Source organism: Phacochoerus africanus, chromosome 8, assembly GCF_016906955.1.
Source record: "Phacochoerus africanus isolate WHEZ1 chromosome 8, ROS_Pafr_v1, whole genome shotgun sequence".
Classification (NCBI taxonomy): domain Eukaryota; kingdom Metazoa; phylum Chordata; class Mammalia; order Artiodactyla; family Suidae; genus Phacochoerus; species Phacochoerus africanus.
Genome location: NC_062551.1, coordinates 56,994,407 through 57,107,158, shown reverse-complemented (window position 1 = coordinate 57,107,158; position 112,752 = coordinate 56,994,407). Strand labels below are relative to the sequence as shown.

The 112,752-nt window shown below is 47.3% G+C and overlaps 3 protein-coding genes across 8 annotated transcripts in view; 1 reads left to right on the top strand and 2 right to left on the bottom strand.

Annotated features, from left to right (window-relative positions):
- Positions 1-10,547: 10,547 nt before the first annotated feature.
- On the bottom strand, positions 10,548-23,739 carry LOC125132696 (zinc finger protein OZF-like). Of its 4 annotated transcripts, XM_047790333.1 has the most exons (6): positions 23,719-23,739; positions 23,558-23,607; positions 15,970-16,067; positions 15,071-15,112; positions 13,973-14,102; positions 10,548-11,994 (listed from the first exon to the last, which is right to left on the bottom strand). In XM_047790333.1, the coding sequence occupies exons 3-6, from the start codon at positions 16,048-16,050 to the stop codon at positions 10,628-10,630; spliced, it is 1,620 nt and encodes a 539-aa protein (XP_047646289.1). In that variant the 5' UTR covers positions 16,051-16,067; positions 23,558-23,607; positions 23,719-23,739; the 3' UTR covers positions 10,548-10,627. The 4 variants fall into 4 exon arrangements, with proteins under 4 accessions (XP_047646289.1, XP_047646288.1, XP_047646287.1 ...); XM_047790332.1 differs by lacking the exon at positions 23,719-23,739 and having other exon boundaries at positions 23,558-23,710; XM_047790331.1 differs by lacking the exons at positions 23,558-23,607; positions 23,719-23,739 and having other exon boundaries at positions 10,549-11,994; positions 15,970-18,160.
- A 26,686-nt stretch (positions 23,740-50,425) lies between these two features.
- LOC125132690 (zinc finger protein 665-like) lies at positions 50,426-99,512 on the bottom strand. Of its 3 annotated transcripts, XM_047790324.1 has the most exons (6): positions 99,467-99,512; positions 95,468-95,554; positions 87,845-87,971; positions 80,993-82,340; positions 78,605-78,615; positions 50,426-51,843 (listed from the first exon to the last, which is right to left on the bottom strand). In XM_047790324.1, the coding sequence occupies exons 2-6, from the start codon at positions 95,480-95,482 to the stop codon at positions 51,008-51,010; spliced, it is 2,337 nt and encodes a 778-aa protein (XP_047646280.1). In that variant the 5' UTR covers positions 95,483-95,554; positions 99,467-99,512; the 3' UTR covers positions 50,426-51,007. The 3 variants fall into 3 exon arrangements, with proteins under 3 accessions (XP_047646280.1, XP_047646278.1, XP_047646279.1); XM_047790322.1 differs by lacking the exons at positions 78,605-78,615; positions 80,993-82,340; positions 87,845-87,971; positions 95,468-95,554; positions 99,467-99,512 and adding exons at positions 58,384-58,510; positions 62,301-62,399; positions 68,475-68,525 and having other exon boundaries at positions 50,426-52,596; XM_047790323.1 differs by lacking the exons at positions 78,605-78,615; positions 80,993-82,340; positions 87,845-87,971; positions 95,468-95,554; positions 99,467-99,512 and adding exons at positions 58,384-58,510; positions 62,301-62,385; positions 68,475-68,514 and having other exon boundaries at positions 50,426-52,596.
- A 7,107-nt stretch (positions 99,513-106,619) lies between these two features.
- The window catches only part of LOC125133256 (zinc finger protein 260-like), a 19,533-nt gene continuing 13,400 nt past the window's right edge, over positions 106,620-112,752 (top strand). The window contains exon 1 of the mRNA XM_047791370.1: positions 106,620-106,764. Within this exon, the coding sequence (XP_047647326.1) occupies positions 106,620-106,764 (145 nt within the window). The remainder of the gene's footprint in view (positions 106,765-112,752) is intronic.

Here is a 112,752-nt window from a genome sequence, read left to right as displayed (position 1 = left end):
CAGGCTGGGAGTTACAGCTCTGATTTGACCCCTAGCCTGGGAACTTACACATGCTTCGGGTGCAGCCCTAAAAAAGCAAAACAATTAAAATTAAAAAGACAGCCTTGGTGGTCCCCCTTGTGTCTCAGCCGGTTAAGATCTTAACTAACCGTCAGGTAATCCACAAGGTAAGGGAATTTAAGCAAGGAAATTAGTAGGTGTTCCTGTCTTAGCATCACTGCATAAGTCACGCTAAACAAGACTTAGATAGGTGTTTCCGTCGTGGCTCAGTGGCTAACGAATCCAACTAGGAACCATGAGGTTGCGGGTTCCATCCCTGGCCTCGCTCAGTGGGTTACGAATCCAACATTGCTATGAGCTGTGGTGTGGGTTGCAGACGCGGCTCGGAGCCCCCGTTGCTGTGGCTGTGGTGTAGGCCGGTGGCTACAGCTCTGACTGGACCATTAGCCTGGGAACCTCCATATGCCTCGGGAGCGGCCCTAGAAAAGGCAAAAAGACAGAAGAAAAAAAAAAAAAGAATTAGATAAATGTGTTTAGTATCACCAGGTCTTTGGACAAGCAATTTAGTCATCAAAGAATTCATTCTGGAAATTACCTCACAAATACCATGGTTGGGGGAGTTCCCGTTGTGGCTCAGCAGAAATGAATCTGACTAGTATCCATGAGGATGTAGGTTTGATCCCTGGCCTCGCTCAGTGGGTTAAGGATCCAGCATTGCTGTGAGCTGTGGTATAGGTCAAAGACACGACTTGGATCCTAAGTTGCTGTGACTGTCGTGTAGGCCAGCAGCTACAGCCCGATTTGACCCCTAGCCCAGGAACCTCCATATGCCACAGGTGTGGTTGTAAAAAAGACAAAAAAAAAAAAATAGAAACAAATTAAAATGCAATCAGTATGGTAGAGTTTCAACTTATTGCTCACTTGTCACTAGATATCAAAATATTTATCCTGGAGAGAAACCACACAAATGTAATGTGTGCGGCAAGGATTTTACCCAAGGATCTTAAGATGGGACATACTGGAGTGAAAACTTTCAAATGCAGTGGTTGTTGCAAAACCTTTAATTTAATCAAAATTTGAGATCGAATATTCGGCAACAGCTAAGAGTCCTTTGAAGAGAAACCACACAATCACTGGCGCAAAGGCTCTATTCAAGTCTCATAAGATACATCTTTGGGAGAAACCACATGAAGAAATACCTGTGCTTAGGGCAGTACGTAAACATCAAAGCTCTGAAATTTATTTTGATTTACTTTGGAAAGGAACGTTTTAAATGATCTGACTGTGGTAAGAATTTTCATCAGGTATTCACACCTTTGGTGTAATGAGAGCATTCCTACAGCTGAGAAACTGTATTTTCTGAACATGACAACACACTGATGTAACAATGTGTCTGTGTCCTCGGAGTTCACCAAAGAATTCCATGTTAGGAAGAATCCTTACTAATGGAACTGACACAGCGCACAATCTTTGCACTGAAAATATCTTTTTTTTTTTTCTTTATAGGGCCGCACCCACCCGCATACGGAAGGTCCCAGGCTAGGGGTCTAATCGGAGCTGTAGCCCCCGGCTGACACCACAGCCACAGCAACACAGGATCCAAGCCCAGTCTGCGACCTACACCACGGCTCATAGCAATGCCCCATCCTTAACCCACTGAGCAAGGCCAGGGATCGAACCTGCAACCTCATGGATACTAGTTGGGTTCATTAACAGCTGAGCCATGACCAGAACTCCAGCACTGAAAATATACTAAAACTTAAGTGCATGTGATAGGAAGAAGGACATATGTGGAAATGTGCCATTATCTTCTTTGTATCCATATTTAATTATTGGAGGGTTTTCTTTTGTTGTTGTTGTTTTGTTTTGTTTTGACTACACCAACAGCATGTGGAAGTTCAGGGGCCAGGAACTGAATATTCGCTACATCAGCCACTGGAGCCATTGCAGAGACTATACTGGATCCTTAACCTGCTGTACCTCCAAGGAACGCCTACTGGAGTTGTTTGGAAAGGCTTAATTACTATTTATGCCTTTCAACCTGATTTTTTTTTTTTTCTCAGTGGCTGCACCTGGGGAATATTGAAGTTCCTGGGCTAGGGGCTGAATTGGAGCTCAGCTGGGGCTTATGTCATAGCCACAGCAACACTGGATCCAAGCTGCACCCAAGACACAGCCTATGGGAATGGTGGATCCTTAGCCCCCTGAATGAGGCAAGGGATCGAACCTGTGTCCTCCCAGACACTATATCGGCTCCTTAACCCACTGAGCCACAATGGGAACTCCCCAACCTGACGTTTTTTAGTCTGTTGATCTTATGCCTTCGTTATAGACTTTTATTTGTTTATATTGCTTTTTAGAGCTGCACCCACGGCATATGGAAGTTCCCAGGCTAGGGGTCAAATTGGAGCTATAGCTGCCCGCAGCACTACAGCCACCTGGGATCTGAGCTGCGTTTATGACCTACACCACAGCTCACGGCAATGCTGGAGCCTTAACCCACTGAGAGAGGCCAGGGATTGAACCCATATCCTCATGGATCCTAGTTGGGTTCATTTCCCACTGAGCCACGAAAGGAACTCCCCATTACAAGCTTTTAATACAATAGTCTCTGGGAGAGAATCAAAATGAGTGGGCCAACTTCACTAGGTGTGGGTCATTCACATCCATTTTTTCCTGGAAACAACAAGGACCTTGGATTATGAAAATTAATAGTGTGCGGAGTTCCCGTCGTGGCTCAGTGGTTAATGAATCTAAGAACCATGAGGTTGTGGGTTCAATCCCTGGCCTCGCTCAGTGGGTTAAGGATCCGGTGTTGCCGTGAGCTGTGGTGTAGGTTGCAGACACGGCTTGGATCCTGAGTTGCTGTGGCTGTGGTGTAGGCCAGCGGCTACAGCTCCAATTAGACCCCTAGCCTGGGAACCTCCATATGCTGCAGTGCGGCCCTAGAAAAAGGCAAAAAGACAAAAAAAAAATTAATTTTTCTTCAAATACCTAACTGAATCATGCTCCATCCACCAATACAATTTTAATCCACCCTAGCACTTTATAACAGAAGCTAACAGTGCACCATTAGGTTCTCAGAGTTGAGAGAAGTGGTGTTTCTTCCCATGACAGACTCAAAAAGCATACAATTACGAGCTTAGATACACATCTTTTGTCCTTTTGTAATCCTCTTCCAACTCTTCTCCAGAATATTTATGTGGCGAAATGTAAGTACTACAGAACTGCCTTTCGGACTCTGTCTTCTATTAATTCATAAAAAAGCGAAAGATCTAATTGCCTTTCTTGAACAATTCACGAGTCAGGCTCCATCCCACCTCGTAAACAAAGAGGGGCTCAAAAGAGCTGTAAAAACTGGAAAGCCTTTATATGGAGAAACGAGGCAAGATAAAGAGATACTACAAAAAGAAAGAATATCTTGTAGGCAAGATTATGTGTTGCAGGGAAAGCGAGGACAAAGCACTTATCCCGTATTTAACCTCAGTCGTGTGGCTCAGGAGATTCCAGATGGAGTGCGTTAAGGTCACATCTCGAGGAAGGGTGCAATGGCAACGCCGTCTTGGTTTGCAGGCTTTGGGGCACACGACCTCATTTTGGGACTGTTTTGTTTTTTCGGAACACGCCTGAAACCTGCTGCACATCCATGCGTGCACAGCACCTGAATGTAGGTCTTCATAGTCTCTTTTGTGTCCAAGGAAGACAGAAGGCAGGCACCTCTATACACATGACAGGGGCATCATCAGCACACGCTCCATATAAGAAAATTACAGAGTTCCCGCTGTGGCTCAGCAGGTAAAGCACCCAACAAGTATTCAAGAGGATGCAGGTTTGATCCCCGGCCTCCCTCAAAGGGTTATGGATCTGGTGTTGCCACAAGTGGCGGTATATGTTGCACATGCAACTTGGATCTGGTGTTGCTGTGGCTGGAGCACAGGTGGGCAGCTATGACTGCACTTTGACCCCTAGCCTGGGAATGTCTATATGCCTTGGGTGTGGCCCTGAAAAACCAAAATGAAAAAGAAAAGGATTTTAAAAATCATACCAACTCTTGTTTGAATCACTCAAGTGACATAATTTGAAAAGGTGAATTTAAAGAGTTTCAAGAATGAAAAATATCCAGAGTTCCCTGGTGGCAGAGCAGGTTAAGGATCCCTCCTCGTCACTGTTGTGGGTCGGGTTGCTGCTGTGTCATGGGCGTCTAGCCCTAGCCCTTGGAACTTCTGTCGACGGTGTGGTTTCAACCCCTGGTGGGAGCAGCCAAAAAAAAATGCAATAAAATATGCATTAAAAATGAACAATACAGAAGAGGAATGTTCCCATTCAGAAGTATGAGAATGTTTCTATCAGCCCTCGTCACAATATTTTCTATAAAAATAGCAAAATATCATGGAGTTCCCGTCGTGGCTCAGTGGTTAGCAAATCCGACTAGGAACCATGAGGTTGCAGGTTCCATCCCTGGCCTTGCTAAGTGGGTTAAGGATCCGGTGTTGCCATGAGCTGTGGTGTAGGTCACAGATACGGTCAGATCCCGAGTTGCTGTGGCTCTGGTGTAGGCCGGCAGCTACAACTCTGACTAGACCCCTAGCCTGGGAACCTCCATATGCCACGGGAGTGGCCCTAGAAATGGCAAAAAGACAAAAAAAAAATATATATATATATATCACATGATATCTTTGAAAGGTGCATATTATTGAAGTACGTGTTTCCCACCTCCCAACCCTACACTTGTATGAAAAAATACTTTGATGAGTTCAACTTACAGTTTTTTGTTGTTGTTGTTGTTGCTGTTGTTGCTACTTTTAGGGCTGTACCTGCTGCACATGGAAGTTCCCAGGCTAAGGGTCCAATCCGAGTTGGAGCTGCTGGCTGCAAAACAGACTGTATTCTTTTTATGATACCTTTTTATGGTCAGGATTATGCCCAGTGGGGCCTCTTCACAAGCTCCAGGTCACAGGGTCATGGGGAGATAGAATCTAAGTGGACGTGACAATCCCTGGGGGAAGACCCCGCTGCATGTGAATGGACGGTGTCAGGCAGGAAACTTCAGCGTCACACAAGGTTAGCAAGTCCAATGAAAGGCATCTCAGGAAGGACAGATGGAGAATCAACTGAGACTATGACTTTACCTGAGAAACAGCCATTCCTGACTCCTTGTCTTTCCTCTTTCTCTTCTTACAGGCTTCTACCTCAGGCAACATGAGTCTTTAGAGGGCGAGGTTGAAAGTTGGAAAGATGCTGTTTAATGCTTAGGATCATCATACCCCCTTCCCGTGCCACAACCACACACACAGGGGAGAGCTCACCATGTGGAAGAGACAGGCCTCTGCTGCCCACGGTCCCAGGGGGGATTCAGGCAGTCAGCTCCTACGCAGAGACCAACAAGTGAGTTATCCTGTCCTTAGGAGACAGATAAGAGGCGGGCAGTGCAAGAATCAGCACAAGCCCCAGAGGGAAAGAAAGTAGTGGCCATTCTTCCCACGGATGTGTCTCTGTACTAGTGGTCACTCTGGGGTTATTGGCCCTGTGATTTTTTTTTCTTTTTTCGCTTTTTAGGGCTGCACCTGCGGCATATGAAGTCCCCAGGCTAGGGGTCCAATCAGAGGTAGAGCTTCAGGTCTATACCACAGCAGACTGACTTTAAAAAATATATATACATATATTTTTTTTCTCTTTTTGTCTTTTTAGGGTCACACCTGTGGCACATGGAGGTTCCCAGGCTAGGGGTCTAATAGGAGCTGTTGCTGCTGGCCTACACCACAGCCACAGCCACAGCCACACCAGATCTGAGCCACGTCTGCGACCTACACCACAGCATACAGGCAACGCTGCATCCTTAACCCACTGAGCAAGGCCAGGGATCGAACCTGCAACCTCATGGTTCCTAGGCCAGGTTCCTAGTCGGATTTGTTTCCGCTGTACCAAGACGGGAACTCCTAAAAAATATTAATAATAGGGAGTTCTTTGGTGCCCTAGTGGGTTAAGGCTCCTACATTCTCACTGCTATGGCTCTGGTCGCATCTGTGTTGCTCAGCTTCAATCCCTGGCCCAGGAATGTCCACATAGTGGAGGAATACAAAAAAAGAAAAACAAAAGGGAATCTGAAATACACACTGAAACTTTTATTCAAAAGAAATATGAATAGGGAGTTCTTGTTTTGGCTCAGAGGAAACGAATCTGACTAGTACTAGTATATCCATGAGGGTGCAGGTTCGATCCCTGGCCTTGCTCAGCAGGTCAAGGATCTGGCGTTGCAGTGAGCTGTGGTGTAGGTTGCAGACACAGCTTGGATCTGGCGTTGCTGTGGCTCTGGACAGCTCCAATTCGACCCCTAGCCTGGGAACCCCCATATGTTGGGGGGTGCAGCCCTAGAAGCGACAAAAAGACCAAAAAAAAAAAAAGTTACCTTCTCATACAAATATTTACAACATGCACAAGCTTATAGATAAAAGTTTTGCAATTCTTACCCTCACCTATATAATTTATTTATTTTCATGTCCTTTTATTATTATTAATATTTTTGTCTTTTTAGGGCCACACCTGAGGCATGTGGAAATCCTTGGGCTAGGAGTCGAATCAGAGCTATAGCTGCCATCCTACACCACAGCCACAGCCATGCCAGATCCAAGCCATTTCTGCGACCTACACCACAGCTCACAGGAACACAGGATCTTTAACCACTGAGCAGGGCCAGGGATCGAACTGAGGTCCCCATGGATATTAGTCAGGTTTGCTACTGCTGAGCCACAACAGGAACTCCCCAGATTCATTATTTTCCTGGTTTATGTCTAGTTGCTACACAATTTAAACAAATTCTATTTTATTTATTTTTTTATGGCTGCAGCACATGGAAGTTTCTAGGCCAGGGATTGACTCTGACCAGAAGCTTTGGCAACTCCATATCCTTTAACCACTGCATTGGGTGAGGGATCAAACGCGAAGCTCCCCAGCTACCAAGGTGTCTGCAGTCTGATTTTTAATCCATGGCGCCACCACAGGAACTCCCAATTCAACCAATCCATTTCATTCTGTTTATCTATTGCATCTGTCTGTCATCGTTTCCCCCCTTGCTCTCCCTGCACTCTGCTGGATTCCTTCCCTCACTCCTGTCCTGTCCTGCATCTTGTTCTCCCTCTTTTTCTTGTTTCTTTTCTTTCTTTCTTTTTTTTTTTTAGGGCCACACCCCTGGCATATGGAGGTTCCCAGGCTAGGGGTCTAATCAGAGCTGTAGCCACCGGCCTACACCACAGCCACAGCCACACCAGATCTGAGCCGCGTCTTTGACCTACAACCACAGCTCACTGCAATGCCGGATCCTTAACCCAGTGAGCGAGGCCAGGGATCGAGCCTGCAACCTCATGGTTCCTAGTCGGATTTGTTTCCACGGCGCCACAAAGGGAATTCCTTGTTCTTCCTCTTGAGGCTCCTTCTCGCCAACCTTCCTGACTGTCCTGCATCTCTGTGTTTCTGCCTCTTTCTCCCCCACCTCTGCTCCTGCTCTGCCCTCGGGGTCCACTCCCTCCCCACTCTCCAGCACCCACGGAGGCTCCGCGTCCTTCCTGCTGTCTCTTCCTTGGCTCTTCTTGTCACCCTCCCTCCTCTTTCTCTCCCAACGCCAAGACGCTCTGAAGGCCAGGGTTCCACCACCTTCCATCCTCTCCCAGACTCTCCGGTGAAGCGCGTCCCCGCTGTTACACGTGCTCCCACCGCGGACGCAGGGCCGCTGGAAATCCGGCTTTTGCATTTGCTTCTCTCCTTTAGTCACCTGCTGCTTCCAAGTCTTGATCACGTTCATTTCAGTCTCTTTACACGTCCCTCAGCATCTCTGTGTTTCCACAGGTTCTACCTCATAATTTTGTTTTTCGAGTCCTCTGTTTGTCCGCTTCTCCGGATCCCCTCGCCCACGTATTTAGAAAGACCCTAAGTTGCCCACCTGCAGGAGCCCTTTTCCACCCGATGGAATTGGACTCAGAACAATGCGTGAAACACACGGGGTGCGGGGAAGGGCTGACGCGCAGGGGAGGCCTGCGGGGCAGAAGGACCGACCTGGGGAGCCGTGAGGACAGCAGGGCTGGAAGGAGAGTGTTTCAGGAGAGGGCGGGCTCCCGAGTCCCAGGACCAGGGCGAGGACGTGGCCTCTCCGGGAGCGGGACCCGGGATGCCGGCGAGGTGGGGGCGCGGGTCCTCCTGGGGAAGAGGACTTTACACGAGGGCGACACAGCAGATGGGGGGAAGGGGGGACGTCAGCAAAGGGGTTTAAGCAGGAAAACAGCGCAAAAGGCGGTGTCTACGTGGACCCGAGGCGGAAAAGACAAGGGCGGGGAACAGAAGACCAACTTCAAACCCAAAGGGAAACAATCCCGACCTGTAACCGCAACATCTGCAGTTCCGGCGGAGGGGCGGCTGTTGGGATCAGGTCTGCAGGGAGTCCGCACCTTGGGAAAAGGGTCGCGAAGACGGTGCAGCACAGACTTACACTGGAAATAAGTCACAAATCTGCGCCCGGGTTCTCCGCTTCTGCTCTGGTCAACAAACTGCTCTTGGGCGCAGTAAGAGGGTGGGGCTCCCAGGGGCGGGGCTTGGGCGGAGTAAGGGGATGGGGCTTGGGCGGAGTAAGGGGGGTGAGGGACCCCCGCGGGCCGGGCTTGGGCCGAGAGCCCCCCTGACAAAGGTGAGAGGAGGGAGCCCAGGTCTCTGAAGAAAGAGCCAGGCACTGGCTAAGCGATCTGGAAGCTAATGGTTTATTCCCGATACCTTGAAACTGCCTATTTTAAGGTTCGGTCGGGAAAAGTTTTCCTTTTTATTTTTAGGGCTGCACCTGCGGCATAGGGGAATTCCCAGGCTAGAGGTCAATTCGGAGCTGCACCTGCCGGCCTCCACCACAGCCACAGCAGTGCAAGACCCCAGCCACATGCACAACCTATACCACAGCTCACAGCAACGCTGTAGGAAACGAAACTATTTCCTATTAACTTCAAAAGGGTTTCTATGAAAATCTGTTTTTGCCAGCAGTTACTCTGTCCTGCTTCTTTTTTTTTTTTTTGCCTTTTCTAGGGCCGCTCCCCCGGCATGCGGAGGTTCTCAGGCTAGGGGTCAAATCGGAGCTGTAGCCGCCGGCCTACGCCAGAGCCACAGCAACGCGGGATCCGAGCCGCGTCTGCGACCCACACCACAGCTCACAGCAACGCCCGATTCTTAACCCACTGAGCAAGGGCAGGGATCGAACCCGCAACCTCATGGTTCCCAGTCGGATTCATTAACCACTGAGCCACGACGGGAACTCCACTCTGTCCTGCTCTTAAGGCTCAAACAATTCAGGGATTGTAAACTGGGGTGTTCCAATGGTGGATGCCAGCGGGGATGGGGTGAGGGGTGGGGTAGTTGGATCCGGAAATATTTCCTGCAATTAGAATTAATTAAGCTGTTTAAGGAAACAAGATCTGGACCTGCCTCGGTATTACAAACCCGAATGAGAAATACAAAACTCTCCCTGGGTAGAACGGTCCATTTCATACCGATGCCCTGCTGAACAGCTTTCCTTTAATCCTCGTTTCTGCCAAGGGGGCATTTCTACACGCTGTCAGGTTCAGGGAACGAAGGATGCACACATGATGATCTCCATAGGAAACCACTGCTTCAAAAGACCAAGACATGCATTTTTTTACAAACGTTATAAATCGCATTTCCTTTTTAACAACAGTGATTTATTTACCTTCTGAAACAATATTTTACTTCCAGTTTCACTGATATATACTTGACAGAGAACACCGTATGAGTTTCAGGAGTACAGCATCATGTCCGGACTTAAATACGTTGAGACAATGACCGTAATAAGTTGAATAAGCATCAACCATCTCAGAGAGAAACGAAAAGGAGAGAAAGCAAGAAATTTTTTTCCCTTTGTGAGAATATCCACTGAAAAGCTGCACAATGCGAGAGGTGTGAGTTATGTACTGTTAGGGGCAAAATGAGGACGATACACCAGGATACAGCATCTCAACTGGAAGGACCTACTTCACTCTGTGGGATTTACTCATATCCATGTGACAAGGAAAAACCCAATCATTTTCAGATGCACTATGGGACAGGGGTGACAGCATGGGGGTGCCAGAGTATAGATATAAAAATATATTTATACTCTCCAATGAGCAGGAAGGCTTTTTCTTTTTTCTTGTCTTTTTGGGGCAGCACTGCAGCATATGGAGGCTCCTACACTTGGGGTTGATTTGGAGCTGCAGCCGCTGACCTACATACACTACAGTCACAGCAACGCGGGATCTGGGCCGCATCTGCGACCTACACCACAGCTCACAGCAACAATGGATCCTTAACCCACGGAGCAAGGCAAGGGATCGACTGTGTCCTCATGGATACTAGTCAGATTCATTTCCGCTGAGCCACGACGGGAACTCCTAGAAAGGATTTTTTATGTTTAGGGTGGAACCTGAGGCATATGGAAGTTCCCAGGCTAGGGGTTGAATCAGAGCTGCAGCTGCCAGCCCAGGCCAGAGCCACAGCAATGCCCCATCAGTGGCCTACACCACAGTTAACAGCAACGCCGGATCCTTAACCCATTAAGCAGGGCCAGAGACCGAACCCACAACCTCAAAGATACGAGTCGGGTTCATTACCGCTGAGCCACAGCCGGAAATCCAGAAAGGCTTTTTTGATGAAGGATCTTTCCATCCTCGTTACATTGTTGACGTTTCTCTCCAGTGTGAATTTTCTTATGAACATTAAGGTAATACTTTCTACTAAAGGCCTTGAAACACACATCACACTTATGTAATATCTCCTTTATGTGGTTTCTCTGATGACGCCTGAAAGAGGAACACTGAGTGAAAGTCTTCCCACACTCATTACACTTGTAAGGTTTCTCTCCAGTATGACTTCTCTGATGAACCCCAAGTTCTGAACTTCGCCGGAAGGCTTTCTCACATACATCGCATTTATACGGCCTTGCTTCTGTGTGGATTATTTTATGCTGTATGAAGGTGGAGCAATGAGAAAAGGTCTTGCCACACGCACTGCATTTGTAAGGCCTCTCTCCAGTGTGGACTCTCCGATGACTTGCAAAGTTTGTACTCTGACTAAAGGCCTTGCCACACTCATTGCATTTGTAGGGTTTCTCTCCGGTATGCACTCTGTGATGGGTCGTGAGGGTTGATTTTTTATTAAAGAACTTCCCACAGACGTTACATTGGTAAGGCTTCGCTCCAGTATGAATCCTCCAGTGAACTTCAAGGGCTGAATTGTGAGGAAAGTCTCTCCCGCAGATTTCACACTGAGAGGGCGTTGCTCCAGTGTGGGTTATCTGGTGTATTGAGAGGAATGAGCGGTAACAGAAGGTTTTCCCACACTCTTTACATTTGTAAGGCTTCTCTCCAGTATGAATTCTCTGATGACTGGAGAGATTTGAACTTTGACGAAAGGCTTTCCCACAGATGCTGCATTTATACGGCTTGGCTCCTGTGTGGATGAGTTTGTGTCGTATGATGTGGGAGGAAGAGGAAAAGGTTTTCCCACACTCATTACATTTGTAAGGTCTCTCCCCGGTGTGAACTCTCTGATGATACGCCAGGGATGTTTTAACACTGAAGGCCTTGCCGCATTCACTGCATTTATAAGGTTTCTCTCCCGTGTGAATTCTGTGATGATCTGTAAGGATTGATTTTTTATTGAAGAAGTTCCCACAGACGTTACACTGGTAAGGTTTTGCTCCGGTATGAATCCGCCAGTGAACTCCAAGGGATGATTTGTGGCTAAAGTTTCTCCCACACACTTCGCACTGATAGGGCCTGGCTCCGGCATGGGTTATCTGATGTACTGAGAGGAGCGAGCGGTAGCAAAAGGTTTTCCCACACTCCTTACATTTGTAAGCTTTCTCTTCAGTATGGATTCTCTGATGAACTGTGAGCGTTGATTTTTGTTTAAAGAACTTCCCACAGACAACACATTTGTAAGGTTTCTCTCCAGTATGAATTCTGTGATGATCTGTAAAGGTTAATTTGTAGTTAATCGATGAAACCAGATAAAACTGCAGATCCTAGGACTGTGTGTTTCAACAGCAAGTTGCAGAGGCAAAACCATGCCCACTTAGGGGAATACAAAATGAGGAGGCGTATACGAGCCCCACTGGGTAGCACTGTACAGGAGGGAAAGCAGCTCAAAGCACGTGGGTCAGACAGTGACCTTCACATGGACGCATACGTGCCTTTCACCACAAACGCCAAAGCAAAAGCATCACACAGTCACCCCCAAAGGGACAGGGCATTAAAATCATGTTCCGTCCAGGGCCTCACACATTCCCTAAGTAACATGCAAAGAAGATCCGATCCACCAGGCTCATAGCCCACGAGCCTCAAGGGCGCAGCAACAGCAGAACAGAAGGAGTGTCTGAGGAATCGGGACAAGCAGACAGGGCTTGAGACAGGTCCATGCAGCCTCTGAGGGGCCGGATGGAATCCAAGAGCAGCCAGTGTGTGCCCATCATCTGATGCTCTACTCTGAAGAGTGCACAGGAAGAAACTGTCTCCTGTATTCCCACAGAACTCTCTGGCAAGGGGAGCATTTCCCAAATGCAATTAACGGTGAGGCTCCCACTCGGGCCTTCTGAGACCTGACCTGGGTTCCCTCTGATACACCCCCGAGCTCATTCCCAGCACTCTCCACAGCCCCCGGCCCTTTCTCTTGCCCCAACATGGGCAACACATTCACCAGAGAAACCGAAATTCCTCCACCTGAGTGAAACAAAGGTGATTTGCTCTGACTTTTCCAGAATCCGAGATCTCTGTGGAGGTGAGAACTGAGGACAATACAGGTGGGTCTAGAAAAATATTTCACAAATCCTCCTTCTGAGTACACAGCCTATAGTGGAATACTGCAGAAATAAGAGTCATTTCCTACAGCTCCAAAATTAGAAGCACATGAATAGAAAAGAGGAAAGTGGGTGTATTCAAAGTTTGCCACTGAGCTTGAAATAAACGAAAGCTCTGAAACAACTCCAGATGTATCATGAAGTGGGGAGACCATTTGAGGAAAGATGTTTCAACCCCTGATGCTATATACTGAACCTTTCATGGCTGAGTCAACAGGACTGTCAGACTACTCACCCAAAACAGGGCCTAACGGAGTTCCCACTGTGACCCAGCGGGTTAAGAATCCGATACAGCAGCTCAGGAAGCTGCAAAGGGGCAGGTTCAATCGCCCATCAGCTCAGTGTGTTAAAGGACCTGGCCTGTTCCAGCTGTGGAGTAAGTTTCAGCTGTGCCTTGGACTAAATCCCCAGCCAGGAAATTTCCACATACCAAGGGCCCAGCCATGGAAAAAAAAAAAACGCCTCCCAAGAGCCACACAGGGGAAAGTGCAAGGGCAGACTCCACCTCTTAAAAAAAGTAGTTATCCTTGGGGTTCCCATTGTTGTACAGCATAAACAAATCCAACTAGGAACCATGAGGTTAGAGGTTCCACCCCTGGCCTCGCTCAGTGAGTTAAGGATGGGGCAGTACTGTGAGCCATAGTGTAGGTCACCGTCACAGCTCAGATCCCGAGTTGCTGTGGCTGTGGTGCAGGCCGGCAAATGTAGATCAGATTAGACTCCTAGCCTGGAAACTTCCATATGCTGTGTGTGTGGCCCTAAAATACAAAAACAAAAACAAAAGTTATCCTTGGAGTTCCCGTTGTGGCGCAGTGGTTAACGAATCCGACTAGGAACCATGAGGTTGAGGGTTCAATCCCTGGCCTCGCGCAGTGGGTTAAGGATCCGGTATTGCCGTGAGCTGTGGTGTGGGTCACAGACGCGGCTCGGATCCCAAGTTGCTGTGGCTCTGGCCTAGGCTGGTAGCTATAGCTCCGATTAGACCTCTAGCCTGGGAACCTCCATATGCCACAGGAGCAGCTCAAGAAAAGGCAAAAAGACAAAAAAAATTTTAAATTTAAAAAACAAAAACAAAAAACAAGAAGTGATCCTCACCCACGGCGATGAGGTTCCTGTAGGTCTCCAGCATCACGTCCTTGTACAAGGCCCTCTGAGCAGGGTCCAGGCAGTCCCACTCCTCCCGAGTGAAACTGATGGCCACGTCGTCCTCGAAGGTCACCTGCTCCTGAAATGAAAACACATTTCTCCGAGGGGCTGGGAGGAGGTACTTTATTTTAACACAAAATAAGAAGAGAGGAGTTCCAGTTGTGGCTCAAAGCTAATGAATCCGACTAGTGCCCATAAGGCCGCAGGTCCAATCCCCGGCCCCACGCCATGGGTTAGGGATCTGGCGTTGCCATGAGCTGCAGTGTAGGTCCCGCACATGGCTTGCATCTGGTGTTGCTGTGGCTGTGGACTGGCAATTGCAGCTCCAATTGGCCCCTAGCCTGGGAACTTCCATATGCCTCTGCTGCAGGCCTAAAAAGATTTAAAAAAAGGAAAAAAGAGTAAGGATTAAGTTGATATAAGTTTTCTGAGGACGACAGCAGGGGACCCAGCAAATCTGAGCGTGCAAGGGCCAGTTCGGGATGGTGGCACCTCTGACTGAGCACCAGTGCGAGGAGAGGGAGGAGGTGGGGAAGGAATCAGAGGAGGCGTCAGAGGATGACCCGGAGGAGAAGTGGGAAGGAGAGAAATCCAGGCAAGAGTCGGTCCCCTGGTAGCTGCTCAGGCCCAAGGACGGGCCCCAAAGGATCCTTATCCACCTGTGCTGCTTCCGCAAGCAGATGACCTGTATCTCCCCTGCCCCTGCTGGCATACCTATTACTCGACCCTGATTGGGATGAAGGCGAGCCAGGGGCTCACGGGGGGACTGGCGCCTGGCAAGTGGCGGGAGAGGGACAGCCAGGCACCAGGCAGAGGGCCCACCTCGGGAAAGTTCATGTCTAAGAAACTCACCCGTCTCATAGCACAGAGTAAATGCTGAAGGACTCTTTGCTGTTATTTTTTTTCTTTTTCTTTTTCTTTTTTTTTTTGCGTGTCCTCTGAGATCAAGGGACAGACTGCTCTATAGGTTTTGCTTTTAATGCGACGATGACTAAATTCACTAAATGCATAGCCTCACATAGTGGCCACTAAGACACATATGCTTACCTCCTGAGTCCTTGAGACGCGGCCAGTCAGAACAGGGCCGTCTGGTAATGTAACACATACACGGGACTTAGAATGAAAACAATAATGTAAAGTGTCTCCATAATTTTTTACATTGGTCACAAGTTGGATGGCTCATATTGGGTCATATTGGGTCAAATAAAATAGAGCATTCAAATTTTAAAAAAGTAAGTATTCTGAGAAATTCATATAAAGTTACTGAAGCACATTATGTGTTTCTAAGTTTACCCTCTTCTGTTATTTTTTAAATAAGATTGTGATATCCAGAGTTCCCGTCGTGGCTCAGCGGAAACAAATCTGACTGCATCTGTGAGGATACAGGTCACAGGAATGATCCCTGGCCTCACTCGGTGGGTTAAGGATCCGGCGTTCCCGTGAGCTGTGGTGTGGGTTGCAGATGCAGCTTGGATCCTGCGTTGCTGTGGCTCTGGCGTAGGCCGGTGGCTACAGCTCCGATTCAACTCCTAGCCTGGGAACCTCCATGTGCCGCGAGTGCAGCCCTAAAAATACAAAAGACAAAAAAAAAAGGTTATGAAATCCTCCAATCATGGGTATGTTTTGCAGATTTGACCACATACACTGCATTGACTTGCATGTGCAGCTTCTGGTTGACAGACTGTGCATCCAGACAGGGCCCTAATAGCACTGACACCCCATCTCCAGTCCACAGGTGTGAAGCCCAGGACGATGCCCAGGGGGGCTCTCCACAAGTTCCAGCTCACTGGGTCATAAGTGGAGGGGACAGGCCCTGAGGGGAGGCCCTGGGTGACTGGGAATGGACAGTGTCGGGCAGGACACTTCAGCGTCAGATAAGATGAGTGAGGCCAAAGGAGGGCATCTCAGGAAGGACAGACGGAGAATCCCTGAGGAATTAACTTTACCTGAGAAACAGCCATTCCTGACTCCTGGTCTTCCTTCCTCTTCCTCCTCCTCCCCTGCTGGGCTTCTTGCTCAGGCAACATGAGGCTTCGAAGTCAATCTTGAAAGGTGAGAAGGTTCCTAAAGTGTAGGATCCACACGCCTCCTTCCTGTGCCACAACCACACACAGAGCGGAGACCGCACCATGTGGAAGAGACACATACAAATTTGTACATAAAAGTCTTTCCATCATCCGCTCATTTTGTCAGGGGACCACTGACTGGAACCGCCCACCCTGGCCAGGCACAGTGAGAGCCGCCTGCATGAGCTGACTCCTAACGGGAGGCCCTGGTGAGGAATAGGTGCCGCCCTGAAGCCTAACCAGGAGCATTGAGGAGGGGCCCGCCAGAGGGAGGAGAGGACCGACCTCCCAGGATTCTTGGCACTGGGCTCCATCTCGGCCGAGAGCTGTGAGCACCACCAGGAAGGGCTCTGAGCCAGACCCTGTCCGGGCCGAGCAGGATGACTGGGATGCAGGGATGACCTGGAAACTGACCCCATTCCCATAAAAGCTGAGCCTGTCGAGCCAGTTCTCCTGGTTCCCTCATTCTGCTCCTTTCTGCCCACGTGCCCCTTCCTAATCAAAATTCTCATGGGTTCTCAACAAACTCTCTAGACACCCCTTAGTCATTCCCTCATCCCACATACAATAACAGAAAGCATTTCAAACACTAATAACTCAAGCACAAGACAAAAATTAAGAAGGCAACAAAGGATCCACTAGACACAAAACGGCATATGTTCATTTGCACACAGCCTGAACACGGTCAACTCCAGAAACCACTAAGAAGAGAGACATGTCTTCAGTGACGCTCACGCTCCATTGGGACCCCAGCATCGTCCAAGAAAACACTCAACATTTTCTTTTACGTCTTTCCTAGTGGGTCTGAAATATTCAGCTGCAACCCACAATGCTAAAAAAAAAATACCAAAGGTAAGCCACAAAATGATGCCTACAACTTTCTCTGTGTTACTCTAAGAGCTGCACATGATTCGAGCCCTCCAAAAACCCCAACCATGTCAGTGGGTAACATGGGGAAGCCGCGGGCCAGGCTCTACCCATTCCCTCCGGACAGGAAGCCCACCCTCCTGCGTCCAGACCTCCCACGGCCTCGGCTCAGGCCATACTTCCAGGGACACTGGATGAACATGTTTTGGTTCTTTCTAAATCCACTGCCGCCATCCTTCCCCAGGTGTGACTGTGAAATAACCAATGACACCGATGCATGGACGCCTCAGTCTCAGTCCGCTGGAGCATGAACAGACACCACGGCACCTCCCATCACGCAAAGCCCATCATCATGACCATCAACCCACCCTGAATGCGCCAGACAGAACTGAGACATCCTTGTCCTGGAGTGTGACACACCCCTTCACTCTGCAGCACTCACTGGGTCACCCTGCTGCTCACACGTGTCGCCGTGTTCCTCCTGGGGCCCCTCCAGGCGCCCCTCCACTCTCTTCCATGCCAACACGAGGAAACAGGAAAGAGCAGCGAGACCTGTCAGCATGGGCAGAGCAAGACCTCACACAAGCTACCACCCAGAAGACACTGGGCATTTAGTACGAAGGTCAAGCAGCTGGACGTCCTGTGAAAATGGGCCAGCAACCAGATTTGTTACGGAGTCCAGCTACAAAGTCACAAAGCGAGGAAGTCACAAAGACAGAAGGTCCCAAGAGTCCTGTCTTCTGTTCTCCCCACTCGCAGATAATTAAAAGATGCCCTAGCTCTTAGATGGGGCGTCCCTCACGGCCCCTTAGGTTCTGGACCGTCTGCCACGCTTAGCGCAGTGAAATCACTATTCCGTAATCAGACCACACACATTGCCGGAAGGTGAAGGTCATGAAAACATGGTCATTGGTCTTAGGAACTGCATAGCCTGGAAGCTACGCCAACAAGCAGACTAAACATGGGGATACCTGGGGACCCTATAGGAGGACACCAGATGGAAAAGCACCCCCCCTCTTTTTTTTTAAAGGGCGGCACCTGTGGCATATGGAAGTGGCGAGGCTAGGGGGTGAATAGGCGCTACAGCTGCCGGCCTATGCTAAAGCCACGCTGGAACTGAACCACGACCATGACCTACACAGGAATTCACAGGAATTAACCCACTACGTGAGGCCAGGGATTGAACCCTCGCCCTTGTGGATACCAGTCAGGTTTGTAACTCACTGAACCACAATGGGAACTCCGGAAAGGCCTTTTTTGGCCTCCCTACATGGTTCTTTTTTTTTTTTTTTTTTTGATTTTGCATAATTAAGTAGCCACATCAAATAATAAACAATTAGAACTGGGAACTCCCATCCTGGCTTAGCAGAAACAAATCTGACTAGCCTCCACGAGGACACAGGATCGATCCCTGGCCTCGCTCAGTAGGTTAAGGATCAGGCGTTGCCATGAGCTATGGCGGAGGTCACAGACGTGGCTCGGATCTGGAGGTGCTGTGGCTCTGGCGTAGGCCGGCAGCTACGGCTTTGACTGGACCCCTAGCCCGAGAACTACCATATACTGCAGGTGAGGCCCTAAAAAGACAAAAACCCAATTAGATCAAACATGGGAACGATCCTCCTTGCTTGTCCTCCTTCCTTGCTCTTCTAGGAGGATGACTCAGCCCCACCACAGCCCCAGCATTTAAGCACATCCCCAGGAGCTTCCATTGCAGCTCAGCGGTAATGATCCGGACTGGTATCCATGAGGACACGGGTTTGTTCCCTGGCCTTGCTTAGTGGGTTGGAGATCTGGCATTGGTGAGAGCTATGGTGTATGTCGCAGATGAGGCTCGGATCTGGCGTCACAGTGGCTGAGATGTAGGCTGGCAGCTGTAGCTCAGATTCCATCCCTAGCCTGGGAACCTCCATATAGCACAAGTTCAGCCATAAAAACCAAAAAGATAAAAATACCTTCCCCTCGGAGTTCCCGTCGTGGCTCAGTGGTTAACGAATCCGACTAGGAACCATGAGGATGCGGGTTCGTTCCCTGCCTTGCTCAGTGGGCTAAGGATCTGGTGTTGCCGTGAGCTGTGGTGTAGGTTGCAGACACAGCTCGGATCCCACGTTGCTGTGGCTGTGGTGTAGGCCGGTGGCTACAGCTCCAATTAGACCCCTAGCCTGGGAACCTCCATATGCCTCGGGAGGCGGTCCTAGAAAAGGCAAAAAGACAAAAACAACAACAACAACAACAACAAAATTCCCCTCAACCGTGAAATTATTCAAAAAAAAGTAAATAAATAAAGATAAATGCATCCCCAGAGGGAGATGCTGCAGCCCCCCTGGGAGGAGAAGGGACACTGGGCTCCCTTCAATGGAGGGACAACAGGACAGACGGAAAAGAGTCAATAATCCACAGAGACGGGAATTTCTGATGACAGGGGTTGATATACTGGCCATCAAACACACTGAAGGTGGCAGCAGAGACTGTCAGGAGGGGCGGGGGACCTCTCTGAGCCGAGACCTGAAGGGTGACAAAGGGCCTGAGCCCTGGTGCCTGAAAGGCAAAGGGGAAGAAGAGGAACGAAGAGCTGAGACCGACAAGGTGACTGTGCCCTGGGCAGTGAACCCGCAGCACTGGGTCTGCTCCCAGGACAGGGCTGCAGACACAGGCAGGGCCCTGAGGGCGACACAGGGCTGTGCCGCCACAGGGAGGAGTCGGGGTTTGTCCTGAGGCCCAAGAAGAGCCAGCGGAGGTCTGGGCATCAGGAAACACGTCGACTCCCTTCGGGTTTGCAGGAGACACTCGTTCTGGTCTCTCTTACTCTGAGCCTATATTCCTGCCTCCACGGCAGCCTTTCTGCTCTTCTCCTTCCTGCTGGGAGGACGAGGACTCCTTTAAAACTCTAACTCCAAAGAGAAGTGCCCCAAACAAACACACACCCAATTAGGCCAATCCTTTCAGGGGTCAGTGCTGCTCAGAAGGTGTTGTTGCTCTGTCCTCTCATCTTCATGTTACGAGGGGGCTCCCTGTGGCCCACATGGGAGACAATTCATGAGGCAGTTTGCAAAGAGGGCACAGAAATCAGGTGTGCCTGAATTCTCCAATGGGATCTGTCTGGCGTTCCCATCGTGGTTTAGCCTTAAGGAACCCGATAGTAGTCATGAGGATGCAGGTTCCATTCCTGGCCTTGCTCAGTAGGTTAAGGATCTGGCATTGCCGTGAGCTGTTATGAGGCCACAGATGTGGCTCAGATCCCTCGCTGTGGCTATGGTGTAGGCCGGGGGCTGCAGCTCCAACTTGACCCCTATCCTGGAAACTTCCATATGCCAAAGGTGTGGCGCAAAAAAAGACAAAAATAAATAAATAAAATTTAAAAAAATCAAAATACAGAATTGCAAAATTATATCCACGGGTGCAGGAAACACTGTAAGGAGTCAGCTTAGAAATAAGCTCTAACTGGTGTAAGTGCAGACAGGGCTTGGATCCCTCCCTGCTGTGGCTGTGGTGTAGGGCAAGAGCTGCAGCTATCATTTGACCCCTAGCCTGGGACCTTCCATATGCTGCCTCGCAGCCTTAAAATGCAAAAAAAAAAAAGAAAAGAGGAGTTCCTGTCGTGGCACAGTGGTTAACGAATCCGACTAGGAACCATGAGGTTGCGGGTTCGACCCCTGCCTTGCTCAGTGGGTTAACAATCCGGCGTTGCCGTAAGTTGTGGTGTAGGTCGTAGACGCGGGTCGGATCCCCCGTTGATGTGGCTCTGGCGTAGGCCGGTGGCTACAGCTCCGATTTGACCCCTAGCCTAGGAACCTCCATATGCCTCGGCAGCAGCCCAAGAAATAGCAAAAAAAAAAAAAAAAGAAAAGAAAGAAAGGAAAGAAAAAAAAAGAAATAAGCTCTGGGCAAATTTCTTCATGAGGAGCAGAAGGTTCCGGTCAATCCAGCCCATCGCTCATCACGTGCAGAGGACAGTTAGGAGGGACCTGAGGGAAACATCTTGATATCACGTCACCGCTCACTATTGTACCCATCACAGACAAAGGAAGAAAACAAAATATAAAGCTAACCGGTGAAACTAGATTTTAACATTAATATGAAAAAGATTAGTGATGTATTTGCCAAGTGCTCAACAAAATAGTCTAAAATCATTGATCACTCACCAAGGAAGTTTACCAAGATAAAGAAAACACAGGAGTTCCCTTTGTGGCTCAGAGGTTAAAAAAACCTGATTAGGATCCATGAGGATTCGGGTTCAACCCCTGCCCTCGCTCAGTGGGTTAAGGTTCTGGTGTTGCTGTGAGCTGTGGTATAGGTTGCTGTGGCTGTGGTGTAGGCTGGCAGCCACAGCTCTGATTCGACCCCTAGCCTGGGACCTTCCATATGCGGTGGGTGTTGCCCTAAAAAGCCAAAAAAAAAAAAAAGAAGAAAAGAAAAAGAAAAAGAAAACACAGATGGTGAACAAACCTCAAAGAAATTTAAAGGGAAATAACATGTCAATTATTTATAATCTAAATATTCTTGTGCCAAAGTTATGTTTTTTACTTTTTAAAGCCGCATCTGTGGCATAGGGAAGCTTCCAAGCTAGGGGTCAAATTGGAGCTGCAGCTGCTGGTCTACACCCATACCCACAGCAACACCGGATCCGAGACCTACACCACAGCACTGCCAGATCCTTAACCCACTGAGTGAGGCCAGGGATCGAACCCACATCCTCGTGGATGCTAGTCGCGTTTGTTTCCCCTGAGCCACGATGGGAATTTCTGCGCCAAAGTTTGAAATACTTGAGAATACAGCATATTTAAAAACAAATGAAGTGACCAGATTACAGAAGGCCACCATAACTCACTTCAGAAGTTAGTAATTATTTACAAGAAAGTAGAAATTGAACATACTGATTAATTTCAAGCTCCAAATAATTCAACTGAGAAACAAAATGTAAATGCAGTACAAAACACCCACAACACTTTGAATGTTGCTTTAAAGAGGCACCAGGTAGTGACACTTTTTTCCCTACTAATCTCCACCCTTCCTCCACCCCACGCTACGGGTTACATGCAACTGCCTAAATCAAGGCAACTGCCCTAGGCTGAACAGGAATTGCAAAAGCAAGTTATCATTTGTTACAAATAATTACTAAATGCACAAACTTGCAGTTTCCGGCCTGGAGATCCTGATTTGCCCTCTGGGCTACAACCCTTCTATCTAAGTTGTGCTTCCTTTGCTGCCACACTCTCACACCCTCAGGGGGCTATGCTTACTTCCTGCTGGCTTTTTTCTCAGCTCCTCTCATTATTTCCAGTTATGCCCAGTGTAGCAACAATGGGATCCCTGTCCAGGGCCTGAACAAGGACTCCCGTCTAACACTCAGAAACATATCGTTTGACGAGACACGTGTGCTGACAAAGCAAAAGACTGTTCTGGAAGGAACACTCAGGCCCAGGGCAGTAGGGTGAGAGAACCCACGACTGCTCTGCCATGTAGATTATAGATAGTATCACCTTTTATGGGAATGGGGTCAGTTTCTGGGCTGTCTCTTGCTCTGCCCATATCCGATGTGACTTAGGGCCCTTCCTGGTGGCAAGTGACTCTCTCAGGCAAGATGGGTTCCAGCTCCAAGGCATCTGGGAGGTTGGTCCTCTCTCCTTCCTCAAGACTTCACCCGGTTCGTTTTCCAGGCAGCACCACCTTCCTTATCAGGGCCCCCATTGAGAAATACATCATGCTAGCAGTAATTAAGGCGCCTGGCCAAGGTTTGTGGTTGGGGTCAAGAGTTTCCTAACACCAAGCAAATGTTGCTATGAAGGCCAAGGTTCCAACTCTTTTATCCCAGCCACTCTCACTCTGCCTGAAATGCCTCACCATTGTTATCCCCCCCTCCTACCACTGATACGCTGCCGGTCTCTCAGGGATTTTCTCCAATCCCTGCTGATCCTCTTTTAATTACTTCTTTATTTACGTTTATCATACTGCAGCAGGTACAAGGATAAACCGCTGTTATGCCAGCGTCTCTCTAGAAGAGTTTCAGGCATCGTCTAAGTTACTATCGTCCTCTGTAATTCTTGTCTCCAGTTTCTCTCTCTCTCAGTCGCCCTCTGCACCTGCTTCTCCTGGATTCCCCTTGCCTACGTATTCGCAACCGAATAAAACGCTCGCCTACGGGAAGAGACCATTTTTCATCCGGAGATATCTGAGAAGGAACAGTACCGGGGGTCCCACGGCTCGTCAGGGTCACCCTCCTCCTACGCGGGGTGCGGGGAAGGGCTGACGACGCAGGGGAGGCCTGCGGGGCAGAAGGACCGGCCTGAGGGGCCGCGAAGACAGAGGGGCTGCAGGGAGGGAGGATGTCTCAGGAGGGGGGGCTCCCGAATCCCAGCACCAGGGCGAGGACGCGGCTTCTCCGGGAGCCCGGGCGGCCGGCGCTGCCTCCAGGGCGGGGGGCGAGGCGGGGGCGCGGGTCCTCTTCGCGGAAGAGGACTTTACGTGGGGGGTGGGGGCGACGAAGGCACTAAAGGTTTTTAAGCAGGAACGTATCTCGAAACGCAGCGTCTATGTGGACATCAGGCAGAAAAGTCAAAGGCAGAGACTGGCCTCAGAGCGATTTCAAACCCAAAGGAAAACATACCTGACCCAGAACGGCGACGTCCGGAATTGCTCCGGGTGGAGACGCCGCTGCTGGGATAGAAACTCTATAGTCACTCCCAAGACTGTGAGGACACAGCAAGGGGCACCTCGCAGCCAAATTACACAAGAAAGGAGCAAAAAAAACCCGGCCCGCTGTCTGACCTTCACTTCCTGGACTGTTTCCCTTTCCGGAGGAAAATGTCTGCGCCGCGAAGAGGCGGGACTTCCGGGGGCGGGACCTGGGCGGGGCGCTGTCGGGGCGGGGCGGGGCCAGGAGCGACCCCTGGGCAGCACCTGAGCCGGGAAGGGCGGGGTCCTGAGGGTGATTTCCTGCACCTGCTAACTTTAAGGGACTCTCTGTAACGGTTAGAAGATAAACGCATAAAATCGTGGGGGTCAGTTACTTAGGAAACGAAGATTCTTCCTCTAAAGAGAGAAAAATTTTCCATAAAATACTACCATGAAAAAGAACAGTATAAATGGAGTTTCCCTTGTTGCATAGTGGGTTAAGGATCCCCTTGTCTCTGCAGATGCTCTCATTGCTGCAGTGGCACGGGTTCCATCCTGACTCAGAAACTTCTACAGGAGTGGAACCAAAACAAAGAAACAAAATTACACTGTGAGGCTGTCTGAGGGGGTCAAGGCCCAAAGCAAACATAGGCACTCTGCTCAAGCATGATATTCCGGGAGTTCCCGTCGTGGCACAGTGGTTAACGAATCCAGCTAGGAACCATGACGTTGGGGGTTCAATCCCTGGCCTTGCCCAGTGGGTTAAGGATCCGGTGTTGCCGTGAGCTGTGGTGTAGGTCGCAGACACGGCTTGGATCCTGCGTTGCTGTGGCTCTGGAGTAGGCTGACAGCTACAGCTCCGATTGGACTCCCCTAGCCTGGAAATCTCCATATGCCGTGGGAAGCGGCCCTAGAAAAGGCAAAAAGACAAAAAGACAAAAAAAAAAAAAAAGGCATGATATTCCAAGGTGCTGGTGACTACCTTCCTGGAACACAAAACAAATATTAGTAAGGATGTGGAGAAAAGAGAACCCACTTAGCCACTTGGTGGCAATGCAAATTGGTGCAGCCACTGTGGAAAACTGGACAGTTTTCTCCGGCAATTAAAAACAGAACTTTCTTATGACATAGCAGATCCACTCTTGGTTATATATCAGAGAATGATATAAAATGATAGGATTTTCTTGGTTTTTGTTTTTCAGCCACAAACATGGCATGTGGAAATTCCCAGGAACGGGACTGAACCTAAGCCACAGCAGTGACCTGAGCCGATGAAGTCACAAAGCTTTCTGCACCACAAGGCAACTCTGATTTATTTATTTATTTTTTATTACTCAATGAATTTATCACATCTGTAGTTGTATAATGATCATCACATCCAGTTTCACAGGATTTCCACCCCAAACGCAAGCACATCCCCCACCCCCCAAACTGCCGACTCGATTTTTTTTAGCAAATAGCCTAATTATGAAGAAAAAATACATCTTATTGAAAATGGGTAAAAAATGTGTTTTGCTCTAGTCTGAACATTTGATGTCCTTAATGAAGAGACCAATTGTACCTACTCAGAAAACAATGCTGGTCTGCTGACTCTGGTGAGAATAATTTCCCTCTTCATTTAAAAAAAAAAAAAGTAGCATTTAAGGAGTCCTGTTGTGGCTCAGCGGAAACGAACCCAACTAGTATCCATGATGATGCAGGTTCAATCCCTGGCCTGGCTCAGTGCGTTAAGGATCTGGCAGGCCATGAGCTGAGGTGTATGTCAAAGGCCAGGCTCAGAACTGGCATCGCTGTGGCTGTGGCATGGGCCAGCATCTGCAGCTCTGATTTGACGCCTAGACTAAGAACTTCCATATGCCTAGGGCGGCCCTAGGGGGAAAAAAGCAACTCATTAATGCAGGTTTCATAGCATTGTGGGTTTGGGGGTTGACAGCATGCATCTTTCAAAGATATCATGTGATATTTTTCTGTTTTCATTGAAAATAGTATGGCAAGGGCTGACAGAAACATTCTAATACCTCTGAATGGGACAGTTCCTCTTGGATACTGTTCATTTTTTATGCGTATTTTATTTATTTGGCTGCTCCTGCCAGGAACTGAGACCATGCCACATGTAGAAGTTCCAAAGGCCAGGGAAGGAAGCCATGCCACAGCAGCGACCTGACCTGAGCCGCAGCAGTGGCAAGGAGGGAATCCTTAACCTGCTGCACCACCAGGCAATTCTACATATTTTTCATTCTTGAAACTCTTTAAAATTCATCTTTTCCAATTATGTCATTGAGCAATTCAAACAAAAAAGGGTTTGTATGGTTTTTTAAATTTTCTTTTCTTTCTTTCTTTTTTGTCTTTGTAGGGCTGTGCCCAAGGAATATGGAAGTTGCCAGGCTAGGAGTCTAATCAGAGCTATAGCCACTGACCTATTCTACAGCCTCAGCAAGGCCAGATCCAAGTCCCATCTGCCACCTACACCGCAACTTGCCCAAGACGACCCACTGAGTGGGATCAGGGATCAAACTCAAATTCTCTGGGACACTAGTCAGGTTTGTTTTGTTTTTTTTTTTTTTTTTGCTTTTGAGGGACACATGTGTGGTACATGGAAGTTCCCAGACCAGGGGGTTTAATCGGAGCTGCAGCTGCTGGCCACAGCCACAGCCACAGCCACAGCACTGTGGGCTCTGAGTTTCGACTGCGCTCTACATCACACTCATGGCAAAACATCGGATTGCTGATCACTGAGCGAGGCCAGGGATTGAACCCACATCCTTACGGATGCTAGTCGGATTTGTTTCCACTGCACCACGGCAGGAACTCCCTCGTCAGGTTCTTAACCTGCTGAGCCACAAAGGGAACTCTGTAACTAATATTTGGCATATGCTGACTATATTCCCATCATGTAAATCAGCATGCAAGCCTCGTGTCAACCTTGGACACGGAAGAGAATGCGAAGAACTACATTCATGGGCGGTGCACACATGGATATGCAGCAGGTTTCAGGAGTGTTCCAACAAAATAAAAGCCCTGAAATGAAGTCGTTTACCCCCTGCACAGCACACCAAGGCTGCATCACAACTAACCTCCAAGCACACACTGGAGTGGGGCCATAAAGCACCCAGTCTGGAGTCTCCTGAATCACACTGCTCAGATTAAATACAGGCAAGCCCTTTGTCCTCTCTCCCCCTAAAAAGGTAACCTTGCCTACAAGATTTTCTTTCCTTTTTATAGTATCTCTTTATCTTTCCTACTTTCTACATATAAAGGCTTCACGATCTTGACAGCTCTTTTGAGCCCCTCTTTATTTACGAGGTGGGATGGAGCCTGACTCATGAATCCTTCAAGAAAGGCAGTTAGATCTTTCACTTTTTTTCTACATTAGAAGACAGAGACTGTAATGCAGTTCTGTAGTACTCATGATATAGTAGTGGTGTGTGAGGTCGCATACACTGCGCAGTCTGCTGCAGCTCCGACTGGACCCCTAGCCTGGGAAATTCCACATGCTGCGGGTCTGGCACTAAAAAAAATGTATATATATAATTATGTGATGTGTATGTACATATGTGTGTGTATATATATAATTATATAATATGTGTATATATACCTATCACAATTACATACATATATCATAATCGTATACATATATGTGTCGCAATTATATACAAATATACATATATACACATATCAGGATTATATACATACATACTTATGTGATATGTATACATATATATCACATATTAATAAATAAAATATTCTCCAGTGGGGTTAATAGCCATAATCTGAGCATTTTGAGGATGTGACTATAGTACCTGACAATGTGACCCAAAAAAAGTTACTAAAATATTAATTACATAACATACTGTGAATTGGAACAGCCACTCTGGAAAGAAGTTAAGGTTCCTCAAAATATATTTAAAAATATACATACAGGAGTTCCCTTCACAGCTTAACGGCTAATGAACGCGACCAGCACACATGAGGACGTGGGTTCGATTCCCGGCCTCACGCAGTGGGCTCCTGTCTTGCAGCCCTAAAAAGACAAAAAAATTGGAGTTCCCGTCGTGGCGCAGTGGTTAATGAATTCGACTAGGAACCATGAGGTTGCGGGTTCGATCCCTGCCCTTGCTCCGTGGGTTAATGATCCAGTGTTGCTGTGAGCTGTGGTGTAGGTTGCAGACGCGGCTCGGATCCCGAGTTGCTGTGGCTCTGGCGTAAGCCGGTGGCTACGGCTCTGATTCAACCCCTAGCCTGGGAACCTCCATATGCCGCGGGAGCGGCCCAAGAAATAGCAAAAAAAAAAGACAAAAATATATATATATATATATACAGGAGTTCCTGTCTTGGCGCAGTGGTTAACGAATCTGACTAGGAACCATGAGGTTGCAGGTTCCATCCCTGGCCTTGTTCAGTGGGTTAAGGATCCAGCGTTGCTGTGAGCTGTGGTATAGGTTGCAGACGCGGCTCAGATCTCGCGTTGCTGTGGCTCTGGTGTAGGCTGGTGGCTGCAGCTCCCATTCCACCCCTAGCCTGGGAACCTCCATATGCTGCAGGAGTGGCCCAAGAAATGGCAAAAAGACACCCCCCCCAAAAAAAAGAAAAAACCAACTGAGGTAATCACTTTGCAAAATGAATGTACATTGTTATCATCTGTATACTTAAAAATTTACATTATGTGGAGTTCCATTGTGGAGGAGTGTGTTAAAGATTCAACCTGGTCTCTGCAGAGGCTCGGGTTTGATCCCTGGCCTGACACAGTGGGTTGAAGGACCAGTGTTGCTACAGCTGTGGTGTAAGTTTCGGCTGTGGCTCAGATTCAATCCCTGGCCAGGGAAGTACATATGCCTCAGGTGTGGCTTTTTTTTTTTTTTTTTTTTTAATGTCTGCACCTGTGCCATATGGAAGTTCCCAGGTTAGGGGTCCAATTGGAGCTACAGCTGCCGGCCTACACCACAGCCACAGTAACGCCAGATCCTAGCTGTGACCTGCACCACAGCTCATGGCAACGCTGGATCCTTAAGCCACTGAGCAAGGCCAGGGATCGAACCCGTAGCCTCATGGTTTCTATTCAGATTCATTTCCACTGCACCACGACAGGAATTCCTCAGGTGTGGCTATTAAAAAAAAAAAAAAAAGGAGTTCCCGTCGTGGCGCAGTGGTTAACGAATCCGACTAGGAACCATGAGATTGCGGGTTCGGTCCCTGCCCTTGCTCAGTGGGTTAACGATCTGGCTTTGCCGTGAGCTGTGGTGTAGGTTGCAGACTCGGCTCGGATCCCGAGTTGCTGTGGCTCTGGCGTAGGCCGGTGGCTACAGCTCCGATTCAACCCCTAGCCTGGGAACCTCCATATGCCGCGGGAGTGGCCCAAGAAATAGCAACAACAACAACAACAAGACAAAAGACAAAAAAAAAAAAGTAGAGATTATCATGAGATATAAAAAATTTTAGGAGTTCCTGTTGTGGCTCAGTGGTTAACAAAACTGACTAGGAACCATGAGGTTTCGGGTTCAATCCCTGGCCTTGCTCAGTGGGTTAAGGATCCGGCGTTGCCAAGAGCTGTGGTGTAGGCTGCAGACGAGGCTCAGATCCCGCATTGTTGTGGCTCTGGCATAGGCCGGTGACTATAGCTCTGATTGGACCCCTAGCCTGGGAACCTCCATATGCCGCAGGAGCAGCCCTAGAAAAGGCAAAAAGACCAAAAAAATAAAATAAAATAAAAATTTTAGAAAGTGCTTAGAAGAAATTAAATTAACATAGAAATTAAGTGAACTAAGGTTTATTCCAAGCTGCAAAAAAATTATATGTAAAGAAACAACAAATGAAATCTATGACAAAAAAAGAGAAAACCTCTTTTAGGAGTTCCCGTCGTGGCGCAGTGGTTAACGAATCCAACTAGGAACCATGAAGTTGCAGGTTGTATCCCTGGCCTCGCTCAGTGGGTTAAGGATCCCGCGTTGCTGTGGCTGTGATGTAGGCCGGCAGCTACAGCTCCGATTTGACCCCTAGCCTGGGAACCTCCATATGCCATGGGTGCAGCCTTAGAAAAGGCAAAAAGACAACAAAAAAAAAAAAAAAAGAAAGGAAGAAACCCCCTTTTAATGTCCCCCCTTTTTCTTTTGCTTCTTTAGGGCCACACCTGTGGCATATGGAAGTTCCCAAACTAGGGATCAAACTGAAGCTACAGCTGCCAGCCTACACCAGAGCCACAGCAACAGGGGACTCCAAGACAAATCTGCTACTTTGCAGCTCACAGCAACACTTGTTCTTCAACCCACTGAGCAAGGGCAGGGATGGAAGCTGTATCCTCATGGGTACTAGTGGGGTTCCTAACCTCCTGAGCCACAAGAACTCCCTAATGCTTCCTTGAACAGGCACCATGTAGTGAGAGGAACTTACTTCTTGCTCTACGTGCCCTCTCCCTATTTAATATGATTATTAGATAATCAAAATATCGGGTAGAGTTTCCTGTGTGACAGGGCATGTCCCCACTGGGCACTCAGTCCATATACCCCAAACTCCTGTCTATTCCCCCCTCTACCCCCGCTTTGGTAGCCATTAAGTTTGTTTTCAAATTTTGTGCATCCGTTGTTATTCTGCAAATAAGATCATTTATTTATTTATTTATTTTGGTCTCTTTTTGCCTTTTCTAGGGCTGCACCCACGGCATATAGAGATTCACAGGCCAGGGGTCCAATTCAAGCCACAGCCTCTGGCCTTCACCATGGCAACGTCGGATCCTTAACCCACTGAGCGAGGCCAGGGATTGAACCCTCAACCTCATAGTTCCTAGTCGGATTCGTTAACCACTGAGCCACGACGGGAACTCTGCAAATAAGATCATGTAAAAAGCTCTTTTTGGAGTTCCCGTCCTGGCTCAGTGGAAACAAATCTGACTAGTGTTCATAGGGACACAGGTTTGATCCCCGTCCTCGATCAGTGGGTTAAGGATCGGGCATTGCCGTGAGCTTTGGTGTAAGCTGGCAGCCGTAGCTCTGATTCCACCCCTAGCCTAGAAACCTTCATATGCCAAGGGTGTGGCCCCCTCCCAAAAAAAAGGAAAAAAAAAAGAAAAAAAAAAACAGCTGTTGTTGCCAGCAGGTTTCTTGCATTTGTGCTCTTGAGTTGTCTCCAAGTGGGCAGTGGCTTGATGTGGGATTATGACCTAATCTCAAAACTAAACTAAAATACACTAATTCTGAAAAAAAAAAACCTTCATTTTTAAGAAATTGTAAATTTCACTGTTCAGTCTTTAATTTTCCCAATGTGTCTTGCCTTTTAAAAGCCTTTTTTGGATAAGCAATGAGATCCTGGGAACTATATCTAGTCACTTATGATGGAGCATGATAATGCGAGAAAAAAGAATGTATATGTGTATGTGTGACTGGGTCACCTTGCTGTACAGTAGAAAATCAACAGAACACTGTAACCAGCTATAATGGAAAAAAAATAATTAAAAACAACAAAAAACACACTTTAAAGCAGGTATAATGGAAAAAATAAAAATCATATAAAAGAGAAAAAAAAGCAAAAAAAAATCACTTCTGGAGTTCTTGTCGTGGCCTGGCAGAAGAGAATCCGATTAGGAACCATGAGGTTGCAACTTGATGGCCTCACTCAGTGGGTTAAGGATCTGGGATTGCCATGAGCTGTGGTATAGGTCACAGACGCAGCTTGGATCTGGTGTTGCTGTGGCTGTGGGGTAGGCCGGCAGCTGTAACTGATTCAACCACTAGCCCAGGAGCTTCCATATGCCTCGGGTGCAGCAGTGGCGCAGTGGTTAACAAACCTAACTGGCATCCATGAGGATGCAGGTTCGGTCCCTGGCCTCACTCAGTGGGTTAAGGATCTGGTGTTGCTGTGAGCTGTCGTGTGGGTGGCACATGAGGCTTGGATCCTGCGTTGCTGTGGCTGTGGTATAGGCTGGTGGCTATGGCTCCAACTGAACCCCTAGCCTGGGAACCTCTATATGTCGCAGTACTGCCCTAAAAACACAGAAAGACACAAAACAAACAAACAAAACTTTTTCTTCCCAGTTTTATTGAGATGTACTTGAAATACTTCATTTAGGAGTTTCAAGGGGCATAATATAATGTTCTCATGTACATATGTTGAAATAATTGGTGCAACAAATTCATCAAGCATCCGTCATTCCCTAACGATACCCTAAAAAGAGAAAGCAAGGAATTCCACAGTGGCCGTGGGTTAAGGAACCGCTCTGTGTTGTCACTGCTGTGGCTTTCATTGCAGCTTTGCGGGGGGAGTTCAGGCCCTGGCCAGGGAACTTGTGTATGCCTCGGGTGCAGCCAAGGGAGAGAAAGCCAAAAAATAATTTTTTTGCAGTATCTGCTGAGGCACAGTGCGTTAATCCAACTATAGGAGTTCCCGTTGTGGCTCAGTGGTTAACGAATCCGACTAGGAACCATGAGGTTGCGGGTTCGATCTCTGACCTCGCTCAGTGGGTTAAGGATCTGGCGTTGCTGTGAGCTGTGGTGTAGGTCACAGATGCGGCTTGGAGCCTGCGTTGCTGTGGCTCTGGCGCAGGCCAGCAGCTACAGCTCCGATTCGACCCCTAGCCCAGGAACCTCCATATGCCCCGAGAGCGGCCCAAGAAATGCCAAACAAACAAACAAACAAACAAAAAACCCACAACGCTGGAGTCCTGAATTGAATTTTATTTGGGGCAAAATGAGGACTATAGCCCAGGAGACAGCATCTCAGATCGCTCTGGAGAACTGCTCTGAAAAGGTAGTGGGGGAAGGTCATTACATATGAGATTGGTTTAGGGGGATACACGCAAACAAACACACGCTGTTGCAGAAGGTTGCTGCTAGTCTCCTGAAAGATTCTACGGGTAGCAGACGGCTTCATCAATGATTTCATGTTTTTCTAGAAAGGAGGAAATGCAAGAATTTGGGCTAAAAAAAATTTGTTTTTTTCAATTTCTTGGGCCGCTCCTGCGGCATATGGAGGTTCCCAGGCTAGGGGTCGAATCAGAGCTGGAGCCGTCGGCCTCCGCCACAGCCACAGCAACGCGGGATCTGAGCTGTGTCTGTAACCTACACCACAGCTCACGGCAACACCGGATCCTTAACCCACTGAGCAAAGCCAGGGATCTAACCCGCAACCTCATGGTTCCTAGTTGGATTCGTTAACCACTGCGCCTCGACGGGAACTCCTGAATTTTCTTGAGAAGCCTAATATATGTCTGCTAAAGGTATTGCCACCCTCATGACATCTTTGAAATCTCTCACCTGGAGTTCCCGTCATGGCGCAGTGGTTAACAAATCTGACCAGGAACCATGAGGTTTCAGGTTTGAACCCTGGCTTTGCTCAGTGGGTCAAGGATCTGGCATTGCCGTGAGCTGTGGTGTAGGTTGCAGACACGGCTCAGATCCTGCTGTGGCTCTGGTGTAGGCCAACGGCCACAGCTCCGATTAGACCCCTAGCCTGGGAACCTCCATTTGCCGCGGGAGCGGCCCAAGAAATGGCAAAAAGACAAAAAAAAAATAATAATAATAAATAAAATACCTCTCACCAGTATGGATTACCTGATGGTAAATTAAGGTTATTTAAGGATTAGCCACACTCAGGACCTATGTAAGGTTTCTGTCCAGCACGAGTTCCTTTCTCTCCTTTTGGCTAGGCCTATGGCATGCACAAGTTCCTGGCCAGCAATTGAACCCGCCCCACAATGGTGACCCAAGCTGCAGCAGTGACCCAGGAGATGTGGCAGTGCTTAGTCATCCAGCAGCCATGCTGCTACAAGGACACCAAAGACTGAGTGCTAGGCTAGTAGAAGGGGCAGGGGACTGGCCAAGTGACCCATGACACCCTGCGCTCCACCCCCTCGACTTCCTGTTATGTGGAAATGGCACACCTCCTACTTCTCTCAGTCACTGATGGCAGGTGCTCTGTCACCCACCAAGAAACACTGCTCAACCTGAGAAATACACGATTATTCTTTTGTGATGGTTATAACATGGAGCCTTTCAGAAAGAATCTTAAATTTAAAATCTTGTGACTTTTTTTTTTTTTTTATCTTTTTGCCATTTCTTGGGCTGCTCCCTCGGCAAATGGAGGTTCCCAGGCTAGGGGTTGAATTGGAGCTGTGGCCGTTGGCCTATGCCAGAGCCACAGCAACGCAGGATCTGAGCCGCATCTGCAACCTACACCACAGCTCACAGCAACGCAGGATCTTTAACCCACTGAGCAAGGCCAGGGATTGAACCCGCAACCCCATGGTTCCTAGTCAGATTCGTTAACCACTGAGCCATGACGGGAACTCCAAAATCTTGTCTTTTTATTTTTTATTTATTTTTTGCTTTTTTAGGGCCACAGCTGCGGCATATGGAGGTTCCCAGGCTGGGGGTTCAATCAGAGCCACAGCGGCTGGCCTAGGCCATGGTCACAGCAACGTGGGATCCGAGCCGCATCTGTGACCTACACCACAGCTCACGGCAATGCCAGATCCTCAACCCACTGAGCAAGGCCAGGGATCGAACCTGCAACCTCATAGTTCCCAGTCGGATTTGTTTCTGATGCACCACGACAGGAACTCCCGAAATCTTGTGACTTTAAAACAATTCATGAAAACACTCCCTTGTTGATGAGTTAGATCTGTTTAGCACATGTTGCCTTGAATACAGACGTGTGAACAAAATATAGCGGAGCGTGTCAAATGTTCAGAACATTAGGTTGTTGTATTATGGGAGTAAGGAATCAAGTGTAACATGTATAATTAAAATTACCTGTCTCCACGACCATGTAACCTACTGATCTATGAACTTATACATTCCAGCAATCTTTATTTTATCTTATTTTATTTGCTTTTTAGGGCCACACTTGAAGCCGATGGAAGTTCCCAGGAGAGGAGTCGAACTGGAACTGCAGCTGTCAGTCTACACCCCAGCCACAACAATGTGGGGTCAGAGCCTTGCCTGTGATCTGATCTACATCACACCACAGCTCACAGCAAGGCTGGATTCTTAACCCCCTGAAGCTAGGGATCGAACACACATCCTCATGGATCTTAGCTGGATCTGCTATTGCTGAGCCAAGATGGGAACTCCCCATTCCAGCAATCTTGACTGCACTCATTAAATTGAATTCGATCCTTCTGTGAGTTGGGAATAACTTGCAACTGATCATTTAGGAGGCAATACAATCAATAGCCTGCCTTCAAATAGTTTGTTTCTCATAAGGGAGAGCCAGAAGTAATTAAATATTATGATAAGAAGAGCAATGAAAGCACACAGGTATACTGATGAAATGACATGGTGTCTTAACTAAAACAATGTGTTGAGAAATGCTGGCGTGATAAGGAGATATGTGAACAAAATTATCAATTAACTGAAGAGTCATTCAAGTGCAATGGGTCCATGAGGTTAAGACCATGAGTTCTCATTGTGGCCGAGCAAGTTAAGGAACCAATATTGTTTCTGCGAGGATGTGGGTTCGATTCCTGGCCTAGCTCACTGGGTTAAGGATCTGGCACTGCCGTGAGCTGTGGTGTAGGTTGCAGACACGGCTCGGATCTGGTGTTGCTGTGGCTGTGGTGTAGGTTGGCAGCTGTAGGTCTGGTTTGATCCCTAGCCTGGGAACCTCTGTAAGCTGACGGTGTGGCCCTAAAAGCCAAAAAAAAAAAAAAAAAAAAAAAAAGAAGACAATAGAGTTTCACTTGTGGCACAGCAGGTTAAGGATCTCATTGTCACTGCAGGGGCTCCGGTCACTGCTGTGGTGCAGGAACTTCCACATGCCAGGGGCGCAACCAAATAAAAAACAAAACCAAAAATTACACTGTGAGCCTGCTTGGTGGTCAAGCCCCCAACAAAACAAAGACACTCTGCGGAAACTTGATATTCCAAGGTTCCAGTGAGCACCTTCCTGGAGCACAGGACAAATTACTAGCAAGGATGTGGAGAAAAGGGAACCCTTTCCATCAGGTGGTGGCAATGCAAACTGGTGCCACCACTGTGGAAAACTGGAAAGACTTGTCTCAGGAAATTAAAAATAAGAACTAGTTTATGACCTAGCAGTTCCACCCCTGGGTATATGTGAGAAAAAAGCACAGGGGTATAAAAGAGGGGACAGTGGAATAAAACACACACACACAAAGAAAAAGAAAAAAATAAAACAGGTGACAAGATTTTTTTTTTCTTTTTAGGGCCACACTGCAGCATATGGAGGTTCCCAGGCTAGGGGTCGAGTCGGAGCTGCAGCTGCCGGCTTATGCCACAGTCACAGGAACATTGGATCCTTAACCCACTGAGCAAGGCCAGGGATCGAACCTGCATCCTCATGGGTCCTAGTCAGGTTATTAAGCATTGAGCCATGAGGGGAACTCCAGGGATATGATTTTTGTTTGCTTGCTTGTTTGTTGGCCATGACCATGGCATGTAGAAGTTCCCAGGTGGGGGATTGAACGTAAGCTACAGCAACGACTCAAGCTGCTGCTGTGACAATGTCAGCTCCTTAACCTTCTGTACCACAAGGGAACTCCTGAGTTTTTTTAAACTGACAAATAGCCTAATTATGAGGAAAAATACGCACTTTAGTGAAAATGGGTAAAAAATGCCTTTTGCTCTGAGTCTGAACATTTGATAGATTTAATGAATGTTCAGTGGTATCTACACAGAAAATGCTGATGGTCTGTTGACTGTGGTCAGAATAATTTCCCTCCTCATTTGGAAAAAAAAACCAAAACGACTATTTAGGAGTCCTGGTTGTGGATCCCTGGCCTTGCCCAGTGGGTGAAAGGATCTGGGGCATTGCAGTGAGATGTGGTGTAGGTAGCAGACATCGCTCGGATCCTGAGCTGCTGTGGCTGTGGCACAGGCTGGCAGCTGCAGCTCTGATTGGACCCTTAGCCTGAGAACTTCCATATACCATAGGTTCGGCCTTTAAAAAATGAAAAGAAAAAGAAAAACAAAAACCTACTTAGAAGTTAAATCGAAGTAGGCTTCATACCAGTGTGGGGTGGTGGTGGTGGGAAACATGTCTCAAACAGTATGCACCTTTCACGGATCTCATGGGATATTTTTCTACTTTTGTAGAAAATATTTTGGTGAGGGCTGAGAGAAACATTCTCATGCTTCTGAAAGGGAGAATTTCTCTTGTATATTGTTCATTCTTTCTGTGTATTTTATTTTATTCTTTTGGGGCTGCTCCTGCCAGGGATTGAAACCATACCATATGAGGAAGTTCCCAGGCCCAGGGACAGACACCATGACGCAGAAGGGACCCAAGCCACAGCAGTGACAAGACTCCGATCCTTAACCTGTTGCACCACCAGGGAGCTCAGTACATTGTTCCTTCTTGAAACTCTCTAAAATTCATCTTTTCTAATTATGTTACTGAGTGATTCAAACAAAAAATTTGTATCTTTTTAAAATTTTTATGCCTTTTTTTTTTTTGTCTTTTTAGGGCTGTGTCCATGGTGTATGGACCTTGCCTGGCTAGGGGTCAAATGTTCCCGCTGGCCTATGCCACAGTCACAGTAACACCAGATTCAAGTCAAATCTGCAGCCTACACTGAAACTTGGAGCAGTGCTAGAACCTTAACCTACTGAGCAAGGCCAGGGATCAAACACACATCCTCATGGATACTAGACAGATTCTTAACCCACTGAGCCACAATGGGAACTCCCCTGCCCCTTCATTTTTAGAGACCACATAAAAAGCCTGCAGAAGAAACTGAGTGCAGCTACTACCCTGTCCCTCTTTGGCAGTGTTCTATCACTTAAAAACACTCCCCTTGCTTTCTTGACCTCCCCGTCTCCCGTCTGAAATCCTTCTGGGAGAAGACAAGAACCTATTCTCTGAGAACAAAATCACTAGTTTTCCTCTCTTTCTCTCCCAGCACCATGTTTCTCTGTTGCCCAAGGTTCCAACTGGTTTATCCTCTTTCCCCATTCCAGGTCTGGAAGGTGCCCCAGCATTGATATCCCCCCTCCTACTGCAATCCAGGGCCCCTCTCCCTATGTTGTTCCTCGATCCCTGCAGATCCTGTTTTAATTATTTCTGTATTATATCACGTGCAAGACTTTCAAGGCTTAATTTCCCCCCCACGCCTTTTTTTTTTTTTTTTGCTTTTTTAGGGTTCCATCTGTGCCACATGGACGTTCCCAGGCTAGGGGTCGAATCGGAGCCACAGCTGCCGCCACAGCAACTTGGGATCCAAGCCGCGTCTGCGACCTAAACCACAGCTCATGGCAACACCAGATCCCGGACCCAAGGAGCCGAGGCCAGGGATTGAACCTGCATCCTCATTCAGAAAAAGGACCACCAGACCACTGAACACCAGGTTTGAAAACAAGGCAAGTTTGACTCTACCCTGATCCTAATCTTCCGCCCTATTCTCTACTCCCAAATTACAAACCCACATCCAAATCTCCCCTGGGGCGGGAGGTGAGGGGGAGGGGAGGGCTACAATCTTTAGGACATTAGCTGGCTGTGACCCTCCTTTGCCAGGCAAAGAAATAAAGCTATTTTTTTCCCCTCCTTCACCCAAAACTCTGTCTTGGCTGGACAGAGACCGCGTTCGGGCAACAGAAGGGAAGGGCTGACCACAAGAGGAAGCTTGCGGAGCAGAAAGACGGGTCTGAGGAGGACAGAGGGACTGGGAGGGAGGGCATCGCAGGAGGGCGGGCTCCAGAGTCCTGGGACCAGGGCATGGACACGACTCTCCAGGAACGGAGGGCGCGGCTAGGGGTGAGGATCGAACTGGGAAGAGGACTTTGTAAGGGGGATGAGGGGTGCGGAGGTAGTAAATGGTTTTACGCAGACAGCGTGGAGAACTGCAAGGGCTACAAGCACCGGAGGCACAAGGGGCAAAGGCAGGGACCCACCCTGAGCTCACTCAAACTCAGAGGAAAAGATACCTGAGCTGTAATGACGTCGTCAGGATTTACACTGGCGGAGGACTGGCTGCTGGGGTTTAAACTAGGCAGTTTTTCCCAATATCCTGAGAAGAGTATAAGGAGAACACCGAATTGAGACCTCCACCGGAAAAGAGAAACATCTCACAGTGATCTAAGCTTACTGGACTCCTTTTCCGGTTCAGGAGGAAAGGGGACACACAGGGAAGAGGCGGGGCTTCGGCGACCGCGCTACAGGCGAGGGGCGGGGCGATCGAGGGGCGGGGCGAGGGGCGGGCCCAGGACAGTCCAGGAGCAGGGGCTCCTTAAGGTTCTTTCCCAACACCTTGACCTGCAAACCTTAAGTGACCATCTGTAAGTTTTAAGGTAAAGGCTTAAAATTATGTGGCCCTTACATCGGAAACTAAGATGTTTCCTCTCAAAATGAAATTGGTTTTAGTAAAAAGCTGTTTTGCCAGCAGCTTGCTTGCATGTCCTGCGAGGAAGCGGGAAGCAAATCAGAGATCTGGAAGCTTGGGTTTTCCAAGTGGTTCCGGTGGAGAAATGGTTGGGTCCAGGAACATTTTCAACAATTTAGAATTCATTTAAACAGCTTAAAGAAATAAGAACTAGACCGTTCTCTGTATTACAAACTAGAATGAGACATACAAAACTCTCCCTCAATAATTGGTGCTTTTTCATATTCACACCCTATAGATCAGCGTTTCTGTTTCTGTTCACATTCAACCAAGAGGCCAAAATCAACACTGTGCTTAGTTCTAGAGACTCAGAGACAAGACCTGGGGTCTGAGACTAGAGGACTTCGGAATGTGAAAGTTTATCCCCCCATCACAGAAATAAGATGGTGAGGCACAGGCAAATTTTTATGAAAGGGATGAAAGATCGTTAAATTCTGTCACCTAGGGAAGAGAAGTGCATGTAAACAGCACACACATGCGGATGAGCTGGGTGTTATGTTTAAACGCCTCCCATGCAGACCCACCTGCTGCAACATCTGCATGTAATCCTGCAGTGAGCACTCATTGAGGATGTATTGAACCTAAACTAGTGCACAGTAACTGAGCCAAATGAGCCCAAAAAATTATCCCCCCCCCAAAAAAATCTTTCTTCCACATAAACACTGTTGGGAAAAATATAGTTAACAAAAATTTCCTGACCTGAGTTTTTCCTTCATGAATGTAAAATGGAAAAAAAAAGTTTTATTACTGAATAATCATGAAACCGATTGTGATAAGGAACACAGGCAACACTAATAGATTGCAAAGACACAAAGAAATCCCCTCCTTTTTTGCAACCTACTCCCTGCATGTTTCCAAAATAAATAACAACTAGGACGGAAGTAAGAGGACTTCAAAGCACCATTGGTTATCCCCAGTTCATCATAACATTATTGGGTATAGGGATGATCACTATTAGCCCCATCAATTTTATACAGAAAGAGAAAAAAATAACATCTTGTGCCGTGGTTAGTAAATCAGAAGTATTTTCTGAATTCATTAGGGACCTATTAGCTTATGCTCCTTTTATGCATAATTTGTCTACAATAAAATGCACAGGTTTGATCCCTGGCCCCAAAGCGTCCACATGATGAGGGTGTGGCCATAAATAAATAATATTTTTAAATAAAGATAAAATAACATTTTAAGTGTTTACCCTTAAGTAAATAGATCCTGTAGTTTCAAAGAAATCCTATTTAAGTCTCTACTGCTCTATAGGAAATTCTTACGGTAGCTTCCCTGATTCTGAACATCCCTCGGTTATAATATAACAGGTATATTAATATATTATATTTTCATATTAAATTACCATGTGGAATTGATAAGACCATTCATCAGAAAGGAACAGCAGGAGTTCCCGTCGTGGTGAAGTGGTTGACGAATCCGACTAGGAACCATGAGGTTGCGGATTCGGTCCCTGCCCTTGCTCAGTGGGTTAACGATCTGGCGTTGCCGTGAGCTGTGGTGTAGGTTGCAGACGCAGCTCGGATCCCGCATTGCTGTGGCTCTGGCGTAGGCCGGTGGCTACAGCTTCGATTCGACCCCTAGCCTGGGAACCTCCATATGCCTCGGGAGCGGCCCAAGAAATAGCAACAACAACAATAACAACAACAACAAAAAGACAAAAAAAAAAAAAGGAACAGCAATTTCACAAAACATGAAAAGCCTTAGGGCTCTTTCATTTCTTTCACGCTTGGTATTTTGGCCCTCGGTGTTAACTTCTGGTTTGTAGTAGTTTTGAGCTCATGTAGTTATGAGGCTTCCTTCCTCAAGTGAAGAGAGCATCATGTTAACAGGACAATTTTAGTGAGGTTATTTACAAACATCATGATAAACCAGTTGGAAGTGTCAAAACTGAAAAGCCATGGTCAACTGACTGTAGTTAGACAAAGAGAGTAATACATATGTAGTGGAATTAAAACTAAGTGGATATTCTAATGGAAGAGACAATATATACTGAAAGAAAGGAAGGTAATAATTTAGGAAGGGAATTTTTTTTTTCGTCTCTTTTTGGCTTTTTAGGGCCACGCCCATGGCATATGGAGGTTCCTAGGCTAGGGGTCGAATCAGAGCTGCAGCCACCGGCCTACGCCAGAGCCACAGCAACACCGGATCTAACCCACATCTGTGACCTACACCACAGCTCACAGCAACACCGGATCCTTAACCCACTGAGTGAAGTCAGGGATCGAACCCTCAACTTCATGGTTCCTAGTCAGATTCGTTTCTGCTGTGCCATGACGGGAACTCCTAGGAAGGGAATTCTTGAAATCAAGATTTAAAAGATTACTGGAAATAATGAGTTCTCCTTTCGAACCTTGTCTTTGGGAGGTTAAGGTGAGTGTGAAAAAAGAAAAGTCACTGAAAGTGTACTTCTCACCTTTTTACAAGCTTTGCTCTGTGTAACAAGTATTACTCAATTCTCGAAGGCTTACAACAACAAACATTTATTGCTTCCTCATATTATATCATTATTCACCTTTTATGTGTTTCTATAATTCAGTTCTGACATTCAGGGTAAAATCTCAGTCTATCCAAGACAATTCTTGCAGCAGGGAGAAGAGAAAGCAAAAACTCCGGAAGCTTCCATTTCAAGTTGAATTCTGCCATTCTGCGCACACCACACTGGCCCGGGCACTTGAAAGGCCAAGTGTGCCTAAAACGGGCAAGGAAGAGAGGTCGTATTAAAGGGAGGGAAGGGTTGCCTAAGTCAAGTGGCCAAGCTTGTTATCACTGGACAGACAAGCATTATCTCACTGGCAGGTGATAAATGATTGGAAATAATATGACAATATATGATAACTGCAGCTTCTATAACCAAAATGATTGTTCCCGCCTTTGTTGACACGAAATAAAATGAAAGATATGAAATAAAATAGGGGCGCTCCTGTCATGGCTCAGCGGAAATAAGTCTGACCAGTATCCACGAGGATGCAGGTTTGATCCCTGGCCTCGTTCAGTGGGCTAAGGATCCCGTGTCGCTGTGGCTGTGGTGTAGGCCAGCAACTACAGCTCCGATTGGACTCCTAGCCTGGGAACCTCCATATGCCAAAGGTGTGGCCCTAGAAAGACAATAAATAAACAAATAGGGAGTATCATTGCAGAATCTGCAGACACTGTAGAAAAGAACAATTAAAAATCTACAGAATTTGGGAGTTCCTGTCGTGGCACAGCGGAAACAAATCTGACTAGGAACCATGAGGTTGCAGGTTCGATCCCTAACTTCCCTCAGTGGGTTGAGGATCCAGCGTTGCCGTGAGCTGTGGTGTAGGTCGAAGATGTGGCTCAGATCCTGCATTGCTGTGGCTGTGGCTGGCAGCTGTAGGTCAGATTTGATCCCTAGCCTGGGAACCTCCACATGCCATGGGAGCAGCCCTAAGAAGTAAAAAAAAAAAAAAAAAAAAAAAAAAAGTCTACATAATTTGGAGTTCCCACTGTGGCGAGATGGGATCCACAGAGTCTCTGAGGCACCAGGATTCAGGTTCAATCCCCGCCCTGGCACAGCAGGCTAACGTTGCTAGGCTGCAAATATGGCCTGGAACTGATCCCTGGCCCAGGAACTTCATATGCGGTGGGGTGGCCAAAAAAGAATCTACAAAATTATAGTGAAAAACGAAAATGAAACGGACTGATTCCATGAAAAAAATAATTCACAACAAATTGCCAAAGTGAGACAGATCACTGAATTGCAAAAATAAACTTATAATTTGCAAATGCCCACCACCCAAAAAAGAACCCGGTAATCAGAGACAGTGGCTTGGAGAGTTTAATCTATTCCATAATAGGGCTGTTTCAGCATCTATTTGGTGTGGCCATGTGGCCCGCAGGAGTCTTGAGCTGACACTACTAGCCTTGGCCTTGACAGCACATCCTAGGTAACAGGATGACTCCCTGAACTGCCCTTGAAATAACAACACTTCCCATCACCCCAGGCCTTCCGAGTTCTTTTTTTTTTTTTTGCCTTTTTGTCTTTTCTTGGGCTGCTCCCGTGGCAGGTGGAGGTTCCCAGGCTAGGGGTCCAATTGAAGCTGTAGCCACCGACCTACGCCAGAGACAGCAACTCGGGATCTGAGCCGCGTCTGCAATCTACACCACAGCTCATGGCAATGCCGGGTCCTCAACCCACTGAGCAAGGCCAGGGATCGAACCCGCAACTTCATGGTTCCCAGTTGGATTTGTTAACCACTGCGCCATAATGGGAACTCCAATTTTTTAAAATTTTTATTTATGTTTTTAGGGTCGCACCCTCAGTATACGGAGGTTCCCAGGCTAGGGGTTGAATCAGAGCTGTAGCTGCCAGCCTACACCACAGCCACAGCAACACAGGATCTGAGCCGCATCTTCGACCTACACCACATCACATGGCACACCAGATCCTTAACCCACTTGAGCAAGGTCAGGGATCAAACCTGTGTCCTCGTGGATGCCAGTCAGATTCGTTGACCGCTGAGCCATGCTGGGAGCTCCCCAAGTTCTTCTTTGAATATGACTCCCATTCTCCCACTGAAGCTTACCAATTCCTACTTTTATTTTATTTTATGGTTTGTTTGACCAATCCAGCCTCAGCTCCAGACACTACAGCAGCCCATTCATGGACACTAATAAAAGGCCTGCCCTGTGTTCTCTGCTTGGATCCTGCCTGGACTTCTGACCTGCTGCCTCCAGTCTTACCTTACATCTCCTCCAGGATCTGTGAGTAACAAACGTCTCCAGTTCACTTTCCCTTGCAGTCTTTGTGTTGAGTTGTTGCTCAACAGTCGACACACAGAGGCTGTAGTTTATAAAAGCTAATGTAACAAAGTCACAACAATGGCCTCAGACAATTCGAATTTACAAAGAAAGACTTACAGTAATTCTATAGCATTTGCCTGTAAGCAAAGAACAGGAGGGAGCACTTGTCAACTAAATCCACGAGGTCAGTACCACCAGGATACAAAATTAGACAAAGTTAACAGAAAAAAAAGAAAGAAAAATAAACATAATGAACAAGTGAGTTGATGGAGTTTCGTGTGGCGCAGTAGTTAACGAATCTGACTAAGAACCATGAGGTGGCGGGTCCAGTCTCTGACCTCGCTCAGTGGGTTAAGGATCCAGTGTTGCTGTGAGCTGCGGTGTAGGTCACAGACGTGGCTCGGATCTCGAGTTGCTGGGGCTGTGGTGTAGGCCAGCAGCTACAGCTCCGATTAGATCCCTAGCTTGGGAACCTCCATATGCTGCAGAGCAGCTCTATAAAAGGCAAAAACAAACAAACAAACAAACACGAACGAGTGAGTTGATGTGAAGGAGTTCCCTGGTGGTCTAGTGGTTAGGATTTGGTGCTTTCACTGCTGTGGCCCAGATTCAGTATCTGGCCGGTGAACTTCCACATGCAGTGGGTATGTGGCCAAAACAACAAAAAATAAAAATAAAACAACAAATGCTAACAATGTCCACCCTCCTGTGGCTTTCCATCACACTCCTCACGATGGCCTACAAGACCACCCACGATCTGGCTCCTTGTTTAAAATAATAGGAGCTCCCATTGCGTTGCAGTGGAAACAAATCCGACTAGTATCTGTGAGGTTGCGGGTTTGATCCCTGGCCTTGCTCAGTGGTTCAAGGATCCAGCATTGCTGTGGTGTAGGTCACAGACTCAACTCGGATCCCCTGTTGCTGTGGCTGTGGTGTAGACCGGCAGCTGTAGCTCGGATTCTATCCCTAGCCTGGGAACTTCCACATGCCGTGGCCGCCCTAAAAAGACAAAAAACCCCAACAAAACGTAATAATCTCCACAAAGATTCAAAAATTCATCACAAGATTATCAGCAACAGAAATAAATCCTAGAAAGTATTGATATTAAAGATAATCCAAATGAAAATCAAGATCACTTATCAATAAAAAACACATTGTTCTGGGTGGGAACAAATCCTAAGCAGAGAATATTGGCTGTAAGTTGTCGTGCAACAAATAGGACAAATATTTTCTTTTTTTTTTTTTTGTCTTTTTGCCATTTCTTGGGCCGCTCCTGTGGCATATGGAGATTCCCAGGCTAGGGGTCGAAACGGAGCTGCAGCCACCAGCCTACACCACAGCCACAGCAATGTGGGATCCGAGCCGTGTCTGCAACCTACACCACAGCTCACGGCAACCCTGGATCCTTAACCCACGGAGCAAGGCTGGGGATCGAACCCGAAACCTCATGGTTCCTAGTCGGATTCGTTAACCACTGCGCCACGACGGGAACTCCACAAATCTCATTTTCTCTGCAAGATCCTCTGGCTCCGAGTGTGAATTCGTCACTGGGAACTGGCAGAGGGGCTGGCAGGAATTTGGCAAAGGAGACTGTCTCCTTGTCACAAACTGTACTTGGAACTTCAGGGTTTATCTCATTCACCCTTGTCATTTCACTCACTTCACTATGTTTCTTTCTTTTTTTTTTTTTTTTGTCTTTTTGCCATTTCTAGGGCCGCTCCCTCGGCATATGGAGGTTCCCAGGCTAGGGGTCCAATTGGAGATGTAGCCGCCGGCCTACACCACAGTCACAGCAATGCGGGATCTGTGCTCATCCGCAACCTACACTGCAGCTCATGGCAACGCCAGATCCTTAACCCACTGAGGAAGGTCAGGGATCGAACCCGCAACCTCTTGGTTCCTAGTCGGATTCCTTAACCACTAAGCCATGACGGGAACTCCATCACTTCATTACATGTTTCTTCAACTTAACGCATTTGATTTCCAAGAACCCGATACTAGCCAATTCCCACGAGAAAGATTTCGTGTTACCGTCTTGCCATTCCACCTCTTTCACTGAACAAAAGCCCTCAAGGAACCATTTTTCATGTTTATGGTTCAGCTCCTTGCCCTGTCATTGCCTTGTGTGCATTATGATGTCGCAAGAGATCCCCCAAAGACCCCTTGCTGTAAAACAGGAGAAAGATACGTGGCAGAAAAAAATATGGCTAAACATTTTATTAGAGTAGAAAAATAAACAATGTAACACACTGCTTACTATCACAATTTGAAATTGACATTTTAATAGCATGTGGGAAATTGCTCTTTGAATAAACTGCTTAGGATATGTAATAAACAATTTCAAACATTAATTTTCATTAAACTAGGATAAAAATATTTCTGGCCATTTATATAAATAGTATTTTACAAGCATTTTCAAGAATCGTATTTTCAAGAATCATACAATGGCATATATGCGTAGGCAGGAAAAGAAATGTAGTAAATTAACAGCATGAAGAAAAGTGTGGTTTTCCAAATCAAAAAGTCGGGAATTTCTACATGCATCATTGAATCATGTTGTTGTACAGAAGAAATCATCACATTATAAATCAACTGTACGTCAATAAAACTTTAAAAAATGAAAAAAAAATCAGGAATTTCAACAGTGAACAGTCAGGGTTTATTAAAGAGTCTGGTTCTTTTTTTTTGTCTTTTTAGGGATGCACCTGAGGCATATGGGAGTTCCCAGGCTAAGGGTTGATTCGGAGCTGTAGCTGCCAGCCTGCACCACAGCCACAGCAACACAGGATCCTAGCCAAGTCTGCAACCTACACCACAGCTCATGGCAACACCTGATCCTTAATCCACTGAGAAAGGCTGGGGATAGAACCCACATTCTCATGGATACTAGTGGTGTTAACTACTGAGCCAAGGGAACTCCTGATTCTATTTATTTATTTCTGGGGGTTTTTTTTTTTGCCTCTTCTAGGGCCGAACTTGTGGCACATGGAGGTTCCCAGGCTAGGGGTCTAATTGGAGCTGTAGCAGCCCGCCTACACCAGAGACACAGCAACGCAGGATCCGAGCCGAGTCTGCGGCCTACACTATAGCTCGTGGCAACACTGGATCCTTAACCCACTGAGCAAGGGCAGGGATCAAACTCAACAACCTCATGGCTCCTAGGTGGATTCGTTAACTACTGAGCCACAACGGGAACTCCCTGATTCTATTTTTTGATGTCTGTCTATTGACACCTTTTATTCTCAAAAAAATCCCTACTGTTCAGCCTATCTAGACAAGCTGATAAAAAAGCCTGAGGGCTCCTTCCTTTGAGACAATCTGGAAGTTCAAACCTTAAGCTTGGGAATCATTCTTTCTTTAGTAAAGAATCCTATTCCGGGAGTTCCCACTGTGGCACAGTGGGTTAAGAACTCAACTAGCATTCATGAGGATGTGGGTTTGATCCCTGCCCTCGCTCAGTGGGTTAAGGTTCGGCGTTGCTGTGAGCTGTGGTGTAGGTCGCAGATGAGGCTCAGATCCTGTGTTGCTGTGGCTCTGGCTGTGGCCTAGGCCAGCAGCTGCAGCTCTGGTTCAACCCCTAACGCAGGTGAGGCCCTTAAAAAAAAAAAGAAAACCTTAAGCGTATCCTCCACTAAGCCTCACCACCTAGTAATTCAATTTTTTGCTCAAGGTAACTGCTCTCTCTTCAATTCCAAGGACTAACTGCTCAGCAAACACGGATGCAAACACACCTATTCCCATGCAATGAAGAAAGTGACCAACGGTTCCTGCGCCCTTTTCCTACCACATAATCGGTCCCTAGGAAGCTGTCACTCTCAAGTCCAGTCCTTTAAGGTCCATCCTGCTCTGTCCAGTCTCTGGTGGGGCACCGTGTCCTATAACCTGTGGTGACCTGACCATAGACAAAGACCCTGAATGCAATAAAAATGATGAGTCCGATCAGAGTTTTATATTTTATCCTCTGCCCCCCGCAACTGCTACTTCACACACAACTGCATTTGGTAACACAGGCTCCTCATTTTCACAGGGAACTCGGATGGGAAGGTACCACCCCTCGAGAAGTCAGATCCTGCCCCTCACTGACTCCTGCCCCGGGACCATCGTCAAAGGCCTGTCGAGAAGGCCTGAGACCAAGAAACTTCAAACTTCAGGTTGAGGTGTTCCCGGAGTGGCTTGATGGTTAACGAACCCGACTAGTATCCATGAGGATGAAGGTTCGATCCCTGGCCTTGCGCAGTGGGTGAAGGATCTGGCGCTGCCGCGAGCTGTGCTGGAGGTCAGACGTGGCTCGGATCCCGCATGGCTGTGGTGTAGGCCGGCAGCTACAGCTCCGATTAAGACCCCTAGCCTGGGAACCTCCATATGCTGAGAGTGCAGCCCTAAAAAGACCAAAAAGAAAAAAAAAAAACACCCCCATAACTTTTTTTTTTTTTTATTTTCTAGGGCTGCTCCCGCAGCGTATGGAGGTTCCCAGGCTAGGGGTCGAATCGGAGCTGTAGCCGCCAGCCTGTGCCACAGCCACAGCAACGCCAGATCCGAGCTGCATCTGCAACCTGCACCACAGCTCACAGCAACACCGGATCCTTAACCCACTGAGCAAGACCAGGGATTGAACCTGCCACCTCATGGTTCCTAGTCAGAATTGTTAACCACTGAGCCATGACAGGAACTTTTTTTTCTCCCCATAATACTTAAGTATACGACAGGAAGAAGAATATATGTGTAAATGGCCTGTTATCTTCACTGTGTTTTCTATTAATCGAGTTTTATCAAAAAGGCTATACTCCTCTTTATACCTTTCAACCTGAAGTTTTAACATACTGTGACTTGTGATTCTGCAGTTAGGTTATGTCTCAGATTAATCTATGAGAACTAAGGCTCATTTATCCTGGTATGGATTCTGATATGCAGACTGATTGAAGAACTGGGCAAGGAGTTCCCGTTGTGGTGCAGAGGAAATGAACCCGACTAGTATCCATGAGGATGCGGGTTTGATCCCTGGTCTCACTCAGTGGGTTAAGGATCCAGCATTGCTGTGAGCCATGGTGTAGGTTACAAACATGGCTTAGATTCTGAGTTGCTGTGGCTGTGGCTGGTAACAGCAGCTCCGGTTTGACCCTGAGCCTGGGAACTTCCCTATGCAGCAGGTGTATCCTTAAAAAGCAAAAAAAAAAAAAAAAAAAAAAAAAGAATTGGGCAAAAAAATTTGCCAAACTTGGTGGTTCCTATTGTGGATCGGCAGTAACAAACCTGACTAGTATCCATGAGGATGCAGGTTCAACCCTGGCCTCGCTCAGTGGGTTAATAAGGATCTGCCATGAGCTGTGGTATAGGTGGCAGATGAGGCTCGGATCTGGTCTTGCTGTAGCTGTGGCACAGACCCGCAGCTACAGCTCAGATTCGACTCTTAGCCTGGGAACTTCCATATGCTGCAGGTGTGGCCCTAAAAAGCAAAAAAGAACAATTTTTTTTTTTACCTAATTCAATACATTTAGAAGCATTCTCCCTAATATGAGTTCTGTGATGAAATCTCAGGGGGCATCATTTCATCAAATTCTTCCCATGTTCAGTTAATCTCCATAGTTTCTGACCTGTATGAATTCTGTCACTACACCAAAGGTGTAGATAACTCGACCAAAACTTTTAGCAACGTCTGCAACACTGCCCTCCAAAATCAATCTTCTATGTTACTGTCATTGAATCTTCAGGTACAAGCCCTGGAACACACATTAGATTGTGTAGTTTCTCTTGAAGATGAATATTGAGGAGTCTAGTGAATTATGAGGCTGGGGTAAAGCCTCTGCCCACAGACTTGTGTGGTTCAGTGAGCTCTCCGCTGTTGCCTGAAACGTGACCTCAAAGTAAAGATTTTGCCCCCGTCACTGCATTTTAAAAGAATCACTCCAGTATGTTCTTATCTTGTGTTCTCGGGGTAAAAATCCTTGCCACACATGTCATAGTCCCATGCCTCAGAGTTCCCTGGTGGTCTAGTGGTTAGGATTCTGTGCTCTCACTGCCGGGGTTCAGGTTCAATCCCTGGTCAGAGAACTGAGATCCCACAAGGCAGTGCCATGCCCAGAAAAAAAAAAAAAAAAATCCTGTATCTAGTGACAAGTGAACACTAATTTGAAATGTTGCCATGTTCAGGACATCTGTCACGTTCTGCCCAGTATGGATTACCTGATTTTGGCGGAATGTGGGCCCTGAGTAAAGGTTTCTCCCATTCAAGGCATTTGTAAGGTCATCTCCAGAGTGAATTCTTTGGTGAGTAAATTCCTTATCTAAATGCCTGGTGCTTCTAAATACACCTCTCCGATTTCTCTCCAGGATGATTTTCTTCAATGATGCCTAAGATGAGGGCATTTGCTAACACCTTTGCTTCAATTCCCTCACCGACATGGAGTACCTGAGGCTAAGGCAGGCTGAAAAGGACACGGAGCGATTTGTCACTCATAGGAGTTGTCAAGTTTCTCTCCAGGATCAATTTTTGGTGGACCTTAAGCTGTGAATTTTGGCTAAGGACTTTTTGACACATTCGGAGTTCCCGCTGTGGCGCAGCAGAAATGAATCCCACTAGGAACCAGGAGGTTGTGGGTTCGATTCCCTCGCCTCACTCTGTGGGTGAAGGATCCAGCATTGCCATGAGCTGTGGTGTAGGTCGCAGACACGGTTTGGATCCTGTGTTGCTGTGGTGTAGGTCAGCGGCTGTAGCTCCGAATGGACCCCTAGCCTGGGAACCTCCTTATGCCGTAGGTGCGGCCCTAAAAAACAAACAAACAAAAAAAGACTGTGACACATTCAATGCATGAATATATTTTTACGGTTTCTGCCCAGTGTGGATTATCTGATGGTAAGTGAGGCTTGGCCACACTTGCGGCATTTGCATAATACCTCCCCACCATGAAGCTCCCATGAATCTGAAGTGTTAATTTTGGGAGCTCCCTGGTGGCTCCGCAGGTTAAAAAGCTGGCATTGCCACCGCTGTGGCTCTGGGTCCCTGCTACGGCGTGGTTTCAACCCCTGGCCCAGAAACGTCTACAGCCGAGGGCATGGGCCAAAAAAAAAAAAAAAAAAAGAGAGCGGCAGTGTCAACGTTGGGCGTTCTCTGTACATATAGTGGTTAGGACTCAGCGCTCTCAGCCCTGTGGCCAGAGTTCAGTCCCTGGTCTGGGAACTAAGAGGCCACATCACGCTGCTGCATGCCACAGCAAAAAATCCACAGAAATAAATATTAAAAAAAAGGAAGGGGCGATTTTGAAGGATGGCCTCCCCCCCATACATCACGTTAATATGGACCCCGTTATACGTGTTACCGGGTGTGCAGTGAGGGCTGAGCTGAGGGAGGGCGTTTCAACAGTCTTTACCTGCACAAGGTCTGGGCTTAGTGTGAACACTCTGATGCTTTGTGAGGTAGGCCTTGCGACTGAAGCAGCTGCCGCACTCAGAACACGCGTACGGTTTCTCCCCGGTGTGGACCCGCTGGTGGATGGTCAGATTTGAATTCCGATTGAAGACTTTGCCGCAGGCGTGACACTTGTAAGGCTTCTCGCCTGTGTGCACGCGCTGGTGGATTGTAAGGTAGGAGTTGTAGCTGAAGACTCGGCCGCACACATCGCATTTGCACAGTTTCTGGCCGGTGTGGGTTATCCGATGTCGCTTGAGGTTGGAGCTGTGATTGAAGATTCGGCCGCAGTCTTGGCACTGGTAGGGCTTCTCGCCCGTGTGAATCCGCCGATGGATGGCAAGGTAGGAGTTCTGGCCAAAGACTTTTCCGCACACGTCGCATTTATAGGGCTTATCTCCCGAGTGGATGGTTTGGTGCTGAATGAGGTGCGAGGCAAAATAAAAGGTTTTGCCACACTCGTTGCACCTGTAATGTTTCTCGCCGGTGTGGATTATCTGATGGCTCACCAGGGTCGATCTCTGACTGAAGACCTTGCCGCACTCGTGACACTTGTACGGCTTCTCCCCCGTGTGGATCTTCCAGTGACTCGCCAGGTTTCCTTTTTGACTGAAGGCCTTGCCGCACTCGTGACACTTGTACGGCTTCTCTCCAGTGTGAATTCTGCGGTGCTTCGCCAGGTAGGAGTTTTGACTAAAGACCTTGCCGCAGTCGCTGCATTTGTACGGCTTCTCCCCAGTGTGAATTCTCTGGTGGATGGCAAGGTAGGAGCTCTGAGTGAACGCTTTTGCACACACATCGCATTTATAGAAATTCTCGTTTGCTGGGATTCTTGGAGGTCCCGGGATGTGGGAGCCATGAGGAAGGGTTGTGACACCTTTGCTATGTTTGGAAGGCTTCTCCCCGCTATGAGTTCTCTGATGAAGTGCAAGGTCTGAATCTCGATGAAAGATTCTGCAACATACATCACAATTATATACTTTCTTTCCCGTATGGCTCACCTGACGTCGAGGGGGGTTCCAGCCCCGAGGAAATGTTTCCCCGCACGGATTATGTTTGTAAGGGCTTTCCCCGTGTTCCCGTTGCTCTCGTGCCAGCATTGAAGGGTGCAGAAGGTCCTGCTCAGGTGGACGAGGAATGCGGGTTTCGACACTGGGAGAAAAAGCCTGCAATGATGAAAATGAGGCACGGACGTTGACACGCTTGTCAGCCTGATTAACTTCAGCAAGAGTCTCTTCATTGTGAAAAATACGCAGTTCATCCCAAAAGCTTGATGCCAGTCTGTTTCCAATAGCGGCGCTTCTACCATGTCCATCTCCCTTATCAGGGAGATGTTCGTTATGGGTTGTAGGGTTTCCTCTGTCATTTCTTTCCTCATCGCTTTGCTGAGACTCAAAGGCATGTGTTTGAATTTCCCTGAGGTGAAAATGGTTGACTTCATTCCGTTCATGTCCTCCCAGCATCACTGCCTGGCATACGTCTCTGTCTGTGTGCGCCTGGGCTTGTAATTTCTTGATCACAGGTATGTGAGGGATCCCTACAAGATACAAGGAACCGTAAGTATACTATTCATTAGAACTCATAAGTATGTATTTCAAAGTTCCTTTTGTGGCTCAGGGGTTAATGAACCCGACTAGTATCCATGAGGGCATGGGTTCGATCCCTGGCCTTGCTCCGTGGGTTAAGGGTCCAGCATGGCCGTGAGCTATGGTGTGAGTCACAGATGTGGTTGGGATCCCGTGTTGCTGTGGCTGTGGTGTAGGCCGGCAGCTACAGCTCCGATTGGACCCCTAGCCTGGAAATCTCCATATGCTATGGGTGCAGCCCTAAAAAACCAGAGTCAAAAGACAAAAAAAAAAAAAGAAAAGTAAATATCTCATGTTAAATGCATGATATCACACCGAAATTAGTTCTTACACCAAACAGGGTTATGAAGCGTCCCAATCATATTATTAAAACCTTTATGAAACATAAAAGGAATGATTCTTTACTAAAGACAAAGTGATCAGAGGTAATCTGTCTAATTTTGGGGCATCCAACTTTCAAACAGCCTATGACAAAAACACATTGATAACAATTTAGCTATTGTTTGAAAGCTAAAACTTCTGTTAGCTATCACAGGACCCCAAAGCACATACCAATCACTATTAAATATACTGGTGCCTCATAATTGAGGAGAAAATAATATTATCCTATACATATACAGTGCATTCTTACTAAATGTAAATGCATGCTAAAAAACCCGACAATAACTAATCCATAACTGGCTTACTCAGTGAATAATCTCAACGAGTGGCAGGTTCAAAATGGGAACCAAATATAGGACAGAGGAAACGGAGAACTTTTTTTTTCTTTTTCAGCTGCCCCATGGCATATGGAGTTTGCAGGCCAGCCATCGAATCTGAGTCAGAGCTGCAGTCTTTACCGCAGCTGTGGTCACGCTAGAGCCTTCATCCACTGTGCTGGGCGTAACCAAATCCGCATCCCTGCCCCTGCCGAGAAACCATCCATCCTGCTGAGCCACAGCGGGAACTCCAAAATGGAGAATTTGATAAAACAGTTTTAAAAAACAACATGCTCTTCTAAATTCTTCGTGTAAAACTGTGTACCCACGAAGCAACATAAAAATTTCTGGAGAGTTCCCGCTGTAGCCGAGTGCTAACAAACACGACTAGTGTCCATGAGGATGTGGGTTGGATCACTAGTCTTGCTCAGTGGGTTAAAGATCCGGTGTTGCTGTGAGCTATGGTGTAGGTTGTAGATGAGGCCTGGATCCAGCGTTGCTGCGGCTGTGGCATAGGCCAGCAGCTGCAGCTCCGAATGCGACCCCTACCCTGCAAACGTCCATATGCAGTAGGTGTGGCCCTAAAGAAAAAAAGCAAAAATGTTCTGAAAGACCATCACCTCTAAACCACAATGAAATATTAATAAATGAAATAGTCTCCAGTTATATAAACAGCCAATAGATGGAGCAACTCCCTACCTGTACAGTGCCCTAAAATATGCAGTTCACTAGCACCAAAATATATGCCATGAAGAGCAAGGAATTTGTGAATTTATTTAAATTTAGCTAGGGTTGGAGTTCCTGTTGTGGCGCAGTGGTTAACGAATCTGACTAGGAACCATGAGGTTGCGGGTTCGGCCCTGCCCTTGCTCAGTGGGTTAAGGATCCAGTGTTGCTGTGAGCCATGGTGTAGGTTGCAGACGCGGCTCGGATCCCGCGTTGCTGTGGCTGTGGTGTAGGCTGGTGGCTACAGCTCCAATTCGACCCCTAGCCTGGGAACCTCCACATACCACGGAATCGGCCCTAGAAAAGGCAAAAAGACAGAAAAAAAAAAATTTAACTAGGGTTACACCAAATACTGTTGAGAATAAATGCAAAAGAAAAGCATAAAATATATAATGCAAAAAAGGGATACCATAATAAATGACAGAATATTAAAATATCTTTTTATATAAAAGCAAATTTTGATTCTTTTGCTGTAAAAAAAAAAAAGAAAAGAAAAGAAAGTAAAGAAGGAGCTCCCATCGTGGCACAGTGGAAATGAATCCAACTAGGAACCACGAGGTTGCAGGTTCGATCCCTGGCCTCGCTCAGTGGGTTAAGGATCTGGCATTACTGTGAACTGTGGTGTAGGTTGCAGATGTGGCTCAGATCTGGTGTGGCTGTGGCTGTGGCTAAGCCGGCAGCTGTAGCTCTGATCTGACCCCTAGCCTGGGAACCTTCATATACTGTGAATGCTTTTTTAAAAAGCATTTAAAAAAAAAAAAGAAAAGAAAAAAAAGATAAGGCTCAAGTTGTCTGGTAGCCTATGGTTAAGGACCTACCATTGTCATTGCTGTGGTTTGGGTCACTGTTGTGGCACGAGTTTGATCCCTGGCATGGCCATTTTTATATGTTGCAGGCACAGCCAAAAAAATTTTTTTCTTTAAATAAAAAGGCATGAGGGAAACTATCACAAATTTTCAAGTCAGGGGGGTGAAATCACAGGTTTCTGTACGTGATCCCAACTGACACAGAAAGTCTTGAGAACCAGCATGTGAACCTCGCCCGACAGGCTGAGATGAAGTGCTTTTGTCCTCTTGAACATGAAGGCCTCCCGAGGAGAACAGACTACAAAATACTCCAACAAAAGCAGGAGTTTAAAGGCAAATGTCCAGGGAGATTTGAGAAGAAAGGAGCTGTGTAACTCCCAAGGCTGTCACCATCCCTTCCTGAAACGGTTTCTTTTCTTCTTCTTCTTTTTTTTTTAACTTTTTAGGGCCGCACCCACGGCGTATGGGGTCGAATTGGAGCTGTGACCACCGGCCTCCACCACAGCCACAACAACTCGGGATCCGAGTCGTGTGTACAACCTACACCACAGCTCACGGCAAGGCCGAACCTGCGTCCTCATGGATGCCCGTCAGACTCACTTCCTCGGAGCCATCACGGGAGCTCTTGGAAGTGGTTTCGGAGTCATCAGGGCTGTGATGGCCTAAGAACATCTGTCCATACAGAAAGGGGTGTTATGTTGACAGTGTAAGTATCGGGGTGGAAGGCGGAGGAGGGCTGGGTGGAAAAGTGCTGTGGAGACGGGGAAGTTCAGGAGAATAAATGAAATATGCCAGGAAATAACAGTGCGTCCACCCACATCAAGGGAGGAAGATGGGGCCCGAGAAAGGGCCTGAGGAGGGACAGGTGGGTGCCCACGAGGGAGCACGGGGCTCAGCTTGTGACGGAGCGTGTGCGTGAGAACAAAACTGCACGAGGGCAACTGAGACGCTGACCTTTAAGGAAAAGAAAAGTTAGTTTAGCAAGTCACATACGACGGTCCCGTTTTAACTCCCGTTTTAACTCCGGGACTTCTTTTATGAGTAAGGGAAAGAATGAAAGATTTACATGTTGTAAGTTGATGGCGTTCCCGTGGTGGCGCAGCGGTTAATGAATCCGACTAGGAACCATGAGGTTGCAGGTTCGATCCCTGGCCTTGCTCCGTGGCTTAAAGATCCAGTGTTGCCGTGAGTTGTGGTGTAGGTTGCAGACGCAGCTCGGATCCAGCATTGCTGTGGCTGTGGCGTAGGCTGACGGCTACAGCTCTGATTCGACCCCTAGCCTGGGAACCTCCATGTGCCGCGGGAAGTGGCCCTAGAAAAGGCAAAACAGACAGACAAACAAACAAAAAAAAACGTTGTAAGTTGAAATCAACTTGACATCTGTTACACGACTTGCCACGTCATATATCAACCTGATTATTCCACAGGTTGTATTTCCGTGTGTTGACTCACTAAAAACATACATCATATTCCCAGAGAGGACGCGATGATGTTCTTAGCAGAAAGAGAAACTAGGAAAACGCCCCCAGGAACCAGCTCTCCCTGGGTGAGGATCCAAAACAGAAAAGTATGTGCACTACGAACTAGAGACGCGGCTGCAAAATACGAGAAAATATGAGAAAAGTTATCCCCACTTCTTGGGCTGGAAGTCAGTATCATCGGAATGTAAATACCACCCTACAGGAGCAGCAGAGTCTACGCAGTCGCTACTAACATCCCAAGGGTGTCCTGAAGAAATAGGTAAAAGTCACACGCAATCTCAAAAGATGCTCCATACAGAAAACAAGATTGAAAAGAATGAAGCTGGAAAGTTTCACAATTATTCCAAACCTCTTAACAACCTAAACTACCCAAAGCAGTGCAGTCCTGGCATGATGGCAGAGAGATCAAAAAACAGAAATAAACGCTTGCGTAGGGGGTCAAAGGATGTTCCCTGAGGGTGCCAGGAACATTAACTGGGGAAGGATCGTCTATTGAGCAAAATGAATTCTGGTTCACACTGAGATGTCATTCCAGGAGTTCCTGTTGTGGCTCAGCAGTAGCAAATCCGACCAGGAACCATGAGGACGCAGGTTCGATCCCTGGCCTTGCTCAGTGGGCGAAGGATCTGGTGTTGCCATGACCTGTGGTGTAGGCTGCAGACATGGTTTAGATCCCACGTTGCTGTGGCTGTGGCCGGCAGCTCCAGCTCCAATTCAACCCCTAACCTAGGAACTTCCGTGTGCCAAGAGTGTGGCCCTAAAAAGACCAAAAAAAAAAAAAAGCTCCCCTTTAGGAATGGGAATCAAAGAATCAAAGATAGGCTCTCTCTCTGTCCACTGTCCTTAGTTTTTCTAAGTAACAATGACAAAGATGGAATCCATCTCCACATTACAGACAAGAGTGAAGGTGGGTCTGAGGGGTGTCAACACGCACACAGGGCTTGAGGCAGCTGCATGCAGGCTCTGAGGGGCCAGACGGACTCAGAGAGCAGCCAGTGTTTGCCCATCTTCCGACGAGGTCTCCTGAGAACATGAGATGAGGATGGAACCGGGCGAGGTTCAGGCATCAGAGTCTGGAGGCCTCACGTATGATCTACATGGGCTGAGAACTGAGCATCCAATGGAATCAAGTCTGGAAGCAGAGATGACAGGGCAAATGGGCCCTTTAAAAACGTCCCCCTCAGGAGCCCCAAAATCAAGCAACAAGTTCACGGGCACCTGATGACTCGCACAGAGGATCACGATAAAGACTCTGCCTCTGTCTCTGTCAAAGCTGCAGCCCCCCTGGAGGGAGAAAGAATACATTTTACATGATGAAGGACAGAGGGCTAAGTTGTGGAGAAGAAAAATGTCCTCCCAGAGCTCAAATAATAAATAAAATTCTGTATCCCCAGCGAACGTTCCAGGGAGGGGAGAGTTTCCCAAACACTCTTAATGACAAGGCCTCCCCCCGGGCCTTCTGAGATCTGATCCCTGTCCACACTCTGATACACCCCCCAAGGCATTCACGTCACTCTCCACAGCCCAGGGCTCTTTCTCTTGCTCCAGAATGGGTTAAATATTCGGATGAGAAAGAGACATTCCGGCACGTAAGAAAGATGGCTTTTCCAGAATCTTATTCCTTGTCCAACTGCGACTGAGGTGAGTACAGATGGGGAGAGAAAAACACTTCAAAAATTCGCCTGGCCTGCCCCTTGACTGACGACACACAACATGCAGAAATGAAGCTCTTTGCCTCGAACTCCAAAAGCAAAAAAGCACAGAAAACAGGCGAGTGGGTGTGTTCAAAGGCGCCCGCTGACTTGTATGAATGCACCGGCTCTGAAACCACCTCTGATGCATCACGAAGTGGGCAGAGCATCCGAGGAAAAGCTAGGTTTAAACTCCTGATGCCTCCTCCTGAAGTTTTTCATGGAGTCAACAGAGATTCCAGATCAGTAACGCAAAACGGGCTCAAAAGAGCCACGTAACAGAAATGCAAAGACACCCAGGGGCAGATGCCAGCCCATGAGGGAAGCGATGCTCACCCAGGGAGAGCAGGTTCCTGCAGGTCTCCAGCATCACGTCCCTGTACAAGGCCCTCTGCGCAGGGTCCAGGCAGGCCCACTCCTCCGGGGAGAACTCGATGGCCACGTCCTCCAAGGTCAAAGGTCCCTGAAAGGAAAACCCGTTTCCCCAAGGGCCATAAGGTGAGTCTTTACTTTCAGAGATGACCAAGTCCACAGTGCTTAAAAAAAAAAAAAAAAAAAAAAGTCTAAATTTTAAATTATGATGACAGTGGAGTTCCTGTCGTGGCTCAGTGGTTAACGAATCCGACTAGGAACCATGGGGTTGCGGGTTCAATTCCTGCCCTTGCTCAGTGGGTTAAGGATCCGGCGTTGTCATGAGCTGTGGTGTAGGTTGCAGATGCGACTCAAATCCCGCGTTGCTGTGGCTCTGGCGTAGGCCAGTGGCTACAGCTCCGATTTGACCCCTAGCCTGGGAACCTCCATATGCTGCGAAAGCGGCCCAAAGAAATAGCAAAAAGACAAAAATAAATAAATAAATAAATAAATAAATAAATACTTCATAGGTATGAACTTGTTTTTTCTTTTTTGGTCACACCTGTGGCATATAGAGAAGTCCCCAGCCATGGATCCAATCTGAGCCACAGCTGCAACCTACACCACAGCAGCAGCATGGCCGGACCCTTAACCCACTGTACCGGGCCGGGGATCAAACCCTCGCTACCACAGAAACACAGCTGGATCCTTAATCCACTGTGCTACAGCAGGAACACCTATAAGTAAGAACTTTCTTAATCAGCATCGCAGCTCAGCACAGAAAGATTTGCTCCCATTGTACAGAGGTGAAAACTCTCAGATTCTTGGGGAAACTCAGCTCAGTTCAAGAAGCTAAGAAATGACACAGCCAGCACCTGAACGAAGATACAGAAGCAAAAATTTAAATAAAAGAAGCGCATCAGAAGCACACGGACAGACGGTTCCCTGCAAAAACTTGAAAGAAGTTCAAAGTGAACAACTCGGGAGGAAATAAAAGGTAACAGATGTGGACACACTCACACACAGACACAGCATGTTAGTAATCTTACTACTACTTCAACCATAAACATGAGAACCTAGGAAAGTTCCAGGCCAGGAGTTCCCGTTGAGGCTCAGTGAGTTTAGAACTCAACTAGTATCCATGAGGATGCTGGTTCGATCCCGGGCCTCGCTCAGTGGGTTAAGGATCTGGCGATGCCATTAACTGTGGTGTAGGTCGAAGACATGGCTTGGATCCTGTGTTGCTGTGGCTGTGGTGTAGGCCAGCGGCTACAGCTCTGATTAGACCCCTAGCCTGAGAACCTCCATATGCTGCAGGTGTGGCCCTAAAAAAAAAAAAAAAGAGTTGAAACAGAGTGATGAATTTAAGGAGATGGGAAGGTGAAAGGGAGGAAAAGATGCTGCATTGTAAACAGACCAGGTGGGACTTATATTTTATCAGACAAAATAAGCCAAAGACAAAAACTGAAACAGACAGAAAACATTGTATAACAATAAAAGGTTCAAATTACCAAGAAGACATAACAATTATAAATATATAAACAACTTTAAAGGTTCTCCAAACATGAAGCAAACATTAACAGAAAAACAGAGAAAAGACAAGAGCACAGGAGTTCCCACCGTAACTCAGTGGTTAATGAATCCGACTAGGAACCGTGAGGTTACGGGTTCGATCCCTGGCCTTGCTTAGCAGGTTAAGGATCCGGCACTGCCGTGAGCTGTGGTGTAGGTTGCAGATGCGGCTCGGATCCTGCATTGCTGTGGCTGTGGTGTAGGCCAGTGGCTACAGCTCTGATTCGACCCCTAGCCTGGGAACCTCCATAGCCACGGGAAAGAAAGAGAAAGAAAAAAATTAGCACCTAAAATTCACTTGCATATCTACACACAATCAACAAATTCCAATGAAACTTAGGACACAATCCTATCTACTATAGCAACAAAAGTGACAGAATACTTTTAGGGAAAAACTTCCCAAGTAGGTGAAAGACTGGTACACCGAAAACTGCTCAATGGTGCAAAAAGAAATCCAAGGATATATAAAAAAATTTATTATTTTTTTTTATTTTTAGTTTTTTTTTGTCTTTTTGCCATTTCTTGGGCCGTTCCTGCCGCATATGAAGGTTCCCAGGCTAGGGGTCGAATCGGAGCTGTAGCCACCGGCCTACGCCAGAGCCACAGCAACTCGGGATCCGAGCCGCATCTGCGACCTACACCACAGCTCACGGCAACGCAGGATCGTTAACCCACTGAGCAAGGCCAGGGACCAAACCCACAACCCCATGGTTCCTAGTCGGATTCGTTAACCACTGAGCCACGACGGGAACTCCATAAAAAAATTTAAAGATACACTGTATACATGAATTTGATGACTTAAAATGACCATGTGACTGAAAATGTGATATAGATTCAATGGAATGTCTGTCAAAATTTCAAAGACAATTTTTTTTTTTTCTTTTTGGCTGCCCTGCGGCACATGGAATTCTTGGGCCAGGGATCAGATCCAAGCGACCCAAGCCTCAGCTGCAGCAACCTCAAAGGCAATTTTTGCAGTAAAAGAAAAAAATCATGGTAAAATTCACAGGGAATCTCATGGAATAAAACAGAGAAAATACTATTTTTCTTTCTTTTTTTTTTTAAGACCACACCTGCAGCATATGTTAGTTCCTGGCCTAAGAGTCAAATTGGAAGCTACAGCTGCCAGCCTACACCACAGCCCCAGCAACACCAGGTCTGAGCCACATCTGCAACCTGTGCTGCATGTAAGTGAGGCCAGGGATCGAACTCACATCCTCATGGACATTACTCTTGCTCTTCACCCGCTGAGCCACAGCGGGAGCTCAACATATTCGAGTGACGAGATGGAGACCATGATTTTAAGATTTCAAAACATTACAAAGTAATCAATATCATGTGGCACTGGCATAAACACAGATTCATAAACCAACGGAACAGATGAGAACACCAGAAATAATCTCGTGAAAGATGCAAAATGCACAGGCGAGGGTGCCAAGACCACACAGAGGAGGAAAGGACATTCTCAGTTATAAACGATGCTGAGCAACTAGATACATACCAGGAAAAGAATGGATCTGGGGGCTTCCTGTCGTGGCTCAGAGGGTCAAGAACCCGACCCAGTATCCGTGGAGAATGTGGGTTCAATCCTTGGCCTCACTCAGTGGGTTAAGGATCTGGTGTTGCCCTGAGCTGTGGCGCAGGTCAAAGACGTGGCTCGGGTTTGACATTGCTGTGGCTGTGGGGTAGGCTCCGATTCAACCTCTAGCCTGGGAACTGCCAAGTGCTGTGGGTGCAATCATTAAAAGCAAGCAAACAAACAAACCTGAACAACAAACAAAAAAAAACCTTTTTTTTTTCCTATTTTTTTTTTCAGGGCCATACCTGTGGCACATGGAGGTTCCCAGGCTAGGGGTCCAATTGGAGCTACAGCCTACACCACCGCCACAGCAATATCAGATCCGAGCTGCGCCTGCAACCTACACCACAGCTCATGGCAACACCAGACCCTTTATTCACTGAGCGAGGCCAGGGATTGAACCTGTAATCTCACGGTTCCTAAGCGGATTCAAAAACTCCTGACTTTGGAGTGCAGCTTCTTGATCCTGGGTGACCGCACACTGTGCATCCAGATGGGGCCCAATCCCTGCCCGACGCTATGTCTCCAGTCCATGGGTGTGAAGCCCAGGACGATGCCCAGGGGGGGCTCTTCACATGCTCCAGCTCATTGGGTCATAAGTGGAGGGGACAGGCCCTGAGGGGAGGCCCCGGGTGACTGGGAACGGACAGTGTCGGGCAGGACACTTCAGCAGCGTCAGACAAGATGAGTGAGGTCAAAGGAGGGCATCTCAGGAAGGACAGACGGAGAATCCCTGAGGAATTAACTTTACCTGAGAAACAGCCATTCCTGACTCCTGGTCTTCCTTCCTCTTCCTCCTCCTCCCCCGCCGGGCTTCTTGCTCAGGCAACATGCGTCTTTAGAAATCAAACTTGAAAGTTAAAAAGATGCTACTTAATGCTTAGACTCAACATACTGCGTTCTGCCGCGAGACAGGTTTCCGCAATCTTTTCTTAGCCTCTTTGCTTCTAGTTTCTATGCTGAAAACTCCATCTTGTCCTGCTTTCCTTCACCCCATCTTCCTGCTTGGAAAACAGTCGCAGTGCAGGTAAATGACTTAAGCTTAAGCACAAAGACCTAAAGGCATAAGCCATGCATGGGGTCAGCTGAATGAGGACAGAATGCGTTGGTACAGGCCCACGTGTGCACAGCATGCTATGTCCTCTAAAGAGGAAGATGAGCCTCATGGCCCCAAGGAGATGCATTAGCAGGAGATGCATTAGCAAGGAGAACCGAGGTGCAAACCTAGGCATGCCAGCCAGGTTGCTGCAGATAGGCACGCCTCCGTCTGCAGAAGCACAAGGATGATTCTCCAGAAGGCTATGCCTAGAGACCCCACGCCAAGCTTCCTCAATGCTAATGACTGTTAAACGCCTAAAGATCAGAATAAAAGCTTAATCAGCAACTGGCTCTGTGACTTTTAAAATAACTTTAAAAAATCTATATCCTGCACCCAAAGCCCCCTCCTCACTTGACGTCATCCTCAAGAGCACAAAAAAGCATTGCAGTTTCTTAAGGCGGGGCTCTTAGTCCCTGAGACCTCGAGTCCCCCTTTACTCAAGATAAATGTCTGTGTCTTGTTTTATGTTAACTTTTTTTTCCTGAAGTTTCGAAGCACCCGTTCTTCAGCCCCAACCTCCTGAGCTGGTCTTGGCAGCGTTCTTGTGCCACAACCACACGCACAGGGGAGACCGCACCATGTGGAAGAGACAGGCCTCTGGGGTCCGCTGTCCCAGGAGGGACTCAGGACAAGAAACTCCCACGAAGACCAATAGGAGAGTTTTCCAACAACTTTCCTTCTGATTAAGCTCCCCTCCTGGTGAGGCCCTCACTTACACTCAACCTTGGGCACCTCAGCTGGACCCTATAACCCCCTGCAGGTCACAGACCAACCCTGCTCCATCCCCCGTGCAGAGCAGAGCCTCCTCGCCCTCAGCACAGATACCAGCCCCCAGGATTGGGAGGACGCGGAGCGTTGCTGCTCAAGGATGGATCCGGATTGGAATCACCTGGGGCACCTTAAATATTGATGTTGGATCCCACATGACTGCATGAAGGAGAATCCCTGGTCAGAGGGCACAGAACATGTACATGCAAAACACCTCATGGATCTAAGGTGAAGTCTGGGTTAAGCACCACTCAAAGGAGGCAGGCTTTGCACATCTCCCACTTTCCTTTCCAGGTTAACTGAGGTATAATTGATAAATACTACTGGTGTGTATATGAGACATTCAATGTGATTCTTTGGCAGTTGATAAGCTGTGTGATAATCACAATACAGTACTTTACAATTCCATCAATTCACTATTTTATTTTATTTTTATTGATTGATTGATGGATTGATTTGCTTTTTAAGGTCACACCTGACTGGGGCTTATGAAGTTTCCCAGGCTAGGGGTCCAATCGGAGCTACAGCTGCCAGCCTACACCACAGCCACCACAACACAGGATCCTTAACCCACTGAGCGAGGCCAGGGATCGAACCCACAACCTCATGGTTCCTAGGTAGATTTGTTTCCGCTGTGCCACGATGGGAACTCCTACTCCTATTTTATTTCTGTGTGCTGAGAACACTTAAAAGTGTTTCAAAGAAAATACCAAGTACACAGAAATACAGTATGATTAAATACAGTCTGCACAATGTAATTAGATGTACATGTTGCAAATGTTTACCTAAATATACCAAACAATGCCATCTCCAAAAACTACATATAGATATTTTTAGGGCCGCAGGTCTGGCATATGCAAGTTCCCAGGCTAGGGGTGGAATTGGAGTTACAGCTGCCAGCCTACACCACAGCCACACCAGATCGGAGCTACATCTGCAACCTACACCTCAGCTTTTGTCAATGCTGGATCCTTTACCCACTGAGCGGGGCCAGGGATCGAACCAGCATCCTCACGGATACTAGCTGGGTTCGTTTCTACTGAGTCACAAGGGGAACTCCCCCAAACACTACGTATTAAAGAGTTTGCATGGTGACACCCCAGTGAGACCCACAACAACCCAAACTGCCTTTCACATCTTTCATTCTGCGTCAGAAACATTTTTCATTTGCAGCACAAAATACTAAAAAGTATCAAAGGTAGCCCACAAAATGATCTTTGTGATTTTCCCTCTATTCCTCTAAAAACTGCATAGTGATTTCTATTTGTTTTCTTTTTTCTGGAGCAGGAAGCATTTTATTACTTGCAGCAATTAAGGAGAACACTGGAGATCTTTCCCAAAGCAATTTCTCTGCACAATAATTCCTGACCTATAAAAAAAAAAAAAAACCAACACAAGACACTTGCGGAGTGGAAGCTGTGGGGCACCCTCTACCTCCACTGCCTGAGGACAAGGCTGCCATCCTTCTGCCCCCAGTGATCCCTGTGGGCTCCACTCAGGCCACACGTCTAACAATGTCTTCTCAGCCTAAACACACTACCTTCATTCCGCCTCATGGATGATCATGAAACTGACACTCGTAAACCTCAGACTCAGCAGCTATGTTCCAGGCACCCTGAGCTAACACACTAAGGAACCTCCAACCATGCAATGAGCCCCAGAAGCCATAACCCCAATACCAGGTGCTCCCGCCAGAAGGGAGACGTCGCATGCAAACAGTCCCACGCATCCCTTCACCGGCCGTCCAGAGGCGCACGCCTGCCTCCACATCCCTTCTGCTGCAGGCTGCCCTCCCCACTTCCCCATCCATCTACCTCTCCTCCACGTACCCACGGGTAAACACGGCTAAAAGGCACAAGGACCTTTCAGCAAAGGGAACCAACCTCACGTCACCACCGCATAGCTCGCTCTGTTCACAGATCACGTGACAGGGAAAACTCTAGTATTAGACTAGCTGGTTAAAGTGGGTTGTTGGACTGACATCTTTACCAAGCACTTATCAAAATACTCTAATAAAATTCTTTACCAGTTACTAAGGAACTTCTCCAAGATATCAGATAAAGAGAGGAAAGCACTCAAATGTCAAATAAATCTGAATCAATAAAAGGAAATAATGCGAATTTTTTTCCCTCCATTTTTGGCCGTTCTGCGGCACATGGAATTCTGGAGCCAGGGATCAGATCCGAGCTGCATGCAGTGGAGACCCAAGGTGCAGCTGCCGAATGTTGGATCCTTAACCCACTACGCCTGCCAAGTCTCAGGGCTCCCAAGACGCTGCCAATTCATGGCACCACAGCTGGAACTGCAATTTTTTTCTTTTCTACTTTCTTTTTCTTTTTTTTATGGCCACACCTCGGCATCATGGAAGTTCCCAGGCCAAAGGTCAAAAGAGAACTACAATGGCCAGCCTATGCCACAGCAATGCTGGATCTGAGCCGCATCTGCCACCCACATGCAGGAGCTTAAGGCAGTGATTCTTAACCACTGAGTGAGGCCAGGGATCAAACCCACATCGTCACAGACACTATGTCGTGTTCTTAACTCGATGAGCCACAACAGGAACTCTGGAACTCCTGAATTTTAAATTTACTACATTCTAAAGCTACAAATCATGCATCACACTTTAAGCATCCAAATCCAAACAACTCACCCTCCATCTGGATCCAGTTTCCCCTCTCTACCTGCACTACCAGGTGTTCCCATTTCATTATTTATCTCCCTCTTTCTTTCCCTATATCTCCTTCTTTTTGTTTTTGTTTTGTTGTTGCCGGCTTTTTGTGGTTTGTTTGTCTGCTTCTTAGGGCCGAACCTGTAGCATATGCAAGTTTCCAGGCTAGGGATTAAGCTGGAACTGCAGCTGCCAGACTACACTAGATACTACTAGATACTGGATACTAGTTGTGTTCCCTACCCCACTGAGCTACAAGGGGAACTCCCTGAGCTAAAACAGGAACTCCCGTTTTTTTTATTTTATGGCCCAAAACATGGCATGTGGAAGTTCCCAGGGCCTGTGATTGACCTGGAGCCACAGCAAGACCCAATGTGCCCTGGGCTGTGGATCAAACCCACACCTCTTCAGCGACCCAAGCCACTGCGCCCTACTATTCTCATGGTGCGCCTGCCAGAAACCTATTTCTTTCTTCTTCTTCTTCTTCTTTTTTTTTTTTTTTTAGGGCTGCATCTGTGGCATATGGAGGGTCCCAGGCTAGGGGTGGAATCAGAACTGTAGCTGCCGGCCTACACCAGACACAGTAACGCAGAACCCGAGGCGCGTCTGTGACCTACACCACGGCCCACGGCAACGTCAGATCCTTAACCCACTGAGCAAGGCCAGGGATGGAATCCATGTCCTCATGGATCCTAGTCAGGGGTTTGTTAACCACTGAGCCACAATGGGAACTCCCGGCCTCCTATTTCTTGTCTTTCTTTTTTGTCTTTTTAGGGCCACATCCGAGGCACATGGAGGTTGAATTGGAGCTGTAGCCACTGGCCTACACCACAGCCGCAGCAACACCAGATCCCAGCCACGTCTGTCACCTACACAGACCACAGAGACCACAGCTCATGGCAATGCTGGATCCTTAACCCACCGAGTGAGGCCAGGGGTCGAACCTGCGGCTGGCATGGATTCTAGTCAGATTCGTTTCTGCTGAGCCAGGAGGAGAACTCCCTGGCCTCCTATTTCTTATCTCTCACCCATCCTGCCCTACTCTGCAAGTAGACTCCCCACTTGTTCTTCCCCCAGCCTTTCTAATTGTCTTAAATATCTATATAGTTCTGCCCCCTTCACACAACTCTACACTCTCTCTGTCCCCAGGGTTACACCACCCACCCCTTCTGTCCCTGTTACACTCCCTCCCCCACTCCCTGACACCCCAAGTGGCTCTGCTTCCTTCCTGCTGTCTCTTCCTCTGCTAGTCACAAGTTGTCATCTGTTTCTCTCCCAGAACAAGGAGACTCTGAATTTCCCGTAGTTCCCACTCTTTATTACCCCCCCCCCCCCCCGCCCCGCCACTCTCCCCGCTAAGTGCCTCAACACAGCCGCCACCCCTCCCATCACTGCACTGCTACACTCTCCCTGTGTTGCTTTCCAACCCCTGAAGATCCGGCTTTTTATTACTTCTGGAGTACACGCACCTGCTAATTTCAAGGCCTACTCTATTTCATTTGCTGCCTTATAAATCCCTCAGCCATCCTCCACGTGTCCATCCGTCCTATCTTATTTTCTCCTCAATTTTTCTGTGTCTGGCTCATCTTTTTTTTTGGGGGGGGGCGCCCACGGCAGGTTGAAGTTCCCTGTCCAGGGATGGAACCAGAACCACAGCAGCGACGCGAACCGCTGCTATGGGACAACGCCGGATCCTGACACTGATGCGCCACATGTCATTCCCATGTCTGCCTCTCCTCATGCCCCTCACACAAGTATTTACAGGGATGGAGACTAGATAAGATGCCCGCCAACCGGAAGAGAACATATTTCATCCGGTGGACTTTGAGACGGAAGAACGCTGGGTGTCACACGGTGGACGAGGTCACCTCCCCCTACGCCGGGTGCGGGGAAGGGCTGACTACACAGGTGAGGCCTGCGGAGCAGAAGGACCGGCCGGAGGGGCCGCGAGGACAGAGGGGCTGCAGGGAGGGTGTCTCAGGAGAGGGGTCTCCCGAATCCCAGCACCGGGGCGAGGACGCGGCCTCTCCGGGAGCGGGACGGCCGGCGCTGCCCCCAGGGGCTGGGGGCGAGGTGGGGGCGCGGGTCCTCCTCGGGGAAGAGCACTTTACATGGCGGGGCGGAGGCAGGAAAGGAATCTAAGCAGGAAAACGCCGCGAAAGGCTGCGTCTACGTGTACTGAAGGCAGAAAAGCCGGGGGCTCCAGGATCAGGCACAGAGCGATTTCGAACTCTAAGGAAAACAAACCCGACCTACAACGGCGACGTATTGATTAACTTGGGACGGAGGGCCGGGTGCTGGGATTTTAGGGCCGTCGTGACCCCCACACCCAGAGGATGGGGTTAGAGGGACGGCACTTCACAGAGTTACACTATAAAGGAGAAACTTACTCTCAGCAGGGTGACCTTCACGCCGCGCTCTCCGCTTCCGCTTCCGCAAAGACTGCGCCTGCGCGGATTTAGGGCTGGGGCTGCTGGGGGCGGGGCCTGGGCGGAACGTCCCCGGCGAGGGGCGGGGCGAGGAGGAGCCCAGGTGAGGGGCCAGAGTGGCCAGGAGCCCCGAGGGGATGGAGTGTCCCTGGACCTAGAAACTGCTCTCTTTAAGCTACAGTCATTTCATTTCAGGTTAAGGTAAAACCTTCCTGTTGGTTTGCGGTAGTTTGTGACATATTTTGCCTCCTAACAAGTTGAAAATGATTTCCAAAAATGCCTCTTTTGCCAGCAGGCTGCTGTCCAAGGGAATTGACTGAAGGTGCATGAGATATAAGGCTTTTCCTTTTCTTTTTTCTTTCTTTTTAGGCCCGCACCTGCGGCATACGGAAGTTCCCAGGCTAGGGGTCGAATCAGAGCTGCAGCTGCCGGCCTACACCACAGACACAGCCAAGCTAGATCCAAGTCGCTTCTGCAACTTCTGCCACAGCTTGTGGCAACACTGGATCTTAACCCATTGAGAGAGGATAGGATTGCACCCGCATTCTCATGGATACTAGCCTGATCCTCCTGTATACTAGTCAGGTTCTTAATTTGCTGAGCTACAGTGGTAATTCCCATTTTTTTTTCTTTATTTTTGGCCACCTTTCTTTTAGGCAAGGCATATGGGTGGCAACACTGTATTCTTAACCCATTCTGCCTGGTGGAGGATGGAATTTGCCCCCCAGTGTGGCAGAGACACAGTGGATCTGTTGAACCACAAAGGGAACTCCCAAAGTAAATCTATCAATAGCTTTCTCAAACTCTTCAGTGACGTAAAACCTCACACTTTTTCTAAGTTAAATGCTGAGCAGTTATTAAATATTTAAATTATTCCAAAATAAAAAATATTAAAACATTACTAAAATGGGTACATCCACTTTTGGCTTTCTTTACATAGGGGCTAAAGATAATTGAGTTTTATGCTAAAAATACCCTGCTACAAAATTCAAATTTGGTTTCCTCTCTGATAAAAGAAAAATGTTATTTCTTTGAAAATATATTTTTTTTAAACTACTCCTCTTGGAGTTCCCATCATGGCGAAGCCCAAATGAATCCGACTAGGAACCATGAGGTTGTGGGTTCGATCCCTGGCTTCGCTCAGTAGGTTGGGGATCTGGCGTTGCCACGAGCTGTGGTGTGGGTCGCAGACGAGGCTCGGATCTGGCTTTGCTGTGGCTGTGGTGTAGGCTGGCAGCTGTAGCTCCTAATTGACCCCTAGCCTGGGAACTTTCATATGCCGCAGGTGCCGTCCTAAAAAGCAAAAAAAAAAAAAAGAATCCAGTGTTCTCTCTGCTGTGGCACAGGTTCTGGATCCCTGGCTGGGGAACTTCCACATGCCAGCCAAAAAAGAAACCTAAAACTTATAAATTCAGAAGAGCTAAATTTCTCTTACAATTTTATAAATGTTTGTCTTTGAAACCACTCACCTTTACTTATTACTAAAAAATTATCATTTCACAATGATGTGTAGTCCTGTAACAGCAAGTCAAAAAAAACCTTTTGATACATATATATTTTTTGTCTTTTCAGGGCCGCACCCACGGCATATGGAGGTTCCCAGGCTAGGGGTCTAATCAGAGCAGTAACTGGCAGCCTATGCCACAGCCACAGCAACACCAGATCCAAGCAGCATCTTCGACCTACACCACAGCTCACAGCAACGCTGGATCCTTAACCCACTGAGTGAGGCCAGGGATAGAACCTGCATCCTCAAGGATGGTAGTCAGATTCATTTCCGCTGAGCCATGTCTCCCTCCATTCTGGTTGTCCCGGACATTTTATACAGTTCTCTGTGCTGTACAAGACCTTGGCTTTTTTTTTTTTTTTCTTTTTCTTTTTTCTTTTTGCCATTTCTTGGGCCGCTCCCATGGCATATGGAGGTTCCCAGGCTAGGAGTCGAATTGGAGCTGTTGCTACCGGCCTACACCACAGCCACAGCAATATGGGATCCGAGCCGCGTCTGCGACCTACACCACAGCTCATGGCAACGCCGGATCCTTAACCCACTGAGCAAGGCCAGGGATGGAACCCGCAACCTCATGATTCCTAGTGGGATTCGTTAACCACTGCGCCACGACGGGAACTCCAAGACCTTGTTTTTTATCCCTCAGTGTGTAATAGCTCACATCTGCTAACCTCGACCTCCCACTAGAAGTCAATCTTGAAAGTTGAGAATGTTCCTGATGCTTAGAATCAATACACCCCATTTCTGTGCCACAACCACACACACAGGGGAGAGCTTACCGTGTGGATGACACAGGCCTCTGCTGCCCACTGTCCCAGGACGGATTCAGGACAGGAGACTCCTACAGAGACCAACAGAGTTTTCCCAGACTTTTCTTCAGATCGCAGTATTCTGGTGAGGCCCTCACCCACCCTGCAGCCGTGGGCACCTCCGCTGGAGCGCACAACCCCCTGCAGGTCACAGACCAGCCCTGCCCCATCCCCCTGCAGAGCAGAGCCCCCGCCCCCTCAGCCCAGATCCCAGCCCTCAGGATTGGGAGGACACGGAGCCCTGCTGCTCAAGGATGGGTCCGGACTGGAATCACCTGGGGGACCTTAAATATAATTAAAGAATCTCTGGTCAGGGGGCAAAAACGTATCTACAAAAGGCTTCATCCCTCTGATGTCAAGAATGTGTTAAGAACCATGAGGTTGCAGGTTTGATCCCTGGCCTTGCTCAGTGGGTTGGGGATCCAGTGTTGCCGTGAGCTGTGGTGGAGGTCAAAGACTCAGCTCAGATCCCGTGTTGTTGTGGCTGTGGCGTAGGCTGGTGGCTACAGCTCCAATTTGACCCTTAGCCTGGGAACCTCCATATGCCACGGCAGTGGCCCGAGAAATAGCAAAAAGATTAAAAAAAAAAAAGTGTTAAGCAACATAGATGGACAAATGGACAAAGAAAATGGTGTGTAACTATACAGACTGGAATATTACTCAGCCATAAAATAAAGAAATCTTGGAGTTCCCTGGTGAAGCAGGTTAAGGATCCGGCGCTGTCACTGCAGGGGTCGTGAGGGTCACTGCTGGGGAGGGGGAGGAGTCGATCCCTAGACCAGGAACTTCCACATGCCATGGGCATGGCCAAAAAAAAATGGAATATGGTGTAAATTGGAGATCATGGGAAGTGCCAAAATATAGATATATTGTAGATTAATGACAACAAGTCTTATTTCAGGCCCCTGAAGACACAGTGTTAGAGACCATGGTTAAATGAAAAGAACAAGAGGAGTTCCCGTCGTGGCTCAGTGGTTAACGAATCCGACTAGGAACCATGAGGTTGCGGGTTTGATCCCTGGCCTTGCTCAGTGGGTTAAGGATCCAGCATTGCCGTGAGCTGTGGTGTATGTAGGTTGCAGATGCAGCTCGGATCCCGTGTTGCTGTGGCTCTGGTGTAGGCCGGCAGCTATAGCTCCGATTGGACCCCTAGCCTAGGAACCTCCATATGCCACAGGAACGGCCCAAGAAACGGCAAAAAGGAAAAAAAAAAGTAAAAGAGAAAAAAGAAAAGAACAAGAGTACAGAGTGTGATGGATTCACCAGAATTGCATTTTGATACCATCTTAGTTAGAATCTACTATATTTTCATGTCTAATGAAATATGGTCTTGTTAAAATCTTGAATGGAGTTCCCTGTGGATTGGTGGTGCAGCGATTAAGGATCACGGAAGCAGCTTGGAGGCTACTCTATAGCGAGGGTTCAATCTCTGGGCCAGGAACTTCCACATGCTGAGGGCGCAGCCAAAACATTAATAATAAAATGAAATCCTGAATGAGGTGTAAGCTTTCTATTGAGCCAAGCCAATCGTACCTCCCTGAAGTACTTCCTAATGATCACTAATGATACAGCGTTAGGATGTCTAGGTTGAAGCGTATCTACAACAATTTCTCTCCACCACTTACAATTTTATGGATATTCATAATTTGCATTAGAGTTATGAACTCCATAGTGCACCCCTGATTTTTACTGCAGCTATAATGAAACTACCATGGCAGGAGTTCCCTGGCGGCTTAGGGGGTTAAGGATCCAGCATGGTTACTGCTTTAGCCCTTGTTACTGCTGTGGCATGGGTTCGATCCCTGGCCCAGGAAATTCTGTATGCTGAGGGTGCAGCCAAAACAACAAAAACAACGAAAATAATATGGCAGTGGAGAGTTCCCGTTGTGGCGCAGTGGAAACAAATCCAACCAGTATCCATGAAGATGCAGGTTGGATCCCTGGCCTCGCTCATTGGGTCAGGGATCCAGCATTGCCGTGAGCTGAGGTGTAGGGTGCAGATGTGGCTCAGACCCTACGTTGCCGTGGCTGTGGTGTAGGCTGGCAGCTACAGCTCCGATTCAGCCTCTAGCCTGGGAACTTCCCTATGCCACAGGTGTGGCCCTGAAACAAACAAACCTGAAAAACGAACTTCAGACACAAGTTCCTTTTTTTTTTCTTTTTTCTTTTTGGCCACCCTGAGTCATATGGAGTTCCCAGGCCAGGGGTCAAATCCAAGCCAGAGTTGTGACCTAAGCCACAATTTGGCAACGCCAGATCCTTAACCCACTGTTGCAAGTCAGAGATTGAACCTACATCCCAGAGCTCCCAAGATGCCACAGAACTTGTTATGCCACACTGGGAACTTCAAAACACAAATTCTCTACATCCTGCCCCTCCCTCCATGCCTGAATATCCACTATATGATTATATTTCTATAGGCCTTTTTTAGTGCTGGAATTAGACCCATGGTTTACACATTTACATGAAATGAAAATAGAAATATATCAAGCATAGGAGTTCCCGTCGTGGCTCACTGGTTAGCAAATCTGACTAGGAACCATGAGATTACCGGTTCGATCCCTGGCCTTGCTCATCGGGTTAAGGATCTGGCGTTGCCGTGGGCTGTGGTGCAGGTTGCAGACGTGGCTTGGATCCCACATTGCTGTGGCTGTGGTGTAGGCTGGTGGCTACAGCTCCGACTCAACCCCTAGCCTGGGAACGTCCGTGTGCTGCGGGAGCGGCCCAAGAAAAGGCAAAAAAGACCAAAAGAAAAGAAAAGAAATGCATCAGGCATAAAAAACATGAGGAAGGAAAAATTCAGGAATGGGGATTAAAATGACTCAGTCTGGAGTTCCTGCTGTGGTGCAGTGGGTTAAGCCCCTGGCCCTGTCTCTGAGCACGGTTTGATCCCCAGCCTAGTTAAGAAGGATCTGGTGGGAGTGCCCGTCGTGGCACAGTGGTTAACGAATCTGACCAGGATCCATGAGGCTACGGGTTTGATCCCTGGCCTTGCTCAGTGGGTTAAAGATTCAGCATTGCCGTGAGCTGTGATGTAGGTCACAGTCGTGGCTCGGATCCTGCATTACTGTGGCTGTGGTGTAGGCCGGCAGCTGCAGCTCTGATTCAACCCCTAGCCTGGGAACCTCCATAATGCTGGGGGTGCGGCCCTAAAAAGCAAAAAAATAAAAATAAAAATAATAATAATTAAAAAAAAAAATCCCTGGCACAGGAACTTCCATGTGCCTTTGTTGTGGCCAAAATAATAATAATGACTCAATCGATCTTTTGTGGTTCATGTGCTCAGAGAAAGAACTGGAGAAGATCAGTGTGAGTTTCCTCTACAAATAAACATGCAAAATGGGATTTTTCCATAGATAAACTAGAAATTTCACCTATGCACTCTCTAACCCATGTTTTGTTAGCTTGCACTTTGGCTTTCTCTGTTGCAAAAGGATGGAACCCCTTTCAAAGTTTGGTTTGGATGGCAGGAATAAAGGCTCCATACACTAAAGTGTCAGGAGAATGTTTGTTACATAATGAGGCTTTCTGGGGAGAACAGGGTGGACTCACAAGTTGTTTCCAAAACGGCTAGAGCAGCAGAAAATGGTGATGACCTTGCATTATTGTGGATAAAGGACCAGGCTATGGTGATGGTACTTGACTGTGGGGTGAACCTACAACTACTGCCAAAGAAGAAGCCCTCAGGGAATTCCCATCATGGCTCAGTGGTTAACGAATCCGACTAGGAACCATGAGGTTGCGGGTTCGATCCCTGCCCTTGCTCAGTGGGTTAAGGATCCAGCGTTGCCGTGAGCTGTGGTGTAGGTTGCAGACGAGGCTTGGATCCCGTGTTGCTATGGCTGTGGCGTAGGCCGGTGGCTACAGCTCCGATTCGACCCCTAGCCTGGGAACCTCCATATGCCATGGGAAAGTCCCAAGAAATGGCAAAAAGACCAAAAAAAGAAGCCCTCAGGCTTTATTATCAGCCTTCCCTGTCCACATAGTGAGGCTGAAAGATCCATAGTCAAACCTGAAAGATGGAGTCATATAAAACGGAATGTTTGGAGTTCCCATAATGACTCAGTGGTAAGGAACCCGACCAGTATCCATGAGGATGTGGGTTCCATTCCTGGCTTCGCTCAGTGGGTTAAGGATGCTGTGATGCAGTGTAAGTTGCAAACGTGGCTTGGATCTGGAGCCAACGACTGAAGCTCCGATTCAACCCCTAGCCTGGGAACTTCCAGGTGCCTCGGGTGCGGCCCTAAGAAGACTAAGTAAATAAATAAAACTGAATGTTTACCCTTGAAACTCCTGATGTGTTGCTTAAGAAAGGCCATGATTTTCCACATACTGATAACACACTTATCCATTCCTCTTCCTGATGCCCTTGGATCTTACTGCACAATAGGATTATTGGAAATGCTTAGGAAATACATACAGATGAATGGCCTAAGATATTTTTTATTTGTATTATAAAAATTAATGTGTGGAGGGAGTTCCCATTGTGGCGCAGCAGAAACAAATCCTAGTGGGAACCATGAGGTTGTGGGTTCAATACCTGGCCTCGCTCAGCGGGTTAAGGATCCCGAGTTGCCATGAGCTGTGGTGTAGGTCACATGCTGCTTGGATCCGGTGTTGCTGTGACTGTGGTATAGGCTGGCAGCTGTAGCTCCGATTTGACCCCTAGCCTGGGAACTTCCATAGGCCTCGGGTGCAGTGCTAAAAAAAACAAAAACAAAAACAAATTAACGTATGGAGGTGTTTATCAAATTATAAACAGAAATCAAAAATTTTCAGAAGAGCCATTTTGAAAGGCTATTTAAAACACTCCTTTTGGAGTTCCTGCTGTGGCACACTGGGTTAAGGATCCAGAATTGTGTCTGCAGCAGTTCAGATCACAGCTGCAAGTCGGATTTGATACCTGGTCCAGGAATTTCCATATGCTGTGAGTGTATCCAAAAACAAACCTCTTTTTGAAGTTACAGTAATAAGCACTGTATCTCAACTGTAGGAAAATTACATTTTTTTTTTTGTCTTTTTGCTATTTCTTGGGCCGCTCCCGCAGCATATGGAAGTTCCCAGGCTAGGGGTCTAATCGGAGCTGTAGCCACAGGCCTACGCCAGAACCACAGCAACGCGGGATCCGAGCCGTGTCTGCAACCTACACCACAGCTCACGGCAATGCCAGATCGTTAACCCACTGAGCAAGGGCAGGGATCGAACCTGCAACCTCATGGTTCCTAGTCGGATTCGTTAACCACTGAGCCACGACGGGAACTCCGAAAATTACATTTTTATGAATCCTAAATTTAATTATATATGTATGATACCTATTTATTTATTGAACTACAGTGGATTTGTTTTATCACATTAGCTGTACATGTACAGCATAGTGATTCAGTATTTATATAGATTATACCTCATTAAAACTTATTACCAGGGAGTTCCCTGGTGGCCTAGTAGATAAAGGATCTGGCATTGTCACTGCTGTGGCATGGGTTCAATCCCTGGCCTGCGAATTTCTGCAAGTCATAAGTACAGCCAAAAAAAATATTACCAAACAGTGGTTATGATTCCTTGTGCTCTACAATATATTAAGATACTGCTTTTCTATTTTATACAGAGTAGTTTGGATCTCTTAATCCCATACTCCAATCCTACCCCTCTTCCCTTCCCTCTCCCCGCTGGTAACCTAGTTTGTTTTCTCTGTGCATCTCTGTTTCATTCTATATATTCTTTTCTAATTCTACATATAAGTGATAGCATGTAGTATTTTTCTCTGTGACATATTTCACTAAGTACAACATGCTCTCAACCCATCTCTGGTGTTGCTAATGGCAGAATTCCCTTCTTCATTATGGCTGAGTAATATTCCACTGTAAATACATAAGACTTCCTCTTTATTCACCTTTCTCTTGATGGACACTTACATTGCTCCTATATATTGGCTTTTGGAAATAGTGCTGCTATGAACACTGGGATGTATGTATGTTTTCAAATTAGTACTCTCGTGGGAGTTCCCTTTGGGCTCAGTGGTTAATGGGCCCAACTAGGATCCATGGGGATGCAGGTTTGATCCCTGGCCTCACTCAGTGAGTGAAGGATCCGGCTTGGTGTTGGCTGGCAGCTGTAGCTCCAATTCAGCCTCTAGCCTGGGAACTTCCATATGCCATGGGTACAGCCTTAAAAAGCAAAAAAAAAAAAAAAAAATTAGTACACTCATAATTTCAGTATTTACTTACCCATAAATGGAATTCCTGGATCACAAGGTGGTTCTATTTTTTAGTTTTTTGGGGAGACTTATTTATTTATTTGTCTTTTTGCTATTTCTTTGGGCCGCTCCCGCAGCATATGGAGGTTCCCAGGCTAGGGGTTGAATCGGAGCTGTAACCCCCAGCCTACGCCAGAGCCACAGCAACGGGAGATCCGAGCCGCGTCTGCAACCTAAACCACAGCTCACGGCAACGCCGGATCATTAACCCACTGAGCAAGGGCAGGGATCGAACCTGCAACCTCATAGTTCCTAGTCGGATTCGTTAACCACTGTGCCACGACGGGAACTCCTGACTTATTTTTTGAATCCTATTTCACTATTACTTTAAGGACAGCTGATCTATTTCCTTTGCTTGTCTTCCCTTTTACTTTGGTGAAATGCCTCGAGGATGTATACATCAAGGGAGTATTTGCAGATTTGTGGGGCATGAAAATGTACACAGAGAAATGACAGATGCAATGTAGAAGTCCTATAACCATGAAGAAGCTCCTCACATTTCAAGTTCAGTGACAGAATTAGAATGACAGGAGAAAATGAACTAAAGTTCACTGACGGTGAAGCAAGAGACTTGCAGCTGATGTGCAAGCGCCTCTCTGCAATTTTGGAAACACCATACATGGATTTTTTTTTTTTTTTCTTTTAGGGCAGCACCCACTGCATATGGAGGTTCCCAGACTAGGGGTCAAATGGAGCTCCAGCTGCCGGCTTACACCACCAGCCACAGGCAATCGGGATCTAAGCCTCAGCTGTGACCTGAACCACAGCTCACAGCAACGCTGGATCCTTAACCCATTGAGCAGGGACAGGAATGAAACCCAAGACCTCATGGATGCTAGTTGGGTTCATTACCACTGAACCACAAGAGGAACTCCTGATACGTGGATTTTACTTTATTTTTAAAATTTTTTATCTTTTTGCCTTTTCTAGGCCTGCTTCCCACGGCATATGGAGGTTCCCAGGCTAGGGGTTGAATGGGAGCTGTTGCCACGGGCCTATGCCAGAGCCACAGCAATGCCAGATCCTAGCTGCATCTTCGACTTACACCACAGCTCATGGCAACACCGGATCCCCAACCCATTGGGTAAGGCCAGGGATTGAACCCAAAACCTCATGGTTCCTAGTCGGATTCGTTAACCACTACGCCACAACGGGAACTCCGGATTTTACTTTAAAATCTCTCTCCAGGATTTCCCATTGTGGCTCAGCAGTAATGAACCCAACTAGTATCCATGAGGATGTGGGTTCAATCTGTGGCCCTGCTCAGTGGGTTAAAGATCCATCATTGCTGTTAGCTGAGGTGTAGGGTGCAAATGGACTTGGGTCTGGTGTTGCTGTGGCTATGGTGCAGGCTGCTGCAGTTCAGATTCAACCCTTAGCCTGGGAACCTCAATATGCTGTGGGTGTGGACCTAAAAAGGAAAAAAAAAAGGAAAAAAAAATCTCTTTCTCCAGTTCCCCCTTTTTTGCCATTATTCCATCAGTTTCTTCCTTCCTTCCATACAATGGACACTGGAAGTCACCTCTCAGACAGCTTGTAGGCCAGAGCTAGTAAATGAGAACAATTTTCTGAATTCAATATGAAGATAATGAGCTGGGAGTTCCTGCTGTGGCTCCGCAGGTTAAGAACCCAAGTTGTATCCAGGAGGATACAGGTTTGATCCCTGGCCTCGCTCAGTGGGTTAAGGATCTGCCATTGCTGCAAGCTGCCACATAGGTCGAAGATGTGGCTTGCTATGGCTGTGGTGCAGGCTGGCAGCTGCAGCTCTGATTCAACCCCTAGCCCACGAACGTCCACATCTGCCACAGGTGCAGCCCAAAAAAGAAAAAAAAAATGGAGATATTAGCTGATACTTCTTTTATTGCATTCTTTGCATACAATAAAATACTGTTTTCAAGTGTACTATACAGACGGATTTAGTATGTTTGCAACATTGTCCAAATACCACATTTTCATCACACATCCCTACCCCTGAAAAAAATTCCTATACCCATTAGTAGTCTATCCCCAACTACAAGCAAACATTTAGCTACTTTCTATCTCTACGGATATGGCTATTCTGCAGGAGTTCCCTAGGGCCTCAGCAGGTTAAGGATCCAATGTTGTCACTGCTGTGTGGCATGGGTTCAATCCCTGGGCCTCCAACTTCTGCATGTTGTGGGCCTAGCCAAAAAAAAAGAAAGAAAAAAGATATGGCTCTGAAGGGGCATCCATGCCATCCATTTTATCAGTGCCCCGTAACTTATTTCTGCTGAGTAGCATCCAGTTTGTTCATACGCTCATCACTGATGGAGCTTTACGTTCTTCCCACATTTTGGCTATTACTTTAAAAAAATGCTTCTAACAAAAATGAAATAAAGAATAAATTTAAAAATGCTTCTATCAACCATCTTTCATAAGATGTCTGTTGTGGATAAATATTTCACCTTTTTTTTTTTTTTGGCCACACCTGCAGAATGTGGAAGTCCCTGGGCCAGGGATGGAACCAATGCCAGAGCCTAGAACAGAGTCCTAGCAGTGACAAGAGTGGACCCTTAACCCACGGGAGACTAAGCGTTTGTGGAGGCAGGCAGGGCAAGGGGATGCAGTACACCCCGCATGGCACCCTCTGCACTTCCTGTTGGGTAAGAATGATAAACCTCATACTTCCTGCAATGGCTGTGCTCCAGGAGCTCCGTCACTCGCAAACAACTGTCTTACCTGAGACTCAGGATTATTATAATTTCACATTTGTGGCACTGTGAGGGCATCTCCAGAATGAGATCTTTGGGCATTTTTTTTTTTCTTTTTGACAGCACCTCCGGCATGAGGGAGTTCCCGGGGCAGGGACCAAACCCACATCACAGCAGTGCCCTGAGCCGCAGCAGTGACACCACCAGATCTTTAACCCGCTGTGCTACATGGGAACTTTCCAGAATGAATTTTCTAATGAAGACTAAGATGTAGACACCTGCTAAGAGCCTTGTCACCTCACCACATTTCTAGTTTCTCACCAGTATGGACTACCCGATGGTAAATTAGGCTTGACAGACTTTTTTTTTTTTTTTTGGTCTTTTTGTCTTTTTTTATGGCCGCACCTGCAGCATAGGGAGTTTCCCAGGCTAGGGGTCTAATGGGCGCTGTAGCTGCTGGCCTACACCACAGCTCATGGCAACGCTGGATCCTTAACCCACTGAGCAAGGCCAGGAATCGAACCCGCAACCTCATGGTTCCCAGTCAGATGTGTTTCCACTGCACCACGACGGGAATTCCAGGCCTGACAGACATTAATGGATTTGGCAGACTCATTATATTTGAAAGATTTCTCTGCGTATGAGGTCTTTGGTGGATCTTATGGTATGGATTTCAAATGGAGACTCTGAGACACTCATTACACACATTAGGTTTCTCTCCAGTATGGATTATCTGATTGAAAGTGAGGCTCGCATGCACAAAAGCTTCGCCACACTCCTAACATTTGGTCAGCCACTCCCCACTATCAGTTCTCTGACTACATGTAAAGCATAAATTTTGAAAAAAAGACGTCCTCATATATATCACATTTATATGATCTCTCTCTGTTTTTGTTTTTCGGTGCCAACCCCCGGCAGATGGAAGTTCTGGGGTCAGGGACAGAATCTGAGCTGCAGCTGTGACCTCTGCCATGGCTGTGCCAACACGCAATCCTTAACCTACTGCACTGGACCAGGGATCGAACCAGCGCCATCAGAGAGACAACGCCAGATCCTTAACCTGCTGCACCCCAGCAGGAACTCCTCTACGGCTTTTCCTGTGTAGAAATCACCTGTTTCGGGAGGGTTGGGATCTGAGTAAAGGCCTCTCGACATCACTACGGCTGAAAGGTTTATCCGCAATATGTAGTCTCTGATGAACTGCAAAAAGGGAATGTTGACTAAAGACCTTCCCACACTCATTACATTTGAAGGGTTTCTGTCCAGTATGAACTCTCCGATGCTTTCCAAGGTTTGGCTTTTGAGAAAAGAACCTGCCACACTCATTGCATTGGTAGGGCTTCTCTCCGGTATGAATTCTCTGATGACTGACAAGGTTGGAATTGCGACTGAAGACCCTGCCACACACACGACACGTGTGAGACTTCTCGTCATCGTGAACCCTCTGATGCTTTGCGAGGTATGCCTTTTGGTTAAAGGACCTGCCGCACTCATTGCATTGGTAGGGCTTCTCTCCGGTATGAATTCTCTGGTGACTGGCAAGGTTGGAATTTTGGCTGAAGACCTTGCCACATACTTGACAGGTGTAAGGCTTCTCTCCAGTGTGAATTCTCTGATGACCTGCAAGATTGGAATGCTGACTGAAGACTTTGCCACATTCACCACATCTGTAGGGCTTCTCCCCGGTGTGAATTCTCTGATGTCGTCCAAGGTGCGAATTTTGCCGAAAGGCCTTACCACATTCGCGACATTTGTAAGGTTTCTCTCCATTATGGATTCTGCGGTGAATTCTAAGGCATGAATTCTGACTGAAGACTTTGCCGCACACATCGCATTTACATAATTTCACTCCCGTGTGGACGAGCTGATGGGTGGCGAGGTGGGAGCCACGGTTAAAGGTTTTGCCGCACTCGGGACACTGGTAGGGTCTCTCTCCGGTGTGAACTCGCTGATGACGTCTAAGGGAGGCGTGCTGACTGCACACTTTGCCACATACGTCGCATTTATACAATGTCTCGCCTGTGTGGATGAGCTGATGCCTACGGAGGGAAGAGCCATGATTGAAGGCTTTGCCACATTCATGACACTTGTAGGTTTTCTCACGGGTGTGAACTGTCCAATGACGTGCCAGGTGGGATTTCCGGTGGAAAACACTGCCACACACACCACACTCGTAGGACTTCTCGCCTGTATGGATTATCTGGTGTCTACGGAGGGATGAGCCGTGGTTAAAGGATTTGCCACACTCCTTGCATGTGTAAATATCCTTCTTCAATATACGCAGTTCATCCTGAAAGCTTAAGGCCAGCCCGTTTCCAAGAGGCTTCTTTACTGCATTCCAATTGCCTTGTCTCTCTCTTGTGTCAGTTACATTTTCCTTCTGGGTTCTAGGCATCACTTCATAATTTCTTTCACCATCCTGCCACTGGCACCCAAAGTCATACATATCTTCCTGTATTTCTGGGACGTAAAAGTGTTTCATGTGATGGCTTTCCTGATTTTCCAACGTCCCTGTTTGGAATACATCTCCTCTGTCATTGTTTACTGTTGGCTGTAATTTCCGCATCCCATGGATATGAGAGGTATCTACAAGAAACAAAGAACCACAAGATGTCCTGCTCATTATAATTCATTCACAGAAATTTAATGTGGAATACACTCTATGACACCAGTAATAAAGAATTATGCCCGGAGTTCCCATCATGGTGCAGCGGAAATGAATCTGACTAGGAACCATGAGGTTGTGGGTTTGATCCCTAGTCTCGCTCAATGGGTTAAGGGTCCGGTGTTGCCGTGAGCTGTGGTGTAGGTTGCAGACTCGGCTTGGATCTGGCATTGCTGTGGCTGTGGTGTAGACTGGCAGCAACAGCTCCAATTAGACCCCTAGCCTGGGAACCTCCATTATGCCATGGGTACAGCCCTATAAAGACAAAAGACAAAAAGAAATGAAGCGTTCCCAAAAGTAAACAAAAAGGCAATTTACAGAATGGGAGAAAATAGTTTCAAATGATGCAACGGACAAGGGCTTAATCTCTAGAATATATAAGCAACTTAGACAACTCCACAGCAAAAAAGCCAATCAACCAATGGAAAAATGGGCAAAAGACCTGAATAGACTGTTCTCCAAGGAAGATATACAGATGGCCAGCAAATACATGAAAAAACGCTCAACATCGCTGATTATAAGAGAAACACAAATCAAAACAACCATGAGATACCACCTCACACCAGTCAGAATGGCCATCATTAAGAAGTCCACAAATAACAAGTGCTGGAGGGGCTGTGGAGAAAAGGGAACCCTCCTGCACTGCTGGTCGGAATGTAAACTGGTACAGCCACTATGGAGAACAGTTTGGAGATACCTTAGAAATCTATACATAGAACTTCCATATGACCCCGCAATCCCACTCGTGGGCATATATCCGGACAAAACTCTACTTAAAAGAGACACGTGCACCTGCATGTTCATTGCAGCACTATTCACAATAGCCAGGACATGGAAACAACCCAAATGTCCATCAACAGATGATTGGATTCAGAAGATGTGGTATATAGACACAATGGAATACTACTCAGCCATAAAAAAGAATGACATAATGCCATTTGCAGCAACATGGATGGAACTAGAGAATCTCATACTGAGTGAAATGAGCCAGAAAGACCAAGACAAATACCATATGATATCACTTATAACTGGAATCTAATATCCAGCACAAATGAACATCTCCACAGAAAAGAAAATCATGGACTTGGAAAATAGACTTGTGGCTGCCTGATGGGAGAGGGAGGGAGTGGGAGGGATCTGGAGCTTGGGCTTATCAGACACAACTTAGAATAGATTTACAAGGAGATCCTGCTGAGCAGCATTGAGAACTATGTCTAGATACTCATGTTGCAACAGAACAAAGGGTGGGGGAAAAGAAATGTATACATGTAAGGATAACTTGATCCCCTTGCTGTACAGTGGGAAAATGAAATAAAATAAATTGAAAAAAAAAAAAGAAATGAAGCGTAATGCCCAACAAAGTTGTAAAACTTCCCAATCATGAACTAAAAATGTTTAGGGACACTAAAGGGACAGGACTCTCTCTCTCTCTCTCTTTTTTTTTTTTTCCGCACTTTTTAGGGCCGCACCCGCAGCATATGGAAGTTCCCAGGCTAGGGGTTGAATCGGAGCCATAGCTGCCTGACTACACCACAGACACTGCAACATGGGATCTGAGGCTCGCCTTTGACCTACACGGCACTTTGTGGCAACACTGGATCCTTCACCCACCAAGTGAGGCCAGGGATGAAACCAAGTCCTCGTGGATACTGTGCTGGGTTCTTAACTCGCTGAGCCACAACAGGAACTCCCGGAAGAGGACTCTTTAGTAAAGAAAGAGTCGTTCTGTAGTTCTCTTTGAGGGGCAGTGGGTTAAAGATCTGTGGCCAAAGAAAAAAAAGAAACAGGGAGTGTATGTAATTCAAATCAGTATTAGGGTAGCCCAGCTGTAACACCCTCTAACAAAAATAATCACACTAGGCAAACGTATGTTAGGTCTCAAAGTATTTTTCTATTATGACCTCAGGTACCTGCCAATTAAATATAAACATACTGCTGTCTCATAAGCAGGGAGGCAACAAATGTGATTCTATACATATCTCCTGCATTCTTTGGTATATAAATAAATGCTAAAGAACACAGACATAATCCCAAACAGGCCTATCTAATGAGAAATCTAAGAAAATGGCAATTTAAGATCACAAGACACAGCATGTAGAAAATGAAGAATGGCTAACACAGGAGTCCCTTGCAGCACAGCAAGTTAAAGATGCAGCACTGTCATTCCCGTTATGGCTCAGCAGTAATGAACCCAACTAGTATCCATGAGGGATGCGGGTTCAATCCCTGGCTTCGATCAGTGGGTTAAAGATCCGGCGTTGCTGTGAGCTGTGGTTTAGGTCGAAGATGTGGTTCAGATCCCGTGTTGCTGTGGCTGTGGTGTCAGCCAGCAGCTGCAGTTGTGATTCGATCCCTAGCCTGGGAACTTTCATATGCCGCAAGTTGGGCCCCAAAAAGCAAAAAAAAAAATCCAGCATCATCATCCTAGTGGCTCAGGTTGCTGCTGTGATGCAGGTTTTTTGTTTTTGTTTTTTTTTTGTCTTTTTGCCTTTTCTAGGGCCGCTCCCGAGGCATATGGAGGTTCCCAGGCTAGGGGTCTAATCAGAGCTGTAGCCTCGGCCTACACCACAGCCACAGCAACTCGGGATCCAAGCCGCGTCTGCAACCTACACCACAACTCACGGCAATGCCAGATCTTTAACCCACTGAGCAAGGCCACGGATCGAACCTGCAACCTCATGGTTACTAGTCAGATTCGTTAACCACTGTGCCACGACAGGAACTCCTGTGATGCAGGTTTGATCCCTGGTATAGGAATTTCCACATGCCTTGAGGGTGGCAAAAAAAAAAAAAAATTGATAATGCAATTTTTCAAAAAATATTTTTCTAGGAGTTCCTTTTGTAGTGCAGCAGAAACGAATCTGACTAGTAACCATGAGGTTGTGGGTTCAATCCTTGCCCTTGCTCAGTGGGTTAAGGATCTGGCATTGCCGTGAGCTGTGGTGTAGGTCACAGACGCAGCTCAGATCCCATGTTGCTGTGGCTGTGGACTAGGCCGGTGGCTATAGCTCCGATTCGACTCCTAGCCTGGGAACCTCCATATGCCTCAGGAAGCAGCCCTAGAAACGGCCAAAAAAAAAGACAAAAACTAGCAAACAAAAACCAACAAAATCGGGAAAGTGTTCTCCATCTAGTATTTTCTGTTACTCAGTAAACCCACTCCCTAAAAGTCCAGCCATTGCCGTCCACTACACATGGATTACTAAAACAAAGAAACTAGATAACATTTCAGACCCCAGGAATATGTATTTCATTGTATTTGCTTATTTGGCTGCACCCGGGGCATGCAGAAGTTCTCAGGCCAGGGATCAATCCTGAGCCATAGCTGCAACCTGAGCCGCAGCAGTGACAACACTGGATCCTTAACCTGCCGAGCCACCAGGGAACTTCCCAGGAATAGGTATTCTTTTTTTCAATTTAAAAAATCTTTTATTAAAATACTGTTGATTTACCAATTTTGATATATCAAATACAATGTACCAATTTCTGCTATACGGCAAAATGACTCAGTGATATACATACTTTTTTTTTTTTTTTTTAAGTGGACACATTCACAACATACAGAAATTCCTGGGCAGGGATTAAATCCAAGCCATAGCTATGACCTGAGCCTCCACACTCCACACTCAGATTCTTTTGTGTGTGTGTGTGTGTGTTTTTGCCTCTTCTGGGGCCGCTCCTACAGCATATGGAGGTTCCCAGGCTAGGGGTCTAATCAGAGCTGTAGCCGCTGGCCTACACCAGAGCCACAGCAACTCGGGATCCGAGCCGCGTCTGCGACCTACCTACACCACAGCTGATGGCAATCCCGGATCCTTAACCCACTGAGCAAGGCTGGGGATCAAACCTGCAACCTCATGGTTCCTAGTCGGATTCATTAACCACTGAGCCACAACAGGAACTCCACACTCAGATTCTTAACCCACTATGCCACAGTAGGAACTCCTCCTTTTCTTTCTTTTTTTTTTTTTTTTTTTATTATTTTCCATCATGGTCTATCCCAAGAGATTGGATACTGTTCCCTAAGAGTATGTATTTTAGGAATTCCTGTTGTGGCTCAGCAGTTAACAAACCCGACTAGTATCCATGAGGCCGCTGGTTTGATCCCTGGCCTCGATCAATGGGTTAAGGATCTGGCGTTGCCATGAGCTGTGATGCATTTCGCAGACATGGCTCAGATCCTGCGTTGCTATGGCTGTGGCAGAGGCCGGCAGCTACAGCTTCCATCTGACCCCTAGTTTGGAAACCTCCATATGCCATGGGCGCAGCCCTAAAAAGACCCCCCCCCCCAAAAAAAAAAGTATTTTAAAAGTAAGTTTCTGGAGCTCCCATCGTGGCCCTGCAGGTTATGAATCCAACTGGTATCCATGTGGATTCTGGTTCAGGCCCTGGACTCGCTCCGTGGGATCAATATCTGGAGTTGCTGTGAGCTGCAGTATAGGTCACAGATGTAGCTGGGATCTGGCGTTGTGGCTGTTGTGTAGGCTGGCAGCTACAGTTCTGATTCGACCCCTAGTCTGGGAACCTCCATATGCTGTGGGTGTAGATCTAAAAAGACAAAAATACTTAAAAAAAAATAATAATAAAATAAAATAAAAAGGAAGTTCTCTCTCTCCACTCCCTTTATAGTTTTCCAGTGTAAAGGTAACACAAGATCCAAGGTACCTCCCTAAAGCATGTGGCCAGATCGAACAGGTAAAAAGGGCTTGAGATAGCTCCACGCAGGCTCTGAGGGGCCAGATGGAATCAAGGAACAGCCAGTGTTTTCCCATCTTCTGAAGAGGCCTTACAAGAACACAAATGGGGATGAAACAAGAAAGGCAGAGGAGTTCCCGTTGTGGCGCAGTGGAAGCGAATCCAACTAGGGACCACGAGGTTGCAGGTTCGATCCCTGGCCTCGCTCCATGGGTTAAAGATCTGGCATTGCTGTGGCTGTGGTGTAGGCGGGTGGCTGCAGCTCCGATTAGACCCCTAGCCTAGGAACCTCCACGTGCTGTGGGTGTGGCCCTAAAAAGCAAAAAAAAAAAAAAGAAAGAAAGAAAGAAAAGAAAGGTATAGGGAAGAGTTCCCTGGTGGCTCAAGAGGTTAAGGATCCAGCCTTGTCCCTACTGTGGCTCAGATCACTGCTGTGGTGGGAGTGTGACATCTGGCCCTGGAACTCCCACAGGCCACGGGTGCTACCCATGAAACAAAAAACATCCAAAACCTTAAGCTCTGGAACAATCCTGAGGTTATCGAGAAATGGGAAGATCACTTGAAGAAAAACCAGGTGGAAACTCCTGAGGCCACATCATGGAGTTTACTCGTCTGAGTCCACAGGGCTTTGAGCTCAGCCAAGCAAGGCCGGGGTTCCCAAGAGGCACACAGGCAAAATGCAATGATACTCAAGGGCGGATGCCGACTTCTGGAGGGGACGCGTCCTCACCCAAAGAGAGCAGGTTCCTATAGGTCTCCAGCATCACGTCCACGTAAAAGGCCCTCTGAGCAGGGTCCAGGCAGGCCCACTCCTCCTCCGAGAATTCTACGGCCACATCCTGGAAGGTCAACTGTTCCTGAAATGAAAACATATTTCACCAGGGGGCCGTGAGGAGAGTCCTTATCTTCAGATAAAATGAGAAGAGGAGAGAGGGGCAAGGGTGGAGCCGGTTCAAGGATGTATTCTGACAAATCCACATTCAAGTATTCGGAGCAAAGATGTGACTAAATTTTAATTTCTTATGCTTTTTCATAGAGATTATAATATCCTCCATTCAATGTGGATTTTTCATTGTTGTAGATAACACATGAAAAACATAGAAATAAGATTCAAGGAGTTCCTGTCGTGGCACAGTGGTTAACGAATCCGACAGGAACCATGAGGTTGCGGGTTCCATCCTTCACCCTTGCTCAGTGGGTGAAGGATCCGGCGTTGCCGTGAGCTGTGGTGTAGGTTGCAGACGTGGCTTGGATCCCGTGTTGCTGCGGCTGTGGTGTAGGCTGGTGGCTACAGCTCCGATTGGGCCCCTAGCCTGGGAGCCTCCATATGCCGCAGGAGTGGCCCTAGAAAAGGCAAAAAGGCAAAAAGACAAAAAAAAAGAAAACGGAGTTCCCGTCGTGGTGCAGTGGTTAACGAATCCGACTAGGAACCATGAGGTTGCGGGTTCGGTCCCTGCCCTTGCTCAGTGGGTTAACAATCCGGCGTTGCCGCGAGCTGTGGTGTAGGTTGCAGACATGGCTCGGATCCCGAGTTGCTGTGGCTCTGGCGTAGGCCAGTGGCTACAGCTCCGATTAGACCCCTAGCCTGGGAACCTCCATATGCCGTGGGAGCGGCCCAAAGAAATAGCAAAAAAAATAAAATAAAATAAAAGACAAAAAAAAAAAGAAATACAATTCAAGAACAAGTGGTCTGTGCAGAAGTGTTAGGTATTATGTTCTACAGGCTGAGTGACATTCAATGTCCAGATGAAAGGTCAAAATCTTCTGTTATGATGATGGTCAAAGCTATGACTAACTGTATTGAAACCAGTCCTCGATGCCAAATATCATTCTAATTAAATTCCTTTTTTTTTTCTTTGTTATTTTTTTTGGCCAAGCCTATGCAATGCGGACGTTCCCAGGCCAGAGATCAAACTGGCACCACAGCAGTGACCCAAGCCAGCAGCGCCAGTGCCAGATCCTTAACCACTAGGCTACCAGGGAACTCCTCTATAAATAAATTTTTTTTTCCCTCTTTTTGTCTTTTCTAGGGCCACAGCCTTGGCATATGGAGGTTCCCAGGCTAGGGGCCCAATTAGAGCTACAGCTGCTGGCCTACACCAGAGCTACAACAACGCCAGATCCGAGCCATGCCTGCAACCTACACCACAGCTCACGGCAACGCCAGATCCTTAACCCAGTGAGCGAGGCCAGGGATCGAACCCGAAACCTCATGGTTCCTAGGAGGATTTGTTAACTGCTGCGCCACAATTCTTTATATATATGAACTTATCATCAATATCACAGGTCAGGAGTTCCTGTCGTGGCTCAGCAGAAAGGAATCTGATTAGTATCTATGAGGATGCAGGTTTGATCCCTGGCCTCGTTCAGTGGGTTAAGGATCTGGCATTGTTGTGAGCTATGGTGTAGGTTGCAGACTTGGCTAGGATCTGGTGTTGCTGTGGCTGTGGTGTAGGCCGGCAGCTGTGGCTCCGATTCGACCCCTGGCTTGGGAACCTCCATGAGCCAAGGGTGTGGCCCTAAGAAAAGACAGAAAAAAAATATCACAGGTCATTAGAGAATGATCTGTTCCCGTCTTACAGAGAAGACTACTGTGTCAGAAACACCTGGAGACACTTGACTTGACTCAGGTCAAGAACCTAAGAGATGAGGACCTTCCATCGTGGTTCAGCGGAAACAAAACCGACTAGGAACCTCGAGGTTGTGGGTTCGATCCCTGGCCTCGCCCAGTGGGTTAAGGATCCGGCGTTGCCATGAGCTGCGGTGTAGGTTGCAGACATGGCTGGGATGCTGTGTTGCTGTGGCTGTGGCATAGGCCAGCAGCTGGAGCTCTGATTTGACCCCTAGCCTGGGAAACTCCATATGCCGAGGGTGTGGCCCTAAAAAAAAAAAAAAGAAACTAAGAGATGACACAGCAAGCACCACACCTCAGAGCGTTGGGCTCTGGAATTAAAGCTAAAGAATCAAACAACTCATTGACAGAAAGAGCATTAGAAGTACATTGGGGAAGTTCCCACTTGGCTTAGCAGGTTAAGAACCTGACTAGTACCCATGACAATATAGATTCAGCCCCTGGTCTCGCTTAGTGGGTTAAAGGATCCGTTGTAGCCACAAGCTGCAGCATAAGTTGCAGATGTGGTTTGGATTCCGCGTTGCTGTGCTGCAGGCCGGCAGCTGCAGCTCCAATTCAATCCGTACCCTGGGATCTTCCATCTGGTGCAGGTGTGTACATAAAAATAAAAAAAAAAAAGTACATTAACGAGTCTCCTGGTGGCCCAACAGTTAAGTATCCTGCGTTGTCGCTGCTGAGGCAGAGTTTCCGTTCCTGGCCTAGAAACTTCTGCATGCTGTAGGCATGGCAAATAAAAAAATACTCTATTGATAGAGGACTCATTGAGAAAATCTGAAAAAAGTTCAAGGTGAAAAACATGGAAGGGCATAAATGGCCATTACAGATGTGAGTCCACACAGACGGATGCAACAAGTTAGTAATCTTACTACTATTTCTACTGTTTACACAACACCACGGCCTTCCTGTTGTGGTGCAGCGGAAACGAACAGAACTAGTTATCTATGAGGATTCGGGTTCGATCCCTGGCCTTGCTCAGTGGGTTAAGTATCCTGTGTACACCAGCAGTTGTCGCTCCAATTAGACCCCTAGCCTGGGAACGTCCATATGCTAGTGGTGGTGGTGGGGGTCCCAAAAAGATAAAAAAAATAAAAATAACACCCCCTCAAAAAAACCACAATAGTGTAGATAAAATTTGAAGTCAGGGAATATTTGTCAGACATAATTTCAACTATAAAAAGATGTAACACATAGTTATGAAATTATGATGTCTTATTCAAAACCACAGACTCATCCAGGAACTCATCTACACATACCGACACACAAATATCTAAAGAGATATGTGTTGCCTCTTGACATATTTTTGAATAAAAATGATCATTTTTTCATTATTGTTTTTCTCCACATGCATTTTAATGCAAAAAGATTAACTGCACCTAACTTACTTTGTCAACCTTATTCTACAGTTGCTTAGTCAAAGGAAAATGGTACAAACATAAAAAGAAGAATAGAATACTTTACTATCTCTATAGAATATCTAGTCAAAAATACAAATACAACTGAATCTAAAAATTTCATAGAAATTAACAAATGCAAAACAGTTTACCTGTATAACCCACTAACAAAAACATCCACACAAAATTAGCTTAGTATTATCACATATTAATGCAACATATTAAGAAAAATATCCTAACAATAATGAAGACAGAAGCTTCTTGGCGAATTGAAGATCATGAAAAAAATGAACATGGAGGAGTTCCGGTTGTGGTGCAGTGGAGACGAATCCGACTAGCATCCCTGAGGATGTGGGTTTGCTCCCTGGCCTTGATCAGTGGGTTAAGGATCCAGAGGTGCCATGAGCTGTGGTGTAGGTCGCAGACGCAGCTCAGATCCGGCGTTACTATGGCTGTGGTGTAGGCTGGCAGCTATAGCTACAATTTGACCCTGAGCCTGGGAACTTCCATGTGCTGCGGGTGTGGCCCTAAAAAGAAAAAAAAAAAAAAAAAGGAACATGGATGCAGTTCCCTGGTGGCCTAGTGGTTAAGGACTGGGCATTGTCACTGCTGAGTCTCGGGTTTGATCCCTGGCCCAGCACAGTGGGTTAAGGATCCAATGATGCTGCCACAACCACTGCCACGGCAACACTGGATCTGAGCCACATGTTTGAGCTATGCCGCAGCTTGTGACAAGGCCAGATCCTTAACCCACTGAGAGAGGCCAGGGATTGAACCTGCATCCTCGTGGATAATACTAGTTGAGCTCTTAACCCACTGAGCCACAATGGGAACTCTCAAAAAAGCTCTACTTTTTTTTTTTTTTTGGCCACACTCATGGCATATGGAAGTTCCCAGGCTAAGGGTTGAATTGGAGCTGCAGCTGCTGACCTATGCCACAGCCACACCAACACCAGATCCTAGCTGCGTCTGCAATCTACACCACAGCTCACGGCAATGCTGGATCCTTAACCTACTGAGCAAGGCCAGGGATTGAATCCCCGTCCTCATGGATCCTAGCTGGGTTCCCAATCACCGAGTCACAAGATTAGGAACTCCTGTCTAAATCTTTAAGTAAAAATAATTTGAACAGATTTATAACTAGAGAGGTTCAAGCGGTAAACAGAAAACTCGAACAAAGAAAAAGCAAAGAACAGATAGCTTCACTGGAGAAGTCTACCAAACATTTACAGAAGAATTACCTCTAACCCTGATAAATGTCTTCCCAAGAGTCACAAAAGAGATAGCGGCAAGTTCCTTCCATGGAGCCTGCATGATTCTGATAACAACCCCAGAGAAAGACACAAGAAGGAAAAGTACTAACCAGTATCTCTGATGACTACAGAAACAAAAATTTTCAACAAAATAGTACCGAAGCGGAGTTCCCGTCATGGTGCAGTGGAAACGAATCTGACTTAGAACCATGAGTTTGCAGGTTCGATCACGGGCCTTGCTCAGTGGGTCAAGGATCTGGCATTGCCATGAGCTGTGGTGTAGGTTGAAGACACGGCTCGGATCTTGTGTTGCCGTGGCTGTGGTGTAGGCCGGCAGCTGTAGTTCCCATTCGACCCTTAGCCTGGGAACATCCATATGCTGCGGGTGAAGCCCTTAAAAACAAAAAAAAGGTACCAAAGCAAATTCAACAGCACATTAAAATGATTTTATTTTATGCACATTTTATTACTATAAGGCAACAACTGACTCAGCAAACAAACATCAATTAATGAACAGAATAAAGGAGAAAAACACATGCTCATCTCAACTAATGCAGAAAAAAGCACTTCACAAAATGCAACAACCTTTCAAGATATAAACACTCAACAAACGAGAAAGCTTTCATTCTCAGATCAGGAGGAAGGCACAGATGAACATGCCTTCTCTATTCAACCAAGTACAGGAATTCCCACTGCAGCACACTGGATTAAAAATCCAACTGCAGGAGTTCCCATCGTGGCTCAGTGGTTAACGAATCTGACTAGGAACCATGAGGTTGCAGGTTCGATCCCCAGCCTTGCTCAGTGGGTTAAGGATCCGGCGTTGCCATGAGCTGTGGTGTAGGTTGCAGATGCGGCTCGGATCCCTCGTTGCTGTGGCTGTGGTATAGGCCAATGGCTATAGCTCCGATTCGACCCCTAGCCTGGGAACCTCCATATGCCGCGGGAGCGGCCCTAGAAAAGGCAAAAAGACAAAAAAAAAAAAAAAAGAATCCAACCGCGGCAGCTTAGGCTGCCCAAGGAGCCACCAGTTCACTCCCAGTCCTGGTGCACAGTGAGTAAAGGACCGCTCTGATCTGCCCTGGTCTGGGAACTTCCATATGCTGCAGGTATGGCCATAAAATATATATTCTATTCTTCCTTCAATGTGTTTGCATAAATATTGTTACACTGGTCTTAAACGCCAGTTAAAATCAAAGTATAGAATATCCTTGCCAGAGAAATCAGACAAGAAATAAAAGTTATCCAAGTTGAGGAGTTCCCGTTGTGGCTCAGTGGTTAACGAACCCGACTAGGAACCATGAGGTGGTGGGTTCAATTCCTGGCCTTGCTCAGTGGGTGAAGGATCCGGCGTTGCTGTGAGCTGTGGTGTTGGTTGCAGATGTGGCTCGGATCCCACGTTGCTGTGGCTGTGGCGTAGGCCGGCGGCTACAGCTCCAATTAGACCCCTAGCCTGGGAACCTCCATATGCTTTAGGTGTGGCTCTAGAAAATACCAAAAAAAAAAAAAAAAAGAAAAGTTACCCAAGTTGAAAAAAAGTAAAACTGTCTTTTTTCATAGATGGCATTTTATATGTTAAAAACTGTAAAGGTTCATAAATAAACTGCTACATCAAAAAACATGTCTTTTGTCCTTTTAGGGCCACACCTGTGGCATATGGAGGTTCCCAGGCTAGGGGTTGAATCAGAGCTACAGCTGCCAGCCTACACCATAGCTACAAAAACGCCAGATCTGAGCCGTGTCTGCGACCTACACCACAGCTCATGGCAACGCTGGATCCTTAACCCACTGAGTGAGGCCAGGGATCGAACCCGCAACCTCATGGTTTCTAGTCGGATTTGTTTCTGCTGCGCCACGATGGGAACTCCACTTTTGCACATATGCAAAATGCACTGACAAGAGTTCCAAGACCAAACAGTAGAAACACGACAATCTCAGGACCAAACGGTGCTGGCAAGCTGGGTCTGTGCCAGCAAAATAAAGCAGGAACCTTACCTGCATCAAACTGAGACAGCGCTGTGTACCAAAGAAGGCAACAGAGTGAAAAGGTAACCTCTGGGGAATGAAGGTGATGAAAATGGTTTAAGACTCTTCATGTGCCAGAGATGTACACTGATTTCATAGTTTGCAATTGATGATGGAATAAAACACCCTCTCTCACTAATAATTCTTGCTGAATTTCAACTCCATTGTCACCCTTAAGATGAAAATCAAGGACGTATCCTGCTACACAGCACTGGGAACTATATCTAGTCACTTGCGATGGAGCATGATGGAGGATTACTGTGAGAAAAAGAATGAAAATACATGTATGTGTGGCTGGGCCACTTTGCTATACAGTAGAAAATTGACAGAACATTGTAAACCAGCTATAATGGAAAAAATAAAAATCATTTAAAAAAAAAATCAAGGACTCGTCTAGCTTCAACTGTGTTAGAAAAAGTTTGAACATATGGCTCTGATTCGAACCCTAGCCTGGGAACTTTCACATGTTGCATGCATAGCCCTAAAAAGCAAAAAACAACAACAACAACAACCACAACAAACAAACAAAAAAAACCACCAAAAACAAAAAAGGAAAAATTTGAACAAATTTCCTGTTATTGGTCTGACTTCCAGACTTTGCCAGGTACTGTGTGTGCATAGAAATACCTGACTTCCATGTGCAGCTTCTTGATCCTGGTTGACAGGGAGCAGACATGCATCCAGTTGGGGCGCTAAGCAATCCCCGCTGATGCTATGTCTCCAATCCACGGGTGTGAAGCCCTGCCCAGGACGATGCCCAGTGGGGCCTCTTCACAAGCTCCAGGTCACTGGGTCACGGGGACATGGAGTCTACGTGGAGGTGACAGGCCCCAAGGGAACAACCCCCATGAGTGTGAATGCACAGGTGTCAGGCACAAGAACTCGGCATCCACCTGGATCCAGGATTCCCTCGCTACACGCACTATTATGTGTTTCCATTTCATGCTGTTTATCTTCCTGTTTCTTTCCTTGTCTCTGAGTCAGATTAGCGAGTCCAACAAAGGGCATTTCCAAAAGAACAGACTGAGAACCAGCTGAGAACATGACTTTACCTGAGAAACAGCCATTCCTGACTCCTTATCTTTCCTCTTCCTCCTCTTCCTGGCTTCTTCCTCAGGATAAGTAATTAGAAGTTAATCCTGAAAGGTGAAAATATGCTGTTGCGGTTCCCGTCGTGGCACAGCCGAAACGAATCTGACTAGGAATCATGAAGTTGTGGGTTTGATCCCTGGCTTTGGTCAGTGGGTTAAGGATCAGGCGTTGCCGTGAGCTGTGGTGTATGTTGCAGATGCGGCTCGGATCCCACATTGCTGTGGCTGTGGTGTAGACTGGCAGCTGTAGCTCCGATTGGACCCCTAGCCTGGGAATTTCCATATGCCGTGGGTGCTGCCCTAAGAAAAAAAAAAGCAAGAAAGTACGCTATTACATGTTTACAATCAACAAATTCCTTCCTGTGCCACAACCACACACACAGGGGAGAGCTCACCATGTGGAAGAGACAGGCCTCTGCTGCCCACGGTCCCAGGAGGGATTCAGGGACAGGAAACTCCTATACAGAGACCAACAAGCAAGTTTTCCCACACTTTTTTTTTTCAGTGCAAAAAGTGTATGCTTCTTTTTTTTTTTTTTTTTTTTCCCTGCCTTTTAGGGCTGCACTCGCAGCATATGGAGGTTCCCACACGAGGGGTTCCCACACGAGGGTTCCCACACGAGGCTACAGCTGCCAGCCTATGCCACAGGCATAGCAACACCTAATTCGAGCCATGTCCGAGACCTACACCACAACTCACGGCAACGCCAGGTCCTTAACCCAGTGAGCGACGCCAGGGATCGAACCTGCAACCTTGTATTTCCTAGTTGGATTCATTCTGCTGTGCCACGATGGGAACTCCCTATTTTTTGTTTTGTTTGCTTTAAGTACAGTTGATTTACAATATTGTGTTAGTTTCAGGAGCACAGCAAAATGACGTCTCCTGAAACTTCTCGTATTATTTTCTTTTTTTTTTTAAATCTTTTTTGGCATACAGAGTTCCTAGGCCAGGGATCAGATCCAAACTGCAGTTCTGACCTTCACTGCAGCTGCAACACCAGATTCCTAACCTACTGTGCTGGGCTGGGGATCGAACCTGTGTCCCAGTGTTGCAGAAACACCACTGATCATATTGCGCCAGTGGAAATTCCTGATTATTTTCCATTATAGGTTATTAAAAGATACTGCACATTGTTCCCGTGCTACACAGTTGGTCCTTGTTGTTTATATATAGACGTGTTTATCTGTTAATTCACAACTCCTAATTTATCCCTCTGTCCCCTTCCCCTTTGGGAATTATAAGTTTGTTTTCAATGTCTGTGGGTCTAATTCTATTTTACAAATAAGTTCATTTGTATCATTTTTTAGATTCCACATTTAAGTGATTATCGTATGATACCTGGCTTTCTCTGTCTGACTTATCTCTGTATGATAATCTCTAGGGCCTCCCAATTTCTTCAGATCACACACCCCTACTAGGGAAGCCTAATAAATCTGGTAAAAGTTTAATTGATTAATAAATCTAATACTTTTTTGTCTTTTTTTGTCTTTTCTAGGGCCGCACCTGTGGCATATGGATATTCCCAGGCTCAGGGTCGAATCGGAGCTGTAGCCACTGGCCTACGCCAGAGCCACAGCAACACAGGATCCTTAACCCACTGAGCAAGGCCAGGGATCAAACCCGCAGCCTCATGGTTCCTAGTTGGATTCGTTAACCACTGAGCAACGACAGGAACTCCAATAGATTTTAAATGTATTAGGTTTTAAAGGCCAAATCAACATAACATTATAATAATCCGTATTTAAAGAACTCAGCATCCACCTGGATCCAGGATTCCCTTGCTACATGCACTATTATGTGTTTCCATTTCATGCTGTTTATCTTCCTGTTTCTTTCCCTATCTCTGTGTCAATTTTTTGTTCCCCTCTATTTGCCTGCTGTTTCTGCCTTCCTCTCTATTTCTTCCCTCAAATCTGTGTTTTGTTTTGTTTTGTTTTTTTGTGGGGAATGGGGTCAAGCATGCCAAGGCATACTGAAGTCCTCAGGCTGGGTATCAACCTGAGCCATAGCAGTGACAATACCGAATCCTTAACCACTAGGCTATCAGGGAACTCCTCTAAGAAGTTTTTACCTTATTGTGATACATTGTTTCATAATGAGTAAAAACAATATATAATACTAGCCAGGGAATCCTAGCCACATCTGCTTCACTGTGCCAGATCCTTAACCTACTGGGCCAGGCTGAGGATCCAACCAGCAAAGCCAGGGAGACAAGCTAGATCCTTAACCCACTGTGCCCCAGCCAGCAGGAACTCCTCCCCAATCTTTCTGATTGCTCTAAATCTCTTGCTCTAAATCTGCATGTATTTCTGCCTATTTCTTCCCCCATCTCTGATCCCTCTCTGTCCCAGTGGTCCCCCTTCTGTGCCTGTTAAACTTCCTTCCTCCCCATTCTCTGGTCCCCCCAGGTGGCTATGCTTCCTGCTCCTTCTTCCTCTGTTCTTTGTGTCTCAGGTTATCCCGTTTCTATCCCAGCACAAGGCTCTAATGGCCAAGGTTCCACCTCTTTCATCCTTTTCCCCTACTCACTGTGTAAAGGGCCTCACCATTGTCCCCACTCCTACCACTGATCCAGGGCCCCTCTCCAATCCGTGGAAATCTGGCTCTGTTATTCATTTGTCTATTTTACCCATCTTCTTCTCTTTTTTTTTTTTTTGTCTTTTTGCTATTTCTTGGGCCGCTCCTGCGGCATATGGGAGGTTCCCAGGCTAGGGGTCTAATCGGAGCTGTAGCCACCGGCCTACCCCACAGCCACAGCAACGAGGGATCCGAGCCGCGTCTTCGACCTACACCACAGCTCACGGCAACGCTGGGTTGTTAACCCACTGAGCAAGGGCAGGGATCGAACCCGCAACCTCATGGTTCCCAGTCGGATTCGTTAACCACTGCGCCACGACGGGAACTCCCCTACTTTACCCATCTTCTACTTTCAAAGCGTAATATCTTTCACTTTAGTGTCTCTCTGCAAGATCCTCAGCCATTCTCTACATTTCTTTAGGTTCTTCCTCATTCTTTTTTGCTGTTGTTGTTGTCTTTTTAGGGCCACACCAACGGCATTATGGAGGTTCCCAAACTAGGGGTTGAATTGGAGCTGTAGCTGCTGACCTACACCACAGCCACAGCCACGTCAGATCTGAGCCACGTGTGTAACCTACACCACAGCTCACAGCAACACAGGATCCTCAACCCACTGAGAGAGGCCTGGGATGCAACCTGCGTCCTCATGGATACTAGTCAGATTCACTTCTGCTGAGCCATGTCGAGAACTCCCCCTCATTCTCCTCAGTTTTTCTATTTTTTTCTGGCTCTGTTTCCGCTTCTCCAGATACCCTTCACCCGCTTATTAACAGGGATGGTCATTGAATAAGATGCCCCCCTACAGGAAAAGAACATTTTCCTACTGAAGTGAATTAAGGACCGAAGAATCCTGGTTGTCAAAGTTTGCACAGGTCATCTCCCTCAACGCAGAGTCAAGAGAAGGGCTGACTGCGAAGGGGAGGCCTGTAGAGCAGAAGGACCGGGCTGAGGAGACGCGAGGACAGAGGGCCTGGAAGGGAGGGTGTCTCAGGAGAGGGCGGGCTCCAGAGTCCCAGGACCAGGGCGAGGACGCGGCCTCTCCGGGAGCCGGGCGGCCGTGCCGCCCTCCAGGGGCTGGGGGCGAGGATCCCTCTCGCGGAAGAGGCGGAAGGGCCGCGGGGGAAGCAAAGGGTTTCAAGCAGGAAAATGTGGCGAAAAGCGATCTACGTGAACCAAAGGCAGAAAAGCCAAGCTCCAGGACCGGCCTCAAGAGAAATTTAAAACCCAAAAGGAAAGGACAGTCGATCTGTAACAGTGACGTGTGGACTTACTTGGGGCGGAGAGACAGGAGTGGGGGGATTTAAAGTCCGCAGGGACTTAGGAGCCTGAGGATGGAGTAAACGGACCGCGAAACAGAGATTTAAACTAGAAAAGTTTACTTACGCTCGGCCGTGCGACCTTCGTCCCAAGATTTCCGTTTCCGGGTCCGCATAAAACTGCGCATGCGTGGGTTGAAGAGGTGGTGCGTCCGGGCCGGGGGTGTGGCCTGGGCGGAGCGCTAGGAGCGATGGGCGGGGTTGAGGGGGAGCCCAGGTCTGAGCGCGCAACGCTTGGGGCGGAGAAGCGGGCGGGCCCGAAAAGGGCTTCCTTGTGCTTGACCTGCTTACTTTAAGTTGCAGTCTGTAACCCTGGTAACCGAACGCTTTTGTTCGTAAGGGCCAGTTGTAGGGGAAACTAAGACGTTTCCTCTTAACAAGCTGAAAACGGTTTATTTAATATAATTTTTTATTTTCCCACTGTACAGCAAGGGGGTTAGGTTATCCTTACATGTATACATTACAATTACATTTTTTCCCCCACCCTTTGTTCTGTTGCAACATGAGTATCTAGACAAAGTTCTCAATGCTATTCAGCAGGATCTCCTTGTATATCTATTCTAAGTTGTGTGAAAACGGTTTAAATAAAAGCTATTTTTGCGCACGGGTTTCTCTCAGATCCTGCTAGTGAGGCCAAAGATATTAAGGGTTTTGCCATCTCAAGGCTAGGCCATATCGAGAAAGGGATAAGTTTAGGAGAGCTTAAAACTCTGACTTTATAGGAGTTCCTGCTGTGGTGCAATGAGATCGCCGGCTTGTCTGCAGCACCGGGACACAGGTTCAATCCCCATCCCCACGCAGTGGGTTAAAGGATCTGGTAGTTATCGCAGGATAGGTCGCAGCTGGGGCTGGGATCTATCCGATCCCTGGCCCAGGAACTCCATATGCCTGGAGGCGGCCCAAAACAAGAAAAACAAAACTCTGCCTTTATAAATTAGGCCCACGGAACAATGCGAACAAACAAAAGGATCTGGAACCCCATCGAAGTTATTTATAGAGTGAATCAACCGGGCCACTGCTCCTTGGTTTCCCATAATCAGAGAGGCCATCTTCCCTAAGGGATTGGCAATACAGATGAGTGGGAAGGGAAGGAGAAAACAGGGTAAGAGTCAGTACTGAAGGAAAGTTATACAGGCCTGACTTGGACAGGCCTTTCCCTTTCTTGGGAAAGCTGTCAGCCTCGGACAACTTTAGATCCTAGTAAGCCTTACCTGCAGGTCTTCAGATGGTGTGGAGGTCCCACTGGAGTTCAGTGTTTTCTAAGGTGCGACATATGGATGGAGAAGTGAACTCCCTAGAGTTTGGCACTACAAAGGTTAGAAAACAGGACCTGGGAGGTCCCATCGTGGCGCAGCAGAAACAAATCCCACTAGGAACCCCAAGGTTGCAGGTTCAGCCCCTGGCCTCACTCAGTGGGTTAAGGATGTGGCTTTGCCGTGAGCTGTTGCAGACGCGTGCGCGGCTCGGATCTGGTGTGGCTGTGGTATAGGCAGCTGTAGCTCTGATTTGACCCCTGGCCTGGGAACCTCCATATGCCACGGGAGTGGCCCAAAAAAAAAAAAAAAGAAAAGAAAAGAAAGAAAAGAAAACAGTACCTGATAGAGAGTGTCCACTCTCAGAGTTTACATTTTTATTTTTCGGCCCCACCTACAGCATTCGAAATTCCTGGGCAGGAATCTAACTTGCATCAAAACAGCGACCTGAGCTGATGCAGTGACAACACTGGATCCCTAGCCCTCTGGACCACAAGGGAACTCCAAGTTTATTTTATCTTTTTAGGGCCACACCCAAGCGTATGGAGATTTCCAGACTAGGGGTCTAATCTGAACTGTAGCTGCCAGCCTACACCACAGCCACAGCAACGTGGGATCCTTAACCCACTGAGCAAGGCCAGGGATTGAACCTATGTCCTCATGGATGCTAGTCAGATTCATTTCCGCTGAGCCATGATGGGAAATCCCCGAGTTTAATTTTTTAAAATCTAACTTCTGACATCAGATATGTCAACTTTAATAAAATGGTAGCTAGTTATTTTATCAGCAAAAGTGAGTTAATTTTGGAATAACCTGATGAATTACAATTTGGGAAATTGTAAGCTCTGCTATGGCAAAACAAAAACAAGAAATGAAAAACTCTTTAGCAAAAAACGAAGAACAATGAAATTTATAAAAAGGGTTTTTTTTTGTCTTTTTGCTTTTTCTAGGGCTGCTCCCGAGGCATATGGAGGTTCCCAGGCTAGGGGTTGAATCAGAGCTGTAGCTGCTGGCCTACGCCAGAGCCAGAGCAACTCAGGATCCGAGCTGCATATGCAACCTACACCACAGGTCAGGGCAACGCAGGATCCTTAACCCACTGAGCGAGGCCAGGAATAGAGCCCAAAACCTCACGGTTCCTAATCAGATTCGTTAACCACTGAGCCATGACGGGAACTCCTATAAAAAGTTTTAAGACATTGTTTCAAAAGGCTGTAAAAACTCAGCACAGGAGTTTCCTTGTGGCGTAGCTGGTTAAGGATCCGGCATTGCTGCCACTGTGGCGCAGGTCACACTTGTGACACTGGTTTGATGCCTGACTTGGGAACTTCCACATGTCATAGGTGCAGTCAAAAAATAATAAATAAGTATGTAAATAAATATTGCTTTTTTTATGGCAATAGTTAGTGACATAAATTATCTCGCAGCTGAGTCCTCCAAGCCTCAAACCCTAGGTCTTGTCCTTATGAGCATCTGGAACTGAACAGTGTTGAGTTTAGCCTTGTCTAATCAGGCCACTTCAAAATGGATCCTCTCTAGCTGTCTGTACATCCCCTGCCTTACCGGTCCATGTGTCACCTGTACCCTACTACCCTGACTGACATTCCCTCTTAATCCCAGAGCCTAATCAGCAACAGCCTCCTGGCTTGTCCTCCAGCCCCAGCTAGGGATTGTTCTAATCTTCAGATAGTTCCCTTCCTAATGGATAGGCTACACTTAGGTTAATTCTCCCAGGAGCAGAGACGGTTGCCCTGTCCTGCCTGTCAGCCATCTGTCATACGTGGTAAGGAGTCACTGCGGGACCTTGCTTCAGACCTGTAAGGTCTTCTATCCGATGAACCCCTGATGCCTCTATCACTGTCTCTGGGCTCTTTCTTAGGTCTCGTGGCTGTGCAGTTACAAGGCTTGCAGGCCTTCTGGGGTGCAGCCCAATGGGCCCCTTGGGTGACTGGGGAATAGAAACAGAAATTTCGGTATGAAATGGTCCATTCTACTTAGGCAGAGATTTGCATTTCACATTCTAGTTGGGAATCCCTACACAAACATCTTCAAAGTTTGTTTCCTTAAACTACTTGTTTTTTTTAATTTAATTTTTATTTATTTCTTTTCTTTTCGGGCTGTACCTGTGGCATATGGAAGTTCCTAGGCTAGGGGTTGAATCAGAGCTGCACTGCAGGCATCTGCCACAGCCACAGCAACTCGGGATCTGAACCACATCTGTGACCTATGTTGCAGCTTGCAGCAATGCCAGATCCTTAACCAATGGAGCGAGGCCAGGGATTGAACCTGCATACTCATGGACACTGTGTCAGGTTCTTAACCCTATGAACTACAATGAGAACTCCTAATTCTTTTTTTTTTTAGATGACATATAGTTAATTTACAGTATTGTGTGGGTGTAGAGGCGTGATTCAGTTATATATCAATATTCTTTTTTGAGAGGCTTTTCCCTCATAGGTTATTACAAATTGTTGAGTAGAGTTCCCTGTGCTATATGGTATGTCCTTGTTGAGTATCTACTTTACATTACATTAATTCTTTTTTGGGGGCAGGGTCTTTTGTCTTTTTAGGGCCACGCCCAAGGCACATGGAGGTTCCCAGGCTAGGTGTCTAATCAGAGCTACAGCTGTCAGCCTACACCACAGCCACAGCAACGTGGGATCCGAACTGCATCTGCGACCTACACCACAGCTCATGGCAACACTGGATCCTTAACCCACTGGGGGACGCCAAGGATGGAACCCGTGTCCTCATGGATACTAATCGGGTTCGTTAACCACTGAGCCACAATGGGAATGCCACATTACATTAATTCTAATTGCAGGAAATATTCCTGGATCTAACCACTGACACAGAAAGCACAGAGACCTCAGTTTCCTGATCACTTAATTGCTTCAGCCTCACTAGCAGAATTGGCCTGAAACTTACTAGAAAAAAATAGCATTGGGGAGATCCTATGTGGCCTAGCAATTTAAGGATCTGGCTTGTTGCTGCAGTGGGTCTGGTTGCCCCATGGCATACGGAGTTTCTGGGCCAGAGATCAAATCCAAGCTGCAGTCATGGCCTAAGCCGAAGCTGCAGCAATGCCAGATCCTTAACCTAGTCTGTCGGCCCAGGGATTAAACCCTCATCTCAGTGCTCCCAAGAGGCTGCCGATCCCTTGCACCGCAGGGGGAACTCCAGATTCCAGTAGTTCTGGTGATTGAGTACTTCAGGCTAATCTTCACCAGAAACAGAATTGGGAATCTTTATATCTGACTTGCTATCTTTGCCATTGTTATTTCTCTTGCCTGATAGCATGTTTCTGCATTCTTTTGTTTCCTTGAGGTTTTTAACTACTGAGACCTATGCAAGGGCAAGCATTGTGGCCAGGCTTAGATCACCAAACGGCTCAGGCCAAAAATAGTTTTTCTTGGGAATTCCCGTTGTGGTGCAGTGGAAAAGAATCTGACTAGTATCCATGAAGATGTGGGTTTGATCCCTGGCCTCGCTCAGTGGGCCGGGGATCTGGTGTTGCCGTGAACTGTAGTGTAGTTTGTAGACATGGCTGGGATCCCACGTTGCCGTGGCTGTGGTGTAGCCCAAAGTTGCAGCTTCAATTCGACCCCTAGCTTGGGAATGCCCATATGCCAAGAGTGTGGCCCTAAAAGGCAAAAAAAAAAAAAAAAAAAGAAAAGAAAAAGAAAATTTCTCTTTTTTTTTTGGTCCTTTTGCCATTTCTAGGGCCGCTCCAGCTCCCTATGGAGGTTCCCGGGCTAGGGATTGAATTGGAGCTGTAGTCTCCGGCCTACGCAAGAGCTGCGTCTGTGACCGACACCACAACTCACCGCAACGCTGGATCCTTAACCCACTGAGCAAGGCCACGGATCGAACCCGCAACCTCATGGTTACTAGTCAGATTCGTTAACCACTGAGCCACGATGGGAACTCCAAAAAGATTTCTCTTATGTCAGGAAAGCCATGCTTGGTTCTCTTTCCCAGGGGACCCCCTACCCTACCTGGTTTCGTTAACAAACTATGTTCCCTTGCCCAATGCTTAGCAAGAAGAGAAGCTTTGCAACAAACAAAGGTATATTCATGAGGCAGCATGCCAACAGATGGGAGAACAAATAACAAATTCCCCTTCCCTGTTGTCAAGGGCCTCTGATATTTAGAGATAAAGAAACCAGGTGGCCTGGGGCCTGGGAAAGGCGATTCGAGACCAGAAAAATGTGAGATTATCCTTGTTTTGCCCCAGCACGATTAAGCTACAGCTTTCTTCATAGAACTTGTGATCAGAAAATGTCTGTGAGGAGTTCCCTTGTGGAGCCGTGGGTCAAGGATCCAGTGCTGTCACTGTAGCACCTCAGGTGGCTGCTGTGGCATCGATTCCATTGCACGATAGGAAAAATCTACATGCCCCAGGTGCTGCCAAAAAAAAAAAAAAAAAGATTCAGTAAGTGCCTGTTAGCATGTTAGAAGGTGGAGTTTGGGGCCTTCTAATGTCAAAATGTCACAGACCAGACACTCACCTATGCCCATTTGGAGGGTCGGTGGTTCTAATAAGTTGTCACCAGCTTGGGCCTGAACTGAACTCAGCTGCCTCACCTCCAAGTTTCTTAAAAAAAAAAAAAAAAAAAAAAAAAAAAGAGGAGTTCCCGTCGTGGCGCAGTGGTTAACGAATCCGACTAGGCACCATGAGGTTGAGGGTTCGATCCCTGCCCTTGCTCCGTGGGTTAACGATCCAGCGTTGCCATGAGCTGTGGTGTAGGTCGCAGATGCGACTCGGATCCCGCGTTGCTGTGGCTCTGGCGTAGGCCAGTGGCTACAGCTCCGATTCGACCCCTAGCCTGGGAACCTCCACATGCCGCGGGAGCGGCCCAAGAAATGGCAAAAAAAAAAAGAAAGAAAAAAGTGGGCAAACATCTTTAGTTAAATGACACTTGCAGGATGTGCAAGCTTTGGTAAAAGTCATTTAAGTGAGCTTGTAATTTTTATTAGAATGTATAGTTCGATGGATCTAGCTGGTGACTACTTTTGATTTTAAGAGTAATTCAAAACAAGCAGGAAGCAAAGTTGAGGCACGATGTCAGAGACATAGGTTCCAAGATACACTTTGCTGGCCAGGCGGAGAGACGTACCGGCTCCGCCTTCTGACCAGCCCTGAGGAGGGTTGAGGGTGGGGATTGGGACTGCGCGTCCCCTGCGGGCCCAGGCGCTCGGGTCGCCTCGCCACTAGTTGGGGAAGAACCAGGCTCAGTCCCCGCCCTCAGGCTGCACCTGCCGAGCGCTGTGCGCGTGCGCGCTTCTCTAGGGACCCGGAAGCGGAGAGGCGCGCCGAGGTCGCCACGTGGAGCCGGAGTCCCTCTTTGGTGTGGGAGTTCCTTCTTTCTCGTGTGAGCCTGCGCTTCGGGCTTCCCATATATATCCTAGGAGTTTGGAGGTAACTATGGAATTTTAAATCCCGGCACCTGCCTGTCCACCCTAAGTAAATTCAAATTGGGTGTCGTTGAACTTGGGCCTGAAAATCACTCTGAGGCTGGTCCCTCCCTGTCCTTGACTTTTTTGCTTTCGGTCCACGTAGACGCCGCTTTGCTAGCCATGTACCTACTTGAAAGCCTTTCCTACCTCCGTCCCCCAACGCCCCCCCCCCCCCCGCGCCCCCAAGTAAAGTCCTCTTCCGCAGGGAGAACCCGCGCCTCCACCTCGCTCCCGACCCCTGGAGGCAGGGCCGGTCGCCCCGCTCCCGGAGAGGCCGCGTCCTCGCCCTGGTCCTGGGATTCGGGAGCCTGCCCTCTCCTGAGACACCCTCCCTCCAGCCCCTCTGTCCTCGCGGCTTCTCCGGTGGGTCCTGCCCCATAGGCTCTCCTAGGTCGTCAGCCCTTCCCCGCACCCCACGTAGGGGGAGGTGACTGCGGACGGCTCAACACCCTGTGTTATTACGTCTCAAATCCAACCCCGTTGGGAAATGACCAACAGAGCAACGAGATGTTGGAAGAGAGGCCAGCTGGAGGCGATGGCAAAGAAAGGAAGAGAGAAGAAAACAGCCACCTGGGGTACGAGCGTGGGGAGGAAGTGGATGTAGACCCGGTGTTACCGGACGACGGAGAAGAAGCAGAGATGGAAGAAAGAGGTAGAGAGATACAGGGCAATCAAAGTGTGGGGAGTATGGGACTTCCTGTGTGGCTCAGAGGTAATGAACCCGAAGAGTATCCATGGGGATGCGGGTTAGATCCCTGGCCTTGCTCAGTGGGTTAAAGATCAGGTGTTGCCTTGAGTGGTGGTGTAGGTGGCAGATGCAGCGCGGATCCTGCGTGGCTGTGGTGTAGGCCAGCAGCTGCAGCTCTCCATAGGCTGTCCTTTCGGACCTAAAAAGAAAAAAAATATGGGGAAGTGTGGTGTCTCTGCTGTGGTGCAGTGGGTTTATGATCCAGCGTTGCCTCTGCAGTGGCGTCCGTTCACCCCCAGTCCAGCACGTTGGGTTAGGGATCTGGTGTAGCTGGAACTGTGGCTAGGTCACAGCTAAAACTGGATTCCATTCCTGGCTGGGACATTCCATATGCCAGGAGCCGCCCAAGAAAAAAGAATCTGGTTGCAGAGTGGCTCAGGACAGGTGTGAGGGAGAGAGAAAGAGAGGAGGGCAGAGGGGAACAAAAAAGGAAAGAAGAGGTAGGGAAATAAGCTGAAGGGGAAACTGAAGTAGGGCGGGGTGGGGGGCGTCATTGGATTCAGATGGATGGTGAGTTGTTTGGCTGTAGATGAGTAAGTTGTGAAGTATTGATTCGGGGCTTTAGAATCCAATGCACATGGAGTTCCCGTCGTGGCGCAGTGGTTAATGAATCCAAGTAGGAACCTTGAGGTTGCGGGTTCGATCCTTGGCCTTGCTCAGTGGGTTAAGGATTTGGCGTTGCCATGAGCTGTGGTGTAGGTTGCAGACTCGGCTCGGATCCTGAGTTGCTGTGGTTCTGGCGTAGGCCAGCGGCTACAGCTCCGATTGGACCCCGAGCCTGGGAACCTCCATATGCTGTGGGAGCGGCCCTAGAAATGGCAAAAAGACAAAAAAAAAAAAGAATCCAATGCATATAAAACTTGTTTAAGTTACGCAGGTGAGGGCGAGAATAGCAAAACTCCTGTTTACAAGTCTCATGCATTTTGCAATTTTTTGTAACAAAAGATTCATTCATTTATAATACTTTTTCAGCCAAGAGGCAATGACGTGACTCGGGCAGTTGTGAGTCATCCCCTTCCCTTTTCTTGACACCAGGCAGATAGAGGACAGGAGAGAAACTGGTGGGGCAAGAAAGGACTGACTCTGTCACTACAAGATGCCTCTTGATTTTATTGATCTTGTTTTTTGGCTGCACCCATGGCTTATGGAAATTCCTGGGCCAGGCACAAAATCTGAGCCGTAGCTGGGGCAATGCCTGATCCTTAACCCACAATGCCAGGTCAGGGATTGAACTATCGCCACCACAGAGACGCCGCCAGGGGTCGAATTGGAGCTGCAGCTTCGACTTACACCACAGCCACACTGGATCTGAGCCGAATCTGCAACCTACTGCGCAGCTTGTAGCAAGGCCGGATCCTTAATCCACTGAATGAGGTCAGGGACTGAACCTGTGTCCTCAAAGACAGCTTCTTGGAGACTTATGTTGGGTTTTGTTTTGTTTTGTTTTTGCTTTTTAGGGCCCCACCTTTGGCATATGGAAGTTTCTAGGGGATTGAATTGGAGCTATAGCTGCTGGCCTGCGCCACAGCCACAGCAACATGGGATCAGAGCTGCATCTGCAACCTACACCACAGCTCATGGCAACACGGGATCCCCAACCCACCGAGCAAAGCCAGGGATCAAGCCCTCATCCTCATGGAAACTAGTCAGGATTCGTTTCTGCTGCGCCACAATGGAAACTCTCTATGCTGGGTTTTAACCCTCTGTGCCACAATGCGAACTCCCCCAAGTTGCCTTTTTAAAGGAACATTAAATTTTGGTTTTGTTTTGGGTTTTGTTTGTTTGTTTGTTTTTGCCACACTTGTGGCATTTGGAAGTCCCTGGACCATGGATTGAACCTGTACCACATCTGTGACCTGAGCCAGTGCAGTGACAACATCAGATCCTTAACCCCTTGTACCAAAATGGAAATCCTACTTTTTCATTTACTTGTTTTTTTTAGTAATGGATTCACTTTTTTCATTGTTTTGTTTTTGTTTTTGTATTTTGGCCTTGCTCCAGGCATGCTTAAGTTCTGGGCCAGGGGTTGAACCCTCTCCACAATAGTAACCTGAGCCTTAGTGGTGACAAAGCCTGACCCTTAACCTGCTGAGCCACCAGGGAACTCCTTGGGGTTTTTTAACATACGGAAGTTACTGAGCCAGGGATCAAATCTGAGTCACAGCTGTGGCAACACCCGATTCTTAGTCTGAGGGTGCCAGATAAAAAATCTTTTTGTAGCTTAGTACATTCAAGTTCTACTTTCCTATAAATAATACCTGAAATAAGCTTTAGTGGTTATGTCATTCTTTTATAAATATGCTACGTTCTCAATTTTTAAAAATCTTTGACACCAGAATTATTAGATTAACAAAAATTCACAATTTCTTCTTTCTTTCTTTCTATCTTTTTTGTCTTTTTAGGGCCATACCTGCAGTATATGGAGGATCCCAGGCTAGGGGTCGAATCGGAGCCACAGCTGCCAGCCTACACCAGAGCCACAGCAATGTGGGATCTGAGCCGTGTCTGCGACCTACACCACAGCTCACAGCAACACTAGATCCTTAATGCACTGAGCAAGGCCAGGAATTGAACCCACATCCTCATGAATGCTAGTCGGGTTCACTAACTGCTGAGCCACAACGGGAACTCCAACACAATTTCTTATTTATTTATTTATTTTTTTGTCTTTTTGCCATTTCTAGGGCCGCTCCAGCGGCATATGGAGGTTCCCAGGCTAGGGGTCTAATCAGAGCTGTAGCCGCCGGCCTACGCCACAGCCATAACAACGCAGGATCCGAGCTGCGTCTGCAACCTACACCACAGCTCACGGCAACACCGGATCGTTAACCCACTGAGCAAGGGCAGGGATTGAATCCACAACCTCATGGTTCCTAGTCAGATTTGTTAATCACTGCGCCGTGACGGGAACTCCCACAATTTCTTTTTTAAATGTGTTTCAGGATTCTCTTCTTGTTTTCTCCTCTTTATTTTATATATTGGAAACATTCTTTAGTAACTCGTAAATAATTTTATTTATTTTTTTATTTTTATATTTTTTTGTCTTTTTGCCTTTTCTTGAGCTGCTCCTGCAGCATATGGAGGTTTCCAGGCTAGGGGTTTAATCAGAGCCGTAGCCACCGGCCTACACCAGAGCCACAGCAGCGAGGGATCTGAGCTGCGTCTGTGATCCACACCACAGTTCACGGCAACGCCGGATGCTTAACCCACTGAGCAAGGCCACGGATCAAACCCGCAATCTCACGGTTCCTAGTTGGATTCGTTAACCACTGCGCCAGGACAGGAACTTCGTCTTGTAAAAAAATTTTAGACTATTTTGATGTGTCCTTGGCAAAGATGTCAATGATTTTTTTTATACTAACAGTCAAAACCTTGTTTAATATTAGTCTAATCTTCCATTTTCTTCATTTTTCTGAGATCTAAAATTGTGGCCTATGAAGTGAGGGGAAGGTGTTTCCTGCAGGTCTCTCTTGACTGTTCTCTGCTGATGATCAAGGGTGAGCTGACTTGACCTAGAACCTTCTTCCAACAGAGCCAATGAATTCATGACGCAGAAGTTTGCTTAGAGCTAATTTCTAAGCTGACTCCTTACAAGGTTTTCCATATCAGATGTTATTTTGCAATTTTTTTTTTTTTTGCTTTTTGGGGCCGCATCCTCAGCATGTGGAAGTTACCAGGGTAGGGGTCAAATCGGAGCTGCAGCTGCCAGCCTCTGCCAAAGCCACAGCAACACAGGATCTGAGCCACGTCTATGACCTACACCACAGCTCATGGCAGTGCCAGATCCTTGACCCACTGATTGAGGCCAGGGATCCAACCGCAACCTCATGGATACATGTTGGATTTGTTACTGCTGAGCCATGATGGGAATTCTCCAATTCTTTTTCTTCTTCGTTTGTTTTTTGTCTTTTTGCTTTTTAGGGCCACATCTGCAGCACATGGAGGTTCCCAGGCTAGGGGTCTAATTGGAGCAACAGCTGCTGGCCTACACCACAGCCACAGCAACGTGGGATCCAAGCCGCGTCTGCAACCTACACCACAGCTCGAGGCAACACCGGATCCTTAACCCACTGAGCAAGGCCAAGGATCGAACCAGCAACCTTGTGGTTCCTAGTCGGATTCGTTTCTGCTAAGCCACTTCGGGAACTCCTGCAATTCTTATTAAATTATTTCACAGTGATTTTTCTGTTAAATTACATCTTGATATCAGTGTGATCAAACCTTGAAAGGGATGTTTCCTATGTCCAGGCCCATGCAAGATGGATGTGGTGTTTTAGGTGTTGAGAGTGATAAGCACAAATTCTGCCCACTTGATCCTAAGGTACTTTTTTTTTTTTTTTGTCTTTTCCAGGTCTGCTCCCATGGCATATGGAGGTTCCCAGGCTAGGGGTCCAATTGGAGCTGTATCCGCCAGCCTACTCCACAGCCACAGCAACACGGGATCCGAGCCGCATCTGCAACCTACACCACAAATCACGGCAATGCTGGATCCCAAACCCACTGAGCAAGGCCAGGGATTGAACCCGCAACCTCGTGGTTCCTAGTCGGATTCATTAACCACTGCGCCATGACGGGAACTCCTAAGGTACTTTCTTGACATTCAGTTATATCTGGCCTTTCTACTTAACTCAGGCTTTCTCAGGAGTATCTCCCTTTCTGGACCTTAGTCAGCCCAACTGTAACATGGAGAGCAGAGTCCAGATCAGAAACTCAGTCCAGGAGTTCCCTTTGTGGCTCAGTGGTTAACGAAACCAACTAGGATCCATGAGGATGCAGGTTCGATCCCTGGCCCTGCTCAGTGGGTTAAGGATCAGGCATTTGCCGTGAGCTGTGGTGTAGGCCACAGATGTGATTCAGATCCCACGTTGCTGTGGCTGTAGTATAGGCCAGTGGCTGTGGCTCCAGTTAGACTCCTAGCCTGGGAACCTCCTTATGCCGCAGGTGCGGCCCTGAAAAGACAAAAGGAAAAAAGAAGAAACTCAGTCCAGTCAGTCCTCAAATCCCTTCATGTATTTCTTTTTCCATTTGGCTGCTCCAGAGCACATGGAGTTCTCCCGCCCAGGATCAGATCCGAGCTGCCATTGGGACTCATGCCACATGTGTGTCAACCTCAGATCCTTAACCCACTGTGTAGGGCCGGGGATGGCATCTTGTCCCAGCGCTCCAGAGATGCTGCTGATCCCATTGCGTCCCAGTGGAAACTTCTACTTGTTTTTAATTAATTTATATTTTGACTGCATATGGACGTTCACAGGCCAGAGACCGAATCCGCCCTGGAGTTGTGACCTGTGCCATAGTTATGGCAACATCAGACCCTTAAACTGTTGTGCCACAAGGGAACTTTCTCAGATGCTTTTATTTTTAGTTTAATTTTATTACTATTATTACTATTCCTTGACCGCTCCCATGACATACAGAAGTTCCCTGAACCAGGGCGGGTCCTGCACATGCCACAGCAGTGGCAACACAGGCTCCTTAACCCTCTGAGCCGCCAGGGAACTCCGCACACATGCTTTTAAGACTTAACTACATCAAGTCCCCAATGGCTGGCAGGTTTCCCAGGAGGGCCAACTTTTCGATCTTCGTACTGAATGCCCAGTGCCCTTTGGATGGCAATTTGTGTGTATTTTTGCTGTGATGCCTGTACCTCGAGAGCCCTATTCTTAGCCTCGTTTGCTCACTTTGCCCTGTTTGCTCAGTCGTGCATGGACCAGAGGCAGAAAAACAAGAAAACATGGAGAGGAGCCTGTCGTGGTCTTCATGAAAATTGTGGAGGCAACGTGGGCCTCTAGAGGAGCCCAAGGAGTAGTGTATGTAACTGTCTGGCGAGTGGCTGTGGCATCAGGGGGCCTGTGAGGCATCTTGGAACAGATGTCTCGGTTCTCCTGGAGC

Coding starts and splice junctions, on each gene's coding strand:
- LOC125132696 (XM_047790333.1), bottom strand. CDS start 16,050: ATGTTGCCTGAGCAAGAAGCCCAGCAGGGGAGGAGGAGGAAGAGGAAG. Junction 15,113..15,969: donor CAGGAATGGCTGTTTCTCAG/GTAAAGTTAATT, acceptor GTTACATTACCA/GACGGCCCTGTTCTGACTGG. Junction 11,995..13,972: donor CAGGAACCTCATCGCCGTGG/GTGAGGATCACT, acceptor TAACCTTTACAG/ATCATCACAGAATTCATACT.
- LOC125132690 (XM_047790324.1), bottom strand. Junction 82,341..87,844: donor TAGGAACCTGCTCTCTTTGG/GTGAGGACGCGT, acceptor TGTTTCTTGTAG/ATACCTCTCATATCCATGGG.